We start from the raw sequence: 137,306 nt of genomic DNA, 5'->3' as shown, positions 1-137,306 counted from the left end.
TCTACAGCAGAAACTGTAGAATTACTGCCTGGGTAAGTCTCCAGGATGGCCAGGATGTTAATCAAACTAGTGAAGCATGCACACAGTGCCTGTCATATGGTCAAGGCCCAAGAAGGACCTGACTGGGGGAATCTTTGGGGCTGCCCAGAATTCCTACCTGGGCAATTCCTGTAACAACATTAGTCCAATACTTTGTTCTGAAGGCGGTTAGGAGTTCAGTCAGTCACCTTATCTGGGTTCATCTTTTCATGTACACAACCCTGATACCATATACTTGCAACTCAAACCCCATAGCTCTAGCCACAGGCCATGTTTTTCAGTTGCTTAAGTAATCTCAGTTCTGTTGCCTTCAGTGACTCTCTAAGGGAATTCATGGCAAGTGAAAGGCTAAGTCTGAGTTTTTGGTCATAAGCAGAGATTTGGTGGCACAGAAGTATGTGGTTTTTCAGCTGAAATCTGACCTGATGAGAAGTCGTTAATGAATTAAGCCCAGCTCAGTGTCCACACTGTTTGGTAATACCTGAGGTCTGTGCCCTGGTCTCTGTGAGAGCCTTGTGCTGAGGGGCCTCACGTGCACAAGAAACAAACCTCGGTCTCCAGCACCGGCACGCACAAGCAGTCTGGTTTGGTAAGTGGCACATCCCCAGTTCTGCTGAGAATGTGCCAGCAGCATTTTACTGGCCTCAAATCACCTTCCCCATCCCAGCAAACAACATCTGAGTATCAAAGAGCCCTCCTGAAGCCTGTGACTTGCCAGCCTGCTGTCCAGGAGACCCGGGCAGGGCTGTTCACTAGCTGGTGGGGATGTCTGCAGGCTTCTCCTGCAAGTCCCAGCTGGGATGCAGGGCCAGCAGGGAGCAGCAGGACATTAAGCTCAGAGCTGGAGCGAAACCAGCCTCCCGTGCCTGTAATACTGCTTGCTCGCCTCCATCCCCCCTTTCCATGCACGTGGGCAGCACAGCCAAGGCCCAGCTCTGCTCCTGCTGAGTTCAGTAGCAAACCTCCTGCTGGTGTCTGTGGACCAGTGATGCCTGTCACAGCCCTTGACCAGGGTACAGGGGTCACAGAATGAGGATGCAAAATACATCTGTGCACCAAAGCCCCATTTTTAGGTTTAGTGACATATATGATAAACTGGGAAGATGACACTGGGAGACTGCACTGGGACAAGACACGAACCACATGTGCACAAGATTGTTCTAAAAACCTCTTTTATCCTGCTACTAGATGTCATTCCTTTAGTGAGATGATAACATTAACCTTCCCAGAAGCACTGAACTTGGTCGTTCTGAGACAACAGTACACCTGATGGTTGTGGTGTGCTATCTTTGACACCAGACCTTCCCTTACCTTTTTGTCAATCACAGTGTATATATATATTATATATTTATATGCAGAATGTCATATGAAAAGTGAATATTTATAACTCACTAAATTAACACTGCACAATCCATAACTTTAATTTGAAATTTGTAATTATCACAGGCTTAAGTACCCATGAAAAATGTGTTTGTCTGAAGAAGCTGACATAGCAGTGTCCTTCCAGTATTGATTATGATGCAGTAAGAATAATTCATTCTGCCATTCTTAGTCTCCTTGTAATACACAAGCCTGATTGATTGTGCAAAGTGTGCTACAAATCAGAAATTTGATAACTGGCAGCTGCTGGTTAGTTCAAAAAGGAAGCTGACAGTCTGTAGCTAAGGCTACGGTCTTCATTGCCTGCAAGGGAGCTATTTCATTTTGTCACATGAGCATCTTCCACTGCATGGAAACCACAGAAATATTTCATGCCACCTTTCAGCCCCTGCTGCTGCTGATTCTGTGAAATGAGGAAGAAAAATGATATGCAGCTCCCTGAACCTCCCTATCCCCTTGATGAGCTGCGGGTGGAGGGAGGCCATCTGGAGCTGCTTGTGACTGTCACTGTCAAGACTTCCAAGGAAAGCTTGGTCAGAAACATGTCAGTATTCAGTTTTGACAGATGAGACTGTATTCTGGATCTCTTTAGAATATTTATTCTTGCATAATGCAGTCCCCTTGGCTGACCTAAAGAACTGGAAATTGCTCAAGGAATTGCAGTTAGGGTCGGAAAAGGGAAAGGGAGACCATAAGTACAAAATATTCATACAATTCAGACATGGCCTGGAAGTGCATGAGCATGGACAGGAGGCTGAGGATAGGAACATGAGTTGGTGAGAGCCCTGTTGTTCAGAAAGCTGTAACCAGCTCTTAGATCCTGTTGCTACTCTGCCTGTGCAGGTCAGCATGGTGGTATGTGTGAGGTTATGTTACGAATGATGGACTAGACTGGACATGCAGGACTGCATCCATTCAAGCTCAGGTCAGGAGCAGAAACTCAGTGAATGTGGGCTACTAAAACTGCAGTCCCCTCTGGGGTGTCCAGGATGAGGTATAGCTCACGGGATTATGAAGTGTTGATGGAAAGCCATGACCAACAGCCTGTTTCACTGACATGGGAGGAATACTGGTCCTAGAGGGAGCAAGTGCTGACCAACATCACCTCAAAGAGATGTAGCCTTCATTAACGGCTGGGCAGATACTAAACCCTATTCTGGATTTAGAGGTATTGCTTACATATGGTCTAGACAGAGTGTCCCATTCTGCATATTTATTTGATTTTCAAATCACACATTTAGGGCATTTTCTTCCAATGTTCTTGCCAATGCCTTCTGGCAACTGGAATCACTTATGATCAATTTTTGCTAATATTAGTCTCCTATTAGTAAAGACATGATATTTATTGCAGTCACACAATAAGCCAAAGATTCCTTCTTTATTTGAGAATACTGATATTAATTTTTTACCGGCATCTGTGAGGCATAAACTATTGATTTTAGTTTCAGCAGTACAAAGGCAGCTGTGGACAATTTAGTTTTGTGTTCACAGTTACAGTACCTCCTAGAATTTGCTCCTATCAACTCCTTCAGTTCCTCCTGTTTACTTGTGTCTTGGCAGTCTTTTATCAACAATACTTTCTTGGATTATGTTCAAATTCTCTATATAGTTGGCTTCTCCAGAAACCCTTTTGTATCTGTGTCTTGGAGAAAGAAAATGTTGCTTCGACCTTACTGGGACCTAGTTGCACACTTAACATTTTTTTCCTGTTATTACTCACATTAAATTGCATTTGTATTATTTATCTAAACTTACTCATGACTAATGTGTAGTTATTTGCTATAATGTTAACATTATCAGTTTGTTCTTCCCTGTTGCGGGGGTTTCCTTTTATGTGGTATTTGGGGGAAGCAATGATACTACTGAACTACTACTACTTCATTATACTTTTCTCTCTCCTATAGTAAAATGTCCCAGTCTCTTTTTGGATGCCTTGGCAAGTCTGAATTTTTGCTGTAGGTTTTTTTGGTTTTCTCTTCTTTCTTTTTTCTTTCTTCCTTCCTTCCTTTCTTTTTTTCAGGAGTCTCATACAATAACCAACAGTGACACTCCTTTTTCCAAAGAAACCGAAGTCTGTAGATATTCTCCATGAGGGTGTGAACCAGAGGAGAATAGTGTCTACCAGATCTGTGTAGCATGGACAAACTGGTCATCAGGATGCAATAAATCAGGACAACACAGGTATGAGAGATGCATGTGCAGGGCCTTGAGGTGATCTTCCTTGGAGGCAATGTTCATCATGGTCTTAAAGATGATGACATAAGACAAGATGATAGACAGCAAGTCTGGCCCACATGTGGCCAGGACAGCAAATGAATATTGTTGATAGTGGTGCCTGCGCTTGGCACCTGGATTAAACTGGGATGCAGGCTGGAGAAGTGAGCAGTACATGGGATTTGCAGAAAGGTGACCTTTTCAGAAAAAGAGCAATGGCATCATTAGTGCTACACTCTTCACTGTGAGCCCCAGCCCCATGTAGCCTGTCCTTGGGTTGGTCAGGACAGATGTGTATTGCAGGGGGTTGTAGATGGCCATGAAGATGTGGGGTTTAGCTCTGGTATTCCTTCTAAATAAAAGAAAAAAGGCATAAATAAGCTGACAAAAGACCACAAACACAGCTAATGCAGATTGACTTAGGTCCTCAGAAGTCTATGAAAGCACCTCAAATCTTAGCTGTTGAGGAGCTGTTAAACTGCACCTGTTCAACTGGACAGATCTTGCTCCACTGCACAGAAATGCTTTTTTTTCTGAAAAGCTTCCACAGAGCTATGAATAGTAAGAGAGAAGTTGAGAAACCATCTAAATCTAGTGTTGCTCTGCCTTAAGCTTGACCTATTATAATGAAAAGTACCCGTAAAATGTTTTTTAGAACCTGATATCTTTCTTCTTAGCTGGTGCAGATCTTGACCTTCTATGTCTTACTATGAATCCCAGATTTCAACAAATAATTTTAAAAAAGAACTGCCTCTGTTCCAACCCCGATAAAATCTCACTTGGCTCCTAACCTTGCAAAATTGCCATGAAGATGATCCAGCACAGACACAAAAGCTACCAGAGAGAATTAAATTAGTGCTACAATACTCAGCAAATTGTACATTTACAACATTGTCACCAGTTCCTCCAGAAATCAGAGAGAATGCCTCTGTCCAGAGAGGGGCAGCTGAATTTCTTTATGCCAGAAATCACTGAATTCATGTCATTTTGAAGTAAAATATATATATATATATATAACTTTTCAAATTTTGATTTACATTAATCTGAATTACTAATTTGAGTTTAATTACTACTAAGAATTTTGTATGTGTCTCGTCTTTATTCAATGAACAAAATTGTCCTTGCATTTGTGAGTCAGATCTGTCCTGCTCCTTTAGAGAAGAGTAAAGGAATAATTTTCCTGAATGGCTGGAGAACTGAGTAAACAGTAGCTCATTGATCAATAAAACCATTTCTGATAAATTCAGCTGGTGAATCTGAGGCAGCCTAATAACTAGCACACACAGCTGTGTCACTGACCAAGCAGTCTCTGCAGAAATGCTCAGGAGGAATTATTACCTACATTTTCAGAATGAAAGAAGTGTGTGCACAGCCTACCAATGTCTCATCAGCAAGACCCCATTGAGCCTCTGTTCATGGAACAATGTTATGAAATGTCACTAGGGTCCTTGAGTCACCAAGGGCTTTGCACTGCTCCAGCAAAATAATGCAAACTCGGTTCCATCTCAACTTTATTAATCACTTGAACTAATGGAAGGTAAAACTTAGGTGAAGTCAAACCCTGGGCTTTAATTTGAGACGCTGTTGACACTTCAAAAAAATGTCAATCCTGGCTCACTCAAAGCAAGTGCATAGCACTATGCATGGGTGAGTAATCTTTTCAGACTCCTGCTAAACAGGAACTGGTCCTGAGCTAGCAATAAGACAAAATAGATTCTGTTTCTAATTAGTTCATAATTACCTTCTGTGGTAGCTGGGAGTCCAGAAGCAAAAGGGCAAGATCTTATGTTACACCAGTGTTAGGTAGCCAGGCTCAGGTAATAAGGGAGTCTCCAGACCATCTCCCCATCCTTGGAGCAAAGGGAGTACAAAAACTCTGTGGGAAGGGAGGATTGGGTCTATGGCACAGTGAACGTGGGCAGAGATGTCCACTGAAATCAGAAAGGAAGAAAATTGCAGAGGGATCAGGCAAGGACCATGAAGGTCTGCAAACTGCTGCAGACATCTCTAGAGCATGCAGAAGACAGAAGCTTTTGCCTGTGGATGGAGCAGTCATCCACACACAGCTCCTGGGGTTCAGAGACTCATCAGGGGGTTGCAGCTGATCAAGGCTGGTCAGGGACGTGGCCAAAAAGGAAGACACAGGAGATGAGAACGTGTGGGTGTGAATGTAAGATAAAAAGTGACTACTGGGGCAAAAAAGTAGCACAATACAAATACATAATACAAGTGTTCAGAACCTTGAGGTATTATTCAAGGGATGCAATATTTAATATGAAACACGATTAGAAAACTAATGGAAAAAAAAGACAGTGCATACATCAAATGTGTTCAGATCTGGAGAGGAATGTCTCTGCCTGAAAACTTGCCTTTTCGTCCATGTGCACAAACCTAGCTACCAATGAGAGAAGTTGCCTAGTATATGAGTTAATCTATTGCAAAAGAAGCTTTCCTGATTTTGCAAAGGCTGAATATACAATGCAATCTCAGCAGCAGTCTGAGCGTGCTTCAATAGAACATAATTTGCCATAGTTTGAAATGTCTGTTCTTCAAAGAGTTGTCCGCTTCTTTGTATGCAAGAAAGAGTGCAATCTGATTCACATCTGTGCTTCTGGGCTCAGTTCTTTGTGTTCATGCTCACAACCTCAGCTGCACAATATCAAAGTATAATCTTGAGGCCATCCAGCTTACTGTGTGCTAAAGGAGACTGAAAAGGTCAGGCTGTCTTTTGATGTGCTATATAGAACAAGAATTTCATACATGTAGTTACTGGCAAAAATATTGCAATTTTCAGGACCTGATACCTGATAGAGGGACATTTAGCCCTTAGGTTTCTAAGCAAGTCCTTGACACAAAGAATGTTGGAGAAATTAATTGCAAAGAAGATAATCAAGATAATCATATATTGATTAATTATTAAGCGTTGGTAGAGAAAGTGTAATATACTTGGTTATCTGCTTTTAATTGCAGTAGGAATGGTGGCACAGAAATGCAAAAATTGGAGCTCATTGTTCAAGCACATGGTGCATGTGTGGCTCTGGAGAGGCACAGTGCTCTCAAGGACTGGTCTTGAACATTAATGCAGCGGTCTTGCACAAATTCAACACAGCCGCCACTGCAAATATGGATACTTACTGCAGACTGCTGGCTGCAAGTGGATGGAACCAACTAAGGAGCGAGATCCAATGACCCAAATGTTGGGGAAATACTTTTGTTAGTGCCTGTACTATTTAGTCGATTTGAGGTTGGCACAAATGGTCCAAACTGTGCAGGCTGCTGCCTATGGCTGCTGGCCTCAGCGCTTGTGGCTCCTGGAGCATTTCAGCTGTACAAAAGATCTGAATGATTTAGGTCATTACCATAACAAGCTGTCGGATCTGGATCCATAGGAAAGATTAATAGAAAGGTGAAGCTGCAACTGCTCTCTGTGGTCCTGTGCTTTTGGAGAGACAGACCACCCCGATGTGCAGCACTGCTCAGGGGCACTGGTGCTTGGACTTTCTCGTCCTGAAGGCTCTGAACATTTCCCCATGAAAATAAGCTATTCTTCTTTCTATGAACCATGTGCTAGTATAAGCTGACGCTGGGACGTAAAGGGACTCTGAGGTCTGCAGGGACACGTTTTCCCCACTATTTCAGGAATCTGGGACATTACATATGCCAAAACCAAAGCAACAACTGATTGATCATCATAAGAACTAGATTAGAGACTGTAGGTCATGGACATAAGTCCCAAAGTGCTTATAAAGAGCACATTTGTGCACTCTGCAAACAGTTTACCTCTGCAGTTTCTGAGATAGGCGGTAGGTCCAAGTGTCATTTGAAGTGTATTAAATGATTTAAGAAAAATTTTTATTATTTATGATGGTGTAATTTCATATTGCTAAAAGTAAAATCAAATATTTCGGGCTACTTAAAACAATGTTTTCAGGGTTCTTGTTTTCAAAAAATAAACCCAAGCAAGTTTCTTGTCAAACTGCTTTGCTTTGTACTTTGTTAAATGATTAAATTCACCTCTGCAAAATGAAAAGCCATTTTTTCCTTCAGCTCTATTACCTATTGGGATGGGTAACAACACTTTTCACTTTTTACTCTTTTTTTTCCCTTTTTTTAATGTAGCTTATTTACATTGGGTAAAGGAAAGACATAAAACTTGGTACTACAAAATCACATGAGTCAACATCTTGGGTAACAAAAAGAGAAATTTGTTCCACTGAGCAGGAGAAAATAATGTGCAACAGATATCAATTTCCTCAGTAGTGTGTCATTCTGAATTTTTAAGTGCAGCCTCTCAGGTAATGTAATAGAAGTAAATAAACAAATAGGCTTTAGCTCCAGGAATCATACAGGAAATATTGTTTAATAACTTACTACTCACAGTCATCTTCTCTTGTCATATTCTCATTGTATTTACATTGATTTGATGTTTGAGGCAGCTGTATTATTTCACATCTCCCAGTATTCAAGAGTTTAAAACAGTGATAAAATGTACATTAAAACTGAATGGCCTCTGCAGTATATAAACAAATAGAGATAAGACTATTGTCTAATGGCTGAGTCTAAAGATCAGGAGAGGTTTGAGGCCAGTTAAACACACGCATTTACTGAAAGCACATTTAGCTCTGTAACTGCAAAGCAGCGCTGCGGTCTAGATGCCTCAGGGCGCAGGGTGGTCGCTGCTGGGAGGCAAGTGCCTGTCAGGCTGTTGGCCCTTGCACACCCTTGCATGCCGCTGTGCCAAGGTTGTGTGCTGCGCCGCGTGGACTGCAAAGGCCACCCGCTCCTCCAGCACATGTGAAACCCAAAGGCACTCGCCCAGCTTCTCAAATGCTGTTGCTGAACCCTACACAATGAGACTGGTGGTGTTCCTGAGCCAGATTTATCCTGGCCTGGAGCTGATACCAGCTCTGCCCAGCCACAGGCTTTCAACCCTTTACCATGGCTGCCTGGTTAAGTTCAGGGCATTGCAAAAGATTTTATTTCTCTGCATGATGAACTCTGTATAAATCCTGGCTGCTCACCACTTACCCACCTGGACTTGAGCAACACAAAGCTATTGACTTAACAGGCTGTGTCGTAGATGAGTAATAACATAGTAATAATTCTTCCTACTAACACGTGTGTCAGACACATGGAAGCAGGAAGGGTAGATGGGGTGAACTTTGCTAAAGGAGAACGATGGCACATCTGCATGGCTGTGTGTCATCGCCATCATAGCATCACAGTTTGAAAGCATTTACTGTGCACAGTTAAGGAAAGCCATTAGTGACCGTTCTTTTAGGAAGTGTTGGGTTGGTGCTAACATGATGACAGCAGGATGCGTGATCCATCCATTTGGCTGTTCTCCTGTTACGTAGGTTACACAGATCCTGTTTGCCTGGCAAGACTTCCTACAAGGTCTCCAGTGTCCCCCTCCGGTTATTTGTGAAGTCTGGCCATTTAGCGCACAACTCCCCTTTAACTACCTGTTATTCAGGCATTCATCATGATTCTGCACATTTTTTTTCACTTCTCACATTTTGATCTGTTGTGTCCAGCCATTTCTTGTGTCCAGTAATTTTCCATTTCCTGTTCAGTTACAGTAATCTCAGAGCAGGTGAAAGACAGCAGCCCAGAAATTTGCCTAAAGCCCTAACACTTTCCACTATCCAGGGATTTCTAATTATGCTTAGTGTAAGGATTGTTGATAAAGTTGAAAATTAACCAGATAATTTACCTTTGTGCCTTGTCTATCTAGCATGATGGAATGGTATTTGGTAGACTTGAGCATCCAATATTAAAACAGATTGGGCACATGTTCATTCAAACCCCTTGCATTCACCCACATTTCAGTGAGGTACAAAGGTGTTTGATCCTTGTGCATTGTTTGACTTCCTAAAGGGTGAGTGAAAGGCTGCTTACATGATGAATGAAAACAATGTGACTAATCATATACTGATTTTTTTTCCTAGACTGAAGTTTAATTCTTCAGTATAGTGCTCATTACAAATACTTGAGAAAGCTATGTTACAACCACAATGGCCGGAAGAAAAAAAATTGTGTATATTTATGTTTTTCTAGGGCATGAACTCCTTCTGTGGGCAGCACAAATATACCCCATGGAGTAGAGAAAATCATATGATAAATCCCAATTCAAGGACGGAATAAGAGAGTAAGGACTGTGATATAATTTTACACAGTTAATGTATCCAATATAAATAGTTCTGAATTGTTTCTATCTTCACCCATAAGAATACGTTCAAACGATGTATATGCCATAATGAGTTCATCCCACTTGTCTGTGGTGAGCTGTTAGTGAAGATCCTTTATATTTGGTGTTGGCACAGGGAGAAGACCCTGCTTGGTGTGAGGACCCTGAGGACACCCCTGCGGATCTGTTTAGCTTTTATGCTCTAGATGATGGGGTTCAGCACAGGGGGGACCATCAGGTAGATGTTGGCCATGAGGATGTGAACAAGAGGGGAAGCATGTTTGCCAAAACGGTGAACCATGGACAAGCCAGCCATGGGGATGTACAGTACTAGGACTGCCAGGATGTGGGACAAGCAGCTGTTGAAAACCTTGAGACGCTCCTCTGGGGATGCAATGCTCACAACTGCCTTAGCAATCAGCATATATGACAAAACTATTAGCAATGGATCTAATACCACCACGAGAATGACCACCACTAAACTATACAGGCTATTGAATGTGACATCTGCACATGCCAGCTTGATCATGTCCTGGTGCAGGCAGTAGGAGTGGGAGAGCACATGGGACCGGCAGAAGGGCAACCTTCTTAGCAGGAGGAGGGATGGGAGCACCCCTAAGAGACATCTGCACATGACAGCCAGCCCGATCTTGGCTATCCTGGCGCTGGTGAGGATGGAGGCATATCTCAGCGGGTAGCAGATGGCCACATAGCGATCAAAGGCCATGGCCAGAACCACTGAAGACTCCATGAAAGAGAATGAATGAACAAAATAGCCCTGAGCAAAACAAGCATCGAAACTGATTTCCCTGTGGTTGGCCCAGAAAACACCCATCACAGTTGGCATTGTAGACAGAGACAGCCCCAAATCCGTGATGGCCAGCATGGAGAGGAAACTGTACATGGGCTCGTGGAGGCTTGGGTCGGTCCCGATGACAAAGAGGATTGTGCAATTCCCCACCAGTGCCACAACGTAAATACAAGTGAAAGGGATGGAGAGCCAGATGTGGGCAGCCTCCAGCCCCGGGATGCTTCAGAAAGAATGAATGACAGGAGGAGTTGGAGCTGTTGGAAGACCACATGATGGACTTGGGAGTATCTATATTTAAAGCAGAAAGAAAAACCTTTGAAAAATAAGGGTACTGCTCACAAACCAGAAAATACACATATGCATATTTATGCAGGCAAATGCTATCACTTTATAAATCACCTGGGTTCATAGCAGTGGTTAATTAATGTGCTGCTGATTATTTTTCCCTCTTAATTGATGACTATGGGGTAAAATATCCAGTAATGAGGCATAGTCTTAGACCAAAGCATAAAGGAGTTTGGAAATTTATCACCTACATCAATATATTAGAAGTTCCCCCAAATAATGTTTTTTTTTTAAAAAAAATATTATTGATTTAGAGTCATAAATTATGATTCAATCGTATATATTCATTTCACACTGAATTAGGCTTTTTAAATCCCTGTGATCCAGATTTCTTCCTAGCAGCTGAATTCCAGTACTCAGAATGTAACTTGTAAATATGACTGGTTATCTGACAAAGCCTGTAATTGTTCATCCAGTAAAAAAGAAATGAATAATGATTTGTGAAAATTTAAAGTATAGAAGTAGTGCAGATTTCACCTTAAGTGTCAGCACCGGAGAACTCCCAGAGGAAGAGAAATGCAGGACTGCAGCTTGGGGCAATGCGGGCTCCCTCATCTACGCGGTGGGAAGGGCCGGGATAGGCAGCTGGTGCTTGTGTGCCAGACGGCACTGGAGAGGCAAGGCTTGCTGCCTAATCTCTTCGGAGTGGGAGACCCTTGAGCAACTGCGCAACAGCAAAGTCACTGCTACGAATTAGAGATCCCTCTGGGAACTGAAGCTCCAAAACTTCAAGAAGAGCACTGACATCGAACAGGAAATAAGATCAAATCTTTCAGAGCTGTATCAAAGGAGAGAGGTTTTTTTCTTGTACTAAGGGGAAAAAAGTCTCTTACTGAAGGATTTATTTAGTTTAGACTATTTGATGGAGAAAATAAAAGCCAAAATGATGTAAAAATTGTCCATCTGTCTCCATGTGGTGGACACACATGGCCTTCCAATAGAGCCCACAAGCACAATGTGACCCACTGATAGGAAACTGAAGGTTCTCAGAAATTGAACTGAAATAAAACGCTATTAGTCTGAAAAATCTGAAAAAAAAAGAGAAAACATTGACAAAAATCTTCATTTTTTGGAACTGTAAAACTAAGAACAGAATTTCTACCGAGATGTGTATTTTGCCTGAAGGCTATATTATGGACTTGATGAATGTCAGATACAAAATTCTTCTGGAAATGTGATGCAAGACACCACAACAAATCACCACAACAGTCTTTTCTAGATCTAATATTTTCTAACCCTCTTGTAACTGGAGGGAAAAAACAAACATGAATTAAGATATTAATTAGAACAAAGAAAAGGGATAAAACACCTTATCCTTATTTTGCTTTTGAACACCCTATAGCTAAACCTATTAGCATCAAGATGAGGCTCTGTAAGTGTCATCTGAGCAGGTATGAAACCTCACTGTGATGTTCCTGTTCTTCTGCATTTCAGAAACTTACCAAATTCTGCTGCAGAGATTCTGTTTTAACTGCACTGAGAAAGCCTGAGTCAGACTAATGCTTCACACAGCTGCTTATAAGATCTCTATGAAACCCCCACAGGCAGCTTGAATGAAGGAACTCAAGGGAACAGACAAAAAAAAGATAGGAAATCAACATCAAATCTGCCTTCACTTCTAGGCAAAGAGCTAGTAGCCTGTGACACATGGTAATGTTCATGAGCTTTGGGGATCAAGTCCCCGCTGTGCAAGGAGCCATATAGACACACATCTGAGAAAACTTCTCTGTGCTATATTCCTACAACATAAGGCATCACTGGGTCTAAATAAGTCTCTTGAGTCCTGGTTTGCCTGGATGTGCAGAAAAAGTTTGCTGTTGTCTGCTAGGTGATGCCATTCAGAGGAGTTTGGGACCTGCTGCTACCGATGTGCGAGAGCTGAAGCCTAGAGTTGGCAGAGCAGTGACAAATCCCATCTGCTCTTGGATATTCAAGAGATACGAAATTCATTCATGTCCTGTCACTAGGTGGGAGGGATGTATATACCTGTTCTGATCACCTGCCTGCCAGCTGTGTGTGTGTGATGGTGTCTGCACACAGTTGTGCAATGTGTCTCCTGTTCACTGCCAAGCAGAGGTGTGGTGTGGTGTAGATAGCAGTAATACAGGCACTCTTAATCTCTTTTCCCTCATTTTGTGCCTTAAGCACACTAGAGCATCTGCCCAATGCTCATTCAAAAGAAGCACTTGTCCACAGAGCCTTTCAGTGATGGTAGCTGGCCTCTCCCAGACCAGCAGTTGCCCCATGTCTGTATATCCAGCACCTGGTCCCAGCTCTGCTCGAAGAGGTGTTCTGGGCGAAGCATCTTGTGTCATCAGCAAGTGTCTTCCAGGTTCTTACTGGTCATATCGCAAGGATGTTGCAAAGCTTGCACATGGATCCTGTCATTTTCAGTTCTTCTACAAAGGTTCTTCCTCCAACTTATTCATCTGGGGAGAAGGTAATGGGACAGACAAGAAAGGGCCTTGACTAGAGAGAATTTGTCTTCTGTGGCCCCAGAATCCCCACCGCCTTGCTTGTCCTTACTTCCTGCTGTGTTAAGCTCTCTTTGCTGAAATTTTGGTTATGGAAACAGATTTTCAAATCAAGGGGTATCAACATCATTCTGCTTTTCAGATATCCCCCCACAAGGTGAGAAGATACAGCAGCTAAGAGACTGTTTCACTCCGATTCTGGAGGGTATGATGTCAGCAAAGGACTCCCGCCTTTCAAACTTGGTGGATTATCTCAACACAGTGTATTGCCTCCTCATCACACTCTCAGCAGTTCTCCAAGGGGCTGGATCCTTCTAAGCTCTAGGTCACTTTTATTTTCTGTCCTCAGTCTGGGGTAGGTCTGTTCCTTGCCAGGGAAGTGAATGGTGCCTGAGGAACCTCTACTCATGTTGGAGGGAGCTTGGAGGGTCTGGCTGATGTTGTGTCACTGACAGTGGCAGGAGACAAGTGTTCAGGGAAGGAACAAGAACGCTGCAGGAACCAGGGGATAATTTCTCTGTTAGCTTCTATCAATCTGAGGCTTGGACACTTCCTGAACTAAGAGCAGGATTTTGTGATGAATATTCCTTAATGGATTTTTTTCCTGAGGATTTGTCTTGTCGTTCAGTTAAGACTCTGCAGACTTCTGGCATTTGCAACTTACTCTGACATGTCCCCTTAATCCTGTTGTGTGAAAAACGCCTCTTGTAATTGGTTTTAAATCAGCCACCTGCTATTTTATTTAATGCTTCCTTATTCTGGCATTAAAAGAGACAGAAAATTACTCTCAAATGTCCTGTTAAAGTCATGGAATTTTACAGACTGCTTCCCTACCCTATCAGTCATCTCTCCTCCAGATGAAGGAGAAGAAGATAAAGTAGGGTAGTGTGAGGATGTGTACCCAAATCCCTGAAGAGAGTGGTCATGGGAAAGCAGTAGCCATTGGCTATTGGGGGGGTTTACATAGATGTATATTTTAAAAAAATTGTGCAATGTCAGTGCCCCCTCCCCAACTACCAGCAGGCGAGCGAAGAATCAGAGGGTCTGCACATATGAAGGTAGACACATACACAGGCAAGGGCACTTCACAGTGAGCCCCGCACAGGGAGGACAGGGGCAGTGAAGGGCAGTTTTAGGAAGGTCCTCAAAGGGGTTTCCCTTCGTAGAAGGGGGGCCAATGCAGTGCAACATACCAGCACTCAGCTACCACAGTGACAGCCACCGGGTCTCAGCAGGCAAGCAGTCAGAGAGAGGAGAGTCAGGTTCCCTTCCGCTGTAAGAAGAGGAGGACCACTCTGTCGCGGATCTGCTTGGTTCTCACTCCATAAACAATGGGGTTTAACATGGGGGGCACCAGCAGGTAGAGATTGGCCACCAGTATATGGACATGGTGAGGGATGCTCTGGCCAAACCGGTGGGCGAAGGCCGTGAAGAGGGCAGGGATGTAAAGTGCCAAGATGACACAGACGTGGGATGCACAAGTGCTGAAGGCCTTGAGCCTTGCCTCTGTGGATGGCAGCCTCATTACTGCTCGAAGGATCACAGTGTAGGACACAACAATCAGAGTCACATCAAACCCAGCCACCACAAAAGCCACAAAGAGGCCATAAACGACATTGACTCTGGTCTCCCCGCATGCCAGCTTCACCACAGCCATGTGCTCGCAGTAGGAGTGGGAGATGACGTGCTGCTGGCAGAAGGACATCCTGCGGAGCAGGAAGCACATGGGACTGACGAGGATGACCCCACGCACCAGCACCACGCTCCCCAGGGTCAGCACCACCGGCATGGAGAGGATGGTGGAGTGCCGGAGTGGGTAGCAGATGGCAATGTAGCGATCCCAGGCCATGGCCATGAGCACTCCCGACTCCACTGACGAGAAGGTGTGGATGAAAAACAACTGAGTAAGGCAGGAGAGAAACCCGATCTGCCCAGAGCCTGTCCAGAAGATGCTGAGCATTTTGGGTAGAGAGGATGTGGAGAGGACGAGGTCAGTGAAGGCCAGCATGGCCAGGAAGAGGTACATGGGCTCGTGCAGGCTTGGCTCTGTCTTTATGAAGACAAGCAGGGTGATGTTCCCCAGCACAGCAACAGCATACATAATGCTGAAGGGGAAGGCAATCCAGAACTGCTCCTTCTCCAGGCCAGGGATGCCAGCCAGGAGGAAAGTGGGAGAGTGGGAGAAGGCGGTAGAGTTCAGAGATGACACGACTGGGCTGGAGAAATGGTGCTGCTGGGAGCAAACATCCAAGAACCTGTGAAAGCATGTGCATTTGTCAGCTGACAGCAGAGCAGCAGAGGTCGTGGTGGGGCTGTGGCTCACACAGGGCCCAGCTACTTGGCTGGTAAAGGAGAGGGCAAGGAAATGGATTTTCTCTTCCTTTCAGGTGGCCATGGCTGTAAGAAGCCAGAACATGTTTTACTTTTTGCTCCCGGAACGCAGGGGTGAAGCGCAACCTGAGCAAGTCCACAAAGGACGACAGAGCAGGAGAGTGACTCGTGGGGACGGCAGGGCTGCTGCTCAGAAGGGCCCCGACGTGCTGTCAGGACTGCAGGGAGTTAATGAAGGCAAAGGCCAAATCCTGCATTGCTGGTGGAAGAGTGCTGTGCAGGAAAGGGGGTTGGGAGAGGCTGTGAAGGAGGAGCTTTGCAGGGCAGGGCTTGGGGTCCTGGCAGAGAACATGATGCCCATGAATCAGTGGTGGGTGCTCACAGCAGAGCGGCCAACTGCCTCCAGGGCTGTGCTGGCAGCAGAGCTATGAGTGGGGCCAATGCCACAGCTGCAGCCCTGCTCAGCTCTGCTGGGGCCACGTGTGGGCACTGGAGCCAGTCTGCGCCCCCCAGGATGAGGCTGCAGGCAGCCCCTTGCAGTCACAGGTGGGTCGGGGCTGGAGCCTGGGCCACGAGAGAGGCCAAGAGCTGCGTGCGGGAGGTGGGAGAGGAGGGGGTCTCATCTGCACTGGGACTCCTTGCGGGGAGGGAAGCCAGAGCTGGAGCCTCCTCAGGGGGGCCCAGAACCAGCTGCGAGGCGACAGCACAAGCTGCAGCGGGGATAGGTCCCACTAGGCGTCAAGAAGTGCTTTTCCCCAGGCAGCCGTCAAACACTGGGAGAGGAGCCCAGACATCCTGCTGCAGCTCTGTCTTGGAACACATTCAAAGCCCAGCTGGACACAGCTCTGAGCAGCCGCCTCTGCGGGACAGGACCTGGAGTGCAGTGCTGGGCCTGAGGTCTCCAGAGGTCCCTCCAACGTACATGATTCTTTCTTTCTTTTTTTCCCCCCATTCTGCAGTCCTGTGATCCTGGGGTTGGGGCAAACAACAGCTCTGTTCAGTGAGTCGCTTGCTTGTTTTGCTCCTGCAGCTCATGGCTTGGGCATTGCTGCAGCTGCCTCTGTCAACCTGCCCCACAGGTGGGAGAAGCAGGGGTGTCCCTCTGGAAACAACAGGGCTAAAATACTACAGCCCAGGGGAGCAACCTGGAGCTCGAGCAAGTTCAGCTGTCCTGCCTTGCAGCAGTGCCACAGGCACAACCACGGGGTGCTTTTTGTGACGAAATGGGGGTCCTCGCCATCTGCAGACGTACTCATGACTCTGGAGGGGGTGCCAGAGGATGGGGCGGTGGCCCCATGGCAAGTGTGGCTGCCCACCCTACAACCTGCCTCTGCTCAGCACTTTTCCTGCCCCTTCTGGAGGAAGCTCTGCTCTCAGCCCCAACGTACCTGCAGGCTGAACACTGCTGCGGGAGGAGGTGCCCCGTGTTTGAGATGGGGCCACCGACTTGAAGACTGGGACTCATTACAGCACGTGCCCTTGTAACAGCGTTGTAGTCCCAGCCTTTGGAGGCCCAGGCTAGGCACCCCAGTCAGGGATAATGCCAGAAAGCACAGCTGGGGAGGTGAATTTGGGGAAGGTCACGGAGGGTTCTTCTCATCAAGTATGCCGTAGCTGGTTTGGGAAGATGCACCTCTGCCAGGCTGCCTCTGCACGTAGCACAAGGCAGCTTGGAGAAGGAATTGGGGCTCTGGGCTGCAAGCTCCATCTGCAAGCTTCTCCTGGTCCAGGTTCAGAGGCAGAAGGGCCATAAGCTCCACAGCTCTTTCCTAGCAACAGCTCTCCGGCTCTGGGCCCCTTAGTGCCTGCCAGGCACGGAGACATCTCCAGTGGAACATTTGGCCTGCAGTGTTACAGCTCTTGCACCCTTCCTTGCCCTCCCACTGCACTCAGTCGATCGGTCACAGAGCTCCCCCACAGCAGCCACACTCCTGTGCTGCCCATGGTTGCTGAGGAAGCATCAGATGCTCTAAGGAGAGGCTGCTGATGGCCTCAGGGATGCCAAGAGCTCAAGGCTGAGTGCAGAGGGACACGCAGGACAGCTCTACTTGCTCTGCCTCCACTGCCGAGTCCCTAACAGGGCTAAATTCTTACAGGCTAGGGCATTTCCATGTTTTCATCACCCCTATCCCCACTCCACCCCCAAACAGCATCTTGTTCCTCTTTCTGTACAGATTCATTCTCCTGAGAGCATCATGATCAATGCACAAAGCTCTTAGGAGTTCGTATTCTGCATTGCAGGGAGAGAGGAAGAAAACCAGCAAGACGAGAATACAAGGGGGCTCCTTCCTCCAAGAAAGCCCATATAGCACAGCCCGAGGCAGCCCAGACATGGGAGGGTGGCCTGACCCCAAAGCTCTCACCTGAGCCCTGCTCCTGCAAGGAATGCGGGTCCACTGCTGCAGGGGCAAGGATGGAGCCACAGGAGGAGGGCTCAGCTGCCCGAGAGCCGGGACCTGGAGGTATTTAACAAGTCTGCCAAGGAGTCCCTGGAGGGCCATGACGCAGGTGAGAGATGCAGTCCCCAGGCATGCCCGCAGTGGGCTCAGAGGCACACACTGCAGCCAAAGCCCTTCCTCAGCCAAGGCCAGTGTACAGTTGCCCAGGATGTTTGGAGAGGGGCTGCAGTCTTCAGCGCAGCATGGCCAAGGCATCCAAGACTGATCCAAATTCAGGCACAGCTGGTGGTGCAGAAAGCAGCACACTGACATCCCCCTAAGTTGCTATTGGTCCTTGAGGATGCCGAGAGAAAAGCAAGGGGGAGGCTGTGGCCGCAGCACCTGACTTTGCTCCCACACTTGGCACAGCGAGAATGGCATTTTATGCCCTTATCCAGCCCATTTCTACCTGCCAGTCCCGTGCCCCTGCCACGAGCAGCTGACTAGTGGTAGACTTGGCCCTGTCTGTCTGTGCTAACTAGGGCCTTTTGCAGCATGACTACAGGCCAGTTCACCGTGGCCACCAGTGCCGAGCAGGATCACCCTTAGGATCCTTCTCATCTCATCCCTTCGTGGCCTAAGGTCTCATTTGCCATTTCCCGTGCCTGCAGAGTTTGCCTTGCTACGTCCACCTCACTGCACTGCTCCCTGCACACACGCAGATCCTGTAGCGTGAAAGAGGCAACCCCAATGCTTCCCCTTTCCTATGGAGTGCTGCTGTGCCCTCCCCATGCTGACTCCTCTCGGTCATTCCCACCCTCTTTTCTCTGGTGTTTGAGCCCCCACAGACTATCCTGCTTCAGCAAGGGGCTGAGACACAGAACCAAACCCTGCCAGCTTAGGCTAGTGTGCAGTTCAGCTTCCTGTGCACGTTGAGGAGACCAGAGCACAACTGCCAAAAGGAATACCAGTCAGGAGAGTTATCCAACACGGCTAACTGCTCACTTCAAACTAACAAGTGCAAGTGACCCAGTATTTACCCCAGGTATGCAATACATGTAAGGTTCTGCCACATTTTTCTACTTGTTGTGGGGGCAAAGCCAGTACTTAAGTAATTTTTGGTGTTAGATCAGGGCTATCAACACAAACCATAGCAGGAGATTGTCCCCACACAGAACATTCACAAGAAAGGCACACACAAGAGCACATGGAAACAGTGAAAGCACACTAAATAATTGTTGCTTGCATTTGCCTTGTCCTATTGAGGTGCACTGCTCAAGGCATGTACACCAAGCACAGCGTGGAAGAGAGCCGGGGAAAGCTGGCAGCTGAGGAAGCTGCAGAAACAGCCAAACTTTAATTCACCATTTTAACTGGAAGGTGCTGCCAGCCAAGATGAGCTGCCCTCTCTGTGCTGGTCTCATCAGAGAACTCCTCTGCCACTTGCACTCTCCAAGAGCCGCTAGACTGCCGCAAGTGCGTCAGGCAGGGAGAGAAGAGTAATGACAGCTCCAGCTAGGTGAATGACTCGCATAGGGAGAGTAAGAAGTAGACTACGTGCGTATCAGTCCACCCCAACACTCACAGCAGCTCTAGTACAGACAGCTCTTTGGCCTGGCTCACCTCCACACAGCAGTAAGGGGGGCAGAGGAGGGCAGACAAAGACAGAAGCAATGTTGGGCCAGTCCGATGGGCAGCAGTTTCAGCATATCATGTGAAATCAGCGCTTTCCTGTCCCTGTACAGCTGTGGATAGCGTCTTTTCAAGTAATTAAGTAGTTAGAGCAAAGATAGCCAGCTGAAAAGACTTCTGTAAAATTCTGTTCAGTTCAACCCATTTCTGGACTTATTCGTAAGAAAACTGCCAGAGAAAATGAGTCAAGAGTGGTATTTAACATGCTAGGATTAACGCATGAATGACTGCTAAGTTGAACCCTATCTAAACAAGGTGTATTCAATATAGAAGTTAGATCAGGTGCAGTTTTGAACCTTTTTATCTGCTCAGCCCTGAAATGAGCTAAACTTCACCTGTTATGCCCAATGGACATTGATCTAACAGCCTCTTCTCCTCAAGTGTCTTATCTCTAGCACAGCTTCACTAAAGCTGAAGTTTCCTGTAGTATACAGAGAGTTGTCCCTGCTCAAGTAATAACATTGACATGTTCACTCTGTTCACATGGCTGCTTTTCTATCTGTCATTAGGCACTGCAAATCACTACAGCTCAAAGGATTTTTACAAGTTAAAAACTGAAACCTCCATAAAAAAAAGCAGAAAGAAATACAATACAACCATAAAAAAAAAGAGAAGAGACAAGTAAAAGCAAGAAGAGCGTGAAAACTAATTTCTCTGCTATCAAATCACAAGGTGCTCTGCACAGCTAGCATCATAGACAAACTCTAATCAGTCATGACCAGTATGGGTAGTAATTTGCACACAAGCTTGCAGAAGCTCAGATCCAACCTGGTAGTAGACAGTTGTGCAGTTCCCCACAAACAGCACAAAGCAAATCAGAAAAGATGCAGTCAGCTGTACCCATCTACCACTCCAGGGCTGCTCTCAGGGTTAGCACACCCAAGCCCTGCCAGTCAGCACTGCTCCATGTTGACACACTGCAGTGTGGATGCTCCGCAGTGCATGAATCCCCCCGTACCTATGAAGAAGTAGAAGTATGAGGGTGCAGCCTAGCCTGAAAAGTGAGGACCACCACATTGCTGTTGGCAGTCATGACTATGGGACTCTTCCAGCAGGAATCAAGGGACAGAGAGAAAAGTAACTGCAATTGCAGATCAATTTGTTTCCCCTATGGAAGGCCCAGATTTCACACAGTCACTTGCAATAAGCAAAATGCTGCTATTATTGACAGGCATGGGAATAGCCCCTCTAGAACTAGTGAAGTGCCCAGGGAGCAAGTGGCTACAACTAAAGACTAATAAAGCAGTTGTTAGGTTTTCTTGTTAGCTTTTTTCTTCAAAGGCTGAGATCCTAGAATAGCTTCAGTAGACAACACAGTGAAGCTAGGAAGTGTCTGTGTCTGATCATAAAGCAACCAAAAGTAATCAGCTACAGTGGAGGTTGTACAATTAGAAATGCATAGAGCAATAAAACACACACTGTTAGGAATAGCTGCTTTGGTTTAAAAATTCCTTAAAGCAGTAGAAGATAGAGCTCTGAAGACTATGGACATTGGACAATCTAAGCCCGCTGAGCATTTTCCCATTACTTCCCCCTCAAGCGCATTTCACAAGTTGAAGTTCTGCTAGAAACTTGTTTCCTCTTCAGAAGGAAAGTAAAAAAGAGTCAGTACAAGCCTTTACACAGCTACTTATGAAGTCTGAAAATCCCATTGGGAGGTTGTGAACAGTTACCCCACAGCAAAAAAAAAAAAAAAAAGAGTGACAGATATACAGCCAGAAACAGGTTACAGGCAGGGGGAGGAGAGCCATACAAGTCAACCTGACCTTTGAAGCACAGGTGCAGCAAAGGAAGCTTTCAGAGTACATCTGTTTGAAAGTGTGCATTTTCATTCCTAGCTCAGGGAATGTGTCTGAGGAGGAACATCATAGCAGAACCGTCCTAGTCCTGCAGCTGTTCAATTTGTGGTGAGCCATTACAGCTATTTACCTTTAGCTCCAGAAATCCACACACAGATCAGCCTGCACCTGGCTTTGGGAAGCCATCTCCAAGGGAAGGAAAAGGGCATTGGAGAATAGTTAAGGCTAGGGACAGAAGCACCCATGATGTCTTGCTTCTTGTTATGCCTAGGCTTGCAAGAGCACCAGTGTGGACAAGCAGAAAGCCATGTCTCTCCTCCAGTGGGATGGAGCAGAGCACAGCACCCAAGAATCTCCCAGGACATGTAAAGTAAGGCTGCAGCTTCCCTTCCCCCGAAGGGTTTCTTCATCTATAAACACCCTGTCCAGGTCAAAACAGTAGGCTTATTTCACACCCAGAAACCTGTTACTTCCTCAATAGTATTTATTTCAACTTCAGTGGAACAAGGCCAATTAAGAACACTTATTATCACTCTTCACCCTTCAGAGATCTGGAGAGGAGTCCAAGAAACCCAGCACCAGAGCTCAGCTGAGGACCATAAACAGCAATGCCAAGTTAGAACACAGCTGTCAGAGCCTGTCCTAAAGACAGGAGAAGCTGAGCATGTGGTGGGAACAAATGTGCTGAAGGAGCAACACATCCTATGCCAGAGCAAAGTGTAGGACTTCCCTCCAGAGCACGGCAGAGAAAGTGTCCTTCACCACTACCTGTAAGCAGAGGCAGACAAAGTCCAACAACAAAATTCATGTCAAGCACTTACTGGCCTGTACAAACAGTTCAGACAGATCTAAGTGTTATCCATGCCTTCTCCTGCAGGACAGCTCATTTCAGAGTGGCCAAGGCCCTTGGACAAGCTATTAGAGGGATCCCCCACCATCCACAAGGCCAACAGCTCCCAGGTTCCTAGGGAAGCATCACAAGGGCAAGAGGCAGCAGAACCAGGGCTGGCCATGGCAAAGCACATGCAGCTTTGCCTGTCTCAGCAGGAGTCATGTTCTTCATCCAAGCAGAAGATCTCTTCTTCCAAGCATAGTATTTTGCCACAAGCACATTGGGGTTTCCCTGGGCAGGATCAAACCACATCTGGATGCAGCGCCCACTGCCCCGGCGCTCTGTGGTGTATTTGTAGGAGTTGGACCAAATCTTCTCACACAAGTCAGCAGGTCGTGGGAAGACGTGGGAGAAGGGCCTGCACATGGAGCCCCAAGGACAGCGGTTTGTTCCTAGAGACAAACAGTACCAGAAGGACCCTTGTGACTGAACACATTTTGGTTCTTTCCTCCCATACAAAGGGGTGGGCCACTAGGTAACAGCCTGCCCACAGCTCATTACCGCATACATGCTGGTGGACTGTGGCTTGACTACCTTCTAGTTTGCAACCCTCAAGAAAAAGTGAGAGCAACTAACTGTTTTGGCTTTGACCACAGGGCAGGCAGCAGTGACACTCCCAGGTTTTTCTTGGCAGAGATAAGAGAAGGCTTGTTCCAGAGAGCCCACTAACCTGTTGCCCAGTTCCAGCCCTTGTGCCAGTTCTCTTTGCAGGTGACATAGTCTTTGCAATCCTCCCACCACTCCTCGCAGTCCTCTTTGCAGAGTGGTACATTGAGAATCCTCTCCCGACGCCAGCTGCTGTCAGCCTCCAAGAGAAGAGGGCAATACACATTGGTAGTGACCCTCAAAAGCCAGGGGCTCTGCTACATCCCAGAGTTCCTCTGAATCCCCCTTCCAGCCTTTTCCCCAGGCTCCAGAGCTGGCCCTCCTAAAGTTACAGTCTCAGCAAACATATCTTGATAAAGAACATTTAATATCAGCCTCTCTGTGTACCTAAGCAGACAATAGCAAAGTCATTTGTTAGTCTAGCTATCAGATGAAAAGGCTCAACATTCCTGGAGAGCACATGCCCCAGCCCACATCCAGGCATGCAACAGCCTAACATACAGGCACCAGTATATAACATATCATAGGACCAGCACAAGCTCCATTACCTCAAATCACAGTAGAACTGATACCTACCTTGTCAATCCAAGGCCCCAGGTTGGGTGAGCACTCATACAAGCATGTGTCCTGGATGAAGTGCCTCTTGCACTTGGGTGGCATCACCCCACAATGGTTCCAGTTGAAGTTGTAGAGATACGACTGGTCTTTGTGGGCTTCTGAGCTGGTGTTGGCTGTGCAGCAGGCATTGTCCTTCCAGGGGGAACACTGCAATGAAGCAGGAGACAGGCCCATCAGGAAGGCCAGGCAGCAGCTGAAATTAGTCAGAGGCTGCTGCAGGTGCCAGCTCCCTGCACTGCCTCCAGCAAGAGCATTTGCTCTTCTGCAGCAACTCAAGGGTACTTCAAACTGCAGAGCTTAGATCTGCATCAGAGCAAGAGGGGGACCACAAAGATCAGATCCTAGCCTAGATCACACACGCAAGATTGGCACCACAGAACAGAAACAAAAACTCCCTGCTTCCAGGGAAGCAACAGAAGCTGCCTGCTGAACACTGGCTGGCTGTTTGTCCTGTCCCCACTAAGAGCTGGGGACCAGAGCTCTCAATGAGTAGAAAGCAGCTCTAATAGAGGGATCAGAAGAGAATCTTGCCATCATTTATCTCACTGATCTCAGGTAGCTGAGCCTTGAGGGAAAGTGTCTTGGTGGCACCACCACCATCTTGTCTGCTACAGCCTTTTGGTGGAAGAGGCAAACAAGTCAGCCTCGTACACAGCACAGACTATCTTTCCCAGACAAGAAGCTGCTAAGCCCAGAGCTCCACACTAGCATCTTTGATCTGGGAAAGCAGGCAGAGGGGACCCAGACAATCCCAACGGACATATCCCAGACTGCAAGAGTGATAGTTGGACAGAGACATCACCAAGACAGCAACATCATACCTGGCCATACAGCAGCCCCTCTGGGCCAGGCTTAGTTTTATGGTGCTTGGCATCCATGCAGATATTCAGCAGTGGGTCCTTGGCAGTAGTCACTATGGAGGCAGCCAGCAGCACAAGCAGCACCTGCCCTGCTGCCATCTCCACGGAGGCAGGAGAACAGTGAAGCTGCACAGGCAAAGGGGTTGTTAGCAATTCACAGCACCAAGAAACATGGCACAGTGCTCCAAAGAAAGGCTGCAAGGTCAGCCTGATGTTATCTCTGGACAGGCTGTCACTAATTGACAGTCAACCTCTGAAATCCCACAAGGCACCATGATCAGCAAGACAATGCTCTGTTAGATCCTTTCAAGCTGGATTCCTTTTTACACTAAGCCAGCCCACTGTTTAAGTTCAGCGCTCTCAGAGTCCAAGCTTCACACAAGCTAGACATCCCCAGTGATGTTTTTAGCTAGTGGTTCGGAAGAGGCAGTTAAGAGCAGTAGCATGCCAACACCTTGCCTGGACCAACAACTACAAGAAGCCCACCTTGTTTTCAGGAATAGCTCAAAAGAAAAAGGCATTTGTTTCGGTTCATCTGCAACTCAGAGCCATTACAGAGCCAAAACTAAGGACTTCATAGGAGAAGAGATTTGATAAATAAGAAACAGCTTCATATAAAGATGTCTTGGCCTCTCCTTCTTATCCAGGGGATAACAGGTCTCTTACACTGATTTATTAGAGGAATGCTACTCCCTCATATTCCTTGTCAATGCAGGATAACAGTGTAGAACTGCCACTTATAGGAAAAAATTTTCAAAGCACAGAAAGAATATACACTGCTTACGACATTAAAAGCAGCATAAAGTGGTATAGGAGAAAAGAGCAACTATTGAGGCAAGGAAACATATACATAAACCTGAGACTAAGAAGGTAGCTAATCTGCATAATAACTGAATATATGAAAAAGACAAACAAACCTCCAAAAAACTTACCAGTCAAAATAGCCTCTAAGACCTCTGTAAGACCCTGGAACCACTCAGTACAGCAACATCTTGGGGTCAGCTTTAATAGGAAAATCTTCTAACACAGGTGCTGGCACTTGAAAGCACTAATATGCTTGATAAGGTTTAGCTTCTGCCAGCACACATTACCTTAGGAGTAGTGGTTTACTGACAACCAGCTGTGCCCAATTTCTCTCACAAGCCACCATCTCTTACCTGGGGGAACAATTTAGTAGTTTATTTTAAAAGACGTATCTCAGATCAGCCTTGGCCATTTGTAACAAGCTCTTCTTCCTTTACTCTCCTTTGCCTTATTGTTTTAATTTGCTGTACTTCATTGCATGAGATAAAATGGCCAAGAAAGGCCAATTCTAGGATTCTGCTATACACCAATAAATAAATACAAAAGCTTAAGTGCTCATTTCAAAAACAAAGATACAGAAATAAGCGCTATTGTCTCGGAAGAGTAATAACTCCCAAATTAAAAAAAATAAATGCTAGTTGATGGGAGGAAACGATAAGCCTTGCTGCAAAGACCTGAGCACTATAACTGAACCTGAAAGTGAGGTTTGATCACGAGACCCTTGGGAAGCCCCTACCCCCTTGCAGCTAACAGGCAGAACCTTCCCTCTTAAACCACACAGGTTCTGTGATCACAGCCCTGAATGTTTTCATATTTCTTGTGTTGGAAGTGATAGTGAGCAACCATTCCCCATTCAGCTTCTCTGTGCCTTTGCATCTCCATCATATCTCCCTCAGCTCTCTCTTTTCCATGCTGGAGGGTTGCGATCTCCTCACGTCTTGCCGTATGTGTTCCCCCTCCCAGAAGGAGTCACAGCTACAGCAGTATCCCAGACACTTAACACCGTTCTTGGTTTGTTTTCTACTCCTTTATAAGGAATTTCTAATATCTGGTTTGGTTTTGGTACTGCTGATCACTGAAATGATGTTGTCATAAAACTGTCAGAACTTTGACAGCTTGTTCCTGAGAGATAGTTGTTAGCCACGAGCCCGTCATTTTCTGTCTAAAGTATTCTACTTTTTCCCCCAACTGCATCACTTCATATTTATCTAAACTGATTTGTATCTGTTGTTGTATCATACAGTGACTCAGTCTTATTAGGCTCTTCTGCAGATTTCTTCAGCCAGTCCTCTTTTTTCTTGAATAATTTAATATTATCAGCAAATTTGGTCACCCTGGATAAAATAAACTGAAAAGGACAGGCCCCAGTACAGATTCCTGCAGGGGTTTGCTCTCAAGGATAGCCGCGTGCCTCTATCTTATGATTCAATTATTCACCAGTGTGAGGGACTTTGCTCTCGTCTGACAGCTGCTTGTTTGATGAGTTTTGGTGGGGGCCTTATTCAGAGCCTTTGGAAATCTGAGTTGTCAACTGGATCTGTCTCATCTGGAATCTTTTCAGGTCCTTTGAAGACTTTTGATATGCTGGTGAGGCTTTTCTCCATGTTAGAAGAGCTGTGCTGGCCCTTCCCCAGTATTGCATGTTTATCCAAGGGCTGGTTGATTCAATCTTTTATTATCTTCTGCAGTCTTGTCCTGCAGAGATCTCACATTCATGGTTCTACAGTTGTCTAGATCTCCCCAGAAAGCCTTTTCAGTATGAGCCACATGAACGTGTGTCCTGTGTCCCTGAAGGGGTACTTCTATGTGTGATGCTCAGTACAGATGGGGAGACTCTCCCTCTCACTGTAGTACTACCAATATCTTGATAGGACAGGTGAAGGGTGCATCCATATTTGCTCCATCCAGCTAACTTGCCTTGTGCAAGTTGTCTCTGGGGTCTGGGATCGACAGTCTGCTGGGGACTTCCACCCCAAGGTGAGCTGTGGTGAGCTGGCTGCCCTGGGGCGGACAGCAGAGATGTTTCTTGCTGTCCCAGCACATTAAGTCAGGGATTCCTAACCTCATGCTCCAGCTGCTCCTTCTTGGAGGGCAGATTCAACTGAGCAGCTGTGGGGCAGCAAGTTCTGGGTATGCCAAACCCATCTGCCCAATGGTGTCCCACCAGGTCCTAAATGCTGTGGGGGTCATGACGTTCAGAGTCTTGCTTTGGGAAAAAAGGGCACACATTGTGTGTGTAAAGCCAACAAGAACTTATTGTCACTGTAACTGAGATTTTAACAGTCTAACTCAAAAATCACTATTAGTCCAGGTCTAATTATTGCTGAGAAAATAAACAAACAAATACTTACCTACAGAAAAAAAAAGGAAGTCTCAATAATGCAGTTAAAAGTCCTCATTATGTTAGAGTCATAAATATCTCTTTCCACACAGAATAACCACTTGTTACTACCGTCTATATGAAACAATAAACTATGGTTGCAATACACAGTGGTTAGCAAAAGTAAAACAAATCAGCCATAGCCATGGTCAGAATAAAAATTGCTGTTCCTGCTAAATTTAGTAAAAACCAAGATGGAGGCAGATTAAGACAAATTCCTACGAAGTCTGACAAACCTCAGTCCTGAGGTTCTGCAGACTCATAACAAAGCTCATGGCCTATTACAAGCAGCAGTAATACTGTGTTACTGCATTAGTCTCCCTGGAGCTGGAGCTCAGTCTTGGAGTCCTTTAGAAATAAATCAGTGTTTGACTGCAAGAATAACAGTGATAACCCCAAGGTCCCTGAGAGAATATCTAATCTTTTGCTCTTTTCCCTGCAAAAATTACTTAATACACTTTAAAACAGAGTGTAAAGCAGGGGATTTCCTTGATGCAGATAAAAGGAAAGGGATAAAGTGGAGATACATTTTATCTTGGACAGATGCTGTCACTCCAGACCTTTCACTTCAAATACTTGATTGTTCCATCCATCAATGTTTTTGTTGATTAAAAAGTCGAGGAAGATTTTGAAGGTGGTTGTTAAAACTGAAATCAGTGATTACATGCTGAAACTGTTGGATCGCCCTTGGCTGCCTGCTGTGGTGACAGGAGAAAAGAGCTTTTCTTGGCCCAGCTCTTCCCCTCCTCTGCCCAGCAGGGCAGCTCAGCAGCTTGTCCGGCTCAGGAGACACTGCTGGCCTTTAGCGAGAAGGAGCAAGAGGTACCACGGTGCAGGTCTGTCCAGGCAGATAGCTCAGATGGAGAAGGAGACACCTTCACCACTCAGAAGGATGCCGGGCATGCAGGACCTCAGGCTGAGCGGGTGACAACAGAGAGATGGGAAGACCACAGGGGCTAGTTTGGCTTGCTGCTGCTCTGCAGAGACACCTTCAGGACCCAGCCTGTGGAGCAGACCCAGCAGATTTGGAGTTATTTATATATAAACATTCCCCTATGCTTGACACCTGAGACTGTGAACAGCAACTGCTTTTGTATTTTGCTGCTCTCTGCTGATGGAAATATAGGGAGCCCAATATGTGCAATTTAACAATACACCGTTATTTATTTCCCAGGGAACACATGCACATGTTCTGCCTGCCAGAAGCTCCGCAAGACAAATTGCCTCTATTTGATGAAGTACTTTAATATCCTTGAATGGAAGAGGCTATACATATGGAAGTTTACATGCTATCCAGGGAAGAACAAAAACTTGAGTATATTCATATAATAAACAAAGTAAGGAAGGATTAATAGGAAAAATGGAAAATGATAAACAGTGAGAGATATGTGCATGAGGATAGACAGATCCACGGAGAGAGTGATCTTTGTTAAAGTTGCCCCCCCCAATGAAATATCTCAAAAACCTCAAGGTGTTTCCATAGAGGATATAGGCACAGTTTTCTCAGCTCTGTGGTAAGGACAGAATCTCTGGGAACTATGAAACAAGATCCATATTGACCTCTGAATGCACAGATTGGGAAGATAAATCCACAAGCACATGTGAGAGCTTGAAATATGCAGGAGGAAGGCACCTCAGAAGAAAAGCTGAAGAAAATTCCTAAATCCACCGAACTGCAAAATTCTGTATTTCTGCTCTTCTGATTTCTATAGTGAGTAAGGACATTTGGACAACAAATACATTATGTCAGCTTTCAGCAGCCCCAGCTCCAAGCTAGGAGTGCTTTTCCTGACTGGCACCCCAAGCTGGAAGATGCCTGCCTCTGGACCTCCACCCTCACCACCTCTGAGGTGTTCCTGGCTGGCAACACGGCCATGCTCCTGGCCATTCTGTTGGAGTGCGGCCAGCACCAGCCCATGTGCGCTTTCCTCTCCACGTTCTCTGTCCCAGTCCCGTCCTCAGCTTCACCACCACATCTCCATCAGCACTGTGCATGGACTGACTGTGCCTCTCCTTGTCGTGGGGCTGGGCACTGTCTTCATTGCTCTGTTGTGCACTCTGGTCCAAAGGACCATCTTCATTGCCCTGGCCAAGGCTCTTGGCACCTGTGGGTCCTAACTGCGTGTCACAGCAATGTGTGACCTACTGGCTGCCTTCTCCCTTCTAATTCTTCACTTTGGGCACAACATTCCTCACCTTATCTGCATTTTCCTTGCCAAACTGTATGTGCTGGTTGCACCCATACTGTACCCCATCATTTATGGGAAGAAAACCAGTCAGACTTGGGAAACCCTGCTGAAAAAAATTAAGGGAAGTGTTTCCCTGAACAGTCTCCTTGAACAACGTCCTCTCTGATAGAGATTCCATGTATTGACTCAGCTTTTGAGCTAAGCTCCGTTGGGTGAGAGCCATTGCACTGCAGCATTGCATGCAGACATGATCAGTTTGGTGTCAGTATATGCTCAGATCTTAAGGCTAGGAAGAGCCATTATGTATGTATTCTGAGCATTTTTACCCTTACCACTGAATTTCATGTAATACCCCTGCAGTGCTTAGTGATTCCCACTAAAAAAGTTTTCCTTTTGTGCTTCTGTGTCCTGTTCAGGGAAGAACTTTTCTGAGCACAGAAAATGATCTTGATATAGACTGATAGTGACTGATGGGGTGGTGGTGATGGGTTGTCCTAAAGCCTTGGCCCTGTATTTCTTCAGTGTATCTTATAAAACTCCCCTAGAGTGAATGTCCTAACTGTGAAGAAACACACAATCTCACTGAAGTGAGATTAAATTGGACCAGCAATTTTTTTGTCCTTCAACATTCCCTCAAGATCAGCACAAAACAAATGACCTGTCACTTTGTGTCCCTGTGTATCTCAGACTGTTGGGTTACCTCACCTTGTATTTATCAGTGTCTACAGGACACATCTTTTAGGGAGAGTACATAGGCCTGGACAATTTCTGCAGTCCATTCCCCTCATACTGTCCCAGCTTCCATTACTGTTGTGTCAGTGATACTAGCAGTAACCTCCCTGACTACTCCCTAGAATATCTGTTTATGGACCTGTGCCCCTTAATTTGTCTAATCCCCTTTTAAACTTCCTGACACTGTCCTCCTTCATAACCTATTGTGACAATAAGCTCCAGATGTTCACTACCTTATCTGTAAAAGAAGCATTCGTCTTTACTTTAAATTCATTTTATATTGGTTTCAAGTGCTCTGCAGTTCTGGTATCGGTGGGTGACTGCTGTGCATTGAGTTTATCTGCTGCTTTCGTGATTAGAGCTACCTGCTCAAGCTGACCCTGCTTGAGGAAGGGATTGGACCTGATGATCTCCAGAGGTCCCTTCCTACTCCAGCTGTTTTGTGATTTTGTGCAATTTGGTCATACCCCCCATATCTTCTCCAGATCAGAGATTCTCAGCTTTTCTAGCGTCTCTTCCATAGGCAGCTGCCCCCCCCCAAATAACTTCAGCTCTAACTCCATGTTCTCTAATTCTGCCTCATCCTTCTCCAGATGTGGGCACCAGCCCTGCACACACTACTCCAGAGGCTGACACAACAAGGTTTTATATACTGGTCCCATAGGTCCTCTAACAATGCCAGCTTGGCAGCAATCTTTCACTGGCCACATAAACAAAAAAAAAAAAAAAAAAGTGACTTTTTGCCAGACTGGTGTGACTCCTGCCACAAAATAATCATAGCAAGGAGAGAATTGTGCCATTTGTATGGCACAATACTGAGATAGGAATCTGTATTTACTGGGTGTATTTCATTTGATAAATACTATGTCAGAATTTTAGCAGAGACATCAATAAAGTCATCAGTAAAACAACCTAAACAGGTACTGGAAGTGACTAGTTCTGCCACAGGCTGGTTGTCTAATTTCTCTGATGCATCATCCATCTCATGCTGAGCTTGTGTTACTGTGGGAACACTGCTACCGGTAGCCGGGGTAGCATTAATGCAAAACTACTTTATGAATGATTGTAATATACTGCAATTTTGAGAATGTGCAAAAAGGGAGATACATTCCAAGAAAATTTCTTGGATGTCCTTCCACTGGAGCAAGAACATTATGTGTTTAACTCATCTCTACCATCAGAATTGTCTTGTGCGTCAGCTTCAAGGATGAGGGAGAGTGTTCTTGCTGACCGTGTTCCTTAAATTCATCTGGATCCAAACTAGGAACAGAAAGAACAGCAATCCTTTAGCACCTAATGGAAAAATGGTCAGAAAGATGTTGGTGCCAGTGTCCAATCAGAGAAGAAATACACCTGGACTCAGCCAAGGTGTCTGAAACATCTCCTGCTATCCAGTCCACTCTTACCAGTGTTATAAACTAATATGTTATTTTCAGTTGTTGTTACAGTGTGTTCGTATTAGAACATAAATAATTGAACAGAGAAGCGAAGAAAACAACCCGCTGAAGTCAGAGGTGCCTGCCTCTGCCATGCCATGTGGCCAGGATCATTGATAACCTAGCAGGAGCAAGGGTGCCTTATATCCTAAAGTTCAGACTGTCCATGCTTTACCTGGGACAAGCCCTGGCTGAATTCAGATATGTAATTCTTAGCTATTGGTTCCAAGTTTTTTCTCTGCCACGTACAGTCTAAAGACACCTGAATTCAACTGATGCCTACAGGTTTGACAGCAAAGATCCAGAGGCGCTTACACCTCATGCAGCTCAGCGTATTTATAGGCATTTGAGTCTGTGTGTCTAGTGCAGGAAAGCTGTTCCAGATCTCTGATTGCTTGTGATGCCCTCCCTGAACTTTCTCTGTTTCACATATACTTTTGAGATCAATGAAGCAGAACTGCACAAGATCAGGGTAAAGGTTAGGTTTATACAGCAGTATAAGGATGTTCCCTGATGGTGTTCCCTGATGTTTATTCCTGTCTTAACCATTATTTGCACTTTTTCCCCCCCCTCAGCTTCTGAGCACTGACCATGGAGCTACTCAGCAAACCTGTCCATGTCTTGGAAACTCCTTGCACTCAGCAACATTTCATGGGCACTGTGAGAGCAGCCCCAGGCTTTAACACAGCTGAGAGACGGAGGCCTGGAACTTTGCATTAGTACATTCGTAACGGGTAGAGGGTGAGGAAAAGGAGCCATGGAGGACTGCAACAGTGCTTGTGCACCAGCACCTCCACCAGTAGGTAATGTCACTGGAAGGTTCTCATTTGTCAAGGGTCAGTAAATCACTTCCCAGGTTTTACTCTGATGTTGGGTGTTTAGGATCCCTCTGGCTCAAAGGAAGTAGTGTTTGCAGTTTTTCTTCATGTGTTAACAGTGCTTTTACATCTATGGAGGCTGTGTGGCCAGTGGGGACCGTGAGTGGGAACTGTGTCGTTCGTGTCCCCTACCCAGTGGGGAGTTGAAGGCACAATGAATCCCTTAGTTTCTATTACCTTTGGCTTGTCTGCAGCTCTTCACAGCAACACTTTGCTTCCCAGGGACGCTCTGGTTCTGCCTGAGGATTGCTCACAATGCTCATTCTCAGCAGTGTTTTGCCAGGAAAACATTATAAATAGCTCTGTGTGAGCAGCACAGGGAGGAAGTACCTTGGCCTTGATTCTTCAGTTCTTTCAGAAGCTTGCATTCTTGGCAGGACTAAGGTTTTCAATGCATTGAGAAGAAAGACTAATATGATCTTTAATTCCACATAAGCATAGCACCACTAAGATGCGGAAGCACAACAAAAAGCTGAAATGACAGATATTGTTTGTAAGTTTCCATTCAGATTTCTACCTTTATATTTATTTCTTCCTGTTGCTACTTGCTCATTTTTTCCACAGTTCATAGATCTGTAGATTTTAGGGTCAGAAGGGACCAGTGAAGTTACTTGGGTTTAATTCCACAGTTCAAAAATAAAGTAGACCAACTGAAGATAGGTTGGGGATATGCCGCAAGAATGAAGCCTGACCTGGAAATTTTAAAGGAGCTTGGATTGTGTAGGTTAAAGAACAAAAGACCAAAGATAACCATCTTTCGGTTATCAGAGCTGTGGAAAAGGGAATAAACTCTTCTTTGCAACCGCTGTGGGTAGGGCCAGGAAGGATGGGTCAGGTCTCTGCAGGAAGAGAGGGTCAACATAGGAGCAGAGTGAAGGCAGCGAAGCAGGGCACTAGATTGCCTAGGGAGGATGCCGATTTGCCATTGCTGGCACTTTTAAAACCAGATTGAGCAGGTTTCTGTCAGGAGTGGCATGGCATAGGTGGATCCTGCCTTCGGGCAGGCAGTGGACTAGGGTGCTGTTCCTCCATGGCTGATCAATGGCTACTGGTGGTTCGTCGGAGATGGGAAAGTGGTCTCACGCGGGCCCTTTCAGGCATATTTTCTACTAATGTGGTGATCACATTTTACTGGCGTTAAATCAGTGACCTCATTTTGAACTGAAATTTCATCCAGTGGCCCTTTGAAGACTTTAGGCAGAAGAGAATCTGTAGCTTCTAAGCTTGGTTGCTCCCACTGGATAATGCTAAATCACGTCTAAAAAGTGCCCCTAGCTTTAATTTAGCTACCAAATCTTTTAGCCTTCAAGAGATAAAACTTCTCCAACCTCCCCTGCCATATCAAAGGGTGTTCTGTTTTCAGAAATCTCTTCATCTTGAAGGTATTAGCAGGCAGTAATCAACTTGCTTCCTCACCACAACAGCAAATCCATTACCATGTTTTAAGTCAGTTTTACCTGCTTAGCATAAAATAAGAACTTAGTGCCTGTTACGGCTTTTTCAGATTGATACTGCTGTGTCTTGTTTTATTTCACTGCTGTTCAAAAGATGTTCAGATTAGAAATCTTGCATAACTGCCAGGTACTTACAAAATTTTCCATGGATAAAATAAACACACAGAATTTCCGGCGTTTCAGTGTGGTTGCACATTGTATTTATGAAAACAATACATTTCTCCTGTCAGCTGTTTCTCCAAGAATCTGCTCTAAACCATGAGCGATCAACACAGATACTTGGAGGACATTCCTGGCTGTGCTACCTCTACGACGAGTGTGTGATCAACAGCTCTGGGAGCTTCAGTTCCTCAGTCATTGAGGGCTCCTTGAAGCCAAGGTATAAAAGTGTGTTATTTGGGAAGAGGGAGGAGAAGACAGAGGGCAACTGGCATGAAACTGCATCACATCTTGCAGTGGGATCAGGAAGTCATCAGGACACAGTCTAAAGAATTGACAGCACTTCTAAATTCACCATTTAAAGAGAACTTCCTACTTATTTCTGGAGTGAAAAACTGTATCAATGACACAAGAGTCTTCTGACTCCATTAAGTCGAAGCCCTAGAACACCAAAGGTGCAGGTGAAATTATGTTATCGTTGCTTAACCTGGTACATTTGATTGCTTGGTATTTATCTGGGGGACAATTACAAACTTTTCTCCTTTTTCCTAAAATAATAATGTTTGTAATAACAGTAACATCACATATTGACATTGACAATAGTAATAAGTAAATGAAGAAATTATCAGGCTGCCATGCTCTATGGTATTTATTGTTGTCATTGCAAAGTGCAGTGATGGTATCTTTCTATGCTATGTTTCTGTATCATCATGCTTTCACGTGCACAATGATTTGTACTGCAGCACTTTGAAAGTGCCAGTGCATGTAACATGACTCTATTTGCTTAGATTTTGCTGATTTATGATCTGGGGTTATTTCTAGGTTGTGTATTTTTCTTCGGTTCACTGATTACAGGCTTATCTCACCTTTTTGTGCTTCAGTTCATCATGTTGTGTTGCAGTAAGACCAGTTCTTCTCAGCTGACATTCATCCTGACAGGCGTCCCGGGGCTGGAGGCTGCCCACATCTGGCTCTCCATCCCTTTCACTTGTATTTACGTTGTGGCACTGGTGGGGAATTGCACAATCCTCTTTGTCATCGGGACCGACCCAAGCCTCCACGAGCCCATGTACAGTTTCCTCTCCATGCTGGCCATCACGGATTTGGGGCTGTCTCTGTCTACAATGCCAACTGTGATGGGTGTTTTCTGGGCCAACCACAGGGAAATCAGTTTCGATGCTTGTTTTGCTCAGGGCTATTTTGTTCATTCATTCTCTTTCATGGAGTCTTCAGTGCTTCTGGCCATGGCCTTTGATCGCTATGTGGCCATCTGCTACCCGCTGAGATATGCCTCCATCCTCACCAGCACCAGGATAGCCAAGATCGGGCTGGCTGTCATGTGCAGATGTCTCTTAGGGGTGCTCCCATCCCTCCTCCTGCTAAGAAGGTTGCCCTTCTGCCGGTCCCATGTGCTCTCCCACTCCTACTGCCTGCACCAGGACATGATCAAGCTGGCATGTGCAGATGTCACATTCAATAGCCTGTATAGTTTAGTGGTGGTCATTCTTGTGGTGGTATTAGATCCATTGCTAATAGTTTTGTCATATATGCTGATTGCTAAGGCAGTTGTGAGCATTGCATCCCCAGAGGAGCATCTCAAGGTTTTCAACAGCTGCTTGTCCCACATCCTGGCAGTCCTAGTACTGTACATCCCCATGGCTGGCTTGTCCATGGTTCACCGTTTTGGCAAACATGCTTCCCCTCTTGTTCACATCCTCATGGCCAACATCTACCTGATGGTCCCCCCTGTGCTGAACCCCATCATCTACAGCATAAAAGCTAAACAGATCCACAGGGGTGTCCTCAGAGTCCTCACGCCAAAAAGGTTCTTCTCCTTGTGGCAACACGGGACCTGAGAGATGTCCTTGACAGAGGTCACCGCTCTGGAGAATGCTCACTTAATATAATGATCCAGATATCAATTCATCATTTGGAAAGTGCTTTTGCTTCACCTCACATAGGGCACCCACTCAATGCAGCTATTAACTGTTATTCATATCCATACATCAATAATCATTCATCAGAAATCCCAGTGCATGAAGTGAGTGGAGCCTGTGACTGAGTCTCTCCCTCTGTTTGGGATGAGCAGTGTTCATCTCGATTCCATCCTTGTGGCAGCTGTGGGCTTTTGCAGATTCATGGACTGTAAGCGACCATTAGAGCATTTTATAGCCCACAGTTTCCTGTAGTTATTCCTATCCAGTGACTCCTTTAAATGCTTTTCATTTTAAGTGCCTGAATAATGCTAACTCTTCCATCTAAGGACTGCACAACCAGTCACAAGCCAATTTCAGTGCCAGTGCAATAGTCATGCATGAGTATTCGGTATTTATCTTGTTGATTTGCTGCATTAGAGGCTTGATCTATTTGAGATGATTTTGATGAGAAGCTTTACATGAAAACGGAAACTTAAATCATCTGTATACATCAACATATTCTCTACTCACTCCACTTTCCAGCTCATTCTGCTCATGAAATCCATATTTTTAATACTTCCCTTAGTTTGCCACATGTAACTCACAGTGCTTTGTTCCTGCAGCTTTTCATGATGAGCCGTGATGTTTGATGTTCTTGTTCTCTCATTTCTTTTTCCCATCCTGTCCTTTGAGTCAAAGATCTTGGGTGGTATTTTGATTCTACACCTTAAATATCATATTAAATTCTCTGACCTATTCTTCAAACTACAGCAAAAATACAAACAACAAATACTACCAATAATAATTCTTTCTGTTCTGGTGCTGAATGACAGAGATGGCTTTACAACAAAAATGTTAAATGACAAAGAAATATCAAAGTTTCAATCACAGACTTTTCAGATAAACAGATATCAGTGCTGGACTTCTGTGCCATTTTGATGGTGTGCCTCTAATTTTTATATATATAGATCAGTCATATGACTATCCATAAATAAGGAATTAAAGGATTATTTAATGGCTGTGATTCAAATATAGCTCTGTTACTTGTGAAAACCTAGTTCCTAATTCTTTAAATTCTTTAGCCGGATGAGAAGGCTGCAAAGAGAGGCAAGTGCTAGCAAACAAAACAGATACACCAAGAGAAAAGGTTTCTAGTTGTACAAAATGACACGTCCTGAATTAATGGTATATATTTAGAGTAAGAAAAAGCTTTTAATGGGCTTGGGCTGGTTAGTAGAAATCTCTTTGGAGAGACAAGTGATGGGAAACACAGGAAGGAAAAAGTTGAAGAGTGTGAAAAATGGGGTGAAGACAACATTGAGAACATTCTGGAGACTATTGAGAGTATTCATTCAGGGCATCTCAGTGGAGGACTGTGGTGGCCCCAGGAAGGAGAGACAGACAAAAAGTGTGGAAGGAGAAGGGATGTTGTTCAAAGAACAACAATCTGAGAGAACATTTTGCTCTTTTGTTTGTTTTACAGCAAGTATTCTGTTTACACAAATAAAAATAAGAAGAAAGGGCATGTAAAATACGGAATTGCTCAGTGAAAGAGACTGTATTTTTCATCATACGCATTTCATGGTTGTGGAGGACATGCTTTGTAGGTTGTGTGCAGTCAGCTATAAAACACTATCAATATCTCTAAAATTCAGTGCTGATAGTCAGTGAACATTTCCTATCAATAATACCTATCTGTGGAGCTTCAAAAGACTGATTCCTCCAAGTTTAGGAGAATTCTGTGTAGCTGCAGGAGATGCAAATAAAGGCAAGGGTTTTGCAGGGCACGTGGCACATGGTTTTGCAGCTGGTCAGCTGCCACAGGACCTCCTCTGCCAGAGCTGGGCAACGGGCCCTGCCAGGAATGGAGGAAGCAGAACTAAATGCATCAGCATTTTTCAGTAACTTTATCTATTTCTGTTAATTTACTCCAGTGTTAGATCTACCTTTTATTTTTGACTCAGAGGACCACTTGTGACAGCTGAGACTATGGGTCTGATGTTATCTGCGACTTTGGCTCTAAAAGTTTCCCAGAACATTCTGGCCTCCACACAATTTATTTCAGTGGCGTGGAGAGCTTTCAGAAAGAGTCTGGTACGGGGTGAAGTGCTTTTAGAGACAGGGAGTTCACCCTCTGTGGTCACTTGTTCCAGTAGTTAATTACAGTTTTCGGTTAAAGATCACACTTTGTTTTACCTCAAACCTTTTGTTCTGTTGTTCCAACCTACAGTCTTAGGTCTTTCCTCCTACATGAAACAGCCCCCTTTCTTTCAGAAGTCCCTGACACACATGCAGACTTTAAGTAATGAGCAAGTTCACCAATTTGAGCTGGGGCTGAAAGGACCTAATTTAAAATCTGTGCAGTGCAGGTGGAGGTTCCTCTTGGGCTGTCTGCAGTAATGGTTGGTCTCTAAATAGGAGATAAAATAAATGTGCTGGTCTGCTGGATCAGTCAGGAGGTGCCAACGTAGGAGATCCCCTTTGAAGAAAAGGGGATGCGAAGTCGCTAGAGCCATTTAATGTGCAAGACATTCTCCAAGGAATGCCAAGATGAGTCAGGCTTCTCCAATAGTTTCTCAGGCTCAAATATCTTTTAATGCTGTAATGCCATGATGTTGTAATTTCTAAATCTGTTCTTGCCTTTCACTGAAGTCTTTATTTTTTGTTTGAGTGAAGGTCATGTTAATTTTTTTTCGGCTGTGCTTAGTTTTTGTTCATTTCAAAGAAAAATAAAATACTTTGAGGAGCCACTTCGCACTTTTTTGAGAAACAAATAATGTTTCATGTTCCAACAGCAATAATAATGATTATAAAAATCTTCCCATATCTGTATAAATAGTATAACTCCCATGCTCTTAGAAGGTAAATTATTCATTATCTGGATTATTTCAGATATAAGGTTTATGGTATCAATCACAACAATGCACTGAAAACTTGTCAGTTCAGATGTTAGGAATTTATAACTGCATTTTTCACTAGACTGTGCACTTTTTCTTCAATTTTTGAGCCATAATCAATTTTCCACCTTAACTAGATAAATGACATCTTCCAAGCAAATGGACACCAGGCCTCTGTGCAAAAAAATTAGCAGGTTTGCTCCATTTAATGCACAAAGGTTTGAAGCAGAATGACAACCTGTGTTTTAAACAACATTCCTGAGTTTGTGAAGCTGGGTGTGAGGCAGCTTGGCTCTGTCCTACAGCTTATGCCTGGTACTGGCTCTGTCTGGTGGACCTGGGCAGTTTGCTCTATTTCTCCATTCTGCTTCTCCCATGGGGATGGGGCCACGTAAAGCAGCTTCTGGCCAGGGAAAAGCCTGGCTCATCCCTGTGTGTTGCTGCTCATTCTGGAGGGAATTTCAGGTTTAAGGCTGCCTTGATTTTCTTGTGCAATCACTAAATCAATAATTACATTTCATTGCTCTCGCTGGCTTCGATACCCTGCTGGGACTCTGAGGGTCTCCTGTTTCCCAGCCTGGACTCTTTCACACAGACTGGAGATGGAGACTCTCATTTCTCACCGGGCCGCAGGTGCGGCAGACGAGGTCGGAGCGTTGACCCTTCGCAATGCGGGGTGCTCCAGCATTGCAGAGCTCCCCTCGGGAAGGAGCGATGCCTGACTGCTACGCCTTGTTCACTTGCTAAAACGACAATGAGATGGCAGGACAATGCCTTGAAGGATGTAAAGATTTTTCATGATGCTTTCACGCAAGATTATTTTACACAAGGAAAATTGTAAGAGGCAAAGCATCACTGCCTGCTAGAAATGCTTTGTGTGTCGTAAGTGACCCGATTACAACCCCCAGGTCTTATGCTTTAGCCATACTGTCTTTTTCCACCCACACTCATTTTTGGGAATAGTTATAACTCATTATGTTGGATTTTTTTAGCTATTTTGGAAGAGATCCTGTAAATTGATTATCTGTATTTTTCAGCATAGCATTTTAAAACAGAATGAAGTCTCTGCATCATAGGATGCAGTTGAAAACTGGATTTCAAACCTCATCTTCTCAAGGTGCTGTTTACATTCCTGTTCACTATTCCTATTTTACAAGAAGGCCATGTACCCTAAGGCAGAAGGAATCTGTGAAACGTAAGACACACGCAGTCTCACCCCCTTACAGCTGTACTTGGCAAACTGCAGAACATCCAGAGTAGAGTTAGCAGAAGTAGCATTCACTGTAGCTATGAAAATGTAGCTGCAAATATCTAGCAACTACACAGATATGCCAGCCAAAAATGATTTGCGGCAAGAGAAGCTATCCTTTAATAGATGAATTTATAGTCAGATAAACCATAAAAAAATCTTTTGAACTCATAAGCTGTTCTTCATGTCTGAAAGGCAGCAATCTTCAAAGCTAAATATAGCTGGAGAAGAATGACCCTGAGATTTATAGCACATCTCATATCTCTATTTAATTCGTCTTTTTATTGTCCAGTGGAATTATGAGTTTAGGCGCTCAGGTGTGTTTTCATGGTGTTTTGTCAGTTACCTCGAAGTCCAGCCCTGACAGGTCAGAGGTGGAGCGAGTTCTCCTTCACTCCACCATGTCTGCACGGGTTCGCTCAGGACCACAGGGACCGTTAGTCCCACCTGGTCATTTCCATAAGGGTGCTTGGAAACGGCTCAGATGATAACGTGGTTTCAAAGCTGGGGAAGCCACAAATCAGTCTGCTGCTTGTTGTGACCAGATTTGGGTCACTGGTGCTGGCTGGAGGGTCTCTCGGAGACACAGGAAAGCAGCATGTGTTCGGGCAGATGTGTGCCCATTGCTGGGAGCTGGTGGCAGCAGCTGGTCTATCCGTCCACACGCTGCAGCTGTTGCACATGTGTGACTGGCTCTGGTGGATATAGCTGCCTTGTGGTCCCTGGCCATGTCCCAGGAGGCGGCCAACGAGCCCTCCTAGGGTGCCACATCGCATTGTTCCCACCACAGCTGGCATTGGTGCCCTGGTTGTGAGCTTCCTCTGACACCTTTGGTGGTGTGAGGAGCTTGTGGGGGAGACCACCACCGGGCTCATAGCTTTGGGGGACTGATGCACATTGCCAGTGCATGGGGATACTGTGTCTTTAATAATAATTATCCCAAAGCCAGGAACAGTAGGAGAGATCTTTAGTGCAGTAACTACATCAGAAACTACCTACACTTGGCACCTAGCTCGCCTGGTATCCAAGCGAGCTGTGCATGCAGGACATGGTAACACAGCCCTCTTCTGTGTCCACACCTCACACATAGCCTGGCTCCTTCTCCATCCTGAGTTCAGCAGGTTTTCAGGCCCTGGCATGGTCATGGTATCATGCACAGGAACACTGCAGGGGATCTTCCTGCCTCCCAGTCACAACAGCTAGAGCTGGAGGGTTCCATTTATTTTAAATATAAAGGAATTACTTGCTGAAAGAGCAATTGCAGAAAATCTCCCCACAAATAGTTCCTGCCTGGTCTCCTCTCCCCAGTCCAACATGCAAAGAAGAGGAGCACACCCACCTGCCCTCACTCTGCCCCCGAGCATAGTGAAAGAAGACAGGGATGAATAGGGCTTGGGGAGGTCTCCTGTGCTACAAGACATGACCTCTGCCCCTAGGATCACCTGAAGCAGCAGATTCTCCACACATCCTCCTCTCCGTGCAGGCTCAAATGGACAAGCAGACACTGGAGATGGCTGTTGTCAGTCTGGTGCTGCACAAAGAACAGAGCTGTCATCATGGCATGGCAGGGGCAAGTGTCAGACCAACAGAGCAGGAGGTTGAGAAGAGGTGATGAGGACAGCAGCTCTCATGGGAAACCCTCCACCTCCTTTCTGGGTCACCCAGTGGTTCTCCCAAGTCCAGGCTGGGCTTCCTCCAGCAGATGAGCTGAGGGGACCAGTATCCTAATGGCTGATATGGATCCAGCCTCCTGCACTGGACACCTGCTCTAAGCATTGCCCAGAAAAGTCACCACCATCTCTTCCAGCTAAGTCCATTCCCCATTGTCCCACTCACTTCTCTCCTGGACATGCACGGTGATCACAGCCCCCTGGACGGTGGCACAGCCCCATAATCATAGAATCAGTAAGGTTGGAAGGGACCTCTGGAGATCATCTAGGCCAACCTCCCTGCTCAACCAGGGTCACCTAGAGCATGTCAGACACGGTTGCATCCAGGTGGGCCTTGAAGATCTCCAGAGAAGGAGACTCCACAATCTCTCTGGGCAACCTGCTCCAGTGCTCTGTCGCTCTCACAGGGAAGAAATTCCCCCTCACGGTCAGGCAGAACTTCCTGTGCTTCAATTTGTGCCCATTGCCTCTTGTCCTGTCACACGGGACAACTGAAAAGAGCTTCTCCCCGTTCCCTTGACACCTTCCCTTCAGGTACTTGTACACATTGATCAGATCCCCCCTCAGGCTTCTCTTCCCCAGGCTGAAGAGGCCCAGCTCTCGCAGACGTTCCTCATGGGGCAGGTGCTCCAGCCCTCTGATCATCTTTGTAACCCTACGCTGGACTCTCCAGCAGCTCCATGTCTCTCTTGTCCTGGGGAGCCCAGAACCGGACACAGTACTCGAGATGAGGCCTCCCCAGGGCTGAGGAGAGGGGCAGGATCACCTCCCTCAACCTGCTGGCAACACTCTGCCTAATGCACCTCAGGAGACCATTGGCCTTCCTGGCCACAAGAGCACATTGCTGGCTCATGGTCAACTTGTCATCCACCAGCACTCCCAGGTCCTTCTCTGCAGAGCTGCTCCCCAGCAGGTCAGCCCCCAGCTTGTACTGGTGCCTAGGGTTATTTTTCCCTAGGTGCAGGACCCTGCACTTGCCCTTGTTGAACCTCAGGAGGTTCCTCTCTGTCCAGCTCTCCAGCCTGTCCAGGTCTCTCTGAATGGCAGCACAGCCCTCAGGTGTGTCAGCCACTCCTCCCAGCTTGGGATCATCAGCAAACTTGCTGAGCAGGCACTCTGTCCCCTCATCCAGGCCATTGATGAAAAAGTTGAACAGGATGGGACCCAGGACTGAGCCTTGTGGGACGCCACTAGCCACAGGCCTCCAACTGGACTCCACGCCACTGATGACGACCCTCTGAGCTCTGCCTTTCAGCCAGTTCTCAATCCATCTCACCGTCCACTCGTCTATCCCACACTTCCTGAGCTTCTCTAGGAGGATGTTATGGGAGACAGTGTCGAAAGCCTTGCTGAAGTCAAAGTACACAACATCCACTGCTCCCCTCTCACCTACCCAGCCAGCCATGCCATCATAGAAGGCTATCTGATGCAGAGATCTGGGCTTGAACTCAGGCAGGTTTCAATCTAAGCCCCAGGAAAGCAATCCCAACACCCAGGTATGTTACCTGTGCACCCAAGAATTTGGGAGGAGACCTAGTTTTTTATCAGGAAGGTGCATGAGCATATAATCACATATGCTATTCTGTTGAAATGAGACCAGTAGCTGGCCGGGCATGCTGCAGCACTCTGATTCCGCTGGAACGTGCTTGTACACCTACCCAATAGTTTTTGTCTTCATGTAGATTCACCCATTTCTCTCTTTGGGAGAATCTCATTAATTTGCAATTAATGAGATTAATTAAAAAAAACAAAACTTTAAATAGGCTAAGATCATTCTAAACTGAATTAAAGCACAGGAGTGTTTCATTGCTTATGCTCTGTTAAAGGTGATTTGCAATCTAAAGCAATAAACGTCAGCTGAGATTCCCAGCTGAGTAAATTGCTCCAGAGATTGCAGGGCTTTGTTATAAATCCTCTCTCAAGGGTGCATGCACCTCCCATGCAAACTACATTTAAGGAATTTTTGGTATTATCTAAAGAGCATGACAAGCAGAATGCTTTGATTCTGTTGCACTGGCCAGAGCAGAGGCTGTGTTATTCAGGTAAGAAAGTATCCAAGTATCCATCTATTCAGTGCTGGCTTACAAATCGGTGTTCTGGTCTTTCAGACTCTTCTCTTAGTTCTTAGTCGTGGATGGGAAGCTAAACGGTATCTTGCTCTTGAAACTCTTTCCAGTTTCTCTATGACTTAGAGTTTGCTGGGTCATGCTGCGATGACAGCTCTGCGCTGCATGCAGCACCAACCTGATCGGATGTCTCTATGATTTACTCTGGTCATCCGAGCAGGGTGAATCTAGGGTGACATACATAGTCTGTCCTCCTCTATTAGTATTTAGCACCTCACATTTTTTTGGTGAAACTAGGGTGAATCTGGAGAAACTCTGTTCAAGGCAATGGCCTTATTTCTATTTCGCTGTAATGTACTGAGATTAATGGCTGATCTCATCTCAGCCTCAGGTGTTACTAAAGAAAGTAATTTTACCACTTTGCTGCCATTCAAATACTGGGGAGCAAGGAAGGAAATTCCAGAAGAACTGGAAGAAGATAGAAAAAATAAGCCTTTAAAATAGGGGTAAAAAATAAGAGGTCTGGACACTAGCTATGCTGTGCTGGTCAGCCCAGCGCTGGAGCACAGGCCCTTATTCTGTTTTTCATTTTATAGATTGTCATGCAGTCCCCAAATAACTTCCTGGTTTCTAGTGATTTGTGGTTTAGGAACCTCCTGCGATACCCATATTCTTATGTTTAAAATTTAGTCACCATCCTTAGAAAATTTATGTATAAACAAATGCTTAAATAATACCTTTAGGTAAATAAAGGAGAAACAAACTTTTATGGACTTGTCAAGTACAAGTCATATCAAATGAATCATTTCCCTTCAATGGAAAGCTAACAAAGTTGTTTACAGGGGGAAAAGAAAACTGTCTTAATACTTGATGTGAATTCTTGACATGAATTATATTACACAATATTTTCATAAACAAGTGAGAGAACATTGCTGAGCTTGAACCATTACAGGGAAGACTCAAAACCCATTTCTTACTTATTGTGCTGCTGGGACAACAGATCAAGCGGGAGTCTGAAAGGAGCATCCTGGGTCCGATACTAACTTGGATAGCAGAAAACTTAAAAATAGTAAAGAAAAAACTTATTTAATTGACAACTTGTTTGGAAGCACAGAGAAAAGCAAGATTAGCATCTAGAGTAACTTTAACAAATTAGAGGAACAATCTGAAAGAAAATGAATAGAATTAAATTTACATTCAGACTGGGAAACAACTGGAAACAGCAGCAAAGACTGGTGAGGTAACAGTGGTTTAAACTGAGCACAAGTCATAGAATCAAAGTCACCAGCATCATGCTGTGGAGAAGAAGGTGAATGCATCCATAACAATATTACCTGTGTGATATGCACAATTATTCTTCTGCTCTATCCAGCTTTGGTAAAGTCTCACCTGGGGTTTATCATTGCTATGGAAGATGTGATCTCATCACTGATTTAGAGGGATTGTTGATCTTGCCCCCTAAGCCTTTCTATTTTTGCTTTTTCATGGATTTCAAAATAGCTGAACCCGAAGCATCTAGAGCTCAACTTTGCTTAAGGAGTAAACTGTATAATTAGGTTAAAAATTAGAGAAGCTCGCTGTATTCATTTTGAGTGCTACCATAAATGCTAGGTGTTTTGTGAATGTTTATCTAATATCTATCTCTACGGAAAGGGTGAGTATCATGCCTTTGACCAAAAAAGCATTCAAAACCGATGCTAAACAAGATAATCAAACCTGGCAGTAAACTGCGTTTAGTTCCATAGGAAATTCAAAACAGAAAAAAATCACTTTTACGGTAGGAAAGAGTGACTCCCTACTGAACTGAGGGATGCATCTTCAAAAGAAGATTGTTAGCTGTGACCCAAGATGATCACAGGTCCTGAAGAGGAGGCTATAAGTGGAATATAACTATTTGGAACAACTGAGGCGACAACACAAGCTGGAGCAGGGGAAATTCCCTTTAGATATAACAAAAAAAAAAATCCTCATGCAGGTGGTCAAACACTGGGAGAGGGTCTCAGAGACATTGTTTTATCTCTAGTTTCAGTGATTTTTGAAAATCAGCTGGATACAGTCCTGAGCAACCTGCTGTAACTTTGAGATTGCTCCTGTTCTGAGTGGGCTGTTGGTCTAGAGACCCCCAGAGGTCCCTTCTCACCCAAATAATTCCATGATTACATATGATAATGTTTAATGAATTTAGGGCAAAGGTTTTCAGCCTTTCTAGCCCATGGTTTCCTAAATATTTTTCCAGATCATCACTGAAATTCCAAATTTCACATAATTGGACAGACTTCTTAGTTATGCTTTGTAACTTCCCTGTAGCCCATGGACCACAAAGCTTCCACCATCATAGACCGAAAAAATCCACTTTAGGACTTTTTTTTTTTTTTTTTTTTTTTTTTTTTTTTTTTGCCCTTGTCATTAATTGTTCTGGTGCTGTTTTATTACAGGGGATATTAACTTCAGAATTAATAGGACTATCCATGGATACCATGCCTACATCCAATGATTCAGTACTCACGTCTATCTTTCTTCTGACTGGGCTGCCTGGTCTGGAGCATGTCCACATGTGGATTTCTATCCCAATTGGTTTCATATATCTCTCAGCCTTTGTGGGGAGCTGCACAATCCTCTTCATTATCAGAACAGAGCAGACACTCCATGAGCCCATGTACTATTTTCTCTCCATGCTGGCACTCTCTGATCTGGGCCTGTCTTCCACCACCTTGCCATCAATGCTTAGTGTGCTCTGGTTCAATTACCAAGCTATCCACTTTGATGTATGCCTCATTCAGATGTATTTCATCCACACCTTCTCCATCATTGAATCTGCTGTGCTCCTGGCCATGGCCTTTGACCGCTTTGTTGCCATCCGGGAGCCCCTGAGGTATGCATCCATCCTGACAAACTCAGTGGTCACCAAGATTGGTATGGGGTTGACTGTTCGGGCAGTACTTCTAGCGCTCCCAGCTTCCTTTCTCCCGAAGAAACTGCAATATCACACAGTAAATATTCTTTCCTACTCTTTTTGTCTACATCAGGATCTCATCAGGGTGGCCCAGTCAGACAGGAGAGTCAGTAGCATTTATGGCTTATTGGTTGTTCTTTCCTCAATGGTCCTGGACTCATTGTTACTTGCTCTGTCTTATATTATGATCCTTGAAACTGTCCTAAGGATTGCATCCAAGGAGCAGCGTTCCAAGGCCTTGAACACCTGCGTTTCCCATATCTGTGCTGTGCTAATCTTCTACGTCCCGATGATCAGCCTGTCTATGATTCACAGGTTTGCAAAAAATGCTTCTCCCATTGTTCATATCCTCATGGCCGACATCTATCTGTTGGTCCCACCACTGATGAACCCTATTGTGTACAGTGTGAAAACCAAACAGATCCATATGCGGATCATCAGAAAGCTGCACAAGAAGCTAGATGTTACTTCATAGCCATGGTATCAGCATTGGAGCTGAGCGACCTTACTTACACATCTGTGCAATCAGTCAAGCCTAGCATTACAGGCTGCAGTGAACTCTCAACAGATCAAAAAAGAGATGAGAATTAGTTCAGAAGTTGAAGAAGATTCAACCTTCCTGTCTGAAATGGGGTGCAGCCCCATCCCAGCAGGGCATCTGAAATGTCTCTAACATCTGGGATACCCAGGAAAGCTTGCCAAGGGCAGTCCCAGGTGAGGGATCCCCAACTCCCTCTCCCAGCTGTTACTGCTGCTCCACATTCCCCTTTCTGTCTACTCCAGTCCTAAGCTGCCACACCTTCAGCAAAGTGCAGATGCCCTCCACTGCCTGCAGATGTAGGGCTAGGCCAGAAAATACTCATTAGCTTTCCTACCTCCTCTTGCCTCTCTTGTACCCTTTCTGATACAAGACTTCCCACAGCTTTTCTGGCTCTGGAATGGAAAGAGAATGGGATGAAAGCAAGGGTCAAGCATGACTGGTTGGGAGAAGTGGAGGGGAGAGGTCTCAGACACCTGCCCCTCGTGCCCTGCTCTAATACTATGATCCAACATCCTGGGTGAATCACAGAGTCACAGAATGGTTGAGGTTGGAAGGGACCTCTGGAGATCATCTAGTCCAACCTCCCTGCTCAACCAGGGTCACCTAGAGCATGTTAGAAAGGGTTGCATCCAGGCAGGCTTTGAACATCTCCAAAGAAGGAGACTCCACAACCTCTCTGGGCAACCTGCTCCAGTGCTCTGTCACTCTCACAGGGAAGAATTTCCCCCTCACGTTCAGGCAGAACTTCCTATGCTTCAATTTCTGCCCATTGCCTCTTGTCCTGTCACACGGGACAACTGAAAAGAGTTTGGCTCCGTCCCCTTGGCACTCTCCCTTCAGGTACTTGTACACATTGATAAGATCCCCCCTCAGTCTTCTCTTCCCCAGGCTGAAGAGGCCCAGCTCTCGCAGACGTTCCTCGTAGGACAGGTGCTCCAATCCTCTGATTATCCTCGTAGCCCTACGCTGGACTCTCTCCAGTAGCTCCATGTCTCTCTTGGACTGGGGAGCCCAGAACTGGACACGGTACTTGGGAGGAGGCCTCCCCAGGGCTAAATAGAGGGGCAGGTTTGCCTCCCTCAACCTACATCCAGGTAATTGATGAAGTTGAACAGGATGGGACTCAGTACTGAGCCCTAGGGGATGCCACTAGCCACAGGCCTCCAGCTAGACTCCGTGCTACTGATGACGACCCTCTGAGCTCTGCCTTTCAGCCAGTTCTCAATCCATCTCACTGTCCACTCATCTAACCCACACTTCCTGAGCTTGCCTAGGAGGATGTTATGGGAGACAGTGTCAAAAGCCTTGCTGAAGTCAAGGTACACAACACCCACTGCTCTCCCCTCATCTACCCAGCCAGTCATCCCATTGCAGAAGGCTATCAGATTGGTTAAGCATGATTTCTCAAGAAATCATGCTTATGAGGGCTAGGATCGTGTCTTTGCCTCTCTCAATGTCAGGTAGCTCAGCCCCTTGCCCTGCTCTTACTTGTCTCCTTCCCTTAACTCATTCACATCAGGGAAATGAGGAATTTGCTCATAGCATTGCAGAGGACTTTGACCCAGTGACCAGGGTCATGTGTCTCTCTTAAAAGGGTCCTGGAGAGGAGGGCACAGAAAATATGTGGTTTGTCCCTGCCTCTTTCATGAAGTCATTTCTGATGACTTTGGATAAATCACGGTAATTCTCTGGCCTAGCTCCCACCCTGCAAATTGGAGGGGGGGAGGCTGTTGGGTTTTTTTTGTTTGTTTGTTTTGTTTTGTTTTTTGTTTTTGTTTTTTTTCTGTTTTTGTTTCCCCCTCTCTGGTAGGATGTCTCACCTTGGCAATACTGCAATCAAACTGGAAACCAACAGGGAGCACAAAATGGGACCTGCAAGACCAGAAAAGCAAATGTCCTTTCTGGCATAAGTTTGCACTCCATCAGGTATGAGCAATCCTTTGTGCCAGGACAACATCTGGGTCCTCCGTGTCCTTGGTGGGGTTGCTTTGGGACAGGTTAACAGGCATGTCCTGCTGCAAAGCAGCCAGGGTGGCTCTGGGAAAGGAGCAGTGGTGCCAGTGTGAGGTCATCATGTGAGCAGAAATGTGTGCACATAATATCATTTTGTGTTACAGCAGCAAAAGCTTCCAGTTCTTTCAAAACTCTTAAATGCCAATCATCTGAAGCTGCAGATTTCAGACAGTTCCTGTAGTTGTTTTAGCATCTTTTGAGACTGAGAGAGAGAAAATATTTCATCATTTGCATATGATAAAGCTTTAGCATATGGCTTTTTCCTCAACCAGAAACATTTAATGAACAATTGAGCCTTGAATGACAGTTTTACTGTCTATATAATGACTAATTTCTGACTATTTTCTTAATTTCTCTTTTTTTTTCAGTTATTTCTTAAAATCTCTTCTTAAAGTCCTTCATTCTCCTGGTCATGGGTTTTTGTGTTTTATTTTGGGTACTATGTGAATTTCCAACAGTTCCTACATAATTATCTATATTAATCCCTGTTAACTACACCTTTCTTCCAGTTTTTGTATCGTCTATATAGTTGTTTCATGTTCCTGCATAAATCAAAGCAAGCAAAGCTTCTGTGTCTGTCTGTCATTTCCCACACAAGCCTTTAAATGGTTATTTTCTACCAAGTCTGACAGAGTAGGATTAATCACAGAGATCCCAGAAGCCTGTTGATTTCATGAAAACACCCAAGTGTCTGGAGAAGGGAGATCCTACCCTTATCACCTCGAATTGCCTGGGATGCAGAGCAGTGGAAAAACAGCCCTAAAGGCTCCCGTTGCTCGGGGAATGACACCTCAACCCATGTGGCCTTGACAGTGACTCTTGGGAAGACACACTATAGTGTCACCAGTAATTTTCTCCCTTTATTATAATTTGTGTGTGTTTTTATGGGTTTTGGTCTTTTTCCTCCTGAAAAAAGGTCTCATTTGTGGGTCTCATAGTCCCTCCAACTATTACAAATTAGAGAAAAGTCAATGGTGTGACTGGAACAGTGCTGGTAGTAGGAAACACCAGTAAAGTTGAAAAGATTGATTATGTTTATCTAGTTTGCACAGAAGAGGTCAGAGAAAAATGATTGTCAATTCCTGCATTTAGTTCAAAACAGTGTTTTTACCAGCTTTTGCTTGGGAGAATATTTATAATATTTTCTGAAAACTCTGAGATACAAGATATAGAAATATACACCCAAAAGGGAGCTGAACATGACAGAATCCTGGTAGAAAATGTGCATTTCATATATGTACAGATCCAACTCAAAAAAGCTCTGATAGTAATGGGATAACATAAGTTGCCTCAGCCAAAATTCAGACCCAGGTTCCCTACTAATTTCTCCTTTTTCTCTTAGTGACATGATTTGATCAGTAATTGTATCAAGTGGAGTCTAAAAGGAGGAGAAAATCACATTGTTTCACATGCATACACCCTGTAGAAAATGATGCAGAAAACATCTATATACTTTCTCTCAAAGGAATAACGTTCCTGTCAATGCAATTGCCCACTCCTAAGGAATATTCGGGACACTTTTTCTCGAATTAGTTTGTTTTTCACTGTGTAGACAATGGGGTTTAGCATGGGTGGTAGGAGCATATAGAGATTTGCCAAGAGGATATGAACATGTTGGGGGATATTGTGGCCAAACCGATGAGTGAAAAACGAGAAAAACGCTGGTATGTAGAACATGAATATAACACAAGCATGAGAGCTACAGGTGCCAACTGCCTTGAGCTGGGCATCCTTGGATGACAGCCTGAAGACAGCCCTGAGGATGAGGACATATGACACCGCTATGAGCATGATGTCCACTCCTGGTGACAGAAGAGTGGTGGCAAAGCCATACCAGATGTTAAAGGAGATGTCGGCACAGGCTAGCCGGGCGATGCCCATGTGCTCGCAGTAGGTGTGTGGCATGACATTGTGTCCGCAATACGGCAACCTCCGAAGGAGGAATACTGTTGGGAACATCACACAAAAGCTCCGGGCTACGGCAGCCAGCCCAATCTTTGCTATCACTGAGTGTGTGAACACTGTGGCGTACCGCAGCGGGTTGCAGATGGCAACGTACCGGTCAAATGCCATGGCCAGCAGGATGGTTGATTCTGCAATGAAGCTTAAATGTGCAAAGAACATTTGAGTAAGGCAGGCGTGGAAAGACATCTCCTTGGAAAGGGACCAGAATATGCTCAGGGCTTTGGGCACTGTGGAGGAGGATAATACGAGATCTGCCATGGCTAACATGGCCAGGAAAAGGTACATTGGTTCATGGAGGCTTCGCTCCTCCACAATGACAAATAAGAGGAGGAGGTTGCCAAAGACTGCAGTGATATACATTAGGCAGAATGGGATGGAAAGCCAGATGTGCAGGTCCTCCAGCCCTGGGATGCCGACCAGAATGAAGGAGGTAGGCTGCAAGCTGGTGTGATTGACAGCTGCCATCATGGGATGAGGTCTGAATTAGTTTGGGCTGTCTTTGGGCTATCTGTAAGCAAAAAATAGGAGGGGGGATCATAGCTCATAAATCACAAAAATTCACCTGGGAGTGCTGAGAGCACTTTCCTTTTGTGGTTCGGAAGTGATTTAGAAAAATCACACCCCATTCCCTCGCCCCATTATGGGGAAGTATGCTTGGGACTGAATCCCCTGGTTGGCTCCAAATCAAGTGATAAGTGAATTAAAAACTGTATTTTAAAAACTGTACTTTACAGACTCAGAAAGGAAATCTAGAGAAGGGATTTACCAAGGCTCAGAAGTCAGTACAAAAGCCTGCGAAAGGAATCCAGCCCCTCTAGCCCTAATTGCAGTTATTAATTGTGCTTTTGTTTTGTAGCACCCAAAAACATACAAGGCAGGTGATGAGTTAGGACTGAAGTGCTCTGATTTTATACAACATGCTATTTTTTTCAGTACCCACCTCACCACTCTCCTTACTCTCTGCTCGCTCGTTCATTCCCATCACATTTCGCAGGACAGCCGATCATGATCTCTGCAAGGCAGAGACTGCTCATGCAGCATCCCGTGCAACAAAGCTATTTATCGATGGCAGTAATACATCAGTATGAAAGGATAATCCAGGAGCCTGTGCAAAACAAGAGTGGAAGATCAGCACCCACAGAGCATGTGATCTCAAGGAATGATTATGCAGGGGAGACAGAATATCTGCTGAATTTTAAGGCAAACCTAGAAGCAAAGGTCTAAGGCAGAGTAAAGCTGTGGGAACAGAGGTAAGCTGTGCAGTTCTGGCATGGCGTTTACACACGGGAACTCAGGATTCTCATCATTTTCCCATGTCAGAGACCAAGGATTGCCCCCCTGCATAAATGTCTGGGCGGCCATTGGCACTGCAGCTGGGCGAAACACAGCTCCCTAAACCTGGGCAGTGCTGCCTAGTGCGGTGTCCCCTGCACCGTGTCACATCTGCCGGTGCTGGCCCTCAGCTGGCAACGTGTGCAATGAACAAGCCTGAATCCCCTGGCGACCAGTGTGCATGGGGTTTGCACGTGTCCTCTGTATGCACACCAGTGGCCAGAGAAAGGCTCGTGCTTGGGACTCTCATCTCTGCTTCCACCTCCTGTGTGAGTTGCTCACCCCAATTCAGAAGGTGATTTGCAGTATTTCCAGTAAAACGACAAAGCTACCAGTGAGGGCAGCGTCAATCAAACTATAAAGGGGAACCATGAACTCTCCTCAGACAGCAGGAAGGCAGGGCTGTATCCAGGCTGTCCTGGTTGGCAATTGCTTGTCTGTCAACCTTAGCCCAAACCTTAGCTGATACTCTTCTGCTTCTCTGAATGCACATCCCAGTCCTCTTACAGGGCAGTACACGCGAGGAGGCTGGAGAACATCAGCCAGGCTATCAGCTTTCTAGAGCCAGGCTGTGATCTCCTGTATACCAAGCTGATTTGAGTGGAGCCGGGGAGCAATACTGCAGGTGGATCACCTTTCTGGTCTGAACAACCATGGACCCAAGGTAGTGGCACTTACCTGACAAATCCTACCTGGATACAGGTGTTTCTCCATCTCAGAGCCTAAAGCTGCAGTGCGGAGTGGGCCAGGGGAATTTCTCCTGCCTGCAGAACTTTATGTTTTTACTCAAATCAGGTACCTCAGCCACAAAAACCTACTAAATAACAGCTACACCAAGGAACTCACCAGCTCCTGTGACAGTCAGGAATGAGGGAGATCTGCCTCTGATCCAGACAGGCCACCTTCAGGGAGAGGCAGGAGGTGGTGATATTTATATAGTCCTCGGAGTCTCGAGGGGGTTCACATGCAACTGGGAGCTGCAGAGCTCTGGTCTGTGCTGAGTGGACAGAAGTGGTGAAAAGTATACAAAATTCAAGTTTTTTTTTTATTGAAACTCCTTTAGCATGAGCTGCCTGGTGACAGATTACCTTCCGTGACTTTCTCAGGTTATGGCACAGGGGAAAGTGCACAAAGTCATCAGAACGCTGTATCATCACCTTCTTCATGGAGGGATGAAGATGAGATGGGACAGGTTAAGTCACATGGATGAGTGATGCTGATCTCTTCCAGATAACGCTGCAGTGATGATAAAAGGTCTGGTGCAGTCATCATCTCTAACCTTCCTCTGCCTCCCATGTGGGCACGCGAATGCGGCTGCTTCTTGCATCACTGAGATTAATGCAGTAATTGTGTCTGCTCTCTGCAACTTGCTTTTGCTACTGTTCTTGGTCTCAATGTTCAGCATTAACTTGTACTCTATGAGGACTCTCTTCAGAGACATAAAAAGAAAATCCAATATTAATGAAGAGTAGGAATGGCCAACAGGTGGATGAGCAGAGAGAGGATGTGGGGGAATGGAAGCTAATAAAAGTATGAGGAAAGTCAAACTTGAGTGCCTTAAATTAAGCACTAAATCTAGATTTAGTTGCTGAAAAAAAAAGCACGTAGATTGCCTTTAGACAGATATTTTTTTCTACCTTTCCTTGAATCAGGAAAATTGTGACTTGACAGCTTAAGAATGCACATATCCAAATTAGATTTTCAAGCTCCCCAAAATGGGGTATTTGCAAAACCTCCTTGTCATCAGCCGTCAGCATGCACATGCCTTAAGGCTGCCCAGCCCCAGCATAGATATTGTAGCAGACAGCTCCTGTCTCAGACTGACTCTAGTGTAAAAATTCATAGTTTTAATTAAATAAAGTCCTCAATCCTCAGTGACCCATTTGATATATATTGTGGCATAGACAGACTAGCACTCTGCAAGCAAAAGCTCCTCCTCTCCTGGCGGGAGCTGGCCCACGTACGTTGGAGGTTTCCTGTATGCGGTGCTTCTGAATTTCTGCATCAAAACGAGGGACAGAGCAGATGCAAGGCAAGACGTGGAGATAAAGAAGAGAGGCACAGAGCCCTCCCCAAACCTGTGCAGCATGAGGGGGTTTTACAGGGTGGCATAAAGGAACAGCACGTGCCACGTACTGAGATGTGAAGACACTTCTGGAAAGGGAAGCAGCTCAGCAATCCTGGAACGGAGAAATGGAGAAAGAAGAATAAACGCAGCTGCAGTTGGGTCACATTTTAGCTTTGCACCAAATTGCTTTCTAGTGCCTGAAAATCAACTTCACATTGGCAAAACGGACATTGTCCATGGCCCACTCCTAACTTGGATCTTCCCCTCTGCGGGTGAGTCAGTGGTACCCAGCTCTCGCAGACTGCCAGGGTGCTGGACAGATTTCATCTCATTTTTCTCTCCCTTCCTGCCCACAGGGGCCCAGTCCAGAGCAGTCCCAAACACAGCAGTTTTCAGCATTGCCCAGCAGCTTCCAGGGGCTCTTCTTTCCTGCCCCACACTGGCGGCAACCTGCAGCTCAGACCTGAAAAGCAGGCACTGGTTTGAAGTTCCTCAGCTCTTGTGTTTTAGACCTCAAAGTCTCAAAATCAAGGCAGAGCTGCTGCTTGAAAGCAGCAGCTGTAGTCAGGTGTGTGTGTGTGCAGGTCTCTGCGCACAGGCTGCAGAAATGTCCTCAGTAAGCTGCTCAGGTGAGGAGCATCCCTATTTCTAGACTTTCTCATTGCTTCAGAAAATGGAGGAAAGAGGGAAAAGGGATAAAAAGAGGAAAATCAACCTTTCAGCGAAAGTCCTGACATGGGACATGGAAACCATGGGGCAGATTGTGACAGGGCCAGCTGTGAGGCAGCATCAACTTGCTGTCTCCTTTCCCATTCATGCATAGAAATGGAGATGATAACCCCACGACTCCACGCTTATGTGACCAGCTGCATGCGACAGGCAGTTCTGCTCCACACCACATGCTAATGGGAATGGGGCTTTGGCCCTGTGCAAGCACAGATAGCAACCTCCCAGTCCAGCCTACAGGCCCATAGGGCTGGTGTTTCCCACAGACTGGGCTGCACCCAGCAGAGGGAGGCAACGAGCTGCACACAGCCCCACCGCAGAAACCGCAGGGGTAATTCATCACGAGCTATCAGACTTTGCCCTGGGGAAATGTGAGTGAGAGCTTGCACCAGGCTCCGCGGGCAGGGCTGGTGTCAGACGCGAGGTCAGCCGGGGAGACGCGGGTTCTCCCGCCGTGCTGGATGCCTGGCTTCACACATCCGCACGCTGCAAGACGCGCTGCTAGCGAGACCACAGCTGGCTCCCGGCCGAGCTGCTGCCTCTTGGCTCCTGGGTCGTGCTGGAGAACTCGCTGCAGGGCAGAGGAGAGCTCAGCCCCATCTGCAGCAGACATGAGACCGGCTGCAAGGAGCTAGACCAAGGTCTGTCTAACCCAACAGCCACCACTAGCAGATGCCTAGGGGAGAAGTTATGAACAAGGTACACAAGCAGTGATACTCCTTCTCTGTGCCCACCACAGTAAACCAAACCTTTAATACTGGCAGCTGCCGAATTGCTCCTATCTCAGGTCTTTACCTGAGGCTTGTCATTTCATTACATATAGTCTGGCTTCCTGGGTTATATGGATGTGTGGCAAGGGGTCTGAGGGATCTGAGCCTGGAAAAGCTGGAAGAATCTGCTAGACTACGTTTTAAGTATTTGTCACTTCCCAGTGACAGTGTCTCCCGAGAACAGACTGAATTTACTTGCCACAGTACTGTGCACACAATCCATGGGAAACACTGGCAGAAAACATGAAAACAGTTCTTTATTTTGTAAACTGTTTAAAATGCCCTTCCAGGTGGAGCCAGTTTATATAGTGCTTGCACTTTTGGGTCAGCTGAAAGAGAACAGCTACTTTTCCATCAGTGCTGGCCCATTAGCTCACATGGCAAGAAATCCATTTTGCAGGTCTAGATGAGCCAGGCAGAGGAAGGCCGTGTGCTGCAGTGCCCTGTGGAAACCTAACAGTGCATGCTGGTCCAGGAAAGAAATAGTCATGCCAAGAAATCTAGCGCTACAGCCAAACCCAGGCAAAGTGCATAAGGTGAAACAAATAAAAACCTAACGAGGAGAACATCTCTGTTTTAAAGAAAAGGCAATACTTTTGCTTATTCTTGAAGAGTCCTAAAGTCATTCCTTCATATAAAGCATTTCCCCTCCAAAGGGAAATGATTTCTGTAGACCTGGAGGACCATTATCACCAGCCAGCTATTTGGGCCAGGCCAGGCCAGACGTGTCTGTAGAGGAAAGTGCTTGACCCAGCAAACCTTGCCAGGCCTGACCCCTCTGCAGGTCCTCACCCTCATCCTCCACCTCACGCACAAAAGTGAAAGTGCAAATAGCCAGTGACCAGCCCACCCACCCCTGCCCCCAGGGGCCAGGAGATCTGCCCTGGGGGCCCGTGCAGGGCCCAGCTCAGTCCAGAGAATCGCAGACCTCCTAGTCTGGTATTGCTGGTGCTGACCAACCACACTGCAGCATCAGTTGCATCATGTATGGGGATTTTAAAGCATGGTATTTATGTGTAAGCATACATTGTCACTCTCGTTCTGCAAGACTGAAAGTTCACCTGCAGGTGGTACATGTTGACAATTAAAGGCAGGCAAACCCAGGGCACTTCAAGGCTCAAGAATTTTTCCTCTTCAGTCTGTTTTCTGCTATTCAAGCTTGTAGGTCCAGTCAGTAGCGAGGCTGAGCGTGCATTCCCACCAGACACAGACACACGTTGCCAGCTAAACGGATCATTGCAGAGTGCCGTGCCCTTCCTGGCACTGTGTAAACACCAGCAGCACCCACGCAGACATGAACTACACATCTCAGTCCCGCTCCCCTGCTTCAGCTAATCAGGACAGGACACACATCCTCAGTCTCGTGTCTGTGGGCCCATCCAACCCTGGACCAGACCGTAGGTCTCTCCAGACTCTATGCCCAGATCCCAGCCCAATCCCAGTCCCACTCTTGGGTCTTTCCAGATTCTAGTTTCCTCCAGCTCACCAGTTAGTCCAGCTTGAAGTTTGCCAGGAAGTACCACACATATTCCCATGCACAGAGATTAGCGAGTAAGGTCACTCAGAAAATAGCTAGAAATGGAGTTTAATAGGAAGCCAGGACAGCCTGCTGTGATCAAGCACAGGCACGGCCAGACAAGCACACTAACCAGCAACTTGTTTACGCTTTCTTGGTGCCTTTTACCCACCACCCCTGCATTTTCCCATCGTGGTTCCTCCCCAGTTCATCTCACCCTCTTTTTGACTGCTTTTGGTCCTTCTCCTATATATTGCATAATGCATTTCACACTTTACCACAACCCCTGAAAGCCTCCCATGTAAAGTTTTGTGCAGTTCCACAAGCTCCTTCAAATATCCCATAACAAGTTTGCTCTTTCCCATGTGACCCATGAAAATCTTCTTCCACCCTTCTCAGCAGTTACAGAGATCTGGCTGAATCTTGTTTCTGGTTCCTTCGGTGGCCCCTCAGTCAGTGACCTGACAGTTGTAGTCTTTGGTATCCTCTCTGATACCTCCTTATTTTAGGGTCTGCATATCTAGGTGTGGTTTGTTACCTTTCCTCTTCCTCATCTCTGTTCATACGCTGAAGAACTGGCAACTAAACATCCTTACAAAGCATAGGTTCTTATGTTGCAGGTAGCTACATGTTCTTTACTTTCTGCTTATCTTTTTACCTTACATATATCCCTACTTTCCACATACCCTTGCACTGATGAAAGCATTTGATACATTCCTGTCTCCTGGTTGGTCTTCTCAGGGGCTTAATCTTGCATAAGACTGTTAGCCATGACCATCATATTGGCTTTACTGGCAAATGGCAGTCCTAGAATTGTAGATCCTTCTGACAGAACATCCTCAGTATCCGTCTCCGGATCGCTTTGGTTTTCAAACTGTAAACGACAGGATTCATGATGGGTGGTGCAAGGAAATGGAGGTTCGCTATGAAAGTGTAGACCTGGGGGGACACGTGTTTCCCAAAACGATGTATCATGGACAGAGAGATCATGGGAATAAAGTATAATAGGACAGCACAGATGTGGGAGATGCAAGTGTTGAGGACTTTAAGACGCTCCCTCCAAGTCGCAATGTTCAGGATGGTCTTAAGGATCAGAACATAGGACAGGAGAACAAAAAGCAAGTCCAAACCCAATGTGGAGAGTAGCACGAAAAGCCCATAGGCACTGTTGATTCTCGTGTCTGAGTCTGTGTGTTTGATGATGTCTGGGTGCAAACAGTAGGGATGGGAGAGCTTGCTGGACCTGGTGAAACAGAGGTGGGTCAGCAGGACTGGGAGTGGAAATTGAACAAGGATAGTCCTCATAATGATTCCCACACTTATCTTGATGGTCACTGAGTTTGTGAGGATGGAGGAATATCGCAGGGGGTGGCAGATGGCCATGTAACGATCAAAGGCCATAGCCAGAATGACGGCAGATTCAATATCTGTGAAGGTGTGAATGAAGAACATCTGGGCAAGGCAGATGCCAAAACTGATCTCTCTGGCCTCCAGCCACAGCATCATCAGCATGCTTGGGAATGTGGATGTGGACATACCCAAGTCAGCCACAGCCAGCATAGCAAGGAGTAAATACATGGGTGCATGGAGACTCTGCTCTACCTTAATGATGGAAAGGATAGTGCAGTTCCCCAGTAGTGCCAGGAGATACGTAGAGCAGAGAGGTATAGCGGACCATGTCTGAGTATTTTCCCATGCTGGAAAGCCACCTAAAATGAATGATGGAGTCCTGGTCTGACTGCTGTTGGTCCTGGGTAGGGTGAAACAAGGATGCTCCATCTCATCACTGAATATCTGCCCTAGAAAGAAAGCCAGCAGGGTCACAAACCACAGACGGGTAGTGAGAAGTAGGGATAGTTTGGTGGTCCTCCAGTCTAAAGTCTTGGATCAGAGGCTTCACCATGACCAGTGCTGTGTCACAGTAGAACTTCCTAGGAGCTATACTGAAACATCTGAGCATACCTGCCTCCTCTGCTACATACATGCACTACCACTGACTGAAACCATGCACAGGCAGAAGAGAATGACTAGCAATCAAGTAAGGAAATTTTGGACAGGGTTGGCATGAAAAGGCTCTGGGGTGATGTGAATAGAAGTGACCTTGTGATCAACAAAACAGGGCTGACATAAGGTTACCCTGAAGGTATACAGATAAATAAGGAAGTGCCTAAGGGGCAGCGCTGTGGGGAAATCTCTTTTACCTTTCTGGGAAATAGCACAGCTTGGTGCCTCTCTGAAGCATCTGTACACTAACGCATGCAGCATGGGGAAAAATAAGAGGAATTAGAAGTCTTTTTGCAATTACAGGGCTACCTCATCAGGATCACAGAGACATGGTTGATCATCCTTGAAAGACTGTGGCAATTGAGGATGGCTCTTTAGTACTGGAAAAAAGCAAATGTCTTTTCTATCTTTAAGAAGGACAATAAAGAGGATCCTGGAAGCTGCAGGCTGGTTAGCCTCACCTCAGTCCCTGGGAAGGAGATGGAGCAACTAATCCTGGATACCATATCCAGACATATGAAGGAAAAGAAGGCAACTGGGGGTAGTCAGGATGGATTTACAGAGGAGAAATCATGCTTACCCAATCTGAGAGCCTTCTGTGATGAGATGACTGGCTTGGATGAGGAGAGAGCAGCGGATGTTGTTTAGCTCAGCTCTAGTAAGGCTTTTCACACTATCTCGAATAACATCTTCATAGACAAACTGATAGAGTGCAAGATGGATAAAAGGGACGGTGAGATGGACTGAAAACTGGGTAACTGCCGGGCTCAGAGGGTTGTGATCAGTAGCATGAAGTCCAGCTGGAGGCCAGTCACTAGTGGTGTCCCCCGGGGGTCGATACTGGATGTGATACTATTTAACCTCTTCATGATGATGGGACAGAGTGCACCCACAGCAAATTCCTGGACAATACAAAACCGGGAGGAGTGGCTGGTGCAGACGGCTGCACTGCCAGTCAGAGGGTCCTTGACAGACTGGAGAAATGCCCAGAGAGGAACCTCATGAAGTTCAACAGAAGGAAGTGCAGAGTCCTGCACCTAGGGAGGAATAACCCCATGCACCAGTGCAGGCTGGGGGCTGACCTGCTGGAAAGCAGCTCTGTGGAGAAGGACCTGGGAGTGCTGGTGGACAACAAGTTCCAGAGAGTTCTCTCCCCTGCTCTGCTAATAAGGATGTCCCATGGAAAGCCATGCAGAGGAAGGCTGTGAGAATGAAAGAATATATAAGAGGATTTTTAGGAAGCTAGAAATACCTGGATCTGACTGGTAAGATTCCTGGGCAGATCTGTTATGGAGGTTTATGACACCTTATCTGGAGTATCCACATGCAAGTATAGAAAAATATTTAAAATAACTTAAATAAATGTAAAAGGCATTACAATCAGAAATGCTTTGTCTAACTATTCAGATAATTGCAGAAATATTACCATTCTGTGCTAAAATCCATAAGGTTTCTATTCCACAGCATGTATATTTGCCCTTCCCTTTCTCAATTTCCAGATTTATGACTCACTCCAGCAGGGTAAGTGCATTGACAGAGTAAGTTCAACAGACTGATCCCTGTTTGCTTGAAACTGGAGGCTTTAATGTATGTTAGTTCTCTCTAGTCTTTAAAAGATGTTTGTTTAAGAACATGCCCCACATTGCATGGAGGGGAGGAGGAACAGAAAAGAAGTTATCTTCAGACACAAATGTCTCAAGTGAACCAGTAAGGGTGAATCCTAAAGGTTACTTATCTAAATGATGACTTATTATGATCTTAAAATCTGATGGACTCCAGAAAATGACAAATTCAAGCAACAACCTGAGCATTTCACTGAGACCGTGTGTGCTCATGAAGCTGTGAGCGGGAAGGGGACTGCACCCTGCTCTGCTGTAAAAGGTGATTTTCTGAACAGATGCAGGGCTGCCTGGTCCCTTTCACAGGCAGTGAAATGTGAGTGTTTGGGGTCTTTGAGAGCTTTCCCACCTCAGAGCATAGTTCATTGAAGCAGAGCACATCTCAGGGTACTGAGGCTGACATGAACTGGGTCGTAAGAGGGTGATAGGGTGTTTCCAGGTGCAACCGTCAGAAAACCTGTCCGTATCTGCATGAAGTCAGGACTCCAGGGACATTCAGCCCCTCTCCTTTCCAGCAGAGCTGCTGTGGCACAGCGCAATCTTAAACAACAGAGCCAAGAGCCCACTCACCTGGTTCGCTCAAGAGCAGCCTGAGCTTCCCTCCCAGAGCCTCTGCCAACCGAGCAGTCTGTTCCCAAGTGTCAGGGCTCACAGCAGGGGAGGATTTATAAAACACTTGAATCGATCCCCGCTGCGGGGAGATCTGGCTTGGGAGCCTGCAGGCTTGCTGTTTCTCAGAGCTCAGAGCAGATGCATTAACCCCCAAAGTACCAGGTCCACCCTGGCATACAGTGCAGCTGACAGATTTTTAGCTCCGGCATCACTGTCTGCAGTCTACACCATCTCATCAATCTCTGCTGATGATGGCAGGGGATATGTCTTGGAGCCCAGCTCCAGAGATGCCCTTCTTCTGACCTCCTCCTCCCTGGAAAGTCAGGCTAGTTTTTCTGATAGGTGCCGTTTAGGTAGAAGAGCTCCTGCTTTGTGGTAGGATGATAGATAAGTCCTGAAGGATGTTTACAGCTCCACTTTAATTCTTTGCAAGTGGAACAAAAGCCTCTTCCCAGTCTAATCCTTGGATTCAGGACACTGGACAGGAGAATATCCTGATCACCATCATTTAAATCAGTGCAAAATGAGCACAAGACATGAAGTACAATGCAGGCAGAAGCTCTTCACGCTGTTTGAAAGAGGCCTTGTGTCTCTGCTGCCTGTGCCTCCTGCACTTTGGTCTACTGTGCTGAAGAGCAGCTGTCCTGGAACAAACCAGAGGTATCTGGCCTTGCACCATGTCCCCTTAAGTAGATGTCAAGAGCAGAATGTAAGAAGAGGACAAATGTGCTTAGTATTTCCCCAAGCACTTTCCCAGCCTCCAGCAGTTTGTGGTCTAGCAAATTCCTGAGCTAGAACTGATTTATTAAAAATTAATTTGAATGCGAATTTTGGCAGCAGTGAAATGCAAAGGCAAGAAGCTCTACTGCTTAAGGACATGTGTGAAAAGCGGCCACCATACACTTGTTCTGAACACACCACGTGCTTTTTCAGAGGGATATTAATTCATGTATTGGAAAAGACAGCGTACAGTTGATCTGTGCCGACCCTCTTAACACCATTCAAAGCTGGCTTATGGTGACACAGCTGAAAACTTGTCAGCTGCCTTCCTGATCACAATTTTGCATGCCATCTTTAACATGATGCCGTATGTCCTGATTCTCAGGGATGTGCTGAAATTCCCTTCCAGGAACAATGGTCTCAACTTCCTCGGTCCCTGAAGGGTCCACATCTTTATGGCCCGCACCTGCATCTTTGCCCTCTTCCACATGCCAGCTTTCCTCTTTCTCAGCCACTGCACCAAGACCAATGTTCGTCACTGCATCCACGTCCTGCTAGCCAGCCTCTACGACCCACTACCACTGACCACGAACCCCACAGGGCATGGGGTGAAGGCCAAGGAGATCTGGGCACTAGTGTTGTGTTGTGCTGTGATCCACAGAGCAGCCAGGTATCCAGCGCTGCCATGGTAGACAAGGTGAGGAGGACCTGGCTTCACAGCTCACCCCTACTCTCCCCACAGTGCTTCACAGAGCATCCTGGTCCCCCACGGTGGGTCCTCTGCCACCTCAAGCTTCTGCTTTAACTTACCATGGTCTTCAGCCCGCCACTTTGGGGTGATGAGCCTCCTGAACCCCTAGGTGCAGCTACTGGAGCAGTAAAACTGAAATGGGTTTCAAGTGAGCACTGTGGGATAGTCCTCCAGGGCCAGGGCATGAGCACGTTGTCTGGGTGACATTGCTAATGCTGCTGGCCTGGAAGAGATGCTTGGGCCATCCACCTTCAGCAATCTGTGGATTCCCCCCCCCCCCCCAAACCTATTGCTGCATCCCTATTTGACTGCAGAAACTCTTGCATTGCTGTACTTATACGTCAGTTCAGAAGGTCAGTAACATGTCTAGGCATGATTTAAATCTCCTCTAAGCCTTCTAAAAGTTTCTTGTGAGAGGCAGAAGGTTCATGGGGTCTTTCTAAATCTTGGAATAGATTTTATTGCACAGATGTGTGCACTAATGGATGAAGCATTTTGAAAATATCATAATAATAAAATAAATGCCCTGGGCAGATTTCATATCACTAAGGGAAATGACGAGAACAAAATGCATTAATGGATGTTGTTGGCGAGAGGGAGAAGTGGGACATTTAGTACTAAATATAGCTCAAGAGCCTTAGAGTGAATGGAGGTGGCCAGATTTCAGTATCTAAAGTTATATTTATTATTGTACTCTTCGGGGCCTGTCTTTCCCCACCTGTGAAACACTAATGAAGAAATATGGTGCACAGGGATATAGCAAATGTTTTTTTATTGCAAGGAGGAATCTCATTAGGGAAATGTTAACTTAAAGACCTGAACTGTTTGCTCTTGTGCAGTCATCTTGATGGAGTTTTATTACAGCAGCCTTTTCGACCCTTACTGCTGACTGCGGGGGGAGGCAGACCGAGCCGGTGCAGGGATCCAGAACAGCTCTGCTGCTGAACGCAGGCGCTGAGCTCTCCGAGATCTGGAGCCATTCCTGGCTGTGCTGCAGAGACTGTAGCCGATGTCTCTGGGTCCTGCCTGTGATGCTGTTCCCTCCCGTGGCCCAGCAGTGGTGGTGGGCGCCTTATTCTCCCAACAAACTGCGATATCCTGTCCTGGATACATGGGTGTAAATTCCACACATCTACACAGAAGAAGTGCAATTAATATGGGCTGTCAAGAGGGAAGTTTGCTCACGGTTAGCTCAGGAATTCATTGCACGAAAGCACCGACTCCCAGTGCGGTCGCTCTCCGTGCACGGTGAGAGAAAGGGGAGCAGCTTGCAGCCCTTTCCTCTGCTCTCAGGGAGCAAAAGCAGAGCTCGCAGAGGCTGACAGTGCCAGGTCCTGCAAATGTAATGCCACACACGCAACTGACAGCTTTACAAGCAGCTGGTTGTGAAGAAAATGGATCAAAAAAGGAATGAGACAGGCCTGCCCTAGGGTTTCTTGCAGCCTTGGCCAGGCTTTTCTTTTTTTTCTCCCCCTCCCCACTTCTCTTTTTCTGAAATCCATGCCTCAGTTCCACTGCCTGTAAAAACAGGGGTTTCTCCGAAGTCCTGCAGGCATGAACAAGCACGGGGGATTAGCCCGAGGCACAGGGACCCCCGGAGCGATGCTGATGGTGGCCAGGGCTGCAAGGTGCCGCCAGCACGACGAGCGCGGCTGCAGACGGCCGGTTTCACTCTCGGGCATCGCGGGCTGCAACGAGGCCCCAGCAGCCCAGCGCAGGCTAAGGCCAACATTTCACAGGGCGGAGAGACTTTCCTGGAGCTCAGCATGAAGCTAAACAAATTCAAATGGGAATGGAAACATGCATTTTCAACATGAAGAAAAAGGACCCTAGAAGACCCTTCCCAAGGCAGGGATAGTACCTTAAAATCCAAGCTGTAAAACACCGGCTCCCAGCCTGGCAGGAGCTCCCCGGAGATTTCTGTGCCTTGCAACATGTGGGGGCTCAGGCTGGACATTTTAGTGCTTTTGAAGGTAAATGTTCTCCCTTGGTGAATAAGCCTAAGCTATACTGACTCCTAGAGTTCCTAAATCCCAGTGAAAGAGGCCAGCTTTAAGGCAAATGCAAAGGCACAGAGCTTGCAAAGAGTGTGGCAGAAACCTAAACATCAGCACATTTAGTGTGGTCAAAAGAGCATTATGCTGACATGAAACGAGCCTGAAATCAGTTTCCAGCCTGCATGCTAACAAAAGCCTGTTTAAGGAGGATTATATCTTGCTGTATCCCTGGTGCAGGAGACGGGCATGGGACTGCAAAAGTCAGACAGCCTGGACTCCCTTTCTCCAACCCACCCTGAGCATTTGGTGGCACTTGGAGCGAGCAGCTGCCCTTCTTGGTGCCTCAGTTTCCTGCAGTTAAACACCGACCACCGGTCAGTCTTCTGCTAGGGCCACATTGCCAAGGAGCTCTGCATGCCTGCCAGCATGGGGGAAAGCAGGAGCACCCTAATTTTCTGTGGGAGGTGGAGCAAGGCTTTGTGCTTCACTTTTGCAAAAAGGCAAAAGTTGCAAAAGCAGCTGGCAAATCCCCCCTGCACTTTGCAACAGAGTAAGAGAGGCTGGTTATCAGGACAAATCCTGCCCTCCTCTTGGGGATACGAGTCACCTTGGCATGCCACAGTCCCTGGAAAAACCCACTGCCGCAGGGGCGATGAGCCAGCAATCGCCTGGGGTCACACTTTCCCTCCAGGCTAAGAGAGAGAGAGAGAAAAAAAAAACTTATTTTTCAGCTGGTTACCACAGTGCCTCAGCAGAATTATTTTCTGCTGCGTCAGAAGTCTGACACAGCAGAAAGCAGCAGTTCCTCCGCGTCCGAGGGCTGCCCTTATCGCTGCCCAGCCAAACGCATGTTTGCGCCGTGCAGATTATCACCCCTCGCCGGGCGCCGGGCGCTGGGAGCGGCTGGCGTGACTCAGCAGAGACCAGCACGACTGCAAACTCGTGACACGCTTGATTTACAACTGGGGACGTGCCATGGTGGTACGGCAGGAATAGCTGAATTATCCTGCTGCAGAAAGCAGGCTCGAGTCCCCAGGTGTTTTAGTGAGACCCATCCGACAGTGGCAGGCAAGCGATGCTGATTTTGAGGTTGCTTTTCTGCCTGACATCTGAGGTCCCAGAATAAAGTGGTCTCTGGGGAGCAGCAGGGTCTGAGGGTCATTCCTGGAGGAGGAGGATCTGCTGGGAGCTGTGGGGAGTTGGGCATAGTCAGTCACAAGCTTTGGGCCCTGCTTTGCCCCAAAGTCTCGGGACCACAGCGATGCTGAGACAAGCGCCCAAGCACCAGGACCTCACCCACCGAAACGTGGTGTATCTCAGCACCAGGCAGGTCAGCTGGGCTGCACAGCCCCACGAGACCGGGGACCTGCCAGGAGAGGTATGCTTTGCAGCCAGCTCTCAGGTGACTGCTCAGCGGGCTGTAGAGGCAAAGGGTTGTCCCAGGTGCCATCCCATCAGATCCACTGGTGCTGTTTGAATACACAGCTGATCTGGGGCTGGAATCAGCTCCCTGTTTCTCCCTTCCCAAAACCAAGTCCTGACACAAAAACAGGTCTGTGATGACCTCCGGCAGAAGGATTGAAGGTGGTTGGCAGGTAGGACCAGGTGAGGACAGCCAGTCCATCACTTACCCTGGGAGAAGCCAGCGTTAACTGTTTTAAAGGTGAAAAAGCGTTTTTGGCCCAGCTGGGCCTGTGTCACACACAGGAGGAAGCAAGTCTCTGCTTGAGCTCAGCATTGCTCCTTGAAGCCCTTGCACAAGAATTTCTGTCCCTCCTGGCTCTGGGGGTGAACTGTAAGGTGCTGCCCAGCTTGTTTATAACAAGCATCTTCCAGGAACTGCTGGATCCGCTGCTCTCCCTGCAGCCCATCCCAGTTTGTTCAAGGCGTTCCTGGATCCCTTAGTGATCTAGGTGAGGAAAAACATGGAGGAGGAGAGGAGAGCAGCCATACCAGCAAGACAGCTCTCCAAGCCTCTTACATGGGACATGGGCCAAGGCAGGTGGCGGGACACAGCCAAATGCCATGGGCAACGACATGAGGGAGGACACAGTCGTGTCACCGTGTGGCCTGTTGTTGAGATTGGGATCCATGTTTACCTCTGAAGCATGGCAAGTCCTTGGCAATTTTTAGAACAGGAGGTTTCATGGCTCCTGTCTGAGGCCTGGAAGGTACTTTCCTCCTCTCAGCCTGTCCCATGGGTGTGCAAGCTCAGATCGCTCTGCTCCACAGGCTGGTCCTGAGCTACCAGTGCCCTTTCTGCTCCCCTGAACTTATACCTGCAAGTTTCAGCCCCTGCATCCACTTCCTTTGCAAAAAATGGAGTGCAACAGGAATTCCCTGCTAACATCCAACAGCTGGATGAAACACAAGGGCCAAGGCACCAGGTTGGCCTCCTAGCTCCATACGCTGTCTGTGCCTGGCTGAACAGAAGGGATATATAGCAGACCGCTAAGGAGCAAGACTTCTGGGTTAACCATAGACCAGCTGAGTGACCAGTCACAAACAGGAGCATGGTTGTGCTGAAGGCTTTCCGTGTCTGAGCACGGGGATGGGATACCACAAATGGGACTGTGTCAAGTTTCCAAACTAGACCACTAATCTGCAGTCCAGAACTCACGACACTGTATTATTTTGTGGTTTAATAATAATTTATTTTGTCTGCATGGGTAGAAGACCCCAGAGGGAATCTTTTTTGTGAGTCTAATTTTCCACCCCCCTTCTCTCTTTTGTGGTCACCTCTTGCTCTGGCAGGGCCCCAGAGGACATATGTTTGAGGATGCCCAAACTGCAAAAGAAGCAGAAAGGAGCATTAGGGTAACTGAGAGCCAGCTCCTGTCCTTCTGGTCAGCCATGCTTTGTACTCACTTTGTACTGGTATAAAGCTGCCTCTAGGCTGTGATGAGAAAGATTCTGGAAAGCCTGTCCAGTAGCACCTCTAACCTGCCTAAATAAAAAGATAATGGTAGGTAAACCCTGTTTCTCCCACAGATACCGTGGCTGCACAGCGGTGTGACTCTAGCCAAGGATGAAAGCAGATACGGATGGATGGATGGACATCCATCGGGACGAACCTGAGCAGTGCGTCAGTGCTAACACTGCAGCCTATTTCTGCTAAATGCAGAGGGGTGGGAAACAGGCTGTGGCATCTCGATGGTGGCCAGGCGCTGGCTGTTATCTCCGGTTGCAGTGAGGGTGTCGAGTGGTCTATCTGGTGCGGGGCTGGGAGGGTGTGGGCAGCCAGGAGCTGCCGGACGGCGATAGAGGGCAGCTCAGAGGAGGAGCTGAGCGTGGCCCCGGCTGTGGGGTGTGCACCACGGCTCCCTCGAGCTGATAGTTGGTTGTCCGCAACGCTCCTGCCCCAGGATGCTGCACATGCCAGACCGCGGCAAAGCGAGACGGAGTCCTGCCCTGGGAGAGATGGGTGCTGCCCTGCTGGCTGCAGCCACGCTCTGCTGGGGGAGGGCGGCACGGTCTGATGGTAAAACGTGCGCCGTGCCGTAGGGAGACTCCTCACACAGCTGGAAAAACCCAGCCCCTAGTCCCGTTGTTCTTCCCCTCCACGTCCAACCCTTGCACTGTGACCCCCCAGGCCAACCATCCCCTTCAGTGTCCCCTGCAGACCCCTGAACCGAAGCGGGTGAAAACCCCACCAAGGCTGAGTGGTAAGAACAAGCCATCAGCGGGGCTATAGGCAGGAAAAACAGTGTCTCATACAAGACCCTCCTGGAGACACCTCATCATGAATAAAGAAACCTCTTTTGCCTATTTCTGTAGTTTGTACCTGAAGTTCTTCAGGGGTAACTCAGAAGCGGCACTAAAGCCAGGATACTCTTGGGAGGAGCTCAGATTATTAGCTCTTCCCGAGAGTATCCTGGCTTTAGTGCCTGACCTTGTGCCTCTTATCCCGCCACCTCGCTCAGCTCTGAACCCCCATAGCCAATGACACTCAGTTGGATTTAGGGCTGAATATGGCCTGGTGGATCCTTTTATAGAGATATAGGGGTTGGGATATAAGAACAGGGTCGGTTCATCCCTCCGTCAGTGCTCTGGACTCCCTCCGTGCATTTCTGCTGGAAACAGACCCCTAAGCCCGGACAGTGTCACCTCAGATCCGCAGGCTTCAAACCTAGCAGGAGATTTCCTATGGTATTAAAGCAACATGGTAAAAGGCTGTAAGCCTGCTGAAGTACCAAGGCCCATGTCTACATGATGGGTAAGTCCTTATGTAGCACGAAGTTCAGGCCTTGTGTGTCTGACACTGGGGTATCTGAATTGCCTGAGTGCGCACAGCAAGGAGTGCTCCACACTCTTGAAATCAGACCTAAAAGGTACAATGGGCTAAAAACAGATCCCTGAAATTAGAGATCCAAATTAGAAGATGATTAGCTCTCTCTGACTTCTGAATGGATATCACTGGACAAATAAGAGGTGGACAGATGGGACCTATGCTCTTCTGTCATTTCATCCATTCCTGCTGCCAGTACTTTATTATTTCTGTGATGCAGAATTTCTATGTTCCTGACCTTTGCAGCTGTTTTTTCTTTTCTTTTTTTTTTTTTTTTTTTAAGGGGCCAATAAGATGTAAAATGTCACAGTAGAAATAGTATCGACAACACTTCAGGAGCAACAGTCTGGGCGCAGTTCAGCTTTCTCACAGACAACGACCAGTGCCAGGGGATGGGTTACGCCGTTTGCTGGAGGAACCCAGGCTCACCTACACCATAAGAAAGTAGACACGGGTTTTGTCACAGTGAGCCCTTTTCTGCCCTGTTTGGCCACATGCGAAATCTGTGTCTGCATTTGACTGTAACTAGAGGCTGAATTAGGTGCAGAGCAGTATTCATTTAACCTGCAGTTACATTTTCCTTTTGTTTATTGTCATGATACAGCAGTATTTTGAAATGTCTTTGTGTTGAAAGCAGAGTGCTTGTGGCAATGATCCAGAGCTAAATTAAATAATTCTTGCAGTAATAACATAAAGCTCTCTGCCTACATGCTGTAACACTAATCTGCTCTGAGTTTTCTCTGTGCTGCTCCAGTATCTCTTCAATTTGTGGTCTGTTCACCCTCTTGGTACCCTCCTAAGGAAAGAAATTGTACCTGCAGAAATTCTCCTTGGCTTTCATATGAAAATCCACTGATCAAACAGAAGTCCGGATAAGTGCTAAACTGTGTAAATTGTGGTGATTCAGCCCAGCCTGTTTCTGCTCTGCATTTTCCTGAATTGGTCACTGACCTTGTCCCGAAGGGATCTACAGCAGGAGCTCGGCCGATGTCCTTAGGGTCTGCAACCGTCTCGTAAGGCTCTGTGCTGATCCCGGGTTGGGGGTTCATCTGGACAGTAGCCCACAGCCCAACTTTGTGCCCCAAGTAATGTTTCCTGCAGTAACGCTTTTCACAGTAGCTATAAATAAGCTTTGTGGAAGGTGTAAATTAGCTCTAGTATTCAGGTTAAAACAAGGCATCAGTGCTAAACTGGACACAGCCAAAGAGGCCACTGGGTGGAAGTGGGCAGCAGCTCATACATGACTTTACAGAATGGCTGTAGAGGTCATTGCCATTACAGACGCTCCTCAGTCGGAGCCGTGCCAAGGCTCTGATATGCCCTAACCTGATTAACTGACTAATTCACCTGCCGTTAGTCCTTTCCTGTGCGTGCCAGTCCTCCAGGATTTAAAGAATTTAAAGAATTATTCTGTGTGTAACACAAGCTATTAAGATGAATCAATATAGGCGAGCAGCACCAAATGGGCTTGCCTCATCGAAATAGCTGGGATGACTTCAGACTCTCTTTCTCCTCTGCCTTCGCTCTTTCCCTTCCCTTGGCTCTCTGTGACCATGACTTAACCCATCCTGCCAAGATGCGGCTCTGCTCCCGCAGCTGCACAGTGAGAACAGCCCCTGAATGGCTCCGAGTGCAGGGTCAGGTCCTGAGGAGTCTCAGGATAAGCAGTATCTCTGCTTGCTTTTCTGTGGAGTCCAGAAAATCAGCCTTTATTAACTGCAGATTCCAATTAATAGCAGTATTAGAGCTAATGCTCTTCTCCAAGCCTCTGTGTCTGATGTTGTTTTGCTCTCCTCAGCTTTGCATACCTCTGAGCTGTCGCGTCTCTCTGAGCTCTTTCATGCTGTTGGTTCAAATGCAACAGAAAAGCATCATTACCTTTGCTCTTTTCAAGTTCAGCTTTGCAGAGCCCTATCACAGATGAGGCAAATGCATTCCTAATAATAGACTCAAATGTCGCTTAGATCTCACCTTCGGTGTGGGTCTGCCAACAAATACAGGATGAGAGAAGTAATAAATGAAAAAGCCATCATTTATTGTTATTCCCCCAGCTGGGCATACAGCTGTTCTTGTCAGCTCTTTGCTCAATGGTATAGGCTTGCTGGCTCACCTGATGAGAGTACCTGTGTGTGCATTTAGGGTTGCACATATCTGATTTTAATCTTTGAGTATTGTCTTACTAAATAATTAGGACTTCTGGAGTCTTCAGGTCTCTTTAGCTGAGGCTCTGTGACTCTGTGTCTGTCCTTTAGGTGAGAAACTAAAGCAAGCGCTGGCCACCTGCATGATACGTTTATCTCTTCTGAGCAGCCTCCTTTCCACATTGTGTTATCAGACCACTTTAATGAGTGAACTTTCTGCTGAAAGAGGCCCTTGGGCCTTGCCTAGGAGTCAGAAATTTAGAAATAAAAGGATAATAATTCCTCCTAGGGCCATGCAGCAAGGAGCTGAAATATGTCTATATTGAAGAACCACCCCAAATGGATCATAATGACATTTTTGTGAGACAGGTTCATGATATTGCTGAGTGTGGCTCCATTGAAATCAATGGACCAGTACTGGTTTCTGACTGGAATGGGCCAGGGGTCTGGATGAAACCTCCTAAATTGCCTACGGGCAAATTCGAATGTCAAGGTCTTGTACGGATCCTCATGCATCTGGGTGTTACATTTCTGCATGTGGGAGCAGAATTTCACCTGAAGTTAATACGCACTTTGGTTCAGTAAAACATCCATGTAGTTCAATGGGAAAATGAACTTCAGAATCAAAATAAATGCCTTTGGTCAGACCCTGAACTGGTGGAAGTGGATGTTGCTGGTCTGACTGTACCAGCACCCCACAAAGCTCTTCCCCAAAATCCTGGTGCTCAAGGAAGCTCTGCCTGAGCATTCCAGGGGTGGAAAAGGTGTAGCTTTCTGCTTCGTTAATGCAAAACAAAGTCAGACGTTCTTGGATCTGTAGCATCCAGTTCAGGTGTTGATGGACTGGATTGATGGGCTGATGTTTTCCACACTTATGTGTAGATAGAAGAACAGGGGTTTGTGCGTGGGTCTGTGCACCCGAAATGCAGAGCTCCTGCCCAAGGCAATAGCACTCAGCATCCTTAGGAATCTTCTCCTGTGCAGAGGGGCCTGTGAAGTACTAAAAGTCATGAATCAGGTCACCTGCCACCTGAGACAGATCTCCTTGGAGTTTAGGGAACCCGTGCATCTTACAGGGGGTCAAAGCCTTGGGGGCTGCATGCATGAGACCATGGTAAAACACCTTGCATGAGGGTCAGTGGCTTTTGCAGGCATGAAGGCACTGAGTGATGTGTGCCTGTGTGTAGGGTGAGCACACGCACAAGGAGGGAAGTAGAGGGAGATAACGGGATATTGTGTCCTGACTGTGCCTGTTAAGCTTGCTACAGGACTTTTTCCCTGAAGACCACACCTCAGTGCAGACTGACCACCCAGCTGACAGGCCGAGTCCCCACTGCTTAGACCCCCACCCCAGCCCTGGCCAATGACCCCTCAGCGTGGGATGGGGAGGAGCGGCCAGCAGCAGATAAAAGCCTCCAGGGGTCTGCGGTGCAGCTACAGGGTCTGTGTCCTCTTGCAGCTCTGAGCAAAACCGCCTCGCCACCATGGTGCACTGGACAGCTGAGGAGAAGCAGCTCATTGCCAGCATCTGGAGCAAGGTCAACGTGGACGAATGTGGTGCCGAGGCCCTGGCCAGGTAGGTTGGGCTCCTGATCCCGGCTCTGCAGCCACCCTGCATGGAGAAACGCTGCAGCTGGAGGCAGGGAGTGTCAATGGTGTCTGAGTCTCTGCTTATGTCCCCCCATCTCTCTCTCCCCAGGCTGCTCATCGTCTACCCCTGGACCCAGAGGTTCTTTGATTCCTTTGGGAACCTCTCCAGCCCCACTGCCATCGTTGGCAACCCCAAGGTCCGTGCCCATGGCAAGAAAGTGCTCACCTCCTTTGGGGAAGCCGTGAAGAACCTGGAAAATCTTAAGGCAACCTACTCCAAGCTGTCCGAGCTGCACTGCGAGAAGCTGCATGTGGACCCCGAGAACTTCAGGGTGAGCGATGCTCAGGGCTTGTCCTCCTCTCTCTCCTCCCTCCATCCCTCAGAACAGCTCAGAGCCAGGGGCATTTTCAAGGAGCATAAATAGCACTGATTTTAGGAAACAAAACAGAAAGGGGCTGTCTGGGATGGAAAGTGTGCTCTTAGGAGGGAGACAAGGAGAACTTGGGAGTCTGATAATGCCAGGAAAGGAATCCAATCTGTGAAGGCTTTGGGGACAAGGGCAGGGAGGTGCTGTGAAAGCCTGCAGCCTGGCACAGCCGTGACTTGAGTAAAACAGGAGAAGGATGGAATGAGCAGAGCTGGGCTGTTATGGGAGAAGAGGGTCTGGAAGGTCTGGAGGGTGTTTCCATGTCACCTCCCAAACCTCGGGGGTGAGGGGGATTTTGACTCCTTTATTGCAAGGCTGACAGTCACATGAGGAGAGGAAAAAGCAAGTGTGGGGTCATCAGGGACCAGACACCATTGGAAGCAGAGGCCCTAGGGATGCAAAGTGGGATTAGATACAAGGAGGACAGGACTGAGTGAGGGGGCCATGGCCAGCAGATGAGGAAAGGGAGAAAACAGAAGGAGACTGGGGTGCAAGGGAACATGAAGCAACAACGAGTGAAGACAGGGAGCAGTTCGGGAAGGAGCTGAGGGGGCTGGATGTGGTGTGTCTGGAAGCCTCCGTTTCCACTTCTCTTCAAACCATGCTTTGGAGATGTAGCAGAGAGCCCTTGAACTGATTTGACTCTCTGCCATAGGGTTTCATAGCAGACAAAAAAAAAAAAAAAAAAAAAAAAGTCAGAGAAGGTGAAAATAAAGACTAGAGACTAGAAAAAGCAGATATAAGAAGATGCAAGGAGGCTAAAGTGGGTAAATATAAGTGCATGTGGTCATGACAAAACTATTTTCTGCAGACAGAATTCAGCTAAAAGAGATCCTCTGGGTCCTAACTGCAAGATCCAGATGCCTCCCTGTCCTTGCAAAAGCAGTGGGGCACCAGGGTCCTGAGTGGGGTGAAAGGGAGTTCTCAGCACAGTGCTGACCTGACTTCCTTCCTTCTCCTTTCCAGCTCCTGGGAGACATCCTCATCATCGTGCTGGCTGCACACTTCACCAAGGACTTCACCCCTGCCTGCCAGGCCACTTGGCAGAAGCTAGTTGGTGTGGTGGCCCATGCTCTGGCCTACAAATACCATTAGACCTTCTGATAGGAGATGTGGCTCTAACAGACAATAAAAATTATTTTCTGAACTTCTTAATGATCTCCTGTCTCTGCGGCTGCTTGTGGGGGTGGGAGAGGGTCGGGCTGGGGTCACTGGGGGGGGGGGGGAAAGAGGGGACTCAGGGCTGATGGGACCATGCGCTGGGGAGGCATTCAGTCCTGTCATAATGGAGAGACTACTTTCACCAGCTTTTTGGACTCTTTTCTAAAGGTTTCCACCTGGTCTCTAATGTTCTTTCTTATCCTCCTGGAGCAGCCAAGAGCTCAGCACACAAGTGTGTGCTCCACACATAAGCACACGTCTGCAAAGGGAGTTCAGTGGGACATATGGGGATCTTAACCTTTAAATCAGAGATTGGCACCGCTCTAGAGAGCACATTCCAGTTCAGCTAGTGCTTCTGAGCCTGCTGAAACCCCTGGAGGAGGATTTCTGGCCCACCCTGTGCAGAAGGCCAAGCTGCAGGACAAGCAAAGGTTCTCCAGCCCTAAAGCACCTCAACCTGTGACGCGTATGTGTTCTAGGTGACCCTGCTTGAGCAGGGGTGTTAGACTAGGTGATCTCCAGAATTTCCTGCCAACCTCAACCATTCTGTGATTCTGTGAGGGTGTATGAGGGTATAAATTTGTACAGATTCACTGAAGCCAGTTTAGATTAGACAGAAATTTGGCCCTTCATATTTTAGTACTGCTATCTCAAAAAATTCAACTAAAAGCATTTTCTGAAGCAGCAGTAAAAATGTTCTTCACATTACAGCCCTCTTGATGAGACTAGGACAGCTAAAGGAAATGTGTACGATCTGGAGGGGAGGGACTGAGGGTAGTTGCTTTACATAGAACTGATCAGAGCTTTTTTTACTCAGATTAATGGTACAATGAGTTTTTCACTGGAATGGAAGAATTCTGCATAAATGCATCAGCTTTAAGACTAACTTAAGAGGTATGGAGGCAGGAATATCTAGACAGGCATGTCTATGTCCCAGAATGATGAAATCTATGTTCTGGGTTATTTAGGAATAAATTTTCTGCCTTTCTCCAGGTAGAGCAGGGATCTGCACTCACAGTCTCTCTGTCCTACACAAACAACCTGCTGGCAATGCCTAGAACATCCTGGATTGAAAAGAAAAAAAGGGGGGAAACAAGCAAGCTGGTCAGCAATACGTTTTGGCCTCATCATCTGTGAATATCTGAATCATTCTGTTCCTCCTCTTCCATCCTGTGCCATGGAGATATCCCACTGGTGGTTATCGCCTCAACAGGCCCAAAACTGCAATGGGCAACAACTGGGCCCAAAACTTAGGCTGTGTATTTCAACTGGGGCTCACAGGAGTTAGAAACGCTTTTTCTTCTTCAGCATTAGCTAGATGTATGCCGGAGTAGGGAAGGTTGGAGGGTTGTTTCACTGTTGGTCTCTTCATTTGGATTCAAAATGATTTTTTCCTATGAATCAGATTTGAGAGGGAGGCCAATGGTTTTCCTTGTCCTTTGGGACCTCAGCCCATTGTAGGTCTCAGTTAGGAATCTCTCATTCAGGCAGTTTCCTCCTGTGAGGAGTTTCAGGCATTAACTCTCCACCTGTGTGTCCTGCTCCCTGACCATGGCACTCAGTGGTCCAGTCTCCAGAGAACTGAGGTGCTTCAATTTAATCTCACCTGCTGTGCTCAAATACTGGCCCATGTTGGCAGTGCCAAGCAGGAGGTCCAGACAGCTCCCAGTGGTCCCATTTGACTTTGAAGATCTGGGGAAATGATTTCTGCAGAGGCTGAAGGCTAATTATGTGCCTCAGATTCCTCTCACACGTGAGTACTTGCTAAAAGAGATGCATTGGCCGTATTCTGCAATTAAAGGTGTAGACAAGGGGCAGGGTGTAGTGCTGGTGCTGCAGATCCAGAAAGGGAGGTTTAGTGTGCCAGACTTTCCAAGCAAAAGTTGCCCCTTTCTTGTGTGAAGCCAGAGCAGTCAGAAACTCCAATAGCCCCAAGCAGAGGCGCTGGAGGTGAGCCCTGGGCATGAGGCTGGATGAACACAACAGGAGGTCTGGTGTCAGAGTGATGCTACCTCATCCCAGCAGTGTTTCTGTCAGCCTATTTGAAAGCTCTTTGCAAAGGGAAGGACTTCAGTGGCCCACTAATCCTTCACAGCCAGGGAATGAAGGCATCAGCAAGCAAAGTGACTCTCCCAAAGTCACTCCACCAAAGCTGGAATTATAAGCACATTCCCAGGCCCTCTCGCTGGGCAGACCGTGTCCTCTCTGGGAGCAGAGCTTAGGCACAGGACAGAGGCAGTATTAGTACTTGACTACAATGCATTGGGGCATACGTGATCTTTAGGAGCCCAGAGTCCTTTCCAAGTGGCTGACGAGAAAGGCAGAGCTGGCTGCTGCAGGACTGTTTTATGACCACTGTACGTACACATTCACATTTTGCTGTTTGCTTCATCCACCCCAGGAGGAATGAGTGAGCTCCTGGTCTAGTTTAGGAGACCACAAGATGTTGTCATAGAGTGCAATGAGCCCAGACAGGACTCTTCAGTTGAGGATGGAAGATCATAGCAAATAAAATGTGAGTAAGGACACCGACAAGACAGCCTGGCTGTCTTTTGGAGGAGAGAGAAGAGAGGCTGGCGTGGATCCAGAGCAGCAGAGGCTGGGTATTTCTGCCACTCCTGCTGATAAGGGCTCTGGTAAAGCTTGGCGCGGGACACTGCCTGCTGCAATCAGAGTGACCAGTAAATTCTGCTTGTTTTATAAAGGCCATCACTTCAATTGTTATTCAGTGCCAGCTGGGTGGTTTCCCTCAAAAAAAAAAAAAAGTTTTCTGTCCTTGGTTTTTTGTCCTTGGCACTGGGCATGGCACTTGCCCAGTGCACTGTACATGGCACTTGCATGTAAAGGCAAGGAAGGACCTTGGTTTCTGTCTCACCCATATCATGAGGAAACAGCCAGCTGCAAGGATGCTTAAGCCAAGAGTCCTGAGGATAGTGAAATCCATTCCATGTGGACTGTAGACCACTGAACCCTTATTCCTCTTTCTGGAGCTTGACTGGGGACGTAGATACTGCCAAGTATTGCTGTGAGTGTGCTGGGAGGAAAGGAGATCTTCCTTTGACTCTGTGAACTGGACAGAAATTATAGAAATTAGCTCGGCTTGGTACATCATGATAAACACTTCCCCTCGCACGCTGAGAGGCCTCCTTAAAACATCTTTGTGTCTGACTAATCTTAAAACTGAAAAGCCTTTGAAAGTTTTTCACATGAGGTTTCATCTCATGCTTTTCCTTGTCTCAGCTGACAGCTGATAGCAGTCCAGCGGCACTAACTCCATTGCTTGAGATGGTGTGAAAAGTGCTTTGATGAAATAACTTGCTAGGAGGGTGCTGGTGAGTCGTGCTGGTCTCTGCAGCAGATCAATTTACTGGCATTACAGCTTCCGCATTTCATATGCCTCTAAGAACTGAGAAAGCACACACGTGAATCAATTTGTACACATACTGTTAGCAGAACTAGAATGATGACTAGAGAAACAGTCTTGTGCATAAGGCCAGGTCATCAGTTACAGCTTAAGTCACCAGACAAAGTCTCTGCATTTAATCACTTAAACCACCACTTAAACCTGAGGAGGAAAACCCACTTCCCTCCACACCTCCTAATTGCTCTAGCCAAATGTTTTCTGGGTAGTTTCACTTAGATCCAAAGCCAAGGAAGACATGCATCTGGCTTATACTCCTCATAGCACCAAGGCCAAGATGATGGAGTGCCTGGGGACTTGTAATTCAGAGCCATGCCTCCAAGATGGGTTCACTCTCTCTGACCATGAGGAATAGAGATGGGATCTAGCAGAGCTTAGACTCAGTAGAGCATGGAAAGCTCTGAAGCTTTTTGTTTGGACAGACAAGAACGGACGTTCTTGTGTTTAAAGTACAGGGACTATATTTGGGGTTGTTCATTCAATTCTTGTTTCCCAGCAAGCCTCTGCTCCTTAGAGATGGGGTTGATGATCCTTAGAGCTGTTCAGGATGAATTCCCATTGAGTGCCGGGCACCTATACTATACACCGTTATATATACTATACACCATCAGTGGTCTGAAAGCAAGGCCAAGGCAGAGATTGCAGCCTATGATCATCACTGCTTGTCGCTATGGATCTGCACTGCTTATGCAGTCCCCATCTGCAATGCTGCAAATCAATAGCCAAGGAGGAGCCGTGCAGGCAGCTCCACCTGCACTCAGGGCTGCAACTGTAAGCTCATTGTGCGAGATGCCGCTTGTCCACTCAAAGGCAGAAGGGTGGGGGGGAAGGGCCTCTTTTCCTCTTGGACAGTATCCAAAATTGCTACTTTCCTTGTGCAGTTCTGCTTCCATCCCAGCCCCAACCAATGGCCATATCAACTGAAATTAGGACAAGTTGTTCTTAGTGTATAAAAATCCCTGGGGTAGACTTCAGCTCCATTTCCTCGTCATTGTTCAGGGAAGCCCCAAACAAACTCACTCAGTCAACACAATGGTGCACTGGACAGCTGAAGAAAAGCAGATCATTACCAGCATCTAGTACAAAGTCAATGTGGATGAATGTGGTGCTGAAGCCTTGGCCAGGTAGGTCTGGCTCTGCAGCATGTGCTCAGTGGTCATCCTGGACACAGAAACTGCTGCAGTTGCAGGCAGAGTGTGCTAATGGTGTCTGTGTTTCTGCTTGTGTCCCCCCATCCCTCTCTCCCCAGGCTGCTCATGGACCCAGAGGTTCTTCGCCTCCTTTGGGAACCTCTCCAGCCCCACCACCATCCTCGGCAACCCCATGGTCCGTGCCCATGGCAAGAAAGTGCTCATCTCCTTTGGGGATGCTGTGAAGAACCTGGACAACATCAAGAGATCCTTTGCTCAGCTGAGCAAACTCCACTGCGACAAGTTGCACATGGACCCCGAGAACTTCAGGGTGAGTGATGCTCAGACTCCATTCTCAGCTGAACAGAGATTTCTGTTCTGCAGAGATAAAAATCTCTGAGGAGGTCTGAGCCTGGGAATCAGCTGTAATCAAAGAGGAGGGGAGAAGGAGTAGTGAATAGGTATATTCAAGGAGAATCAGCAGGCGTTATGGTTTAGAGATGTGAGGCAAGGGACTCACACAGGTAACACGAGTGTGAATGAAACACCAAGTGGCATATGTGCGGCCTGCAGAGTGAGTGGAGGAGGAAGTAATGTGGGCTTGATGCAGCCAGAAGGGAAGAAGTGGAGGCAAAATTTGAAGCAAAGAGCTTATCTTGGGTATGAGGGAATGGTTAAATCAAGGGAGAAAATAAGCACTGCCATTTATGCAGAAGGAAGGGATATGAGCCAAGGAAAAGAGGGGGGATAGGGAAATGAAAGGAGAGAACAACCCCATTTGAAGCAGAGAGAGGACACTAGTACAGAAGGGAAAAATAATGTGTTTGGGGAGGAGGATCCAGCACATCCAGGCACCCTAGTGAGTGCTGCAGACTCAAACTGTTTGGGACGTTTGGTGCTACCCTGGGTAGTGAAAAATTAGCTCTTTGTTTTGCAATGAATCCTCCAAAAACCCCAAGTTGGGCTGTGGTCCCAGGCACACAAGGTTGTTGGTCAGTTGGTATGTCCACATGTGGACCAGAGCAGTGTGACTCGAGGCAAAAGGTGGTGCTGGACTGATGGCCTTATCATCCCTGCAGCTCCTGGGTGACATCCTCATTGTCGTCCTGGCCACCCACTTTGGCAAGGAGTTCACCTCCACCTGCCAGTCCACCTGGCAGAAGATGGTCCATGTCGTAGCCCATGTGTTGGCCCATGAGTACCACTGAGCCACATGGCCCCTGCGTGAAACAGGGAGATCTTCCTGACTTCTGAGCACAGCTCTGCAACGAGATATGTCCTTTGGTTTTCCTGGGCTCTAAGTGCCAAATAAACACCAACTGTTTCACTCACAAATGGATGTCTTGCTCTGTGTGGGAAAGAGGATGAAGGGACAACCCAGTGGTGCTAGGAGAACAAGGATGCCTAGATATATGGGACAATGTAAGCCATCTCTGGTTTTATGCACTCATGCAAGTGAGACCTGCCTGAGAGGGGAAAATCCAGGGGATGTTCAAGACCCTAACAAATAAACATACAAAAAATGTAAATTAAAATACTCTGGTGGTTTATTGAGAGACCAGTGAACATCACTGTGTTTAATGTTTTAAATCTTTTGCAGATTAAGTAGAGCAATTCTTTCTATACAAATGCACAGTGGGAACAGTGTCATAGAATCATAGAATCAGTAAGGTTGGAAGGGACCTCTGGAGATCATCTAGTCCAACCTCCCTCCTCAAGCAGGGTCACCTAGAGCATGGTAGACAAGGTTGCATCCAGGTGGGCCTTGAAGATCTCCAGAGAAGGAGACTCCACAACCTCTCTGGGCAACCTGGTCCAGTGCTCTGCCACTGTCACAGGGAAGAAATTCCCCCTCACATTCAGGTGGAACTTCCTGTGCTTCAATTTTTGCCCATTGCCTCTTGTCCTGTCGCATGGGACAACTGAAAAGAGTTTGTCCCCAACCCCCTGACATCCTCCCTCAGGTACTTGTACACATTGATCAGATCCCCCCTTCGTCTTCTCTTCCTCAGGCTAAACAGGCCCAGCTCTCGCAGCCTTTCCTCATAGGGCAGATGCTCCAGCCCTCTGATCACCTTCATAGCCCTATGCTGGACTCTCTCCAGTAGCTCCATGTCTCTCTTGTCCTGGGGAGCCCAGAACTGGACACAGCACTTGAGATGAGGCCTCCCCAGGGCTGAGTAGGGGGCAGGATCACCTCCCTCCACCTGCTGGCAACAATCTTCCCAATGCACCTCAGGAGACCATTGGCCTTCCTGGCCACAAGGGCACATTGCTGGCTCATGGTCAACTTCTTGTCCATCAGCACTCCCAGGTCCTTCTCTGCAGAGCTGCTCTCCAGCAGGTCAGCCCCCAGCTTGTACTGGTGCCTGGGGTTATTTCTCCCTAGGTGCAGGACCCTGCACTTGCCCTTGTTGAACCTCATGAGGTTCCTCTCTGCCCAACTCTCCAGCCTCTCCAGGTCTCTCTGAATGGCAGCACAGCCCTCAGGTGTGTCAGCCACTCCTCCCAGCTTGGTATCATCAGCAAACTTGCTGAGGAGGCACTCTGTCCCCTCATCCTGGTTATCGATGAAAAAGTTGAACAGGATGGGATCCAGTACTGAGCCCTGTGGGATGCCACTAGCCACAGGCCTCCAACTGGACTCCAAGCCACTGTCAGTGAGATGAGGTCCATTGATTGTAACTTCTTTTAGGGAAGGAAAAAAAGGTCCTTTTGCTCCTTGTCTAAATCATTATGACTCTCAGATTATTAAAGGTGGAATGTAATAAACACAAGTATCTTTCATGGCCAAGGATGGTAGTTTTATGTACATGAAGGACAGAATATCTGTTTTCCTTGCTCCTTACATGTAATACCCCCTATGACCCAGATTGCAGCCCTGGGGACACACTCAGGACGTCCATGCAGCGGGTTCCTCTCCCCCGAGCGCTCACACCCCGTTATCAGGAAGAAAGCAGAGGGAATGGTTCCAAGGCAGGTTTTCAGTAACTCTGCAGCTTGCTCTGCAGTGGACTGGGGGATGCCTGTGCTGCTGGAGCAGTGAGACCCCCCACCGAAGCCTGGCCAGAGGGTCCTCTGCTGCAGCCCCATCACAAAGTGAGCAGATACAAGAGAACTGGTGTCCCCTGCCCCATCATCAGGGAAAACAGCTCTTGCTCCTGCTCCTGCTTTGTATGCCATGTCACCGGGACAAGCACTGTCTCCTGCCATATACAGTTCCCTGTACAGCTGGTCTTCTCCACCTCCTCTAGGGCCTCTGCAAGCTGAGATTGTCCAGGTTATGTGTGCCCCTTGCTATAACGCTTCCCTCCCAGTCTGCCCTTCTTGCCTCTTGCTAAGCTCTTGGAGGCAGGGGCGCTTTCTGACTGCAGTAGACATTGCCTACACTTTTCTTAGTGTCACCTTGGAGTTAGCAAACTGTCAAATAACAAAAGAGAAAGAGGAGAACCCAAGCCTGACAGGGTCTAAAAGAAGAGGAAGAAGGAGAAATCACTTGTACATATTGGGGCTCTCAGAGGAACAGACCCAACACCCTCAGGACCTCGTCTTTTGGCTCTCAGCAACACTGTCCACTGTGGCTTTGAACCATCTGAGGGACACCACTGCAGCCCAAGCCTTGTGTGTACCTTCCTCCAAGGGCTTTCTGGGGGCTTGCATGGTGCTGGGCACTGTGCTCAGCCTTTGCACAGAGGTAAATGCTGCAGAGGTGGCAACGGAGGACAGAGGGGAAGGCAGCCTGCAGGCTCGTGGTGGCGGTGGTGGCTCTGGGCACTTTGCCCTGGGCCCCACCCTGACGCCGCGTCCCCTCCCTCGGGGTGCCAGGGCTGCTGGGCCCCTGGATGCAGCCAATGGAGGGGTGCGCGGGGAAGAGGAGGGGCCCAGCGGAGTGTATAAAAGTGGGGACGGGGAGAGCCGCTGGCCAGCGGGCGATCCCCTTGGGAGCGAGAGCCGAGACTTCCTCCGTACCTCCCTGCGGCTACACGCTACCCTCCATCCGACACCATGGTGCAGTGGACAGCTGAGGAGAAGCAGCTCATCACTGGGCTTTGGGGCAAGGTCAACGTGGCCGACTGCGGTGCTGAGGCCCTGGCCAGGTAGGTCGGGGGCCTGGACACCAGGACAGAGACGAACCTGTTCCTTGGAGGATGCGTTAACCATGTCTGTCTCTGTTTGTGTCCCCCCATCCCTCTCTCCCCAGGCTGCTCATCGTCTACCCCTGGACCCAGAGGTTCTTCGCCTCCTTCGGGAACCTCTCCAGCCCCACCGCCATCCTCGGCAACCCCATGGTCCGTGCCCATGGCAAGAAAGTGCTCACCTCCTTCGGGGATGCTGTGAAGAACCTGGACAACATCAAGAATACCTTTGCCCAGCTGTCCGAGCTGCACTGCGACAAGTTGCATGTGGACCCCGAGAACTTCAGGGTGAGTGATGGTCCCACCTGGGGTCCCCCTGCCTGTCCCAAGGCCTCCCTCCACTCGTATGAGTCTCCTCATGCTTTTGTCTGTGCCATAGTGCCCACACGTTGGGGTGTGCACTGCTTGGGGGATGCAGAGAGGAACTCTGGCTGGAGAGGGACTCCCTGGAGGCTGGAGGGCAGGGTGACGGGCAGGAGAGGAGGGAAGGGGCTGTGCTGTAGCATGGGAAAGCACCAAGGGCTGAGTGGTTGCGGTTAGAGACTAGCTGTCTGCAGGGAGCAAGGATGGAAAGGAGAAGGAAAGGCGGTGAGGAGGTGGTTTAATCGCGGAAAGGGAGGAGGAGAGAAAAGTGAAAGCAGCTGTCGGAGCAGGAAGAGGCTTGAGCCAAGGGAAAGCAAAGAAGCAAGAGCGAAACCTGGCATGGAGGAGAGCAGCAAACATCAAGAGGCAGCAGCTAGATACCAAAAATAAAGTAGAATTGGGTCTTGGAGGGAGAGGAAACTTGGGCTCCAACATCTCTGACCCGAAAATTTCCTAATGGGGAAGAAACCCCGACATCGACCATTGAGGCTGGCAGGGTTTCCCCTAGGAGCTCCGCTGCTAGTGCCAGGGTGCCTTGCACTGCACTGTGTGCCAGCTCCCTGCTACTCAGCACAGGCACCCCACAGCATCTTCTGCCTGGGAGAAACCCTCAAATTAATTCAGAAGGAAGAAAGAAAAAAAAATTAATCAACAGAATCCCTGGAGAATTTTTGTTTACTCTTCCCATGGTAGCACCAGAAGGAGGAAAGCTGGCATGGGGTCAGCTGGGGAGCTGCAAAGGAGGTTTGACCCAGCGGCCCAGACTACACGGGGCTGGTGCATTTTGTACTTCAGTGCATTTAAAGTGCATCTTGCATTTTAGACAGACCAAAAGGATTAATCACTTTTAGATAGCTGAATCTTTAGAGAACAAAGTTTAAGGTACATCTTGAAAAGGATCACAGTATCCAGGGAGACCTTTAAGCCTACAAAACACCTGGAGGTTTCCCCAGGGCTGATGTGAATACTTGCAAGGGGATCTGAAGGCTCCTAAGTGCTGCTAACCTGGGGGTGTTTCTGTCCCTCCAGCTCCTGGGTGACATCCTGATCATCGTCCTGGCTGCCCACTTCGCCAAGGATTTCACTCCTGAGTGCCAGGCCGCCTGGCAGAAACTGGTCCGCGTGGTGGCCCACGCTCTGGCCCGCAAGTACCACTAAAGCATTAGCAGGAAAACCTCAGGAAGCGGGAAGCCATGTTTCAGTGCACCAGCTGAAATCCTCTTCTGGAGCCTACATCTTGTAACAACCAAATAAAATTCATCCTGTGGAGTCTCCATTGTGTGTCTGTGTCTCTGAATGGCATGGAGGGGTTGGAGGGCCTGGGGCGTCCGTGGGGTGAGCTCCAGGAGCACAGGCATCTCCCTCTCAGGGAACGACCAACTCCTTTTGTTCTTTTTTGTCTTTTAAGGGATGATGTGGGATCTGCCTGAACCCTGGAAATGGTGCTCATGCCCCAGGAGCATTGGCTAGGCACAGCCCTGCTACCTCTACACACATGAAACCTTCGCCCCTCTCAAAAAAAAAGTTTGCACTGTGGAACTACCCTATGTTTTACCGTAAAATATGGGTAATTTTTGGCAGGTGTGGGGAGCTCAGAGAATTCATATTTTTTTAAGGAGGATAAACAAAGCGAAGACTTTAATCCACCCCAGCTCGTCTTTGGCATAAAGCCTATAAAAAATGAGCTGACTCATACTGGCCTAGCAGTGAGCTGGGTGGGGGCAGGTTATAGATAAACATTTTGCATGTTGCTATCAAGACTTGTCCAGACCTTGTTTATGCACTTCTTTTTCATCCTACACCACCCATTCTGCAGCTTTTTAGGGGCCCAGTCATTCCATAGTGGTGAATACTAATAATTTTTCTGCATGTGAGCATCAATGGATGCTCTGTGTGTGCAAAGCTATTTGGGTGTCTGCAGAGCAAGACTCCTTAGAGGAGTTTGTCTGTGGCGTGGGAGGCACCTGGGTCTGAGCATGATCCAGTAAAAACAATTCTTAGCTCAAAAGAGGTGCTTGCATTTTGAAGGGAAAAAAAAGAGGGCATAGCTCTGTATTCCAGCATCTCTGCCACCCTGGCTATACTCTGTATTACCCTTGCTTCATCTGCACTCATCAGCATCCCCCCTCCTGCCCTGCTGAAAGGTGTCGAGTGCCCTCTGAGACCCCCAAATCCTCCTTCTTGCACCCACTGCTTTAGGGAAGAGGGACTTTGTTTCTAGTGTCAAGGCAGACGTGGAGTACATGAGAATATAATTCATGAACTGCTGTTATTATTACTGTTGTTGCTATTATTGCTATTATTATTACTATTGTTTATTATTATTACTGCTACTATTATTGTTATGAGCTATTAAGTGCTTTCCTCCCTGCAGAGTGGCTGGGCAGGCACAGAGTACACTGTTTGTGGTGTTTGGGGCCACAAAAATCAGTCAGATTCTTCAATGAAATTGTTCATAGATTTCAGGCAGAAATGACTGTATTAGTTGTACAAGCAGGTTTCCTCCTACCCACCAGACCTGTCACACTGGACCTTATGGGTGAGCAAAACAGGGAAGGAATGGGCTGCTCCCCCTTTCCTGCTATTGGGGCTCCCATTTGGGATGCTCCTCCCCACCCCCCAGGGACAGAGGTTTCCACCCCCGAGGACCTCGTGGCCACCACAGTACAGGGCAATGCGAGCACTGGTGGTTTTGCTCCCGGTCCTCAGCCCAGCTCGGGGATGATACCCCCGTTCCTACCCCCAACAAGCAGATCCACCTGGATGCATCAGATCCACCTGGATGCATCTTCTCCCAGTGCTCATTTTGCCTCCCTGGCAATAGCAGCCCGGCCCGCGGCAGCACCCGGCCACGGGGACCCGGCAGCCCCCTGGGCGGCTCAAAGCAACGTCTGAGGCGGCTGGCGCTGGGACGCTCCATCGGCTCCTGGCGTGGCCGATAAGGCGGTGCGCGGTGCCGGAGCCGGGGCACCAGCGGCGGCGAGGCTGCGTTCTCCCTTGCTCGGGTGCTCCCCCCGCCCCGCTGGCTCCCTGTGCATGCAGCAGGACACCAGTTGTCTCAATTTATCACCATGCTGTAGCACAGCTGCCCGCGTGCCCTAAATACTTTTGTCAAAAGACAGATGTTAGCAACTCAGTGAAGATTTTTCAATCCTTCCTCTATGAAAAAAAAAAGTTCTACCATTTAAAGGGAAGAGGAATATTACTAGACTGAAAAATCTAGCTCAGTATTTTCCTTCTTTCAATCGATTTTCCTCCCCTTTCTGTATTTTCAGCAAAAGACCAAGAAGACTCCTAGCAGGAGATGGCCCATGGAGGAAGGCATGCCCAGCTCTCTGGACAGGAGCTTGGTCAGCTCTTCAGTGCTGCTGGCGCGTGGCCATGCAAACACCCTCCTCTTACACTGCCACTGGTCATCCTACCTGCTGGGAGAACAAGACCCAGCGCCTCCTACCTATCCCAATCCCAATCCCAGTAAAACCAGCAGGAAGCGAGCTGTTCATCCCTGCTGCGCTGCGATCAGGCTAACACTCCCTGTGTCTTCTGCAAGGACTCTGGTTCTTGGGTCTTCTCCAAAACAAACAAACACAAAACCCAAACAGGAGAGCTCTGCCTTGAGGCACATTGCTGCTGGGGAGGGTGCTCAAGAGCTGCACAGGACCAGCAGTTCACCTGGGGTTCAAACACCTCTTCCTCCTACCAGAAGAGGCTGGGCACAGCCTGGTTGAACTTGGGGGAAGTGTAAAATGCACCAGCCTTGTCACGGGAAAGCACCCTGGACTTCCTCTGGGGACTGGACAGCTCTGAGCTGGCTTTGCTCCTTTTTGTGCTGCCTGCAGCAGCAAACCTTGTGCTAAAAGGCTATTTTACCTCTCCTTTGTGGAAGGGGATTGAAGTAGAACTGGGATGAGAAGGGTGAACCTGTCTGATGTTTGTTCCCTGGCCAGCAGCCCTGCATCTGCTTGGTCATGTTATAGCTGAGGGGGGGACGTCTGTGGGGAGTTTCTACCTATGCCCAAAGAAAAAGGAAAGTGCTCTGGTGAATTTCTGTTAGAGGAAGAATGATTAATGCAGAACTTAACCACAAAGCCTAAGTACTCTTGATGCCCTCTGAGCAATTATAATGTCCCTCACGCTTTCTAGTGGTGCAAGGTGACTGCAGTCCTCCTGCAGCACCTTTCTGGGTAGCCAAGTGGTCTACTTGTAGCTGCCCACTGGATTACTTTGCCACTGGCTGCAATTTCATGGGGGAATCCATGCCTTTATTAACAGAGACTAAGTCAGGGCAGAGTCCACCACTTGGAAGAGTCAGGGCACAAGGCTCCACACTCCACTGAATCCCATGCATGGGCTTTAAGTGGCAGTGGGCTACGGCACAGTAACTTGTGCAGCACTCTCTCTGCGGAGGGGTCCACCTGTGGTAGCTGGAAAGGAGAGCTGCCTGCACAGCAGGGAATGGATAAAGCTCTTGAATTCAGGATAACGGGAGGCCTCTTCTCAGTCTGCCACACCCTGGCCATCCTCTCTCTGCTCTCCCCCCACACGGACCCCCACCCCAGCCTTGGCCAATGACCCCTCAGCGTGGGATGGGGAGGAGCGGCCAGCAGCAGATAAAAGCCTCCAGGGGTCTGCGGTGCAGCTACAGGGTCTGTGTCCTCTTGCAGCTCTGAGCAAAACCGCCTCGCCACCATGGTGCACTGGACAGCTGAGGAGAAGCAGCTCATTGCCAGCATCTGGAGCAAGGTCAACGTGGACGAATGTGGTGCCGAGGCCCTGGCCAGGTAGGTTGGGCTCCTGATCCCGGCTCTGCAGCCACCCTGCATGGAGAAACGCTGCAGCTGGAGGCAGGGAGTGTCAATGGTGTCTGAGTCTCTGCTTGTGTCCCCCCATCTCTCTCTCCCCAGGCTGCTCATCGTCTACCCCTGGACCCAGAGGTTCTTCGCCTCCTTTGGGAACCTCTCCAGCCCCACTGCCATCGTTGGCAACCCCAAGGTCCGTGCCCATGGCAAGAAAGTGCTCACCTCCTTTGGGGAAGCCGTGAAGAACCTGGACAACATTAAGGCAACCTACTCCAAGCTGTCCGAGCTGCACTGCGAGAAGCTGCATGTGGACCCCGAGAACTTCAGGGTGAGCGACGCTGACAGCCTGAGCCCCTTCTCTGCAAAGTGTGGGGATCACCAGGCTTTGCTTTGAACCTGGAGGGGCTGCCCACAACAAAGCTGCCTGGGGGTAGTTTCTGTGGTCTGGTGGAGGCAGAGCCCTGTGTAATACCCAAAAGAGTGAACAGCTGTTGCAGGACTATTTGAAAGAGAGTGAATGGTTTCCACAGGGTCCCATTTGTAATGTCAGTGCCGCACTGGGGAGGAAAAGGTGTTGGAAGGAATTTGGGGGCAAAAAAAGCCAACTCAGATGGAAAAGCAGCATGGGTTGGAGGAATCTAGGGGAGAAGGAAGCTAAATAGATCATTTAAGAAAATTGTAGTTCCTACAGCAAGACGAGCAGCTAACCTGCTCCAAAATAAGAGAGTAGATCTCTGTCTCGTCCAGTATGGGCTGCCTGTCTGGCTGGTAAACTACCTCTTTCCCCAACACTTTTCCCCAACACAAAAGAAAAATAGTTTTTGGCAGTTTTCTTCATTTGTATCCAAAGGAAAAAAATAAAGCATTTTACAGAATGGGGTTTAGGCCAAATTGCTTTAGAATGCTAAAAATGGGGAGAAACAGTTGACCTTTTTCAAAGCTTTTTAAGAGGCAAGCACAAACTGGCTTCTCAAAATCCAGAGCTTTCTATGGAAAGACTGCGAGTTTTGTCTTGGTAGCCCCGGGAGCGGGGAGCAAGCCAGTCCCTGCAGCCAGACTGCAGTACATGGGCAGGAAGGCTGAGAAGGGACAGGGAGGTGCAGAGTAGGCAAGAGGGATAGTATGGGGGGTTGGAATACAGCCTCATGGAGAAATCAGAAGAAGGAAAAGAAGTCCTGTGGGTTGGAAGGTGCTGTTTGGGAGGGGATGGGCAAGAGGGTCCACGCACAGGCCGCAAGTGAGAAGGGCAGAGCAGAAAGGAAAGAAGTTTGCTGCAGGAAAGTCAGGGAAATAAAGCCTGCAGAAAGGAAAAAAATGTTTATAATCAAAGATAAATGGCAAAACAAGGTGGGGTCGGTGGAGCTAGAGAAGCCAGGAAGAGAGCAAAGCCCTCCTTGCTGCGATGTCTCCCGTCCCCACACATGGACCACAGTCCATGCAGCACTAACCCCACCTGTGCTTCCTTCTTTCTCCTCCAGCTCCTCGGAGACATCCTCATCATCGTCCTGGCTTCCCACTTCGCCAGGGATTTCACCCCCGCTTGCCAGTCTGCCTGGCAAAAACTGGTCAGCGTTGTGGCTCATGCTCTGGCCCGCAAGTACCACTAAGCCTCCAGGGACCAGACGGGCGAGGAAGAGTCCCTGCTCTACCGCAAGTACCTCCAGGCATGGGAAAATGCCCCTTGGGCACTGACAGGCTGCAACTGTTGAATAAATATCTCCCGAGGCCATATCTGCAGAGTGTTCTCGTCTCTGTGTGCTGGGGGCAGTGGGGGGCGAGGGGGGCTCGTGCTGTCAGTGCAATGACATGCACACCTGGGCGGACTGCTTGCTGCTGAGAGTTTTTGCAGATGGAGTTTTCTTCACTCTGGAGCGCGCTCTCGTGTGCGCACCGTGCTTGGGTCTGGGAAGAGAAAACCCGTGCAAGTATCTGCTGTAGAGCAACGTGATGGCAAAGGGCCCTGGCACCCGAGACTGTTTCAGAGTGGGTGATAGGAGTAATTAGGCGTTACAAAAAATCTGCAGTTGTTCTCCCAGCTCTAGATTCATGGGAAATAAGGAGAAGCCCACACCCTCCAGAGCACAACCTGTGGTTTGTAACTGGCCAGGCTTGGATATTCATTCACTGAGACAAGGTTGAGAAGTTCCATTTTTACTAGTTACTTTATTAAACAAAACAGGGGAAAATACGTATAAGTGACCAAGACTTGAAAGTAACAGAATAGTTAGCTAGCTAGCTCCTGGGCAGATGGGTTCCAGCTGCCACAATATCTAACGTCAGACCAGTGCAGACAGCTGAGATGGGGATTACAGCACAAGCTAAAGACTGCAATCCTTAACTCCAGTTAAGGAGTTCTCATACTTTTTGGTCAGAAAACCCCTGCTTCCAGCTCAAGTGTGCAGCCAAAACAACAGGCATCTCCTGATTCAGGTTCCTGCAGTTCCCAGGGAGGAAATTCCCTGGTTTTGTCCCTGTTATTACAGCTGGTTTTGGCTGCAATCTTCCAAAGGCATGCCCTCACCTCACACGGACTCAGCAGGCTTTTCCTCCACAGCCAAAGGGCAGGGTTTTTATACAGACAGTAGAGCAGTTCCTGGAAATACTCTTCAGCAAGCCTGCATGCTGCCTTGGTCCGACTGGATAGCTGACCCTGCTTTGAGCGTATCTTCAAATAGAGAACTTCTGAGCTCCCCTCCCACCTGAATTATCCTGCAAATCCCTACTTTGAGTTTTCAGGATGCTTGTTTGCCTTTCCTCACGCTTGACTTATTTTGAAGGACTCCATAAACAAACCAGTCTAAAGATGCCTTTATAAATCTGCTTTGTTTTGATATTCTAAACGATAGGGCTGAAGGGAGGTGGGAGGAGGATATAGATGTTGCCCATCACAGCGTGGGAGATGAGGGTTAGGCCAAAGGATCGAAGGACATGCCGAGAAGTACAGCTGTTACCAGGAAGGACAGGGAGTGGACAAGGAAGAGCAGAGCTGTGCAGGGGTGGAAGCTAGTCTCCTTGAGTCAGGACCACAGCACGCCCAGCACAGCCCAAGACTGGACTGAGTCATGGAAAGGAGGTGGTATGTGGGCTGGTGGGGGCTTTGGTTTGCTTGTATAACATAGAGAATAACATGATTTCCAGCGCTGGCAGTGGTGTAAACTGGGATGGAAATGCAGGGGTAAGCTGCTTCCCACCCAGGTAAGCTACTCAGCAGGAACACTGGCTGTGAGGTTGGTCATCTGGACTCTTCTGTGATGTGCTCGAGCTACTTAAGATTGCAAACTACGTGACTCAGATTTAGATGAAATGTTATTTTAAAATGATTTTAAGAATCTGAATCACTATGAATTACACTGTGCAGCCTTGAAATGAGGGGAACTTCTCTTCATCCTCATTTGCAGGTTGATGGATTGTTCTCCTCTTTCACACTGGCTTTCTTCAAACCTGAGACAACACCGCAAACCTTTTACAAATGAGCACACTGTGTTTCTTTGGAGAGACAGTCAGGGAATTTCCATTAGACAGCACAGACTAGTAAGTGAATGCATTACCTGAGAAGAGGAGCAGAGGATTATGCCCTGTAAAGACTGGTTGGAAAAATAGCATTGAATTATATAAATCAGAAGAAGAGTCTGTTCTAAAGAATTATGTGTTAATGACACATCAGTCACTTGCATATTTTGATGGATAGCTGTAATTGTCAAGTTTTCATGCAATAATGAATAGCAAAACCTGAACAGAGGGAGGTTGTGGGTCAGCTGCCAGGAGCTGTGGGTGCTATCTCCATCCTTCCTTAATCGTCAGGACACATCATCAGTCTTCGTGGAGCCTGTCCTCCTGCAGATATACTGCAAAGTCCATGGGTGATGGAGAGCTGTGAAGATGGAGTCATCCAAGTTTTCAAAATGTGCTGAAAGTGTCAGGTGGAAGATAAAACTTACTTTGCTCGTAACAGACATTGTATGCATTTTTTAAAGTGTTAAGAGAAAGAATTAGTCAAACACCAGTGATAGGATAATTAATAGAGTCTGTGCTATGAAAAATATTACGGGTGTGAGTTTTATGCTTATCCGAGAAGAATACTTGTTTTCCCTACCCTGAAACACTCTCATTAACAGCTGTGGCATATCGCCTATCTATTGGGAATGTAACTCTGAAACCTCCTGCTGAAAGATATAATGGATTAATAAAACCTCAGAGCCTTTGAAGGAATTATTATTCAAATGTTAATGTCAATCTAAGGAGCATGCTAACTGGAGGACTGTCAGACATAATTACGACAGTCGCCAGAGTTACAGGAGCAGAAAAAACATTTCTCTTCACTTTCCAAGAAGGTAAAGCCAAAATATTATTTTACTGACTCTGTGCTGCCCCTGCTAGTGTTATATATAGTGCAAGGCGTGATCATATGTCTCTGTAGGGGATTCTTCCCTGTCAGAAATGTCAACATAACAGAGAATTTCTAAAGGCAGGTCTTGCAGTTCGTGCAATTTGAATATATTCATAGCAACACGCAGGCATCTCTGTGATATGTTTGTTGTGTTTTCACTCACGACTTGAAATGAGGATAAGCTGCAATGTATCTGCTTTGATTTAGTAAAAGACGCTTTATTGATTTTGAGATGTAAATAACAGCATTGCTTCCTCCAAGATACGGTGTGGAAATACCCAGCTAGCTAACCGCGCTCTGCTTCTGCAGCAGCCGCTTCTGACACGCTTGTTATTTACGCTGCCTGTATGCTGCGGAGATACACGGACAGAAAACAGGTCTGAGAGTGAAACTAGGGGGATTTGTGCATGAATAGTTTCATTTTCACATGTGTAAACAACTGCTTGGTTGAAATGTGCTTATCGGATGACATTTCCAAAGGACGCCTCTCACAAGATACCTGTCCATTTGTATGCACAAAACCCTTATCAGCAAGGACAGCCAGACCTTAGCACCTCCCCAGCTCACTTGCACACGCCTGAGCAGGTTTGCATGTGCTTTGCCCAGCAGAGAGGCAGCCCGCTTGCTGAAGGGGTTTCTTGCACCAGGGCTTTGAGGAGCTGGTGCTCACAAAGCCTCTACCCAGTCCTCCTCACCTCCTGCAGGTGAGACCACCCATGTTTGTGCCTCACCCATGCCCAGGTCCCACCCACTCCCCTCTGCATAAACCCACCATCCTCAGCAGGTGCAGAGACCAAGACTTTAGAGCTGGGTTGAAGGAAAAGGTTGCAAGGACTGTCTGGGAACAGGGCCACAATGTTTTTCCTATGTCACCAGCAAAATCTGATGTCATAGCAACGGCAACGCTGCTGCAAAAGCTTTGAGAAATATCATTTGGATATTAAGAGATTTGTGATCCACCTTAGTAACCTTTGGAAAAGGAGGATTTGAAAGTCCAACATGATTTATCTTCTCTGATCTGCTTTTTTCATTACTCTTCTCCTTCTCCTCCTCCCCTCTGTTAGGGCTCTTCCAGGCCAGATAGTACTTAATAGCAGAACCAGATGTATACTCATTTTCCATCCCAAACCAAAAATGGTGGGATAAAGCTTTCTGAAATTATGAAGTATCAGCTTCTTTTTCATATCCAAGGACTAACTGAGCCTTAAGTGTAGCAATTCTCTTACTACTGACATAAAATGAACACAGAAACCGAACTATTTTTGTTCTCGTTCACAGCCTTGTATCACGTGTCCCTCAATCTTTTTTTGCCCAGTCTAAGCAACCGCTGCTACGAAGATGGGGCCCCATGCTCCACCTCATAGAAATGAAGATTTCCTGCTTAGTCACCCAGATGCAGTAACAAGTGGAGAAAGAGCCTCTTTGAGGCAACTGGGCAAAATTAAGAACTAGATGTATATGTCTTCTGCAAATCTTAGGTTCCCCAGCATGGTATCTCTGAAGAATACACACGCGTGCACCTGTGGCCACAGCTGCATTTCTGTGGCCGATGGCCCTGGGGGTCCTCTGGGTTGCATCTCGGGGATGGATGCGGGAGAAGTCCCTGAGCTGTGCCCAGGCTGGCTCCAAAGTAATCCTGCCACTGCTGCAGCAGTGCTCAGAGCTGCACAAACCACCTCCCTCCTAAATGTTGGAAAGCATCTGCTTGGATCCAGGAGACTTCTGGCAAATAGATTTTCTACGGGTACACCTTTGTAGGTGTAAAGCTGTACCTTGTTTTAACCAACAGTCAGTGATGAAATCCAAGCAGTGTTTCCAAAGAGCCATGTCCCTGTATTACCTCAGACCCATCTGGCCTGGCTCAGAGCAGCAGTTTCATCCTAGAGCCAGCACCTTCAGCTGGAGCAACAGCTCAGTCTCTAGGGGCCTCAGACTGTTGATGAGATCCCCACCAGCTATATCAGGAGATCAGAAACTCAGCACATGTGTGGACACCTGCATAGAGACAGTGAAATTTAGGAGTCTGGATCTGGAGCTGAATCTCATCCAGATTTCTTTTTCATTTGAAATTAATTGCAGATGGAGGTGCAATTGCTCCCGACAGTGTGCAGCTGCATCGCCTCAACCCCTGCAGAAGGTCCCAGGTGACCCTAATTGGTGCTGAGGTTTCACATGGGCGTTATAAAAACATAGTTTCCTTTGCATGTGAAATGTCCAGGCATGGGAGGTGATGTTCTGTCCTGCTTCCTTGTCTGCTGGAGGACTTGAGCAGAGGTGAGGATGTCTGAAGGGGCACCACCTTTCTGTATGTAAGCTCTGATTTATCCTGATGTTTTAATTTAGAAAGCGTCATTTTTCCATTCAGATTTTGTGAGAAAGAATAATCTGGTTTGCAATCAGTTTCTTACCTGCCACTGTGTATTCCTACAGCTATTTCGTGCTCTCCATCATCTAGCCACCCGGGTAGCCATCACCAGTGCACCCCTTGTGTGTTTATCTATCTTTCCATGTAGGTTTTCATCGGCTTTTTTTACCCCTTCCTGACCTAGTGCGCTGTCTGCTCCTGACATGCTCCCCGGCCACCTCGCAGAGACCCTGCGGGAATGCAGGGTGAGATACCCACTGAAGGAGGGAGGGGACACCTCTACAGAGAGCAACAGCCGGTGCTGTAACAACGTATTTCAGGCAGGATTTAAAGCTCTGAGGTCAGCCTCTGAGATGCGTTTCTCCAGGGGATCTTTCACAAAGTACAGGTCACTGCCCACCCGGATGGCCGGTGTCTTCTGCTCCCTCCGGAGCCGGGGCCGCGCGGCGGGTGGATGGACCCCCGCGGCTGCGGGGAGCCCGCCAGACGGCGCGGGTCGGCGAAGGCCCCCGCGGGAGCCGAGCACCGTCGGGGCCGCGCGGAGCCCGCTCCCTCCCCGCGAGCGCCGCGCCGTGCGGACGTGCCTTGCCGCCGCGCGCGGGCACGTCGCTCGCGTGTTGCACCGCGGACAAAAGCGAAAAGCTGAGAGGACGAGGGGAGCAGAGAGGACGAGGGGAGCAGAAGGGGAGCGCTCCTTCCGCAGGCTCCGCTGCAGAGCACTCGAGCTGAACGAACGAGGGCGTTTGGGGCAGGAAAAACGCGCAGCCTCGGGGCAGTTCGCACACGCGTATGGTATCGCCCCACAGCAGCGTGGGCTACTGCGAGCAGACGTGGGCAGGGCCAGTCCTCCCCACCCACCACTCTGCCACGGTGGTAGCTGGAAAAGCAATGCTAGTCTTTTCCCAGTTTAACGGATATTCACTCACGCCAGAACAGCCGATGATGCACGAAGCGAACAACATAAACTTGTATTTTTGCGAGGTGTCCAAAGCACATTTAGAGATGATGAAGATGAGACATGAGTTCGAGATGGTATGCCCAAATTCAGATACCTGGATCTATTCAGTAACCCGAGCACTCTGGAAAGCTGTCTGCTAATTTAGGTTATCAAGCGAATTATTTAGCTGGCTAAGTAAGAACCAGCGGCACAGATGTCTGGAGCTTTGTCTGAGATGGGAGGCAGTAGGAAATACACAAATTCCATTTTTGATGACACGTTAATGAGTTTGGCCGTGTGCACCCATTTTAAGCAATGCCATGTCCTCTGTTTGCATAAGCAGATGGAGCATGAAATTCTGCGGTGCGAAGGGCTGGAAAAGTTTGACTTGTTCCGTATCAGTGACTATAGCCCCTGAAGAGAACAACAGACAGGCCCAGCAAATGCCTTCTGAGCACTTCAGTCTATAGGTGCATTTTACAAGTTTTTTTAATTTGCAACCCCCCAAAGATGGAGATCTTGTATAAAAAAATGTAATCCTTTTGATAATAGCTTTGCTTTCATTAGTTGTATTTCACATACCCCTCTTTTTCCTGGAGGCATCCACAGGCTATGGCTTGAAAGCCTTTTGTGAATGATTCTGTAGAAGAAATGAGAGCTGGATTTGGGTACATTTTGCTTAATTTTACCTATAGCTATTAGTTGTATTAACATCACTGCTAAGAACTACAGTTGCTACATAGACAGCTAAGATGCATGTCTACTGAAACACCTGTCGCTTCTACTAGCTTGATAAGCTATCGATAAAAACTGTAATAATGGAAACAACAATTACAATCATAAATAATCTCTGAAGTAAAGGAAAATGATATCTTTCTAAATTTGCTGATGTTCTATGAAAGTTAAACCTGCCAGACTGCGCATGTCCCCTCTGTGATCACAGTGGGTGACAATAAATTTCAGTAATTGCTTCTATTTTGATAATTCCTGGGAGCCCTTGTTTTTGAGCACAGGACAGAGGAAAAAATTTCAACCTCTTGCCCTTCATCTCTGGCATAAGGATATGTTGAGGAATAGCAGGTGCAGGACAAGCAGGACTGCATCTGGCAGCAATCGAACCATGAACAAAACTCAGCAGCCAGGTAGAAGGAAGCGGAGGTGGTTTGAAGGGAGCTCCAAAGAAGGCATCTGAAAAGCCAACAAGTGAGCCAATGGAGCTGTGACCAAGGGTAGACATGCTGGACATCCAGTTTGGGAAAGGAAACAGGAAGCTGTCATCTGCTGCCTGGAGGAGGTGGGGGTGGTTCAGATGGTAAGCGTAGCAATGGTCCCACCAGCAGTGTCCTGCATGGAGGTGGATGGAGGGAGGGGAGGCTGCATGCATCAAGGCCTGAGAGCAGAGGTGTGAGGGGGACTGGAGAACAGTTTTACGTGGGGACTGGAGGGAGGAGGGTTGTAGACAATTTGTGAGCTTGATGTGCCTGGGTGAGAAAGGCTCAGATGGACATAGAGTCCAAGGCCTGAGTGGCAGGGTAGGGCAGTGATCTTGCTTACAGTGACTGAAAGAAGAGACTGCAGCAGTGTCTTGGGAGGGATGCAGCCCTGGTGCAATAAATAATGCTACTATCTGCTTTACAGGGGAGGAACCAAGAGGAAATGAAACAGGGACAAGACGTGAATCCAGAGTTCCAAAGTTCTAGCTTCTGGTCCAGTAAATCTTCAGGGAGGAGAAAAAAACCAAGATCTTCACTTTGAGTCCCTGGATTGCATTCTGTCAGTAGTTTGCTTTCATTTCCTTGTGAAATCTTATCCTGTGTTACCTTGGAGTATTAATGAAAAGGAGCAAGCATGACCCCAGGGAACAGCAGTGATGCCCTGGCCTTCCTGCTGGTAGGCATTCCCGGGCTGGCTGATCTCCACCGCTGTTTTTTCATTCCTTTCTGTCTGATGTATCTCATTGCAATGCTGGGAAACTGCACTGTTCTGCTGGTGGTAAGAACATACAGAGGGCTCCACGAGCCCATGTGCTATTTCCTTTCTATGCTGGCCACCACAGACTTGGGTCTGACCCTGTCCACCCTGCCCACAGTGCCATATGTGTTCTGGTTTGGTGCTATGGAGATCAGCTTCCCAGTCTGCCTCACTCAGATGTTCTGCATCCATGCCTTCTCCTTCATGGAGTCCTCAGTGCTTCTGGCCATGGCCTTTGATCGCCATATGGCCATCTACTACCCACTGAGGTATTCCTCCATCCTTACTCCTACAAAGATTGCAAAGGTTGGACTGGGGATTGTCTGCCGATGCACTCTGACACTGTTCCCATTAATCTGCCTTCTTACACGGATGTCGTTCTGCAGGTCCCATGTGCTTTCTCACTCCTATTGCCTGCATCAGGATATGATACGTCTGGCATGCACAGACACCACACTGAATAGCCTGTACGGCTTAATTCTAGTGCTGCTGATAGTCATCCTAGACCCAGTGCTTATCACTGTGTCCTACATCATGATCTTCAAGACTCTGCTGGGCATCACTTCCAGAGAGAAACAGGCCAAAGCCCTGAACACTTGCATATCCCACTTCTCTGCTGTCTTGATTTTCTATGTCCCCATGGTTGGCCTATCCATTATACACCGGTATGGGAAGAATGCTGCACCCATTAGCCATGTTCTCATGGCCAACATCTACCTTTTCATCCCACCTGTATTGAACCCCATCATCTACAGTATGCAAACCAAGCATATTCGCAAAGGCATCATCAGACTCCTAAGTCAAAGGCTGGCCTGGCCTGGCCATGGTAAGCAGGCCTGGAGTCGTTAAGAATTGACAAGCTTGTCAAAATGCAGAGCACAGAAAATACGACAGGTCAAACAAACAAGAGGTTAAGAAAGCTAAAAATTAATGGAAAGAGAACCTTGCTAAAGGTGCTCATACTAACAGTTAAATGTTTGTTTTATTTATCAAAAGCAATAATCCAGCTAGGCAGAGAGGCTCACTGAAGTCTTTACATCAGATTTTACCAGTGGAGGTGCTTGTTGGGTAGACTGTTACCTGGCACAGTGCTCATAGCAGATGGATTAGAGGATCTTGATCAATCTGAAGTAAATAGGGAGGAAGGATTACACCAAATAGATGTCAGTTAAATGAGTAAGTCCCAGGATCATGAGTCATTCACCTGACAGTCCAGAAGGAAGTCAGATGTGAAATTGTAGAACTCCTGGACATGATGCGAGGGTATGAAACTCCATTACTGTTATGAAACAGTTACTATGCTGGAGGACCAGGGGCCACCATCGGCAAAAGGGACTCTAGAGGGGCTCCTGAGATCTACCGGCCAGTGGGCCTGACTTCTCTCCTTGTAAGACAGTAGAGACTATGATAAAGAATAAGGTCACGAAACATACAGAGAAGTATGGTCTTGCAAAGAGTCAGTCAGGCTACTGCAAAAGGAAATCCTGCCTCTGCAGTATGTCAGACCCTCAGGTGAGGGTATCTACAAGCAGCTAGATCCAGTGCAGATAATACATCAGGATGTCCAAGGGTTTTTAACTAAAAACTATTAAAGAAATTAATTTGTAAAGGGGTTGGAGGAAACCTTCTATAGGTGGGAAGTAGGTTAAAGTAAAGGGTAGGTCATTTTCACTTCAGAGGAGAGTCAGCAGACAAGACCTCAAGGGATGTCTCCTAAGACTCGTTTTATTCAGCTTTTTCATCAGTAACTTGGATGATGGAGGGCACAGTGATTTCTCAAAGCTTTCAGATGACACTAGGTTAGACAATAGACTAATAATAAGTCTTCTGTATTTTTATAAGGTTAAAACTTTAACAGCAAAACCAATCAGGCCTTGGCTCCACTTACAAGGTATGCTTTTTCCTACCTATAACAAGCTTTTGAGTGTACCACAGTCCAAACTCACAGGAACACCATCAGGTTCAAATCATTTCCATCTGAAAAATTATTGTAACCAGATATATTATTTGGGTTACAAATACCACAGAGATGCATCTCAAAGCACGGAGATTGGGCACTGCTGACTGAAGAAAATCTAGCTGTATTGGAGTAGGTATATATAATCCACTTTTTTTTTTTTTTTTTTTTTTTTTTTTTGCTTTAGCAATAAAGAGGCTACAAAATAGGAATTGTTGCAGTGAATAACAGCAGAACTAACAGAACTTGTAGGTGGTTGTTGATACTTCTGGCTGCCAAGAGAGACAAGGAAGCCCTGTGAAAGCTTTATCTGACCCAGTGCCCCGTCCTGTCCACCTCCAAAGGAAACTTTGTCTTGTTTGGGTCGCATCAGCAAAAGCTCAGCAGGCAACCTGTAAAGCACTGACAACCTTTCAGTTCTCAGTCTGATTTGGAATACATGAAGTATGTTTTGTTGTTTTTCTGTGATTTCCCTTGGGTAATCATGTGCCCATTTAGGCATCAGTAAATACCAGTGTTTCTTGGTTGTTTTCAGCAATGATAGATTTATGCAGGGGAAAAGGAAGGCGGGAGTCTTTTGGCCCTTCTCAGCCCTGCTGCTGGGGTGACGGATGCTCAATCCTCACAGCCCCTGTGAGGAAGGATCAAGCCTTTGATGTACAGCCCTGTCCTCAGCAACCACCATTGCCACCAATATTTTTGTTTTGTTTTAGATACGTAGCATGGCTTCACCTCTCTGCTTTCTAACCTTATGCCAGAGCAATCCTCTTCAAAGGGTGGAAATCAAAGCAGAGGGAGCTATGGGGAGCAGGCAGGATATTCCGGGGTGAAAGCCGGCTATCTGCTTTAGGGTGGTCTTAGTCGCTCTCTAGGATCTGTACTGATTAGATCTCCTGTGTAACAGGATCTTAAATACCCGCTGCATATGCAGACACCTCCTTTCAGGTGTTTTAGCTGGGAGCTTGTTCTCCCATTGCTTTGACATAGACAAGACAGTGGAGCTGCAGCTGTGCAGTGGCTGAGCCATTCACACCAGCTGATGATCCGACCTGTCTGCTTGTTGCATATAATTGTTTCCACTACAGCCAGAAGGTATCCCGAGCCCAGCGTTGCTGCAGTGACATTGCATAGGCTCTGTTTTCATGGGATGCAGTGGGATCTGTATTAGGTGGTTTCTTAAGGCAGTGCTGATCAATCTTCTCGGCAGCTATAAGTCGGTTACACACTCCAGATTTGGCTTGATGCGGTGCCTAGGAGCCCTGTGCTTGCTGAAAATGTTACCTGGCTGGAATGAGAGGACTTTGGCTGGGTTCCTAAATACCTGACAGCCCTGTATGAGTCTTAGCAAGTCTGGCTGCATATGTAAAATCTTGGACAAACAGCTATTGCACATACGTACGTCAATGCTCTAACGGGTGCAGAGATGGCTGAGCATATCTAGGAAGCATCAGATTTTTCTTTGCATGTGCTTCAGCATAAGAGCAGAAGTGTGCCCAGGCAATCATAGGTGGAAAGATCAACATCCTCGTTCAGGAGGTCAGGAACTCTGGGCACTCTGACTCAGTGTCATTGCACAGACAAGACCACCTTATGCAGGGATCTCCAATGCTATGTCCTATTTGTCTAAAAGGGGGAATTTTATTTTGGGAACTTCAAGTAATTATATCTCCCACATTATTGACCAGGAATGGAATAAATATATAGAAGGCTGTAGATACTGCTCCTTTGTTCAACAAAAAGAATGGTGGGAGCCTCGACAGGATATAGAATCATAGAATCGGTAAGGTTGGAAGGGACCTCTGGAGATCATCTAGTCCAACCTCCCCGCTCAGCCAGGGTCACCTAGAGCATGGTAGACAGGGTTGCATCCAGGCCTTGAAGATCTTCAGAGAATGAGACTCCACAACCTCTCTGGACAGCCTGTTCCAGCGCTCTGCCACTCTCACAGGGAAGAAATTCCCCCTCACGTTCAGGCAGAACTTCCTGTGCTTCAATTTGTGCCCATTGCCTCTTGTCCTGTCACACGGGACAACTGAAAAGAGTTTGTCCCTGTCCCCTTGACACCCTCCCTTCAGGTACTTACACACATTGATCAGATCCCCCTCAGTCTTCTCTTCCCCAGGCTGAACAGGCCCAGCAGCTGTTCCTCATAGGGCAGGTGCTCCAGCCCTTTGATCATCTTCATAGCCCTACGCTGGAGTCTCTGCAGTAGCTCCATGTCTCTCTTAAATATACCTTACCTGCAGCATGTAAAGGGTTTAAAAGTTCGGGATCCTCAACAGGCAAACGTATGACAGGGTGGAGTAGACAGTCTCTAAACTATTATTCATCAGCTGTTTCACTATGTGCAAAATCTCCTGGATATTCTCTGTATGATATCAGTGCAATTTTGGAGTTAGTAGTTTGCATATACCTCTGCGGATCTGTTTAGTTTTTACACTGTAAATAATTGGATTTAACACAGGGGGTACAAGAAGGTAGGTGTTGGCCATGAAGGCGTGAATCAGAGGAGACGCATGTTTCCCAAACCTGTACACCATGGATAAGCCAATTATCGGGACATAATAAATCAGGACAGCACAGACATGAGAGACGCAAGTGTTCAGGGCCTTGAGGCGCTCTTCCTTGGATGCAATACTCAGCACAGTCTTAATGATCATGACATAAGACAGGACAATAGACGGTGAGTCTAGCCCAAATGTAGCCAGCAGGACAAATAAGCCGTACATGCTGTTCACCTTGATATCCGCACACGGCAGCTGGATTAAGTTGGGGTGCAGACAGAAGGAGTGAGCGAGCACATGGGATCTGCAGAATGGCAGCCTCATCAGAAGTATTGGCAAGGGGATCAAGAGGCTAACACTCCTCACTGTGAGCCCCAGCCCAATGAGGCCTGTCCGTGGGTTGGTCAGGACAGACGCATATTGCAGGGGGTTGTAGATGGCCATGAAGCGGTCGAAGGCCATGGCCCACAGCACCCCTGAGTCCATGATGGAAAAGCAGTGAATAAAGAACATCTGAGTGAGGCAGACTTCAAATCTGATCTCCCGTGAGTCAAAGAGCAGCACACTCACCACCGTGGGGAGCGTAGACAGAGATACACCAAGCTCTGTGACAGCCAACATGGACAGGAAGAGGTACATGGGCTTGTGGAGGTTGTGGTCAGCCTTGATGACAAAGAGGACCATGCTATTTCCTAGGATGGAAATAATGTACATGGAGCAGAAAGGGATAGCAATCCACATGTTCCCACCTTCCATTCCTGGGATTCCTGTTAGAAGGAATGTAGAAGGTCTAAGGAAGCTGTTGTTGCTCATTTTCCTAATGAAACATCTTTGTCCTATCAAAGTTCAAATATCAGATCCAATGCATCCTACAAAAGAATTTATAGAGAACATCAAAGAGTAATCACACAAAAAAGTAAAACCTTTTTCATTCTTCTAACGGTGATGGAAGGATCCACATTTCTGAATTTGCTATGAAACAGTTAAAGGACATTTTACCTTTGTGAGCTGTTCTTAGGGAGTAATGCAACTCGCAAGTAACAGAAAGCTTAGAGAGATGGATGTATACAGCACCAAAGTGAAGGCTGAGTTGTGAACATCCCTGTGCCAGGGCAGTGTGAAACAGAAACCAGATTGATGGTTGGGGTACTATATTAAATATGTTGCAACAGAGGGCAAAAAGACTTCAGAAGTGACATGCTAGATGAAGGGTGACAACAGATTTCTATCTCATACTGACCTCATACAGTGGACTTGGAAGTCGAGGGGCCAGATCACCAGCCCTTACTCTGGCTTTTCCTTGTTCTTCTGCAGAAGAACAAGGTGAGGAGAATGGTGCAGATCTCTAGACTTCTGTATTTAGACTGCTATACAACTCCCTCACCCTGAGATCTGAAAGTGGTTTCCAGTGCTTGATGAATGAGATCCTTACATCACTTCTGTGTGGGTGTCTCAGAACACCTCTTCTCTGCCAGCTATAAACTTTCTACATTTTCTCTATCTCTCTTTTGATTATTTGCACATCTGCTTTCTTTCTTTCATTCTGTGAATATGTAAACCTGATGATTTTTTTTCCCCTTCCATAAAAATAATCTTGGCACCAAAGTCTTAATATAGATTTCCTTCAGCCAAGTGCTGTCTGCAACTTCCAGAGCTGTGCACAGCTGAGAACCAGATACTGCAGCAGCATTTTGCAGGATCTTGCCAACAAGCCTTCCTCAGTATGCTAAGAAGCAGAGCTGTGAACATCTGCTAATCTGAGACCAAAACGTCTAAGACTTGTGAATTCACATATGCACAAGTGCTAGTGCTATTTTCTGGTAAAAAGCATGCAACAACCAGATCATCCTGTCTGAGAGAGGAGAGCTTTGGCCATTAACGAGTCTGTAGGGCTGGGATGTGCAAGATACATCTTTCTATGCTGAGAAAACAAGATTTCAGTGCTACTTATCCACCTCACCAAGCTGTTACACCCAGATTGTAAACACAGGCAAGGACTGCTCTTCATACTCACCTCACCTGGCTGTAGGTATCTGCTGTGCAGATGTCTGCCTCTCAGCTGGTTGTCTGGGTTCCCACCAGTCACTGGAGGGAAACAGGCACTGCCATAATGCATTTCATCTCCCCTGAAAGTAGATATCTTCCATAGTCAGATGAATGGTGCTTACTGCCCTCAGCTGACAAGAAAATAATCTGAGGGTCACTAGCTCTTCATTATATATGCATTCTCTAGTTAAAAGCAATTAACAGTAATACTACGGTAACATTAACAAAGTTATCTGAAATTATGTAACAACCAAAATGTGAAAAGCAGCCCAACAGAAGCAGATAACTTTTGCCCTAAATATGGAGCAACACCCTAGCATGATCAGCCTGAGCATCTTGCCTCCAGGCTGCCAGAGAATGTGTATTTATATCACTACTCCACAAAATCTCACTGGTCTCACAGACTCATTAGGGACTTCTGCTTCTTTTTTTGATCGCTCCACTATCTAAAAGGAGGTGATGTAAATGTACTGTTAGCAGTGAATTCCAGGGTCAAGTCAGAGGCTACCACGGAACTGTGTTAGGTTAGCACCAGGAGCTAAATATGTTCATAATTCAAGTGCAAAATAAAGCAGGACTTTAATGTAGTGTTGGCTTCTAGCTTCCACAAGGAGACATCAGACACAGGAAAACTTTCCTGGGAGCCCCTCTGCAGAGGCTGAGAAGGAGGGCTGTGAATCTAGCAAAGTGACGGTGGCAAGACCTCACTCTCTTGGCAGCTATGACCTCAGATACCATTGTCAGGAGGTCACACTCCTGCAAGGATAGGGTTTCCCGCCTAAGCAGTCAGATTTGATCTTTCTCAGCAACGGGACCATTTGGTGCCTGTGGATTTCAAAGCAACATGCCAAAGCCTTACTCCCTTAGCACTGACTGGAGGGCACTTCTGTCCCCTCCCATCCCAGTGACCACACCATCCATACTGAGCAAAGATCCAGGTTTCACAGCCAACTTTATTCATAGAGAAGGGAATTCTAGAGTATGAACCTAAACTGATACTGAATATCTGATATTATGTGATGGTGACGGCTAATATGCACACACCTGATAGGCTGCAAAAAGATACATGAGTCAGCCAGCAACCTTTGCATATATCTAATCAAAAATGATGTACAAGTGCCATTTCTCACTGTGAAAATGCACCTCAGAAAACTTCTCCCATTGCCACTGGAGGAGAAAATCACAGAATCACAGAATGGTTGAGGTTGGAGGGGACCTCTGGAGATCATCTAGTCCAACCTCCCTCCTCAAGCAGGGTCACCTAGAGCATGGTAGACACAGTTGCATCCAGGCGGGCCTTGAAGATCTCCAGAGAAGGAGACTCCACTACCTCTCTGGGCAACCTGGTCCAGTGCTCCATCACTCTCACAGGGAAGAAATTTCTCTGCAGATTCAGGTGGAACTTCCTGTGCTTCAATTTGTGCCCATTGCCTCTTGTCCTGTCGCATGGGACAACTGAAAAGAGTTTGTCCCCGTCCCCTTGACACCCTCCCTTCAGGTACTTGTACACATTGATAAGATCCCCCCTCAGTCTGCTCTTCCCCAGGCTGAACAGGCCCAGCTCTCGCAGACGTTCCTCGCAAGGCAGGTGCTCCAGCCCTCTGATCATCTTCATAGCCCTATGCTGGACTCTCTCCAGTAGCTCCATGTCTCTCTTGGACTGGGGAGCCCAGAACTGGACACAGCACTCGAGATGAGGCCTCCCCAGGGCTGAGTAGAGGGGCAGGATCACCTCCCTCGACCTGCTCACAACACTCTGCCTAATGCACCCCAGGAGACCATTGGCCTTCCTGACCACAAGGGCACATTGCTGGCTCATGGTCATCTTGTCATCCACCAGCACTCCCAGGTCCTTCTCTGCAGAGCTGCTCTCCAGCAGGTCAGCCCCCAGCTTGTACTGGTGCATGGGGTTATTTTTTCCCTAGGTGCAGGACTCTGCACTTGCCCTTTTTGAACCTCATGAGGTTCCTCTCCACCCAACTCTCCAGCCTCTCCAGGTCTCTCTGAATGGCAACACAGTCCTCTGGTGTATCAACCACTTTTGGGGTGTCAGCAGAGAGGATGATGCTGGACTGGATGGACATAGCTCTGAGCTGGGGGGGCACTCTCATATCCTGAATGGGAATGAGAACAATCATGTTTTTTTGTGGCAGTTACAGAAAAATGGAATTCTGTCTCACTAGACACAGCTGAACATCAGTTCACAAGAAATGGTGCAAGTCTACTTTAAGAAGAGTGCTCTGAGACTGGTTATTATTTGAACTGCAGTTGTATCTCTGCTCCTTTGTCTTCCCCTCCCTCTTGTCTGTGTCCAGGGAATTGACAGGAAGTTACCTGGATTACAGACTAATTTCACATTAAATGTGCAGTAGAGAGTTTCTCACAGTGGGGTTCCAATTCCTGACAAGCCTCTGGGAAATGCTGCTTCTTTTTTACCTGAAGAAATAGAATAAACTGAGCTGAAATTAAAATAATTGGCTGAATGGGCCAACAATTTGGGCCGACTCCCATTTTTCTGCAGCCTAGCATCTACTTAGCTTCAGCAGAAGTAGATTTTCTTTTCCTGGAGCCCCTCTTGCATCCCTGCTGGTATCCACCTCATGGAGTGATAACAGACCCTGGAACCCCCTCATGGGCTGTCATGATAGCCAGAGCTGCTACTGAAGATAAAGAGCTCTGAGAAATGCCAGACAAGGTCAAAGATCTCCTCTAGATCTACTGTATTGAGTGCTGTTGAGTTGCACTAAAAATACTGCAAGGTCCATAATACATTTGAATTTCGTATCTTGAATTTGGGTCACCATCTGATCCTCATCTCATTCTGCTTCCTACATTTTTCAGATATAAAGCAGTGGCATTGTAGAATGTGTTTGCCTGTTTATTGGGATTGGTGACTTGTATTAGTATAGAGATATTCTGTTAGAAATGCTCTAGCTGTGATAGGTCATTCCAAGTAATTACATCAGTGAGAAATTCTGATATTTTTAAAAGGGTTTGTATTTATATAGGACTTCTGGAATTTGCTAGTATAGGGTTATTTTGGTTTCTGCCTTATTAAAAAAAATAAAAAATAAAGCATGCTGCCTAAACTTGAATTTTATTAATTTCCTTCTACAAGGACAATGACCATTCCTGTCTCAGCTCCTTTCCATCACACAGTCTAGGGAACACAGCTTACACAACAAGACCCACTGCAGAAAGCTCCATTGGAAATACTCAGACTAAGAGTCACACTGAAATTCTTTTAATCATGAGAGGTTTCTTTTTTTCCTTGGTAGTGAAAGAATTTGAACAGTGAGGGGTCTAACTTCTGTGAGAAGTGAACTCTTCATCTCCCAGTGATGTAAAAGCCAGACTGGATGACTTTCTGCCAAGTTCTGCCATGCAATAAATGGAAGCCTCTGGACTGTGCTAACAGAAGAGGTAGTGTAGCGATTCCTGCAAGAGTGCACTGTCTGAACACCAGGCATGGAGGAAGCATTCCTCCTGAATAAAGGGTTGTAACTTTAACCCTCATTTAATTTACCACAGTCATCAGTAAATTCTGTGCATGATGCACATAGGTATGGGTGAGGTTCCCTTATACCGGAAGAAGAAGACCAATCTGTCGCGGATCTGCTTGGTTCTCACTCCATAAACAATGGGGTTTAACATGGGGGGCACCAGCAGGTAGAGATTGGCCACCAGTATATGGACATGGTGAGGGATGCTCTGGCCAAACCGGTGGGTGAGGAACGTAAAGAGGGCAGGGATGTAAAGTGCCAAGATGACACAGACGTGGGATGCACAAGTGCTGAAGGCCTTGAGCCTTGCCTCTGTGGATGGCAGCCTCATTACTGCTCGAAGGATCACAGTGTAGGACACAACAATCAGAGTCACATCAAACCCAGCCACCACAAAAGCCACAAAGAGGCCATAAACGACACTGACTCTGGTCTCCCCGCATGCCAGCTTCACCACAGCCATGTGCTCGCAGTAGGAGTGGGAGATGACGTGCTGCTGGCAGAAGGACATCCTGCGGAGCAGGAAGCACATGGGACTGACGAGGACGACCCCACGCACCAGCACCACGCTCCCCAGGGTCAGCACCACCGGCATGGAGAGGATGGTGGAGTGCCGGAGTGGGTAGCAGATGGCAATGTAGCGATCCCAGGCCATGGCCATGAGCACTCCCGACTCCACTGACGAGAAGGTGTGGATGAAAAACAACTGAGTAAGGCAGGAGAGAAACCCGATCTGCCCAGAGCCTGTCCAGAAGATGCTGAGCATTTTGGGTAGAGAGGATGTGGAGAGGACGAGGTCAGTGAAGGCCAGCATGGCCAGGAAGAGGTACATGGGCTCGTGCAGGCTTGGCTCTGTCTTTATGAAGACAAGCAGGGTGATGTTCCCCAGCACAGCAACGGCATACATAATGCTGAAGGGGAAGGCAATCCAGAACTGCTCCTTCTCCAGGCCGGGGATGCCAGCCAGGAGGAAAGTGGGAGAGTGGGAGAAGGCGGTAGAGTTCAGAGATGACATGAAATGCTTTTGTCTTCTGCATATATTGAGAGATCTTACACCCTGTAAAAAAGTATTAAACACCCTAGATTTGATATTGTCAGTGGTAATCATAGAATGGGCTGAGATACAGTCTAGGTGCTCAAAACCTCCACACAGACAACCCTGTAACAGCTGCTTGCATTAGCTGAGGAAAGCACTTTTGAAGAAAGTTTCCTGCCAAATTCCAGTTAAAGTGCTTTATTCCACATCATGGGACATCTTGGAGCCTGCAGACTGGATTCTTCTTGGATGAAACAAAATTGGATGATTCCACCAGGAGCACATCTGGTACTCTCCAGTCTTCGAAGGGTGTCCAGCATAAGAGACCAGACCTAGACCTGCTCCAAGGTAAACCTTCCTGAAATGTGTATAGTGGGGATATAAAGTTATAAGCACCAGCTCTATAGCTCTCCAGAAGCCGTCTTTTTGCACCACGATGCTTGCTCATGTAAACAGTAGCAAGGAATATTTGACATGGTTGAGAAACATGAGATCTCAGTGGGAAACACTGAGCCAGTGCCATGGTCTTTTGGTAATTCCCCCTACAAACGTAATTTCCTAGTGATATCCATTCTCCCCCCTACAAAAAGACAGGAGCTCACTAAATCTGCACATGTTGCTCAGATCATGCCTTTTCCCTTGGAACTGGGAAAAACAAGGTTCATTGAAAAAAAATAACCCTGCAACACAGATTAAGTCAATACTTCTGTCCACACAAGACCCTTCGGAGTCTTCCTGGGACTGAGACCATGTGCAGCAGAGAGCTGCAGAGTGGTCTCACCCCCTTCCTCCCAGCTGCTTCCACTGATTTGCTTTACTTAGTATTTCATTCTTCTGTGGAGAGCACCAGGAACATGAACATAAATCCCAGGCCAAAGCAGCATGAGACACAGGACACCTGCCTGTAAGCTTTGCTGATCTGGGGCTGTTGCAACAATTGCTGCTGCTGCCCAGAAGGAGCCCGGACATTAAAGACTGTATTGCAGAAAAACAAATCGTTGCCCTAACCCCAAAAACTCACCTGACTCCTGCAGGTTTCCAGGCAGAGTCTCTGCACTGTGGGGATCAGCAGATATTTATGTATCTGCCAGATAAACCCCAGCAGGCAGCCTTGCCTTTCTGCTGATACACCTGAGGGCTGTGCTGCCATTCAGAGAGACCTGGAGAGGCTGGAGAGTTGGGCGGAGAGGAACCTCATGAGGTTCAACAAGGGCAAGTGCAGGGTCCTGCATCTAGGGAGAAATAACCCCAGGCACCAGTACAAACTGGGGGCTGACCTTGTGGAGAGCAACTCTGCAGAGAAGGACCTGGGAGTGCTGGTGGATGACAAGTTGACCATGAGCCAGCAATGTGCCCTTGTGGCCAAGAAGGCCAATGGTCTCCTGGGGTGCATTAGGCAGAGTGTTGTGAGCAGGTCGAGGGAGGTGATCCTGCCCCTCTGCTCAGCCCTGGGGAGGCCTCATCTCGAGTGCTGTGTCCAGTTCTGGGCTCCCCAGGACAAGAGAGACATGGAGCTACTGGAGAGAGTCCAGCATAGGGCTATGAAGATGATCAAAGGGCTGGGGCACCTGCCCTATGAGGAAAGGCTGCGAGAGCTGGGCCTGTTCAGCCTGGGGAAGAGCAGACTGAGGGGGGATCTGATCAATGTGTGCAAGTACCTGAAGGGAGGGTGTCAAGGGGACAGGGACAAACTCTTTTCAGTTGTCCCATGCGACAGGACAAGAGGCAATGGGCACAAACTGAAGCACAGGAAGTTCCACCTGAATCTGCGGAGAAATTTCTTCCCTGTGACAGTGACAGAGCACTGGACCAGGTTGCCCGGAGAGGTTGTGGAGTCTCCTTCTCTGGAGATCTTCAAGGCCCGCCTGGATGCAACCGTGTCTACCATGCTCTAGGTGATCCTGGTTGTTTCAGGAAGGTTGGACTAGATGATCTCCAGAGATCCCTTCCAACCTTACTGATTCTATGATTCTATGTCATTAAAGAGAGAGATAAACAATTTTTAACCCCTTCACTGCTGATGACCTCCTAGACAGCTACATTTTGCCCAGTTCGATTTCTCTTTTCTTGCAGTGTATTTATTCGGGGGAGACTCCAGAGCAATGGGGTTGTTCAAGATTAAATCACATACATAACCAAGCTTTTAAATTAATGCTGCAGCAGCATGACTTATGAAATACTTCCCAAATAGCAGCAGTACATCCTTTCTCTGTTACTTTTCAACTATAATCCTAACACATGCTTTGAGAGGGAAATCAGTACCATCATCGCTGTTATATGAAGACACTGAAGTGTAAAGAGGTCATACAACTAGAAGCAGATCTAAGTGACTGCCAGGTGTTTTGCTTTCACAGCTATGCAGCAGACTGCACCTCCTTTTGCTGGTTTTGTGATGTTCAATACAGAATCTCTCTGTTAAATCTTTGTCAAAGCCATTTTCAATTAAAAAGCAAGTCTTGCAAATAAAAAAAAAAATCAATTTCTGGGGCAACATATCAACTCCTAACACACCCTACAGGGAGAGCCTGGAACCACAGAAATTTATACCGCTGGGGTTAAAAAAGATGATGCAATGACAGAAGTTGTTGCCGCCTATGTCAGAAGTTCCCCAATGTTTCAGACACAGGTCCCAGCATTCAGCCTTCCCATGTCCCACCAGGCTCTCTCAGGCAGCAGCAGGAATGGCCTTGCTGCAGCTCCCCTGTGCCTACAGGGCAATGCTCCTTGCCTAATGTTGGGACTTGGGAAAACTAGATGGAGAGCAAGAACATCACGCAGTTTTTACTGGTACCCAGGGGAAATTCATCATGCCTCCCTATTCTGAGGCTCTATTAGCCATCTTCTTGAAAAATAGATGGCTAGGAAGTAAAAAAAATAGCATTTTCTGAATGGTTAATTCATTTTTCTTTATTATTTTTTCTCTGAGCACAAAAGGAAACAAAATAAGGAACATATGGAGAACGAGAAGGAGCCATTTTTCAGTGCCACAGCCATCTGAAAAGAGTTTAAGTCCATAGCTCATCTCTGAAAAAATTCATTCACACTTGCCAAAATCATATTAGGCAGGTACAGATTGTTTTCATTTTTATGCAAATTTGTTACCCTTCTAAGCTGTAATAAAACAGGATACGACAAAAATGACAGGGGACAGAATTGCTTTTAACTCCCAGATGGCAACTGCTTGTAACTTGCTTAGATGGAAATATTTGTTTTGAAATAAAACATGCTGTAATGTGGCAGGAAAGGTTATAAAAAGATCTGTTTCAAGGAAACTGAAGCTACGGACTACAATATAGACTACAGACTGCAATATATGGTAACTTACAGTTGGAAGAAAATGCACCAGACTGCAATGACTTTTCTATCTCTTGCAGGACCCAAAGCAAGACAGCATGTCTTTGGTAAGCTACCTGTTTTAGCACACCTAGATGTTATGGACAAGATGCAAAATTCCATGTGTGCTACCCTTTGACCTATGTTAACCGGAAGGACAGAGCATCTCTCCTGTGGGGAACAGCTGCGAGAGCTGGGCCTGTTCAGCCTGGGGAAGAGAAGACTCAAGGGGAGGGGATCTTATCAACATCTATAAGTGCCTGAAAGGAGGGTGTCAAGAGGATGGGGACAAACTGTTCAGTAGTGCCAAGCGACAGGACAAGAGGCAACAGGCACAAACTGAACCACAGGAAGTTCCACCCAAACGTGAGAGGGAATTTCTTCCCTGTGAGAGTGACGGAGCACTGGACCAGGTTGCCCAGAGAGGTGGTGGAGTCTCCTTCTCTGGAGATCTTAAGGCCCACTTGTATACAACTCTGTCTACCATGCTCTAGGTGACCCTGGCTGAGCGGGGAGGTTGGACTAGATGATCTCCAGAGGTCCCTTCCAACCTCAACTATCCTGTGATTCTGTGATTCTGTGAGGTAGTCTCTTCTTAGTGGTGCCCAGTGACAGGACAAGAGGCAATGGGCACAAGCAGAAACACAAGAAGGTCCATCTGAACATAAGGAAAAACTTTTTCACTGTGAGGGTAGTCAAACACCGAAAGAGGTTGCCCAGAGAGGTTATGGAGTCTCCATCCTTGGAGATATGCAAAAGCTACCTGGATACGGTCCTGGGCAGCCTGCTCTAGGTGACCCTCCTTTGAGCAGGGCATTGGACTAGATGATTTCCAGAGGTCAGCAACCTGAGAACTCTGCTCTTTGTTGTCTCTGTTCATTAGCGTTTGTGTATTTGGTCTCTGTGGCTACTCTGTCCATTTTCCTCAATTTGTTCTCCTCTAATCCATTCCGATCCCTCCTTTCGCCCACCTTTGGCCCTGGCCCTAAAAGGTCCATAATATATTTTGCACATTCCCACTAGCCCCATGAGACCCATAATAAACTTCCTCCCCCATCTCAGCAATTACAAAAGTCTGGCCACCTCTGAAGGCGCTTCTCCCCCCTCCCAGTACAGGAAAGGCGTAGACAAACTGAATTAAGTTCACCTGAGGACCGCCAAAATGGCTGAGGGTTGGAGCAATGCCCCATAAAGAGAGGCTAAGGAATGGGACTTGTTCAACTTGGAGAAGAAAAGGCTTTGGCAGACTCGTAGCCTCTGCCTAGGAGGAGGTTATCAAGGAGATGGAGGCAGGCTCTTCACAGTGTCATGTGGCAGAGGGATGAGAGACGATGAGCATAAGTTAAAACAAGATAGGTTGCAGCTGGATATGAGGAGAAATTTTTCCCCACAGGGACAGTCCAGCATTGGAGCAAACTGCCCAGAGAGCTTGTGCAGCCTCTGCCCTTGGAGGTTTTCACTACCCAACTGGAAAAAACCCTGAGCAACTTAGTTTGACCCCAGAGATGTCCCTTCTTTGAGCAGGAGGTTGGGCTAGAGACCTTCTGAGGTCCTTCCAAGCTGAATTACTCTGTGATTCTGTGATAATCATCTGCTGATGAAGACTTAAGTGTTCATGAGCTCATGGGCCTCCTGTTGATCAGGCTTCTTAAAAGCACCTGGCATTGTTCTAGTCACCTGGGAAAGGTCTTGATCTGTGAGGTCTTGTGCACTAGTGATTCACCTTCTGTTAATCCCTCATGTACTGAAAGCCAGCATGTCCAAATTAGACGTAGCACTTCTCTGACACCGTTCACCAGAGGAATTCCTAGGGCTGTGGCAATGTAGGTAAGTAGGAACAGCAAACGCATTCCTGCCCATGGCAAAGCAGACACCTCAACAACGAAGACGACAGTTTATGATAGCCAACAATAAGGACAATGTCTAAACTGAGAAGAAAAATAAGATTTTGCTTGTTTCTTTCTATTTGTGAAGAAACAGATCTATTATAAAAAAAAAGATAGAGAAAGTAAACATTGTCAACTGATCAGGGAAAAAAAGAAACTGAGAATGCCCAGTTTAAATTTGTTTAATTTTAAAATTCTATCGCACAACGTTCCTTCCCAGGATCTTTAACCTTCTTCCAAAACATAAAGTGGTGGAACTGAAAAAGGTTAAATGCAGTTTTTGTTGTTTTTTTTCCTTTTTCATTCTGCAGAAATATATTGTGAAAAAGTTACTTTCTAAAGTGTGAACCTGTGGATTTGTCAAAGCAAATACACTTTGCTTCCAGACCTTCTGTGTTGGACCCATGGCTTTTTGGCTTCCATTGTATTACAAGGGTTCTGTAACAGTGTCCTACTGCTCAAAGAATAAAGAGAATAAAGAGAAAAAAGGTTGTGAGGTTCTGATTTCATGTGGGATATCTAGGAAGTATAAGCAAATCTTGAAAGAGAAAGATCTTGAAATTGAGTCATAACTCTTTAGGAAGTCCACACATCTGAAGGATATGAAGGGAATAAAATTTACAACTCATTTATTTTCTGCTAGAGAAATTGATATTTTCTTGAATGTAATTATTAATTGAAATTATTTTAACTTTTGTTGCCAATAACTCCAGGTCTGAAGTTTGTCCAGAGTGTCTGCTATAAAGAGGCTGAGATGTCTTGACTGAACACCTAGTAGGTCAGAACAAGACCAGAGAATTCCTTTTTCCGAAGTGAATTTTTACACTTATAATATCACTTGCTGTAATTATTTAACTCAAGGATTGTTGTTACAGCAAAAGTTTCTGACAAAAACCTCTGTTATATTAAGATATTTTTTGAAAGTGAATGTGCCACAGGCACAAACCGAGTGAATTAACCACATCATTCAGTAGAGTACGACTTAAGAAAAGACAGCTGTAGCATTCACTCAGCTTTTTCACTGCTGTGGGAGAGATGGAAACTAAGAAGTGCCATGGGGAGAGTCTAGATATTTTTATTAGTTTGCTGAGTCATTTTTCTCCGCCACAAAGCTGTCTGCCTGGTCACGGTTGGATTAGGGTTGTCCTACTAGATTCACTCCAAGTTTGGAGGAGGTAAACACCTTCGAAAGGAGTTTACAATTACTATTTATTTTCTGCCTTGTGTTAGTGCTTAGGAGTCTCCTGGCCATGTGCTGTACAGAGGACAGCCCCTGCTCCAGAGACTCTGAGTGAAAAACAAGATGAGATGATGTGAAGATAAAAGAGGCAACAACTGAGCACGGGTCACTGAGCAGTTCTGATTTTATATATGTGAATTAAATTCAGGATCCTCCTTTGTATCTGTTTGGTCCTCACCCCGTAGATGATGGGGTTGAGCACAGCAGGCACCAGGATGTAGACGTTGCCCATGGTGACACGGACCAACGGAGCCAGGCCTCTCCCAAACCTGTGCACCACAGATAGCCCAATCAGTGGCACATAGAAGGCCAGAACCACACAGATATGGGCAACACAGGTGCTGAATGCCTTGAGCCTCTCCTTCCATGACGCCAGCTTCAAGACAGCCCTTAGGATCAGGACGTAGGAGATGCAGATGAGGAGGACGTCCAGCCCCATGACCAGCAGGATAGCGGTGAGACCATACACCATGCTGGGAGTGGTGTTGGCACAAGCCAGGTTCATCACATCTTGGTGCAGGCAGAAGGAGTGTGACAGGACTCGGGAGCTGCAGAAAGGAAGGGGCAGGAGGAGCAAGGGTAAGGGCAGGAAGAAGAGGACTCCCCTGATCATGGCTGCCAGGCCTATTTTCATTGTCAGGGCATTGGTGAGGATGGCAGCATGTCGCAGAGGGTGGCAGATGGCCACGTACCGGTCCACGGCCATGGCCAGGAGGATGGTGGACTCGATGGCCGAGAGGGTGTGGATGAGGAACATCTGGAGGAGGCAGGCACCAAAGCTGATCTCCCTGGTGTTGAACCAGTAGAAGGAGAGGACGCGTGGCACCGTGGACGTGGACAAGGCCAGGTCGATGGCTGCCAGCATGCAGAGGAAGAAGTACATGGGAGCGTGCAGGCTCGGCTCTGTCTTCACGATGAACAGCACTGCGCAGTTGCCTGCGATGGCCACGATGTACATGGAGCACAGAGGGATCGCCATCCAGAAGTGGGCACCCTCCAGCCCAGGGATGCTGGCCAGGATGAAGGAGGAAGGGCTGAGATCAGAGCTGTTGGGGAAGGGCATGGCACACAAGGCGATGCGCAGTCACGCTAGTCCATCCCACTTCCTGCACTGCAAGGGCAAGAGAAAAAACACCATTAAAAATCCTTTCCCATGACTGTGAATGCCAAGGGGCTATGCTTGAGAGATGCAATGGTATCTTACAGCTGCTACACCTATACAGACGCAAGGTGCATACGGAGAGCTCCTCTCTTATTCTTTTAGCCAATTATGGCTATCTACAACAACATATACACTCAAAAAATTGCGATCTTTGAATCTGATCAGGAAATGCGTGAATTATTTTAAACAGAACATATTATAATATCAACACTTGAAATGATAGATCTAAGAACTTCAATTTTGCATGATTTTTTCCTGATCTACTGCACTATTCTGTTAGAAACATACTTTGTGAAACTTCCTGTACTGCCTCCCTGCTTCACTATCCCCAATACTGTACACCCACCCACAGACATGCATATTTGTTGAGACATGCATACATATTTGTGTGCATGTACAAAACGGTTTTTCATCTCTTCCTCCTGAAAACATACAGTGAAATATCAGAATACCTATAGAAAGGAAATTTCTGATCACTATTCATTTTTCATCCCCATAAAGCTTATTATATATCTGTAAGTTTCTGGTAGTCTTGTAATCCAAGAATGGCAGATAAGATAGCAAAAAAGGTTTGGTGGGCATGCTGACCGAAGAGGGAGAAGGCAATGAGCTGCACCAGTGACAGCCTTGGGTGCATCTTACTCTCCTGGGGACCTAGCAGTGAGCTGCGGTCCCCTTGGCCACGTTCTGCCCTTGTTTTAGATAAATCCATTGGCTCTCCTGCGTTGTATTTGTGGCATGCGGTCAAGTACATAAGCCCAGTTTGCTACATTACTGAGTTTTCTTACAATAACTTTTATGCCATGTAAAACAATGATGCAAAATGTTTTTATGCACTTTGCTAATATAGACCGTTCTAAAGGTAATATTTGGTTGAAAAGAACTTCTCTTTCTACTGCCTCTCTGTGGTGAAGCCTCTTCTCTAAAACATGGGTCACTTATTATTCCCTGATGTTGGATTTTTTTCCATCTTGAATCTATAACATATAAGAGTGACATTCTTATAGCAACAGCTTTTAGCCTTTTATACACACGTTATAGACAGTGCAAATAGACTGTTAATATCAAGTTGCCTAAAAGTCATTTTATTGATGAAATTTTCAGCAAACTACTTACATTAAGACGCACGTTGAAGAAACAAAACACTTCAGTTATTGCCAGCAATTATCTGAGCCAACTTACCTGCTGGTTACTGAAATGTAATTATAGTGTGAATCTCCAGAAAAAAATCTGCCATCCTATTCATTTCTTATAAGAGAATGTGACTGGGAGACACACACACACACACACACACACAAACACAGTGAATTATCCCTAGATGTTTCAGTTCATCTTTAGCTCTTTGGTGTTGATAAATCCACCAATGTTTTCAGATGTGAATAATGATTTTGGATTGCTAGCGCAATGAAGACCAGGTCCTGTATGGAGCTTCCTTTCTGAAGAGATAAAAATTGGATCATCTTTAAAAACACCAGCAAATACGAATTATTTTCCCAGGCTGCTCCTTCCACTGGGAAGCCCCAGTAGTCACATTTAGCAAAACATGACCACCTGCAGACAATAAAACTGTCCTAGCCAGAGAACCACTAGCAGCAGCCACCAAAGCTGATCGCAGTGTAAACACACAAACACTGACCAGGCTTCTCTCACGGAGCCAAGATGGGTCTGAGGCTCCATCTTCCCAGGATGAAGCAGGCAGTGGAGCAATTTTCAGCATTTGAATGATCCTTTCTGCTTCTCCTACTGGCAATTTGTCAGTGAGATGGGAACATATGATGCGTCCTCAAAAGCCCTTTTAGCTGTTTTCCTATTTTTCAACCTCCAGTAATTTCAAGCTTTCTAAAAAGAAATATGCATAAGAGGTTGTTATAACGAGATCTATCTTATTAACCCCGTGGGACCAGCTCTCTGCAGAGGTGAATGTGCACAGCTCCATTGATTTCCACTGGGTGATAGCTGTGTAAACTGTCCCAGGGGAATGACAAATTTGGATGTGTTCTGTGGATTTGGCCTGTTGACCTCTGCTTTCTAAATATATGCCCTGCAAGGACTGCAGGGCCTCTTTGCATTGCAAGCAGACCGAAAAGGTTTGGGAAGAAAATGAGATCATGGATGAACTTCGCTGCCTGAATTGCTCCGCCTCTGGTGCAGCATGCACCCCTAGCCAAAGAAACGGGCATTTCTCCGGCCGCAACAGCCCTTGGCAGGAGTGGCCACCTGAAGGGGTTACTGGACTGGGTCACACTTGCTTTGATAGCAGGTATCAGATGCCCCTGCAAAAAGTGAATGTGGCAGTCACACGTGGGACAATTAGACCTCTTCCAGCACCTTGATAGATTCGTGTAAAACCTGATGCATACGATTACTTGGCTCTTCTGTATTTTTGTTAGCATTAACAGTTGCAATCCCTGTTTTCTGAGGGAAATTTTCTGAGAAATAGCCTGTTTCTTTTAGATCTTGCTAGGTTATTTTGGACTTCATCTGATTGCTTCGTGCAGAGCTTGGACCTCCTTCTTCTCTGGAAAAATACGGTTTTCACATCCAGCTATTTGCATTTAGGCGCTTGGTGTCCCTCCTAGCCCTCTGCTGCTGTGTCTTGGACCTTTTCCACTTCTGGGACAGCATCTCCCAAGGATTGTGAAAGTCCATATGCTCAGATTTTGAAAGCTGGCTACTTTTGTGGACTGGACAGATAGTCTTAATGGAGTGGCCAATGCTATTGATACTTGTCTTCTCGGGTTACTGCAGTTGATCAAAATTTTTCATCTAAATATGTTTTTCTCTTAAAACCCTAGTAACCCACATCAGCTAAGCGACTTTGTGAGTACGTAACCATTTTTCCATATCACCTCATCAGTAAAAAGTGTAAATCAAACCAAAATACTACCTCAGAATGAAAAGAGAATAAAAACTAAAAAAAAAAAAAAAAAAAATCATTCAAAATCAAACCATTTTTGAAATAAAATTAAAACTTCACCTTAATCTGTGGTTTGATCAAATGGTTTCTTCCTATACTTTTTGGCATCACTTGGAAGTAGAAAAGCTGCCTGATCATCTCCATTTGCAACTCAGTTGTTATTTTATAAATACACTCATGTCATGGGCGGGAGCTTGCTGTGTTTTGAGTCATACCCATCGTGCCCGTACTAATGCAAGCAGAGCATGGGCTTGAGCCTTGTCCCCAAACATCCACACTGTTTAATGGGTTCCTTTCTCCAGGGACAGCTCCAATTGCTGCCGGGTAGCTCTGGCCCAGGCAATGCTCAGGCAGAAGCAAGCACCAGCCAGCGCCCAATGAGAAATGGAGTAAAGCCATCTTATTTAGGAGAGGGAGAAAGGCTAGGCATGTGGATATGGTCAAGAAGAATAAAGTGTTGCAAGGATAGCTAATGATCCTTCCTTATTTTCCTTTCCTTTCTCCATTTTCCTTTCCTTCTCTTCATCTTGTCTTGTCTCACCCTCTCACATTAAGAGCTACCTGTGGTTTCCTATTCCAGCAGGTTCTCTCACACTTTCCAGTTGTATGTACAACTACGAACAGTACATGGCCACGTAAGTTGCATTGCCATGCTCCAGCTCCTAAAGCAGACATGCAGCTCTGAGTGATCATCTGAGCCTTAAGTTTATTGACTTTAGAGAAAAGGGCCCTTGGGCAGGCTGACCACAGCTGTCCTTCCTGTCACTAGTACTTGGCCACCCCCCCCCCCACACACACACACCAGCCTCCCATCCCTGTGAACCACAGCGATGTCCCTCCTGCCTGGGGAGCTCACAGGACTCTGTACTAGGGCTGCTTTCAACCCTGTGGCAAAGTGAATGTGATCTTGGATAGATGCCTCCTACTTGGGAACCTGCCAGGGTGCCCCTTACCAAGGGCTCCAAGGACCCTCTTGAGCCACCACCTTGCTCGCTGCTCCCTACCCTGCTCCAGTGTCCAGGGCCGAGGCAGGGAATCTCTCCCATGGGTGGGAACACCCTTTGTGAAACAGTTCTGTTTGGTATTTTCAGTTGGAAGTTTCCTCTGCATTCTCACTTCTCAGGAAATTTGGGGTGCAAAAAGAAAAAAATCTCTGAAGGGAGGATGTCAGGGGGACAGAGACAAACTCTTTTCAGTTGTCCCATCTGACAGGACAAGAGGCAATGGGCACAAACTGAAGCACAGGAAGTTCCACCTGAATGTGAGAGGGAATTTCTTCCCTGTGAGAGTGGCAGAGCACTGGACCAGGTTGCCCAGAGAGGTTGTGGAGTCTCCTTCTCTGGAGATTTTCAAGGCCCGCCTGGATGCAACCCCGTCTAACACGCTCTAGGTGACCCTGGTTAAACAGGGGGATTGGACTAGATGATCTCCAGAGGTCCCTTCCAACCTTACTGATTCTATGATTCTATTCTATGATTCATTTGGGATTCAGTTTGGAACAAGTCCAAAGTGAAAGTAAATGACACAAACTAGAAATCTTGATTTCTGGCTAGTTCAAGCCATAACAATGTTCTGTGCCCCCTCAATGCCTCTCTCCTTCCTCTGCTTTGGATGCTGAATCTGCTGACACCAGGGCTCACGTGGCCAAAAAGCAAAACTTAAAACTGGGAGTTGCAGGATACTCATTTTCCCTGCAGGAATGCACAGCAGGAAAGGTCATCTCCCAGGAATTAACCCATCCCAAACCCTAGAGTTAGTAGAAGCATTGGCTTTTTCAGTGGATCTGAACTCAGGACCTCACAGCTTATCAGACCTGACCTGCACCCGACTCTCAGACATCCATGGGTCTAGCATGGTCTAGTCTGGACTTGTGGTGCTTCAGTCAAACCAGAACACATTCAGATTGTGGGCAAAAACAGAGGAAGTTCTGCAAGCACCAGCCCAGCTGGGAAATACAACATGGCTCCCTACAGCTTATACTGGAAGTAAACTACATTTTCTACAGCTACCACAGCAAGACCAAGCAGGAGAACAGTGGAGCAGAGGAGATTCAGAACTGCAGGTTTCAAGACTGGGGATCCTGACACTCTGTGTCTGATATTTTTTAAGGTAAACACGCTGTGCCGTGCAAGCTATTTATGTTTCCCACTGCTCTTCCTGTGCCTCTTAGGAAATAAATTCATTGGCAAATACTGTGATTGCATGATACAAATGGTGCTCAGGGCATCACAGAATAAGAGTTAGCCAATTTAAGTGATTCTTCTATCTTGTTTTTCTCTTACGCAAATGTTAAACTACAATTACCTTTTCCATTCCCTGAGGCATTCAAAATTAGATTTTTGAACATGCGTTCCTAAAAGATGGCACCTTACTTAGAGGTTCCCAAATATACTTGGGCATCTGCTTAGTACCCTCTGTCTATATAGGTTTGGAAGTGGATAGGGAGAGAGATAATGCTCTGCTGAACCACGTAATGGAGGTGTGCCAACTGTACCGTAAGCCTCACTTCTTTGTGGTCTCCTGGTATTGTAATAAGTTGTCCATACACTTCTTCCTTGGCTGCCCCTACCACCCAAACGCACATTCACTTGAGGTACAGGCTCTTTGGGCTTTTGTTGTTTCTCAAAATGGTCATAGCTAAGAAGCAGAGCAGTCCAGGGAGAAACTATCTGGAAATTTTCAGACCGGGGGCAATGCTGTGCAGGGTCCTGCAGGCAATGCTTCTTCCCAGTAAAGTTCTTCTTTAGGCTTTTCTGCTGAAAACTGTTTATTCCCTTATGTTAGACTTTCCTCTGATAAAAGCTAGATACTAGCACTGAGGTGGGCTGTAAATACTTTGAGCAAAGAGTGCTCCCATTAGACTATTTACATCCAGTAGCTTTTGCTGCTGCCTTGGTGTTTCCTAGGCAAGAGGGGCCTGCGCTTTGAGCCTGACTGTGCCTACCACTGAGGCAGAGGGTTTGGTGGTATTTTGCTGAGTAGTACTTTACTCTGTGCAATTACCCCCAGGGATCTTCAGGAAAATAACCAGCAATATCCCAAACAAATAGTGGCCTGGGAATCCTTCCCTCGGGAATCTTCCCTTCTACCTTTCCATTTTTCTATGGAGATGTACCCTCATTACTCTTTTCTCTATTTCTTCTAAATATGGTTATGAATAGAGCAGTCCTATCTTAGTCTGAAACTCTCCAAAGGAAGTAGTAAGTGCTTAGCAGGCCAATTCTGGTATGAAGTTTCGTTCCTACTTATATTGCTCTGTTGTTTCACCCTTCCAAGGTCAATACTGACCATTTCTTCATAGTCTGCACCTTGTTCCAGGCTGGCCAAACTATGGCACGCAAGCAACAAAAATATGGATCCATCAGTTGGTGGCATGGAAGCTTCTGGGCAATTTTATTCTCTCTGCAGGGGAAAAAAAAAGCCAGGATCACGATCATGAAATCCTACTGTGTGCCTAGTTGAGACCCATCCTACAGCAGAGCAGTAAGACACTGGGAGATGCTATCAGTTCCCACCTGTGGAGGGACTGGAAGCTCCCCCTGTTCTCTGAGATGTACATCAGTGTCTTATTGATCCCAGTCAGAAGATTTTAGTATGTGGTCATAGTGTCAGGAAGTTTAGTCATTACTATTCCGTCTTGGAAATAGAACCCTCCATAATCAGTATCAAGAATGCCAAGTACACCAGACTCTCAGGCACCATCCAAAGAAAACATAATGCATACAATCCTGTACAGTAAATCCTGAAGATTTTATGCCAAACTAGCCTAGTATAACATGTTATATAACCAAGAAAAAAGATTTCACGATGTCTTTTGACCTGGTAGAGTTTTTATTAAGGTTATTGTATTCTAATACACACATACATTAAATTCAGTGCAAAGCAATGACTGGAACATTAAACTTGGAAAGATAGTAAGGCTCAATGAAATCAACAAGAGATGAAAAAGTAGTACTGTTGGTGTACATGGCAATTTAGAAACACAAATGAAGATGAAGGCTGTGTCTTTTTAGGGGAGGGCTGACAGTGCTAGAGGCCCACTTAAAGGGATCTCATTCTCAGAAAATACTCTATGCCCAGGCCCTGGAAATGAGGCTCCTGTGGGATGTTCTCAGTTGAGCAAATAATGACTGGGATATTCAGGGTGATTCCAAACTCTTGGTCCAAGCCCTGCCTGGTAGAGCTTGCCACCTGGGCTAGCTATCCTATGGCATGAGGGAGTGATGACCCTGCGCTAGGTGGTCTGAGTGAAGGTTAAACTCTGTTATCTGGCTACCACAGTTTGCATAACATGCGTTACAGAGGCTATTTGATCCACTTCACTGTGTGACCTGAAAAGAGAAAGTTAGGTAGACCATTTTCCCACAATTTTCTCCATACAGTTGGGTCCCTCTATCTGTATGTAACACTGGCATCAAAGCCTGGAGTGTTCACAGATGGAACCAAATGTCACACTAGGACAAAAAAAAGGGGAAACCACAAGTCTGGGCTGAGGTGTAGCTCCCAAGTGGATTTGCAGTTCTTTCATCCTAAGACAGTGATCTCAGCTAATGGAGTGCCAAGAAACCAGTCTACTTGCACTTGCTACCAGAACTGGTGGAGGAAGCTGTCAGCTGGGCTAGCTCTTCCTCCGCAGTGCTCTGAGCAAAGCCCCCCGGATGTGGCTTGATTTTATGCTATAGATAATAGGGTTGAGAGCAGGGGGGATTATAAGGTAGGTATAGGCCACCAAGGTGTTAACCAAGGGAGGGATGTTCTTTCCAAAGCGATGTATCATGGACAGTCCAATCATTGGGATGAAGAATATTAGGACAGCACAGATATGAGAGACACATGTATTCAAAGTCTTGAGACACTCATCCTTGGTTGCAAGGCTGATAACAGTTTTAATGATCAGAATGTAGGATAACACAATGAAGATGAAGTCCATTCCCACTGTTGATAAGAGAATAATCATACCATAGAAGACATTGACTTTTATGTCTGCACATGCTAGGTTCATGATATCAGGATGGAAGCAAAATGAATGAGAAAGCTCAGTCTTCTTGCAATAGGTTAATCTCTTGAGCAAGAAGGGTACTGGAAGGAGGGAAAGTACACTTCTCAATATAATTGCCAGCCCTATTTTTATGACAGTTGTCTTGGTCAATATGGATGGGTATCTCAGTGGATGGGAGATAGCAACAAACCGATCAAATGCCATTGCCAGGAGCACAGAGGATTCAATTAGGGACAGTATGTGGATAAAGTACATCTGAGTAAGGCAAGTGTCAAACTCAATCCTTCGGACATTAAACCAAAAAATGCCCAGAGTAGTAGGCAGTGTACACAAAGCCAAGCCCAGGTCAGTGACCGCCAGCATAGAGAGGAGGTAATACATCGGTTCATGAAGACTTTGGGTCTTCTTGATGATGAAGAGGATCAAACAGTTCCCCAAGAGGGCAATAAAGTACAATGCACAGAAAGGAATGGAGATCCAGTGGTGAAGGGCTTCCAGCCCTGGGATGCCCATCATGAGGAAAGTTGAAGGCTGGTAGTAGGAGCCATTGAATTCCCACGTGGCATGTAAGTCATGCTCCATCCCAGCTCAGATCTCACATGACCTATACCTAAAAACAAATCAACAACAGAAACTCCACATAGTTGGACTCTCTACTGAATATAGAACTGGATAATGTCAAGCCCCATGTCCCTCCACTTCACCCACAACCTGGGCAGACACCTCTGTGCTATTTAGGACATTGTGGTAATTACTATGAAGTCACATATGATTATACTCTGACTGCCCATTAAACCATAGAATGCATAAAATGCAAAAAGTGAGAGTGCAAGAGGAGAGGAAAGAAGACAAGGCAATGCAACTGGAGAGTGTAAAATATTGCTTGAGTCCTTAGGGATGAAATCAGACGGGCCACAGCAAGGACAAGTGACCATATTAGGTGTGATAAGATGTGATCCTACAGGTAGACTAAGAGCAAAAGGAAGTTCATAGAAAATGTGGGCTAAATGTTGGGGAGATAACACAGCAAGGGACAATATGGGGAAGGCTCAAGTACTCTTCTCAGCCTCAGCCTTCATGGGCAAAGCCTCTCCCAGCTCAACAGGTCCCAGTGCTGGAAAAGCAAAGGGAGAGCCAACAGCAGGGAGCTGTAGGTTGAGAACTTCTCAGTGCTAGAGGTATTCATGTGCTCAGGGCCAGAGGGGATTCACCCATGGGTGCTGGAGGAGCTGGCTGATGTGATTACGAGGCTGTTGTCTATGCACTACTGGATGATAATGATCTATCATCATGGTGAGTGGGAGAGGTCCCTGATGCCTGGGAAAAGGCCCATGATATGTCCGTCTTTGAGAAAGGCAAGTTTCAGGGTCTGCAACCTCTTCCCCTCCCCATTTCATAAGGGTTAGCTGCTTTCATTCAAGGTCAGCCCTGGCATTGTGCGGCTGTGCAACTGCAGATCAGACTTGTGACTGAGATGCCCCATCGTGGACTTCCTGCTTTGCTCAAGAGCTGCATTTAAATTCTCCCTTGCTCTTGGTCCTTTCCTGAGCTGTGCCACAGCTTCGCCTATTCCTAGCCTTGCGCCTTGCTCATCCCAACCCCAGATGTGAATTCCCAGCCTGGCCTCAGACCTTTTCCACGCATGGCTGTCAAGACAATGGCTTGCCCAGGTGGCTGCCAGCAGAGCTTCTCAGGTCTTCTTGTCCTGGTCCATGTAGATGCTGCCCTGCCTGCCGTGCTGCCATCCCTGGCTCCCATCCCCCAGCCCTGGTGGGCAGCCACCCTGCTCCATGACACAGGGAGCATCCAGGGGACCCTGGGCTGGAAAGCTTCACCACACTGCCTGAGAACACCAGAGAGCACGTCCTCATGAGTCCGTTTGTGTTCTGGACACATGAAGGACAGGAGGGCAATCAGGGAACAACTAGCACAAGTTTAGCAAGGGCTGACCATGCCTGATGAACCTGGTTGTCTCCTGTGATTAAATAACTGTCTGCACAGATGAAGTGGGAAGCTGTGGATGTGCAAAACAAGAGTTAATAAAGCGGGGGGGAGGACATTTCAGGCTTAATGGGCATTCTGTAGGGTAGAAAACAGTCAGGTCAGAAGTTTGAATTATGATTTGAAGAAGCAAGAAGGGTTTGCTATAGTGCCGTTCATTTTTGTATAAATACACTTATCCTCTGTGATGTACTTATTACATCCCTGACAAGATTTCATTCCATTAGACTCTCAGCCTGTGTGTGAACATAAGCCCAAAGCCCAAAGCTTAGAAAAGAAAAACATCTTCCTTCTCCAGGGTAAAAAGCAACATGAATCTGACAGCAACCAGAGGAGGACCCCAAAACCTTTCCCTCTGGGCAAGAACATTTTATTTTCAGGGCAAAGATGCACATTATCATCAGCAGTCATTTGTCTGCATGTAGTCCCCAGGATGTCAAGTGCTGATGGACAAGTTGCCATCCCTCTGAAGAAGGAAGTGCATGAGATAGTGGAGGAGAGGGTGCAGCCACTTACCAGGCGTCATCTTGCACTTTCCCCATAGGCATCAGGCAGCGGTCAGTGTAGGCAAAAGCAAACTGTCCAGAGGCTACTGGAAGCTGTCCTAATCCTAATCTGTTTTGCACTCTCCTAAAATAATAATTATTCCCATTCTGCCAAGACAATATTATCTGATCAGTGAGAATTAATTAGTACCAAAGAAAGCATAGAAATACAGATTATTATCTCATGCAATTCAGTTTCATCTGAAGGCTGGGTGCGTGTATATTTGTATGTCTGTCTAATAGGCTCCCTTACTGCAAAATTTGGCAAATATCTAGGAATCTCAAAGATATTAAGATTTGCTCTGTTTCCAGAAATATGGAGGTGGATAAGGATGAGAGATTCTGTTAGTGCACTCTCAGAAAGAAAGGACCAGTCATGAACTCACTGGGATTCAACACAGAGCGGGTCTGTTGGGGCGTTCCTCCTGCCAGAAAACCTCCATATCAAGCTCAAACCTCGTCAGGCACCAGTGACACCTACCACACTAGGTTATAAGAAATGGGCTCTGTTAGCTCTGCTCACCTCAGAAATACTCTGGTTCACCATGCACTCACAGCTGTTGCAGAAGGAACCCCACTGCAAGCCTTTATATATACATAAACGTATAGCGCCCAGTTATAGTTCCCAGTTGACTGCTGAGGGAGACCAATTATACTTTTCACACCATAGCCAAGCCCTTATCAGAAAACAAGCCTCCAGCTGCAGGTGGATGTGAATTTAAAGATTAAGGGCAGTAGCTGCCATTAATGGCATTGCTGCTGACCTGAAAAGGCATCCTGCTTCTGAAAGAAAACAGTCCCACTGCTTACTACTTTTTATGCTAGAAGAGCTTCTCCAGATAGCCCGAGGGGATGGGGTCAGACACAAGTGCTGATGCCTCAGAGGGGACATGGTTAGGATGCACAGCCCTCCTTCCCTTTCCAGCACTCAACGGCCAAATTCTGGCTTCTTCTCTTTCTAGAGCTTTAATTTTCATTCAGTAGTTTTAGCAAAGTGCTGGTGCTTTAAGGGAATCTACTCGGCATAGGCAAAGGTAGGGGCCTGGGAGATGGGGTGGGAAGGGTGAAACAAAAACATCTTTTTTCTTTTTTCCCCAAGAAGAGACTGCTGTTTCCACAAATGCTTTGCTGACAGCTCCAGCGTCCAAGCAAGAAACGAGCCATTTAGCTGAAGAAGGGTTAGAAAAGCGAGTCTGGGAATGCAGCACCTACAAAGCTTGATTTCTGTGGGCTCTAAGGGCAAGAATAAGAATGTGCTGTTCCCCCTGGCTGAGCTGGGCTGCCAGACAGTGGAAGAGCAGCTGATTCCTCTTTGGGCTTGCACATCGAGCAGCACAGTGATTCATGGCACGGCAGTAGCAAAACCTTCCCCTGGAGGCATTCACCGGTTTGCCGTGTGCCTACAGCGCTGGGCCCACTGACGGTGGTGTGCAGGGCACACCGCAGAGCTTGAGGCTGCGAAGGCTGGGAGCTGGCTGAAATTACAGCTCCCTGCTTTAATCACCCCGGACCCAGCAGGCGCCATGGAGTGTCATGGACCTCCTGACAACGCCGCAGAGATGCACTCTCCGCTTGCGTCGGTACCCAGGCCCCGTAAACCGCAGTCACCAGATCAGTTACACAGTGAGTGCAACGCATTCGTGAGGAAGACGCTGCGAATTATCTGGGGTACTTACCAGGATCAGCAGCCCGGACCGGGTGTTTTACGACCTGCGCACACGTTGCAAGGCAGTACAATCCAGTTACAATCCACAGGAGGAACTTGCATCCACATCCTGCTGTTGGGAGGGCAGCATTTATAACTCACCCTGAAGACTGACCCCGTTGCGGTCACACAACCAATCGGGAGCCTCAGTGGAGCCCAAGCTCTCCACGCGTAAACAGCATGAAATGTATGAGTGAAAATAGTACATGAAGTAAATGATCTTTTCCATTTATGATGCTCTCCCAGCAGGCATGATTTTCTCTTGATGGTTTATTGGGCGACGTGTTTATAGTTCCCTGTGATTTATGGCTGGCAATGCTGCAGCATACTGGCAATATACATAATTTTTATTGTGAGAATGGGTCTGTAATGCATGTAATAATGAATTTTTCAAGAAGAGTGCTTGCAGCATCTCTCCAAGAGAGTAGCAGAGGTGAAAGTGTGCTAGCTATTCCCTCCACAAATAGCGATATGCAAAATGTTTAATTAAAATCATTATACATTGCACAATAAAAACAAACTACATATTACAAAACCAAACACAGACACATTAGTGGATATCCTCTCAGAGGGCCCAGAAGCCAGTTGTATCTGGATGTCTCATGATAATAAGTTTATCTTTACCATCTCAGCTCTGAGGTGGAAATTGCTATTAACCTCTGTTTTTGTGGCTGTAAGCCAAGACACAGAGGAGCAAAAGGGTATGTCTGGTCTCATATGAGGAGTCTATAGTAAATACAGTCATTAGATCTAAGTGATATTACTAAAACGGTAAATTAGACAGTGCTGAGTCACTGCCCACGATCTATCCCATTAACTTGTCTTCTCCTTGGCATGGTGCTGCCCTAACCAGCAAGGGCTTCAGCGATCCCCAGGCAGGGGTTCAGGAGTCTGCATGGGCAGCTTGTACGTGGCCATCTCATTTCAGGGGCAGAAGACTGTGCTAACCTGATCCTGGACCACCCAGTGTTGGCTGACCTCAATGCCAAAGAACAGTCCTGGACACATTTAATTTATGAGTGCAGATGCGCGATGGCTGTCTACTCCTACCTGGTTCTTAAACCACAAGCCAAGGCTTGCGGCTGAATGAATACAACGTGACTTAGTGACATATGTCCTACTGGTACTGGCATAAGTTTGTTATCTCTATGTGTATCACAGGGGAAAAGGAAAAAAAAAGTGAGGAAGAGCTATTGAAGCTAACTAACTTCTAACTTCCTGGCATGAGCATGTTCAGAGGTGCGGTGTAGCTCTCACAGAAGAGGAAATGAATATACTAGGACTCTTCAACCTTGAAAAGAGACAAAAAAAATCAGAAAGGTCTATACTATAATGAAAGAGAAAGAGAAGATGCATAATTATTCAATTATTCATCTTTTCTCACTTTATATGAACTACACAGATGGCAACACCCCATGAATATATCAGGTGGTAGATTTAAAACAAATAAAAAAGTTCTTTTACAAAGAGCTCATAATTAAATCATGGAATTCATTGCTACTGGATGTCATGGGGACCAAAAGTATAATTAGATTTCAAAAAGGTATTAGACAAATTCTTAGATGAGAAGTTCATCGATTTCTATTAAACATGATGGTCAGGATGCAGCCTCCTATTCAGGAAGCCTCTAAACTGAATGCTAGAAGCTGGGAGATGTGCCAGAGGAAGGATAAATTTTAAATAACCTTCCTAAATGCCCATTACTGGCTGCTATTCATGGCAGGATGGCAGGCCAGAGAGACCTTTAGTTTCCTCTGGCTGAGATGTTCTCCTGCTCTTCAGAGCAAATGAGCTTTAGCTGGAGAATAACATCTTTAGGTTGGAAACTGCAAGTGACACAACGACCCAGCCTGCAGAGTGAAGCATCACCCTTAGGAACTGCCAGAGAGAAAATTTCCCCTCATTACCTAGCCTGCATTTGCTGAACTGATCAACTATTTCTGTCATAAATGTAGTGCTTCAGGGTCCTCTCAAGATCAGCCTGCTGGGCAGCTTGGCAGTACACACTTGTGCAGCAGGAGAACCCACGTAGTGTCTGCTGGGACAAGGGAGAGGGTCAGAGTTGAGAACGACTGCCCAGGGTTATCTGGCAGACCCATGTCTGCCAGCAGGCAGCATAAAACGGCTAATGTTAGTCTCGCTTGAATCACTAGAGACTTTAAGACACTCCGCAGCCTACCTATTGTATAGTGTTAAGATTGATTCATTTTGCACCAGATGCCCTTGAAATCTTATGACTCCCGTTGATTCATGTCTCAAGAATCACCCATATGTACCGAGCTCCCTGCAATGACGTTTTTCACAGCGTTCTCACTAAGTTATTCTTGCAGTTTTCTGCTTGATTGTGTTTCCCAGAAGCATAGGTACTGCATGCATCTAGAGAAGAATGTGAGAATCTGTCCATCTATTTTCCCATTTAAACAAAATTGTTTTCCCAGAACCACAGTTCAGGGGGAGCATGGACCCTACTTGGCACACATCAGCCTGTTTGCTGGAAATGTTTATAATTTGAGCCTAAGCCAATCCTAATCGTATTTACAGTACAGGCCAGAGTTCAGTGTGTGACTACTGATAGGAATGTGAGAAGGGATAGTGAGGAGGGAAGGGAAAGGTGGGGGCATGGTCCTCCCATGCAAAAGCCTTTAGAAGATACTATTCAAAAAATTCTCATAACATTCAGGAAGCTGCTCAACGGAGATATGCATATAAGGATAAGGAAATATTTTAGTAAGATGCGGAAGAACAGCACCATTGTCACCTGAAATAATCACAAGAGACCTCAGCACCAGCCTGTCTTTACTCCTTTCTCCTGGTGAAGGATTCTTCAGGGATGGGTCATGGATTGACAGGGAGCTACGTCCATGCACAGGTATAACTTGAAAGGTGAGATCGCACTGCTCAAACCCAGAGCAAAGCCTGCTGCTGTGGTTTCCCTTTCCTCCAGCCCAGAAGCATCCCAGAAGGTTGCCCCAGACTTTGGAGGTCCAGGGAGGGAGAGAAAGGAAGGCAGGGAGTGTTGTTCATCTCTCTCTCTTCAAGAAATGTTTCAAAATACAAAGGCTATGTCCTTATATGCAGTTTTCTTTGGTCACAGCCACTGTTTTCAGCTTGACAAAAATAGCCTAGCTTTCTGAAAGGTGAGATTACAACATGAGAGAGATGTCTTCTCCTCATTGGCAGACTGTCTCTCCAGCTTGCTACCAAAGGAGCAGCCAACCCTGTTGGCACCGGCAGCTCTAAACAGTGATGCAACATTTTTCAAGGTCAGATGCCTACTGATGGTCAGAAAATAGCACTGAGGAAAAGAGCTCTGAAAGACCTGGACACAGACCAGCTGCTTTAATGGAAGATCCTCTGAAGGACTGCATAACTCTAGAGTATGGGTAGCTTTCCTGCTTGAGTATCTCACTTTGTCCTTAGCGTTAGGTGGAATCCATCCCCCTGCAGAGCTCCGAGGATGAGGTTGAAGTACCTGTTGACCACTGAGGGCAGGAGAGGTGAGTTAAACCTCTGAGATCCAGCAGCTACTTGAAGTCAGCCATCATTGCTGGTCCCCACTGCACATATGAGTTGAGGGTTATGGTGGAGTTGGTGAGCTTGGCTTAAGGAGGTGGATGGTGTTGCTAGATACTGGAGAAGTGTGCCACGGTGCTGGGTTTTGATTTATGGTGAGAGGGAAGTGCTGTAGAGAATGAAGAAGGGAGGCTTTGGGTCAGGCTCTGGTTTGGGTTTGCAGAAGGTGCACGATAGACGTAAGAGAAATGGGGCAGGACTCAGGTCTGGGGCAGCTGTACATGTGTATGGAAGGGGGAAGGATAGCTGAGTCTGTTTTTTCAGAATCTAGACCTGGAGATAGGTTTTGCTGCAGGCACCTCATCTGCCCGATCCTCTGTGAGTATCACTGTTTCAACCCTGGAAAGGCCTTGTTGCTGTGCCTGGTGTTAACAGTGTGTCTCCACGCACTGTTTGGGATGTCCAAGCCAACTGTGAGACTTCTTGCACATAGTGAAAGGCAGGATCAAGGGAAGGTCAAATCCAGTTCTGGCTCCATTTAGTTATTCCTGTGCAGTGTTTCCAGGCATCGCTAGCTTCCAAAGTGCAGAATTCCCTCCTGGCACTGGTCCCACGCTGCACGCCATGCCAGAAAATCACTGTTCGGTAGCCTGTGGTTAAAACCTTCCCAAACTCTCCCAGGTTCTGTAACACAGCTGACTTTCCATATTTAGTAATCACGATCTTAATCTCAGTGTAGGATCAGCTGGTGTCTCTGCATCAGACTTCAGCAGAGGTGATACCACTTACACCACCAAAGGCTTTGTACATATATTTTTTTCTGGTGAGTGACTGTTGAGCTTCTGTGGATTTACACTCAGATCTGGGAAGCAGTGAAAGACATGGCTGTTTGTCCGAAATTCAAAGCTATATGTAAATAAAATCCTCATTCGGTGTTACTAATAAAAAATCAGACATCTGCTGGAGCACCACTATTTCTGGCTTTATGATCCATCCCAAAGCTGAACTGCTTTAGCTATTTCAGCTTATGAAGGAAAGGATGACCTCAACACAAAGTTTGGATGAAATTATAAAACCATGCAGTTCCTTTCCAGCACGGTCTTCTACAGGGAAGAGAACAGTTAAACCTGCACAAAGCACTTTTAAACCCATACAGCTGTAATTCTTTCAGAGGCCAAACCAGCTGGACCGTTTCAGTAGGAAAACAGTATCTTTAATTGAAATCATCACAAAGACCTTGGTAAAGTGAAGTGGTGTCAGTCAATTTCCTGTGCTGCCATTAGTGACACACAGGAGATCCTCTGTCACCAGCACGCCATCCTGCAGAAGTGAACGAGCTCTTGTGTGGGCAAACATTGACATATTTAATGGCTGGCATCGGGTAAATAATACAATGAGAAGATTCAGAAAATGCAGAAAGGACAGGGAGTCCTGTCGCAAAGGCAGCAAACTCACCGCATTTGGTATGCAGTGAGTGGAAAATCAAACAATCTGAGAGAGATCTGCAAACATCACAAAGCCATGTATCTCATTTTCCTATATTAAGTGAAGCTGGTAGATAGAGGTGATTCAGAGGCAGCAGAGAGATGAATATAGGTCGACACGACCTGCCTGTAATTTGCTAAAACACAAGCTTAAAGCAGCAACACCTACAACATGTCCCAAACCCCTGCCAGCAGACCTGCCTTGTCTGAAGGCTGTAAATAGCAGCTGGGATGCAATATGTTTACTCTGCTTGGGAAGAAACTTTAAGGTAAAGCCAAGAAATTCACTGTCACGGGCACTGCCTGCGAGTGATCTCAGTGGGAGCGGTGCCTGCTCCTGAAACCGAGAGGTAAGTGCCCTGACCGCCAGACAGATGTCCTTCCCTTCTGATGGGCGTGGAAGAGCTGGAAACAGGAACAGTCTGTGAAGCCCCAGCCAGTGGGAGCATGGTTTCTACCTCCACCCAAAGCACAGCTCATCCATGAACAGGCAGCAGAAGGAGAGGCAACTAGATTAGTTGTAGAGAGATCGCTATATTGCCCCACAAAGTATGCAGAAAAGACCAACAGTCACTTAGGACAACACAGTTCAGTGAAATGGGACAACATCAGTGTGGGAAGAAAGGTTTATTCCATTTACTGGAATCACCTTGATTAGGATACCAGTTTTCCTTCTCCTCTGCTTCATCAGCAGAGAGAAAATTGCCTTCTGCCCATAGGGCGTGAGCTGCTCATCTCTTACTGGATGTGACAGAGGATGCCTAAGGTACCTGGGTTCTACGGAGGAACCTTGACTGAGTGCCTAAAGCTGGATCAAATGAATCCAAGGTGCTTTTGGCGGCTGGGAAAAGACATGGCCTACTCTGTGGGAGGCTTTTCTTTTTAGAAGGAAAAGTATTGAGCAAATTAATTAATCCAAAGGATTTTCAGACTGTTGGCTCCAGCTGAATTAAAGTGGTCACGTCATGGTGCCTGCATTCTGCAGAGTTTGACAATTGTCTTTTTTCCATTTCTCAAGGTTTAAAGAGAGTGAAATTCTAAATATCACTTTGAAAAGACTGAAAAGACTTGGGATTTTGATTTCATCATCGTATTCTGCATTCTGTAGGTTGAATAGGTTCACTCTGATAAAGTCAAATATGTCAATTCACTTTTATCAGTCTGCTGTAATGTCTCTGTGTTTCAGTTCATCCTTCTGTTGAGGGTTTGCATAACAACAACAGCAAGGTCTGCTAGTCCATGCTAAAATACACATATGCAAAAGCTAAATAATTGCAGCTACCCATTTCCAGTCTTTCTACTGTCTCCCGATATTTGTGCTGAAAGGGCATATTGTAACTGGTGAGATGGGTTAACATTGTCACCTAAAAAGCAAGCAGATGTCATATTTATGTCATAATTTTAAGAAGCAATTGTATTCAGTGTCTCTGTAATAACAGCAAGGAAATAAGAACAGATCTATGAGGAGATACATTAATAACATTACATGCTACTCTGCAGTTACAAATTAAAGTACTGTAACATCATCAGACTGGTCAAATTTCAATCTGGCAATTAAGCAAATGTTATCATATGACTCCGCTTTCAAATGGAAATGAGAGAAGAATCAAGCAGATTTGATAATTGAAATTTGAGTAACTCCGATGTTGAGTGAAGTCAGAATCTTGTTGCTGCTCAAGAGTGTACTTTTTTTTTGTTTGTTTGTTTGTTTGTTTCACAGACATATTGTGCTTCTGAAAGGGTTTCTCAAAGAGATGTAGTGGAAGCAGAGCCAACAGAAAACACTAGACATCGGAAAAAAAACAGTGTAACTAGAGATGTAATTCAAAGGATTGCAGGGTAATTTTCCATTAGAATTCACACTCACAAATCTTCCAGTCCCTTTGAGAATAAAATCTCCTCTGGAAACAATTTTGTAAACAACTGCTCTTTGGACAAAATGGTTTACAGATCTCATGTAGAGATGTTTGGTGTTCCTCCTGGCAACCATCTGCACACAAAGGACATAGAAGAGGTGTTTCCTCAGCCTACGCATGCTAGTTACTGAGGAAGGAGGGGTAAGAGGAGGAATTGGAGAAAATCGATGTGAGAGGTGCCTGTTTCAGGACTCCGAGATGCATGTCCTGGGATGTTCAGCATCACCTCAGAGTCAGAATGTGAGACAGCACAAGGACTGTAGGACCTGCTTTAATGTGCTATACTCACGTCCTGCAGGTCATTGACCTTTCCGCCACTGCTGCATTCTGATGCAAATGTAAATCTTTAAAAAAGAGTATTTAATGAGGCAAGAGCCTGAAAGGACAATGAAGGTA

The 137,306-nt window shown here is 46.8% G+C and overlaps 15 protein-coding genes, 1 long non-coding RNA gene and 1 pseudogene across 40 annotated transcripts; 7 read left to right on the top strand and 10 right to left on the bottom strand.

Annotated features, from left to right (window-relative positions):
• Positions 1 to 10,025: 10,025 nt before the first annotated feature.
• Positions 10,026 to 12,045, bottom strand: LOC134142045 (olfactory receptor 51Q1-like). Its single transcript, XM_062578774.1, has 2 exons — positions 11,990 to 12,045; positions 10,026 to 10,854 (listed from the first exon to the last, which is right to left on the bottom strand). The coding sequence occupies exons 1-2, from the start codon at positions 12,043 to 12,045 to the stop codon at positions 10,026 to 10,028; spliced, it is 885 nt and encodes a 294-aa protein (XP_062434758.1).
• Positions 12,046 to 14,711: 2,666 nt separating this feature from the next.
• On the bottom strand, positions 14,712 to 18,973 carry LOC134142037 (olfactory receptor 52R1-like). The gene is made up of 2 exons (XM_062578761.1): positions 18,961 to 18,973; positions 14,712 to 15,664 (listed from the first exon to the last, which is right to left on the bottom strand). Exons 1-2 carry the CDS (start codon positions 18,971 to 18,973, stop codon positions 14,712 to 14,714), a joined length of 966 nt encoding a protein of 321 aa, XP_062434745.1.
• Positions 18,974 to 22,617: 3,644 nt separating this feature from the next.
• Positions 22,618 to 24,731, bottom strand: LOC134142030 (folate receptor gamma-like). The gene is made up of 4 exons (XM_062578749.1): positions 24,591 to 24,731; positions 23,728 to 23,916; positions 23,216 to 23,351; positions 22,618 to 22,937 (listed from the first exon to the last, which is right to left on the bottom strand). Exons 1-4 carry the CDS (start codon positions 24,726 to 24,728, stop codon positions 22,618 to 22,620), a joined length of 783 nt encoding a protein of 260 aa, XP_062434733.1. The 5' UTR covers positions 24,729 to 24,731.
• Positions 24,732 to 35,548: 10,817 nt separating this feature from the next.
• LOC134147567 (olfactory receptor 51Q1-like) lies at positions 35,549 to 36,517 on the top strand. The gene has a single exon (XM_062588860.1). The coding sequence runs from the start codon at positions 35,549 to 35,551 to the stop codon at positions 36,515 to 36,517; it is 969 nt and encodes a 322-aa protein (XP_062444844.1).
• Positions 36,518 to 46,927: 10,410 nt separating this feature from the next.
• Positions 46,928 to 47,887, top strand: LOC134147513 (olfactory receptor 51L1-like). Its single transcript, XM_062588733.1, has one exon. The coding sequence runs from the start codon at positions 46,928 to 46,930 to the stop codon at positions 47,885 to 47,887; it is 960 nt and encodes a 319-aa protein (XP_062444717.1).
• Positions 47,888 to 51,445: 3,558 nt separating this feature from the next.
• LOC134147432 (olfactory receptor 52B2-like) lies at positions 51,446 to 52,399 on the bottom strand. Its single transcript, XM_062588611.1, has one exon. It carries the CDS (start codon positions 52,397 to 52,399, stop codon positions 51,446 to 51,448), a length of 954 nt encoding a protein of 317 aa, XP_062444595.1.
• A 6,751-nt stretch (positions 52,400 to 59,150) lies between these two features.
• On the bottom strand, positions 59,151 to 60,557 carry LOC134147364 (olfactory receptor 51L1-like). Its single transcript, XM_062588491.1, has 2 exons — positions 60,545 to 60,557; positions 59,151 to 60,142 (listed from the first exon to the last, which is right to left on the bottom strand). Exon 2 carries the CDS (start codon positions 60,120 to 60,122, stop codon positions 59,151 to 59,153), a length of 972 nt encoding a protein of 323 aa, XP_062444475.1. The 5' UTR covers positions 60,123 to 60,142; positions 60,545 to 60,557.
• Positions 60,558 to 66,905: 6,348 nt separating this feature from the next.
• LOC134135744 (hemoglobin subunit rho) lies at positions 66,906 to 75,640 on the top strand. Of its 24 annotated transcripts, none has more exons than XM_062567534.1 (6): positions 66,911 to 67,424; positions 68,801 to 69,011; positions 70,618 to 71,347; positions 73,935 to 74,051; positions 74,175 to 74,397; positions 75,460 to 75,640. In XM_062567534.1, the coding sequence occupies exons 3-6, from the start codon at positions 71,322 to 71,324 to the stop codon at positions 75,586 to 75,588; spliced, it is 495 nt and encodes a 164-aa protein (XP_062423518.1). In that variant the 5' UTR covers positions 66,911 to 67,424; positions 68,801 to 69,011; positions 70,618 to 71,321; the 3' UTR covers positions 75,589 to 75,640. The 24 variants fall into 24 exon arrangements, with proteins under 24 accessions (XP_062423515.1, XP_062423518.1, XP_062423514.1 ...); XM_062567542.1 differs by lacking the exons at positions 66,911 to 67,424; positions 68,801 to 69,011 and adding an exon at positions 69,137 to 69,711 and having other exon boundaries at positions 70,618 to 70,778; positions 71,136 to 71,347; XM_062567540.1 differs by lacking the exons at positions 66,911 to 67,424; positions 68,801 to 69,011 and adding an exon at positions 69,137 to 69,711 and having other exon boundaries at positions 70,618 to 70,778; positions 71,089 to 71,347.
• Positions 68,682 to 69,463, bottom strand: LOC134135747 (uncharacterized). Its single transcript, XR_009957346.1, has 3 exons — positions 69,121 to 69,463; positions 68,915 to 68,993; positions 68,682 to 68,834 (listed from the first exon to the last, which is right to left on the bottom strand). It is a non-coding gene; the product is annotated as an uncharacterized LOC134135747 (long non-coding RNA).
• A 4,452-nt stretch (positions 75,641 to 80,092) lies between the features above and the next one.
• On the top strand, positions 80,093 to 81,428 carry LOC134135743 (hemoglobin subunit beta-like; annotated as a pseudogene).
• Positions 81,429 to 84,116: 2,688 nt separating this feature from the next.
• Positions 84,117 to 85,978, top strand: LOC134135742 (hemoglobin subunit beta). Its single transcript, XM_062567529.1, has 3 exons — positions 84,117 to 84,302; positions 84,407 to 84,629; positions 85,734 to 85,978. Exons 1-3 carry the CDS (start codon positions 84,211 to 84,213, stop codon positions 85,860 to 85,862), a joined length of 444 nt encoding a protein of 147 aa, XP_062423513.1. The 5' UTR covers positions 84,117 to 84,210; the 3' UTR covers positions 85,863 to 85,978.
• Positions 85,979 to 86,047: 69 nt separating this feature from the next.
• On the top strand, positions 86,048 to 91,234 carry LOC134135741 (hemoglobin subunit epsilon). 2 transcript variants are annotated; one of them, XM_062567526.1, is made up of 5 exons: positions 86,048 to 86,228; positions 87,980 to 88,054; positions 89,369 to 89,485; positions 89,609 to 89,831; positions 90,982 to 91,234. In XM_062567526.1, exons 1-5 carry the CDS (start codon positions 86,200 to 86,202, stop codon positions 91,108 to 91,110), a joined length of 573 nt encoding a protein of 190 aa, XP_062423510.1. In that variant the 5' UTR covers positions 86,048 to 86,199; the 3' UTR covers positions 91,111 to 91,234. The 2 variants fall into 2 exon arrangements, with proteins under 2 accessions (XP_062423510.1, XP_062423511.1); XM_062567527.1 differs by having other exon boundaries at positions 86,048 to 86,271; positions 87,980 to 89,485.
• A 7,806-nt stretch (positions 91,235 to 99,040) lies between these two features.
• LOC134147303 (olfactory receptor 51G2-like) lies at positions 99,041 to 100,012 on the top strand. The gene has a single exon (XM_062588366.1). It carries the CDS (start codon positions 99,041 to 99,043, stop codon positions 100,010 to 100,012), a length of 972 nt encoding a protein of 323 aa, XP_062444350.1.
• Positions 100,013 to 103,498: 3,486 nt separating this feature from the next.
• On the bottom strand, positions 103,499 to 104,437 carry LOC134142025 (olfactory receptor 51G2-like). Its single transcript, XM_062578736.1, has one exon. It carries the CDS (start codon positions 104,435 to 104,437, stop codon positions 103,499 to 103,501), a length of 939 nt encoding a protein of 312 aa, XP_062434720.1.
• Positions 104,438 to 109,204: 4,767 nt separating this feature from the next.
• Positions 109,205 to 110,188, bottom strand: LOC134147241 (olfactory receptor 52R1-like). Its single transcript, XM_062588238.1, has one exon. It carries the CDS (start codon positions 110,186 to 110,188, stop codon positions 109,205 to 109,207), a length of 984 nt encoding a protein of 327 aa, XP_062444222.1.
• A 6,586-nt stretch (positions 110,189 to 116,774) lies between these two features.
• LOC134142020 (olfactory receptor 51E2-like) lies at positions 116,775 to 117,731 on the bottom strand. Its single transcript, XM_062578725.1, has one exon. The coding sequence runs from the start codon at positions 117,729 to 117,731 to the stop codon at positions 116,775 to 116,777; it is 957 nt and encodes a 318-aa protein (XP_062434709.1).
• A 7,634-nt stretch (positions 117,732 to 125,365) lies between these two features.
• LOC134147183 (olfactory receptor 51G2-like) lies at positions 125,366 to 126,328 on the bottom strand. Its single transcript, XM_062588109.1, has one exon. It carries the CDS (start codon positions 126,326 to 126,328, stop codon positions 125,366 to 125,368), a length of 963 nt encoding a protein of 320 aa, XP_062444093.1.
• Between the last annotated feature and the right edge of the window lie 10,978 nt (positions 126,329 to 137,306).

This window comes from Rhea pennata, chromosome 1, assembly GCF_028389875.1.
Source record: "Rhea pennata isolate bPtePen1 chromosome 1, bPtePen1.pri, whole genome shotgun sequence".
In the NCBI taxonomy this organism is placed as follows: domain Eukaryota; kingdom Metazoa; phylum Chordata; class Aves; order Rheiformes; family Rheidae; genus Rhea; species Rhea pennata.
This window is presented reverse-complemented; position numbering and strand designations above follow the sequence as displayed.

Coding starts and splice junctions, on each gene's coding strand:
- LOC134142045 (XM_062578774.1), bottom strand. CDS start 12,045: ATGAAGATTTTTGTCAATGTTTTCTCTTTTTTTTTCAGATTTTTCAGA. Junction 10,855..11,989: donor AGATTTTTCAGACTAATAGC/GTTTTATTTCAG, acceptor TTCTTTCTGAAG/CATCCCGGGGCTGGAGGCTG.
- LOC134142030 (XM_062578749.1), bottom strand. CDS start 24,728: ATGGCAGCAGGGCAGGTGCTGCTTGTGCTGCTGGCTGCCTCCATAGTG. Junction 23,917..24,590: donor AGGGGCTGCTGTATGGCCAG/GTATGATGTTGC, acceptor GCTTCATTGCAG/TGTTCCCCCTGGAAGGACAA. Junction 22,938..23,215: donor GGGCTGGAACTGGGCAACAG/GTTAGTGGGCTC, acceptor GTTTGTCTCTAG/GAACAAACCGCTGTCCTTGG.
- LOC134147567 (XM_062588860.1), top strand. CDS start 35,549: ATGTTGTGTTGCAGTAAGACCAGTTCTTCTCAGCTGACATTCATCCTG.
- LOC134147513 (XM_062588733.1), top strand. CDS start 46,928: ATGGATACCATGCCTACATCCAATGATTCAGTACTCACGTCTATCTTT.
- LOC134147432 (XM_062588611.1), bottom strand. CDS start 52,399: ATGATGGCAGCTGTCAATCACACCAGCTTGCAGCCTACCTCCTTCATT.
- LOC134147364 (XM_062588491.1), bottom strand. CDS start 60,122: ATGGAGCATCCTTGTTTCACCCTACCCAGGACCAACAGCAGTCAGACC.
- LOC134135744 (XM_062567531.1), top strand. CDS start 69,075: ATGAAAGCAGATACGGATGGATGGATGGACATCCATCGGGACGAACCT. Junction 74,052..74,174: donor GGTGCCGAGGCCCTGGCCAG/GTAGGTTGGGCT, acceptor CTCTCTCCCCAG/GCTGCTCATCGTCTACCCCT. Junction 74,398..75,459: donor TGGACCCCGAGAACTTCAGG/GTGAGCGATGCT, acceptor TCTCCTTTCCAG/CTCCTGGGAGACATCCTCAT.
- LOC134135742 (XM_062567529.1), top strand. CDS start 84,211: ATGGTGCAGTGGACAGCTGAGGAGAAGCAGCTCATCACTGGGCTTTGG. Junction 84,303..84,406: donor GGTGCTGAGGCCCTGGCCAG/GTAGGTCGGGGG, acceptor CTCTCTCCCCAG/GCTGCTCATCGTCTACCCCT. Junction 84,630..85,733: donor TGGACCCCGAGAACTTCAGG/GTGAGTGATGGT, acceptor CTGTCCCTCCAG/CTCCTGGGTGACATCCTGAT.
- LOC134135741 (XM_062567526.1), top strand. CDS start 86,200: ATGAAACCTTCGCCCCTCTCAAAAAAAAA. Junction 89,486..89,608: donor GGTGCCGAGGCCCTGGCCAG/GTAGGTTGGGCT, acceptor CTCTCTCCCCAG/GCTGCTCATCGTCTACCCCT. Junction 89,832..90,981: donor TGGACCCCGAGAACTTCAGG/GTGAGCGACGCT, acceptor TTTCTCCTCCAG/CTCCTCGGAGACATCCTCAT.
- LOC134147303 (XM_062588366.1), top strand. CDS start 99,041: ATGACCCCAGGGAACAGCAGTGATGCCCTGGCCTTCCTGCTGGTAGGC.
- LOC134142025 (XM_062578736.1), bottom strand. CDS start 104,437: ATGAGCAACAACAGCTTCCTTAGACCTTCTACATTCCTTCTAACAGGA.
- LOC134147241 (XM_062588238.1), bottom strand. CDS start 110,188: ATGTCATCTCTGAACTCTACCGCCTTCTCCCACTCTCCCACTTTCCTC.
- LOC134142020 (XM_062578725.1), bottom strand. CDS start 117,731: ATGCCCTTCCCCAACAGCTCTGATCTCAGCCCTTCCTCCTTCATCCTG.
- LOC134147183 (XM_062588109.1), bottom strand. CDS start 126,328: ATGGAGCATGACTTACATGCCACGTGGGAATTCAATGGCTCCTACTAC.